The sequence below is a fragment of the Arachis ipaensis genome, chromosome B10 (genome assembly GCF_059453495.1).
Source record: "Arachis ipaensis isolate K30076 ecotype BB chromosome B10, ASM5945349v1, whole genome shotgun sequence".
Classification (NCBI taxonomy): domain Eukaryota; kingdom Viridiplantae; phylum Streptophyta; class Magnoliopsida; order Fabales; family Fabaceae; genus Arachis; species Arachis ipaensis.
Genome location: NC_142435.1, coordinates 18,392,119 through 18,509,198, shown reverse-complemented (window position 1 = coordinate 18,509,198; position 117,080 = coordinate 18,392,119). Strand labels below are relative to the sequence as shown.

At 33.6% G+C, this 117,080-nt stretch overlaps 6 protein-coding genes across 8 annotated transcripts; 2 read left to right on the top strand and 4 right to left on the bottom strand.

The window, feature by feature from the left end:
* Positions 1–851: 851 nt before the first annotated feature.
* Positions 852–1,595, bottom strand: LOC148579306 (uncharacterized). Its single transcript, XM_088489489.1, has one exon. The coding sequence runs from the start codon at positions 1,593–1,595 to the stop codon at positions 852–854; it is 744 nt and encodes a 247-aa protein (XP_088345615.1).
* A 7,523-nt stretch (positions 1,596–9,118) lies between these two features.
* On the top strand, positions 9,119–10,329 carry LOC107620262 (uncharacterized). The gene is made up of 2 exons (XM_016322451.3): positions 9,119–9,892; positions 9,964–10,329. Exons 1-2 carry the CDS (start codon positions 9,119–9,121, stop codon positions 10,327–10,329), a joined length of 1,140 nt encoding a protein of 379 aa, XP_016177937.3.
* Positions 10,330–22,938: 12,609 nt separating this feature from the next.
* LOC107623590 (ATP-dependent DNA helicase Q-like 4A) lies at positions 22,939–24,520 on the bottom strand. Its single transcript, XM_021112932.2, has 5 exons — positions 24,453–24,520; positions 24,220–24,294; positions 23,370–23,496; positions 23,149–23,229; positions 22,939–23,031 (listed from the first exon to the last, which is right to left on the bottom strand). The coding sequence occupies exons 1-5, from the start codon at positions 24,518–24,520 to the stop codon at positions 22,939–22,941; spliced, it is 444 nt and encodes a 147-aa protein (XP_020968591.1).
* Positions 24,521–42,858: 18,338 nt separating this feature from the next.
* LOC107622969 (LMBR1-like membrane protein) lies at positions 42,859–51,221 on the top strand. Of its 3 annotated transcripts, none has more exons than XM_016325054.3 (14): positions 42,859–43,322; positions 44,326–44,405; positions 44,965–45,123; positions 45,492–45,705; positions 46,471–46,557; positions 46,628–46,767; positions 47,273–47,353; positions 47,448–47,512; positions 47,969–48,141; positions 48,789–48,919; positions 49,030–49,117; positions 49,530–49,743; positions 49,855–49,955; positions 50,433–51,221. In XM_016325054.3, the coding sequence occupies exons 1-14, from the start codon at positions 43,155–43,157 to the stop codon at positions 50,889–50,891; spliced, it is 2,160 nt and encodes a 719-aa protein (XP_016180540.1). In that variant the 5' UTR covers positions 42,859–43,154; the 3' UTR covers positions 50,892–51,221. The 3 variants fall into 3 exon arrangements, with proteins under 3 accessions (XP_016180540.1, XP_088362674.1, XP_088362682.1); XM_088506548.1 differs by having other exon boundaries at positions 42,907–43,322; positions 44,987–45,123; XM_088506556.1 differs by having other exon boundaries at positions 42,935–43,322; positions 44,326–44,386.
* Positions 51,222–57,811: 6,590 nt separating this feature from the next.
* Positions 57,812–58,387, bottom strand: LOC148579305 (secreted RxLR effector protein 161-like). The gene has a single exon (XM_088489481.1). The coding sequence runs from the start codon at positions 58,385–58,387 to the stop codon at positions 57,812–57,814; it is 576 nt and encodes a 191-aa protein (XP_088345607.1).
* Positions 58,388–98,439: 40,052 nt separating this feature from the next.
* On the bottom strand, positions 98,440–100,630 carry LOC110268366 (uncharacterized). The gene is made up of 6 exons (XM_088507308.1): positions 100,558–100,630; positions 100,205–100,443; positions 99,915–100,127; positions 99,171–99,261; positions 98,941–99,044; positions 98,440–98,832 (listed from the first exon to the last, which is right to left on the bottom strand). The coding sequence occupies exons 1-6, from the start codon at positions 100,628–100,630 to the stop codon at positions 98,440–98,442; spliced, it is 1,113 nt and encodes a 370-aa protein (XP_088363434.1).
* Between the last annotated feature and the right edge of the window lie 16,450 nt (positions 100,631–117,080).

Genomic DNA, 117,080 nt, shown 5'->3' with positions numbered 1-117,080 from the left:
GACTAGGACTTGAGAATCAAGCTAATCAGTCCACTTAACTTTCCTTTGTTTAGTAAAGGTTAACAAAGTGGGATTAAAATCCAATTCTCATCACAATTGATAAGGATAGGACTTCCAGTTCTTCATACCTTGCCAAGAGATTTTATTAGTATTATTTTATTTTACTTGTCATATAACATATTCCCACCTTACTTCCAAAACCCCAATTTACAAACTCATAACCAATAATAAGAACATACCTCCCTGCAATTCCTTGAGAAGACGACCCGAGGTTTAAATACTCGGTTATCAATTTTAAAGGGGTTTGTTACTTGTGACAACCAAAACGTTTGTACGAAGGGATTTCTGTCGGTTTAGAGACTATATCTACAACGCGACTGTTTTTATGAACTTCTTTACTGGCAAAAATCCTAACGTCAATGACAAAATAAAAAAAATTATCTACGTTGAAACTTGAAAGGTAACTTTGCATATGATGGAGTTAATGTCATTCTAGGGATGAAGACCTTTTCACCTTGACTGTTTCCTGATAAAATTTTGGCTTCAATAATCTTATTTCTAAGTCTCGTGACAATTAATCTAGTTCCATTACAAAGTCCAGCAGAGTGATCAATATTTTGAATTAGCATAACTGGACAACCTTCTTTAAATGACAGCTCATGATTTGGCAACCCAGAGGATTTTATTGTTGCCAAAAATCTGGTGTATGTATGCAAGCAACTGTGTCATCAGTTCCTTCTTTAAAGCAAGGTGAACCTGAGCTCAGATATGTTCTCAATTCATTTTTATTCAAAGATAGCATGTAATCATTAATCTCTTCAACATTGTTAATAGTTGGGGCTAAAATTGCTCTACTTTGCAGGTGATGAATTTTGACAATCCTTTAGATAATCACTGTATGTAGCCTGAACAATTGCCTCGACTAGATTGCCAAGAGTATTGATTAATAGTTCATATGGTATGGGAACTAAATTGCTCCCATCATCGGAATTTCCAAGCTTCCCATCTCCAAGATCAAGGATCCATTTTGCAAATCTTTTTGTTTCCTCGGTGGTTTGTCTTTCATTTGAAGACTTTAGTCGCATGTTTTGGGTCAAATTTAATATCTGACAGTTATGACATAGGTAAGAAGAATTTATAGATGCACTGACAATATCCTGCCTAGATCTTTTTGTAATAACTGGAAGAATTTGTTTAAAATCTCCACCAAAAACAACTATTTTTCCTCCAAACGGCAAGATTAAACTTGATTCATTTGTATGCCGAAGTAAGTCTCTCATTGTTCGGTCAAGTGCTTCAAAACAAAACTTATTCATCATTGGTGCTTCATCCCAAATAATGAGTTTAGTTCTTGAAATTAATTCTGCTAATGGACTGCCTTGTTTAATGTTGCAAGTAGAAAATTCATCAGGAATAAGAGAAATTGCAAATCTTGAATGAGCAGTTCTCCCTCCTAGTAATAAAAGAGATGCTATTCCACTTGAAGCTACAGTTAAAACTATTTCACCTTTAGATCTAAGAGCAGCTGACAGTGTTCTCCAAAGAAATATTTTTTCCAGTGCCTCTGTATCCATATAGAAAGAAAATACGGCCATTATCTGAATTTGTAGCTTCAACAACTTTTTCGTACATGTTTCATTGTTCTGTTGTCATTTGAGATAAGTATTGTTTGTGTTGTTCAGCTAACAAAACACGGTCATAGTTAAGTTTGTCTAATATTAATTTGTTGTGTAGAATATCTTGTCTTCGAAGATTAATGTTATCTATATTTGGATATGGCATTGTTGGGAATTCTTGAAGTGACTTTCCATTACTATTAAGTATCTCCTCAATTTCAATGAGAGTTAGTTGCAATAACTCTTCATCTGACATGACCAGATCTAAAAAATGAATAAAAAAGACATATTAGCAGAAATTAAACTAATATATTTAATATGTACTTTTTAAATATAAATTAGTTACTGTATTTATAAATATAGTTTTTTTAATAGCATGCAAACTAAGATAGTGTATATGTTTATATAGACTTTAATATTGAAATATACCTAGTAAGTTAAACATATTTATATGATTATGCAAAATTCCATCTGATAATAGTGTCTAGCATTTCTCCCAAACGACTTCTAGTCGTATCATTGAGTTTGACCATAATAGGGTTACAAAGAGTTTCCGTAAATATTGACCCGAACCCCAATAACTTGCTTCTTTAATTGCATCAACATATTCCTGATCATCGTCTGATAAACCCCGTGCATAACATGCATCTCTATATGAAGAGTAAATAATATTGTTGTAGGTTCTTAGATCCTTGAAACTTCTTGGACACCTTACAATATTCAATAGCATTCTCAAGTAGTATAATTCACCGGATGATGGTGATAGAAAGAATAATCTTTCGATGACAGTGTCGGCTTTTCGTGGTTCCCATACTCGAAGTTGGCTTTTCCAAATAATTTTTCTTGGAAAATCAGTATAAGTTAATTGTCTGGCTTTATTGTATTTTCTATTAGCTCTGAACCATGCTATAAACATCGATTCTTTAACAGTTGCCTTTTGAACTGCCTCTGTTAGTGTGTCTTTATCTTCAAATATGGTGATTTATTCATCAGGAAAGTGAAAACTTAATCTTTCAACAAATGGATTTCTATAGTGTATATCATATGCAAAGATTCTCCATGCAGATTCATAAGGTGAAATGTACCGACAATCATAAAATATTTTGATCTCATCAACGATACAGTTTGCATTCTCAGCTTCTGAATTTGAATAAAAAGATGCTGTAACCCGGTCACTTCCCTTGTTGACATATTTGAAGAGATATTTGATTGATCTGGATTGGTTGCACCATTCAACATTTATATGAGCACCATATTTTAACAATAAGAACTTATTGTGGGGAACAACGTATCGATTATCCAAGTGAATTCCAGATATCTCAATAATGCGACCATCATTTTGCCGGCTGTAAACTGGATACCCATTATGATCAATGGTGGTATGTTCACCAAATTTTTTAGGGAAGTGACGAATGCATTGTCCATTTTCCATGCAAGGTGAGTTTTTTCGTGCAGTTTCGCATGGCCCATGCATCATTAAATTCTTAATTGCTTTATAGTATTCTACATCTAGCACTGGATCTGGAATTTCAGCTGATATGATGGTGTCAATGTCCTCAGGAGTAGGATATTTATGTCTTTGCGCAAGAAACAACAATATATGTGCATGCGGTAACCCGCGCTTCTGGAATTCAAAAAAATAAAAAAAAATGTTGTTCTTATAAATAGAGAGATATAGAATATAAGTATAAATATTCATGGTAAATATAAAGGTCAGCGATTTACCTGCCATAGACGTGCCAAATAGTCTATTCTTGTCTATATCTTTAATAATCTTGTCTAGTTTAGCTTTGAATAGTCTACATACAACATCAGGTCTATCTTCTGGTCTAAGGTTATTTTCCCTGTAATACCGTTTAATTTCTTCCCATTGAGGATTGCAAGTGACCTACATATAGCCATCGCATCTTGGTAGTTTTGAATTATATATCTTAGACCTCCTGTGAATGTTGCTAGTAGTATGATGCATTTTCCCAGTAAAGAGGCTTCAGTTTCACCATTAAGCACTGCATCTTTTAAGCCTTTATAAATTTCAGCTCTATACTGCTTTTGTTTTGAGTATACATATTTTAGTCTGGCAGCTTCAATCATTGAGAACGCATCAACCAAGAATTGTTGAAAGAGTCTTTTAGAATATAACAAAACACTTTCACGCCAAGAGTCTTTTAGAATATAACAAAAAAATCTCTCATGCTAACAAATGACTGTTCATTGTTAGCATTTAGTTTTATATGATTTAAGGGAATTTTTTCTCTCCATCCATCTTTCCCGTACGAAAATAATAAAGGGTATTGTAATCCCAAGTATAATGGATTTAATTCTGATATTCTTTGAAGTTCTCCTGATTTAGTTTCAATGATGATATCTCTCTCTTGTCTATTTGCATCAAAGTCTCTAACAACCAAATCTGCTATTTCATCAATTGATGGCAAGTTGTATCGTCTTCCATCTTTTCCTCTCTTTCCAATAAGTCGAAGGCGCACATTAGTGAACGGATTAGTTCTAAATACTTATCGCACCATGCGAAATGTTTTTGCAAGCACATTATGTGTATCGAGCATCTTCATACTGTTAGACACTATTTCTACATTCCATTTATCAGTATTGTTTCCAGAACTGTAAAACCAAAATTATGCATTAAAAGTAAATAAGGGATTGCAATAAAGGATTAAAATATACGAAAAAATTATTTAAATTGGAATTTTAGTACCTGACAACAGAGGTCCGGTTGCTTATTTCATTTTGTGTGTCATATATGTAAAGTTGAGCAAATTTTGCAGTACTTCCTTCCGATGGTAATAAACTTTCCATTAGATGATAATTTTGTCCATGTAGAATAAATGTTGGTGGCCCACGACGATTGCTTTGAGATTTATGTATTTTCCCACCAAAGAAAGTGAAGGCAAACATACTATTATATATGCGAGTGTTGTTCTGAAAATGAGTGGCCTTTGCACTGGTGCCAAAATAGAGGTCTTCAAGTATTTGAGGTAGTTGCTGTAACATTGGCAATTCTACCTTTCTTTGACGACAACATAAACTAAATTTTGGATTTCTGGAGTTGTAATGTTTATCCATCCGTTCTTCGTACCAAAATTTAGCACCACAATACTCGCATTGATATTATGGATCTCCAAGATCCAGATAACCTATAGAATAAGCAATATAATGAATTGATTCTTTTGCATTGTTTAAAAATTTAAGATTAATAAATAATTTTTAAAAAAGTTGACCTTGTGGCGGTAAATCTGCATTTCTAACTGTTTCACATCTATCTTCTTCTTCAACTGCATAACAATAATTAAACATTTTAAGGAGTATTAAATTTCATTTTTAATCATGATGTGTATATTTAACAAAAATTTTAGTTGCATTTTAACTTATATTCTATAACCTTATCCATAATAGGTGTTATTTTGTTCTAAGTGTTGAAACATATATTCGTTCTCATATGTGTCTCCATGTTACTCAGTGTTATTGTTTACTTCATAGGAAATTATTCCTGAAGACACACATGGTGTCTGCATTACAAATTAAAGCAAGTTGAAATAAAATTAAAAGTGTTTAGAACCAAGTACAAGTATGGGAAAAACATTTATTTAATATATATTTTTAATTTGGAAAACTATGTTCGGCATACAATTTTATCTATTCTTGTTGAAACTAATTAATTCTACGTGCAATCATACAATTGTGACGTTTATATTTACTTTTCACTTAATAGGTGTTGTAAAGAACTAATTCTAGTCATTATTAGATATTAATCAAGAGTTTAATTTGGCATGTATATAGTATGTGAAAACAAATAGCAAGACTAAATGCACCTTAAATTAAAAAGTTGGATTTCTTACTTTGAAATGAGCTGTTTCTCCTTGTATCATTTGCACTGACTATACTATTTGAGTTTATTGATTACCTTGGTTTGAAAGGCGATTCGATTAAGTCAAGTGGTTGAGAGAAATTTTTAAATGATGACTTTGATATTCTGATTGATTGCTATGTATTTGTGAATAACCTGTGAAAGAAAAGTTATTAATAGTGAAGATTATGTCTAATTTAAAAAAAATTCTAATATGGAATATGTACAAATACCTTCTGTTGTAAATCCAACATATGGTTGACTATTGGAAATATTGACTGAATGGAGAGTATCTCATATTGGTGTTTGGGTGATTAAGCTGTTATTTGTTGAATTGATTTCTTCTACTTGATTATTGGTAGTAATGTTGTTGAATATCAAAGATTGAGTTGTTTCAATTTCTTGGCATCCTAAAAAGGACAGCAAAGTTAATTTTACAATACTATCCACATTTCTAGGTAAGAGATAAAGTTAAAAAGTTTAATTACCTTCTATAGTGATATGAATAGGTGATTGGGGATCCAAAAACTTTGCTTGAGATCTCCAGTTGAATTCAGAATGTGAGTTAATAGAAAAAAACTCATTAATTTCTACTGATTGCCTAAATTCTGTGATATTCCCTTGAGTTAGAAGTGTTCATTGAAAAGTTAAATGCAATTCACATAAAATTATATTTGAGAAGAATTTCAAAACATCAATTAAAGTCTTATTAAGAGGAACAATAAAAATTTCCTCGAATATTATCTCTCATATTAAATAGTGTTGCAGAAATGTGTATATATGTATATTTTAGAATGTTATATGAAATGTAGACTTTTAAACGTATCATCTAATTGGAAGACTTTTATCTTAAATGATAAATTTAAAAAGTTGAAGTGTATATAATTGTCAGATCTTTAGCAGTATTATTTTTTATAAATACAAAATTAATTTAAATTGTGACTTACATAAATTATATTTCATCCAAAAAATAATTTAGGTGGAAAAACTTGATAAAGCTGTAATAACAACTATATGAAAACAATTTTCATACATATATATTTTTAAACCTATATATAAATTAGCTACTAATTGTAGCATTATATTTCAAAATATTTTTATTAAATGTAGTTCGATTTTTCAATCTTTAAAATGTTTTAATGGCATTATTACTTGTACTAGATAAATTATTCATAATTTTAGAAAAATTATTTTGGTATTACTAAAATATATATACTCAACTAATTAGCTGGCTTAGCCGAAATGATGATTTAATTTGAACAAATTATGATTTTAATACATTGAATACAAAATTTGTATAAAAAATATAAATTATTTTTATTTTTGATAGAGATAGTTAGGATAAATTTCACCATAAAATCAAATACAATGTAAAAATAGTGAAAGTGTCTTCACTGTTTAAAATTTTTTATTTTAAATAATTTCTTTTAAATAAATATTAGTTGTCACTATTATTTGACTACAAAACAATAATATTTTCATGCAGATTATAGAAGATAAAAAAAAGATTTAATAAATTCGTCAAAATGTAAAATATATGTCTAAATTCATCAAAATATAAAATAAATGTCAAGATTTCGGTACCTGGCAATAATAGTTTAGTGTAAAAATCTTTGAAAGATACATATTTTTTAAGTTTTAATGTTAAGATATTTTAAACTTAAACATTTTAACGCAACACTTCAAATTTATATAGAAAATAAGACATTAATTTTGTATGAACAATAAACTTATTATATTAAAAATTAGTTGTGAGAATTCAATGGAGGAATAAAATTAAGAGTAACAATTATGATTATCTTTTTAAGTTTTATTGTATTTTATAATATTTAATTTAAAAAATATTTGATATTTTCCATTAAATTGTTAAAGAAATAAGCAAATAGCATCAAATTGGATTTCATTACGCTGTCTAAAGCATAAGCTAACTATGAAGTTTGAGTGATTCTGCATTAATAATTTTTCTGGAACAATGATTATTTTAACATATTAAGTAGATTTATATGCATTGTCATGTGAATAAGTAGCACAGCTTATTAGAAGTAATGCTAACTTAATTTAAAGATTTTAATAATGGCTAACTAAAAAAAGGAAAAATAGACAAAAGTACATCCGAATTTTTACACGGTGGACATATGTATTCCTCAATTTTTTAATGAGTCATTTGCACACATGAATATAAAACTCCGTTGTCAATTCTACCCTTCCGTGGCCTGAGTAATTTTTTCGGCGGTGGTAGAGGCCAGGTGGCACGGTATTGCATGATGTGGCTAATTTGAGGTGACACATTGGAAAATAGAAATATTCATTATGAAATTTGTTGAATTTTTTTTAAAAAAAAAAAGAAGTTTTACAAGTCTCTTCATTATCTTCGTTTTCATATTTCAGTGTTGAATGAAAACATGCCCTAGCAGAGAGTAAGCATTGTGAATTTCTGAGTACTTCGCAGTTTGTTCGTTGTAGTTCGTTGTTTGCGTTACATTCTAAAGGCAAAAGTGGTAGGGCAAGAAGCGTGAAAGTCCACACGCAGGCTTGTGCGAAGGAGGAGAGTTCAGAATCAGAAGCGATCAAAAGGTAATGCTTCCTTCCTTCACATATATCTGTGTTATGATATGAAAATGCATCAATTTGGTTATTCTATAGTTTGATAAAGGATTTTCGATAAACAGTTGGCAAATCATATAACCTTTGTGTATCATCACAAGGGAAGATTTGAGAGAAACATAAATGGGGTTCTGAAATATGTTGGAGGGGAGGTTGTTGTGATTCCTAGGGTGAATGTGGAAACTCTGAATACATTTTTTATGGTGGGGTTATTTAAGGATTTGGGGTATGTCTCGTTCAAAGATTTTTACTAGGCTGAGAATGAGGTATCGAATGGTTTGCATTTAATTAGGCTTGACGGTGATGTAGTTCGAATGTATGAATTTGGTATTAAAAATGGAAGAATATGTCATGTTTATTGGGATCATATTGTTAATTTACCTGAGGAAGTTGAAGGGGTAGACATTGTAGATGATGAGCCATGCCCAACTATAGATACCGTTGAACACGCTACACCTCAAGAAGAAGAAGTAAGATGGCAATCCACAAAAAGCCTACCCCAAAAAAGTTGTATGTTAAGAAGGCCAATAAGGAAAACAAAATCAACCAAAGTTGCAATAAAACTCAGAACTCAACATCTCCCAACCTTTCTCCTGCAACCCAACCAATGTCACAATCTGAAATCCCGAACATCAACCGAAACACGACCCAGGAGCAAAGTGAAGCAGAAGTCCCACCTCCTAATAATTCACAGCAAGAAGGTCAGAATAAAGTGCCTACCCAGCAATCTAAGAACAGTCAGAAAAATAGAAGAGCATCGTATAAGAGGCCAGCACCGACTGGTCAAAGGTTTGTTCAAGGATGAATGAATGAGGTACTAAAGATCTTTGTTCCTCATGTGGAGCCTAATTCCTCTAATTCAGATGATGATAGTGACTCTGAGTCTGACTACTATCAGTACGAATATGAAGATTTACACAGTCCAATATCATTTGATTGTGAGGATGATTATGATAGTGAACAGGGTGTGTGGCTTTAGGGAAATCCAACAGCACCATTTGGTCAAGTTCATCTGGAGCTTGGGATGGAGTTTGCTACCATGGATGAGTTTAAGAGATCCGTGAGGAAGTACAATATTCAAATAGGAAGAAGCATAAAGTTCATCAGGGTTGAGCCTACCAAATGTAAGGCAATTTGTTGGGATGAGAATTGTCCCTGGAACATTTACTGCTCTAGGTCAAACGAGCCGAGGAGTTATCAGGTGAAGACATTTGTGGATCAGCACGTCTGTGTTAGAAGACATAATAATAAATCTACGGATAGGGTGTGGGTTACTGAGATGCTAGAAGAAAAAATTAGAGACCAAAGGAAAATCACTTGTGCAGAGGCCGAAACTTGGTTTGAAAAAGAGTTTAATGTAGCAATTAATTATAAGAAGATCCAGAGAGCCATGAAAAGGGCAAGGGAAAATATAGAAGGATCAGAGAGAGAACAATATACTGAGTTAAGGGACTATCTTAACCAAATACTACTGTCAAATCCAGGCTCAACAGTGAACTTGGATACCACTCCAATGCCTGACTCGTTGCCCTTGTTAAAGAGAGTTTACATTTCTTTTGAGGCATGTAAGAAGGGTTTTGTCTTAGGGTGTAGACCTTTCATTGGTCTTGATGGCACATTCTTGAAGGGCTTCTATGGAGGACAGTTACTCACTGCAATAGGTCAAGATGTAAACAACCAGATTTTCTCAATTGCTTACGTCGTGGTGGATTCAGAAACCAGAGATAATTGGAAATGGTTCTTGGAGCATTTACACAATGACTTGGGCAACTACAAGGTTCATGGTTGGAACTTCATTAGTGACCAACAAAAGGTATGCAGTTAGTTATTGTTAAAATGGTTGGAACTTCAATTGTATTAATCACTAACATATTAATTGAACAGGGTCTGATTCCAGCTATGCAACAAGTTATGCCTGGAGTTCATCATCACTTCTGTGCTATGCATATTTGGAATAATTTCACAAAGAGATGGAAGGACAAAAAACTCAAAGGGGCAGTGTGGGAGTGTTGTCGAGCCACCACAACTCAAGAATTTAAAGTTGCAATGTTGAGGCTGCAATGGATCAATACTGGTGCATGGGAGTATCTGAACAAGCTTGATCCGAAGCAGTGGACAAAGGCTCACTTTAGTGAGTGGCCGAAGGTTGACAACGTTACTAACAACAACTGCGAGACATTCAATGGTAAGATTGTGAAATACAGAGGTAAACTCATCATCACTATGTTAGAGGAAGAAGATGAACAGTGATTTTATTATTCCCTTTTCTTATATTTATTTCAACAAATTTCATAATGAATATTTCTATTTTCCACTGTGTCACCTCAAATTGGCCACATCATACAATACCATGCTACCTGGCCTCTACCACTACCGGAAAAATTATTCAGGCCACAGAAGGGTAGAATTGACAACAGAGTTTTATATTCGTGTGGCAAATGACTCATTAAAAAATTGAGGAGTACATCTGTCCACCGTGTAAAAATTTGGGTGTACTTTTGACTATTTTTCCGAAAAAAAGAGAAAGATATCACTAATGTCTTTTGTAGCTGACTTCTTGTTATACTAAGATTGATTTAGCCATCGAGCTATATAGAGAATATGTGTTTATATTGCATGAAGCTGTATGTAACATCCTCACTACCAGAATGTCACAATTCCGGTTGTGCCACTCTGATAGCAAGAAGTATTACGACTACTTTATATACTTAATATTAAAATAGGAGCCTTTGACTCGACACCGTATCGTTGATTTTTTTTGAAAACCGAAAATAAATACTTTATCTTAAAAAAACAAACAGGCATAGATTCATATACAAGACTCCTTACATAATATCTCATAATGTAATATACATATAAAACATACAACTCTTATCCCTCTTACAAAATTATAATACAAAGACGAGGGAAGAAAAATCGTTTAACTAATACAACATCATATAAACCAAAACGTAGTAAAACTCTTCATAATGCTCCTTCATCTGATTCCTAAAAAGGTAAAGCTGTAGAGGGTGAGAACTTAACCACATGATCTCACCAAAGAGTTTTAGAATTATCATAAGAAGATATTTAATAAGAAAAATGTTTTCAAACTCAGTGATTATCGTTGTCTTATGAATCTTTTAATAACCAACAGCTAATCACTCAAAACCTTTTCAAAGAAACAATATTTAATTTTTCAGAAATCCAAAACATTTCTTTTCTTATAAGAAAATCTTAATTAGTTTCCTAGGCGGTATGAATAACCAACCTGTTCCAAGCATAGGTTCATTAAGTCTATGCTGAACCAGCTTGATTTTCCATACTTTACTAATATCTCAATTAGAAACCAATCACGGCCTTCATCCCATCACATAACCAATCAACACAATCATCATCTCATCATCAATATTCAATCTCAAAAGTACCACATCAGAAACAAACACAGGCAAAACAGACAAGGAAAACACAGGTATAGATAACAGTTACAGCAAATAGATCAGATAGCAGTTAATAACAGTTTAGCAATTAGGCAAACCAAAACAAATTCAAACCCAAACAAAACATACAAATGCATATGATGCATGTCTGTCCTATGGCTGATGATATCATCTGTCGGTTATATAGCCAACCCGACACATCCTGGTAGCTAAGCATTGACTGAAACACCCATGCGGAGCAAGTGGGTTTGAGCTACAACCCCCTTACTACTACCTCTTAACCCAGAGCCAGTGGAATAACCACTAATGCGGCTACTACCCAGGCGAGTGTTTAAAAGCTCAACCTGGAGCGAGTGAAATAACCACTACTACCGCTACTTCCCAGGCATCACAAACATACATTTATTCAGTTTAAATCAAGCATCATCACTATCAAATCTCATACATTAACCTGGAGCAAGCGGGACGAACCACCATCCTTGCTACTACCCATGTATCACAATCAGAATCACATTCAATATCATTTCGTCACTACAATTCATTTGTTTCTAAATAAAGCAAAACTCAAAACATAACCCTTTTCAAATTATAAAATCCTTTTAAAAAAATCCAAAGCGTTCTAACAAGCACTTCAAACAAAATCTCCAATTTTATAAAAATTTGGGCAGCATCTCCTCTAAAACTTGGATTCTGCCACCCTTTTCGGGTCGCAACCAAACCATTTCTCAAACTCCTTTCAACTCAATTCCAAAATCAGACCAATTTCAATATCTCAAACCATTTTCAATTTAAATTCATTTTTTTTCAATAAATCAAGCTCATTTTCAATATTAAAATCCTTTCCAACTCTCAATTCTTTTTCAACAAAGTTAACCAACATTTTCTCAATCTCCTTCCAATGGTTTGAAACCCAAGACATTCACAAATCTCAAATCATTTTCTTAAATCAAACTAATTCTAACATCAAGTCATTTTCCAATTCTCAAATCGTCCTTAATAAAACATATGAATCAGATTTTCAAATCAATCTTTCATCCACAATCACAACGCCAACTCAATATTCAGAAATAGCCACAATCAAGTAAGCAATCACCTTCATTTAAGACAACTCAGTTCAATTCATAAGACTCCATAATCACTAAAAACATTTATTTGCATTAATATCAGTTTATAACAATTCTTAAGAATAAAAATGAGTTTAATGAAAATGCCCCTACTTCGATGTTGCAATCGCATAATTTAACATAACAACTCCTGCTTAGTTTAAATTGGTAGCAGCAGGGGCGATTTCAACGCAACCGGGATGGCAGCAGCAGCACCATTTCTGGTTACACTCGCAGCAACAGCAATTTCGACAGTTCCAGCACAACACCACAATACTAAAACAAAGATATTGGCTATCATAATTAAAATAAGAACATAACAAAGAAACAAAATACCAAACGGAAGAAGACCGAGAGCGTTACAGGGTTAGGAATAGAGGTTCAATGTCAAAACAAAGAGGATGGTGCAGTCGCTTCTCTCCCCCGGTGACAAGTTCCAACTTTAACGATTCCAACAAATATAGTGTACTCAGGAACATTAAAGGCAGATACAAGGTCGTTCTAAAGCAAAAAAGGATTCATAGACAATGACTCTGGTAACTAGAGAATAACGGGATCACCCGTATGAACGGAAGCAACCAAGGTTTCCGGCGACGGCAGTGGCAGAGGAACGACTCCTCCTCTGCTACGTCACTCTCTCAATGGCAGCCGCAGCAAACCCTGATGGCAACGGGAACAAGGTGCGACGGTGATGAAGGCTCGACGAAGGCAGTGAGGCGCGATGGTGCAGGTCAGCATCTTCTCTTTGCGCCTCACCCTCAGCGAACAGCAACGGCGATGCATGAACAACGGCGACGGGGCGTGGCTCGATTGCAGCTTCTCCCTCTCCTCCGTAGGTCACGTTTGCCTCTCCCTTTCTTTTCTGCGATGGCAGCTCGGCAGCGGCGCCAAGCTCCACAGCGCTGTTCCTTCCCCTCTCTTCTTCTCCCTTGTCCTCTGTCTCCTTTTCTTTCTTTCTTCCCTCCTGTTTCCCCCTCGAGCTCCCCGTTTCCTTTCTTTCCCTTTCTGATTGTAGATTTAGGGATTTGGGAATTGTGATATTAGAGTAATATATATATATATATAACAATTTTATAAAATATTTGAGATATTATGATAATCTAGGATTCAAATATAATCTTGTAAAAATTAATTTCGGAACACATATAACTTTATTTATTAATTTATCAATAAGTTCAAACAATTATTTCTAAATTAAATTATAAAATAAACATACTAATCACATTTTATAAAATACAGTTTTAAATCCAAAAATATCTATTATTCAGATTATATGATATAACTTTTTATTATTTTCCATGACCGGAACTTTAATTCCAATTTATATAAAATAACTAATTACAATAAAAATTGTACTTAAACATTAATTAACTTAAATTCAAAATATTTACAAAAATTAATTTAATCTTTTCTAATAAATTAATCTCCAAGAGCTCAAACTAATAAAATAAACCATAATTTATTCATAATAAAAATTTCTTAAATTTAATTATATAATACTTCCATTACTGAATTCTAATTTGAAATTATATGAAATAACCAATTAAAAAATTTACACAAGAATATTAATTAACTTAACTTCAAATACTAATAAAACTAATTTAATTTCTATTAATTGATTAGTTTATAAAAATAAGGAGTTCAAAATATATAAAATAAGTCACAATTTATTTATAATAGGAGTTACTTAAATTAAAGTGTACAATTCTTTCTTATTTTTTCAATTATTAAAATTATACAAAATATTCAATTATAATAAAATTACTTAAGAATCTTATTTGATTTAAAATGAAATTATCTCTGAATCTATTTAATTATTTCTAATAAAATAATTTCTAAAATTATAAAGTTTAAACTTAATAAGAAAAAATCACAATTTATTCATATTTAGATTTTCAAAAATGCGTGATGTTATATTCTATCCACCTTACAAAAATTTTCGCCCTCGAAAATTGATATAAGATGGAGAAAAAGTTTATATTCACATCCCCTTTTGAACATTTTAAGGGAATCCAGAAAATCATATCACAAGAATATAGAAGAAAATATACTAGGTAATGCAAGAGTTGATAAAATAACTTAACACAAGATAAATTTTAAAATCCAAAATCATATACGCACAATATCTGTTCAGAACTCTTGACAAAGCATGATCACCTCCCCTCATCACCTCAAAACTCTGCGACTCCTTATAACCTCGTACACTTACTGGATTCACTTTCTGGGCACATAAATCACGTTCCTAAGAACTATCGTATAAGTAATACGAAACTTGAGGAGAGAAGGACAAACGGCACAAATGGTATTTACAAGAAATCGGGAGAATACTTAGGTTCGTAGTTGGACAAGGAAGGTATTTCGCAAGGATTTGTAAGAATACGTGAGATTATCAACAAACAAGGATGTATATAAGCAATGAAATGTATCATAACGAGAGTTAATTCGAAAGCTTAAGAAGGAATTTTGAATCAAAGAGTTTTGGTATGAACATTATTAGGAAAAATAGTACAACAATTTAAAACAACTTCATCTTGAAAATAGAGAGAATTAGTTTATCCTTTCAAAAGAAAATATATAAATCCAACATTTTTCAAAAGAACTAAACTAAGTATAAATAATATGTTATACCGATTTAATTTCAAATCAAAACAAACCATGTGAGGTTTGTAAATTAAAGGTTATTAGGTGTTAAAGGGAAAATATTTTCTCTTAAAATCTTGGAGGATACTTAAGTACATAATTAGGTAAGGATAGCCATACGATTATAGTAAAGTTGGAAGAAAAATCAGGTTCTATTCAAAGAATAAATTCTGATATAAATTTTTTTATAAATCAATAAAAGATAAGTGATATATCACAAATAAACAAGATTAAACTATATAAAGAAGTTTCAGAGTTTATGTAAGAAAGTCTAGGCTAAATTAAAAACAATCCCATCAAAATTTAAGCAAGGGTTGTGGATACATTCAAGTAAGAGAAGATTTGAATTTGAAATTTTTCTCGAAGAGAATCTAAAACAAATACTCAAGAAGGAAATTACAAGAAATGGTATGTTGCACCGAAATAAATCCGAGTTTAGAACAAGGAGCATAGAATTTGTAAGGTAAAGATAAATGTTTCAAAAGATTCAAACAACAACCAGATACAGAGTCAAGCAAGGACATGCACGAATGATAATGCAAGGTTGGCAAGAAAGAGACAAAAAACTTGAAATTCCAATACAATTGATAAAGAAAGAGATAACAACAAGCACGAATAAGGATCATACGTCGATACGGAACTAATATTTAGAACTTAGTTTCTAACATTCCCAAAAGCTCGTGATGAAGGATTACAAGTGTTCATAACACGCAGCGGAAGTAATAAAGTAATCATATTGATCTGTTTTGTGCTTAAAACTTTATTGAAATAAGATGGGTTATATGCCAATACCTAAGTACCCTAGTGAATAAAACTTTCTCCTTCGATAGTACGAAGGTATATGTGTATCCACACCGAGACTGATCCTTGTTGTCAACTCCTTGACCAATGGATTTAACTGAGAATTTTTTTGCAACTCCTTGTACCAGCAATTCTTCACTAAGAATTGGAATATTTGTGTATGTGGAGGTAACAGAAAAACTTGTATTATCCTTCTTTTATCATATACACATATATATCGTATGAGATTGGTGACTGATTTGTGAATCAAATTACAACTTAATTTGAAATAGAATCAGTTATGATCTTATCCATATTTAAAACTCATCATAGAATAAATAATTAATTATTTAATATTCTCAATTACCATATTATTATATTCATGGTGCTAGCAAAGAATATAATAATATTCCATTTGAATTAATATAATTATTTATTTGATCTAATCAAAATAATAATTAAATGATTATTTACCAAGGATTAGAACACTCGTTAGTGTGTGACCCCATAGGTTTAATACTAAGCGGGTAGTAAATTAGTCATACTAAATTTACTAATCAAGGTTGGCATCTAGCAACGCTCCTTGACGACCCGATAGTATGAAGTAATAATATTTTTTACTAAGAACCCAAAATGAACAAAAAATACAACTCCTTCCATCTTTTCAGCTCTTGACTAACTTTTAGAGTACGGTTTGATTGTCAAACTCTAACTTGTTACCATTATTATAATGAATTATGAATGACTTAAGAAACTCATTTTTTAATTCATTCAAACCCCTTGGTCAAGGCATTGTTTATTTCATTCATTATAATCGTAGAGCTCAAACTTATTACCATAGTTGATAGATTCTATTTTGACTAATCATTAATTCTACAAGTATTTAAATCATACCCAATGTCCATTCAACTAACACCATAGGGTGTTAGGTGTCTGGAATCAAAGTATAACATATACATTGTCAATTACTATGATAGTCGCAGGTTAAAGGAAAATTCTAATATTATGTTCATCATAAGAATATCCTATTGACAAATATACGGTAACTATAACCATTAGGAATTCTTAGAGTGAGTCAGTTCAATTGTTATATCTCTATATATACCATTTATATATATAATTTAATAAATAAGATCTATTAATCTTCATCCATATATATATATATATATATATATTAATCTATCCGAATCACTAATGTCCCATTTTTAGTAATTTTACGATTAAGAACAATTTAAATTAAAAGTACTCAGAAAATGTATATCTCATTATTATGATCCCTATAGTAATTATTCGTTTCTAATTTTAATTAAGGACACTATATAAATTATAAAAGTTTATTCTTATAAAAAGAAATAATAATAATAATAATAATTCATGATAGTATTTTGTTGGACATACATACTTATCTCAAACACGTGATTCGCATTACCAGTCACTTCTATTTTGTCTACGATAACCCATTAGTGTTCTCATGTACATAAGTCATTAGTATTAAGTTGGCCAAACTTAATATCATGAGGTATGCAATGGTAAACTAATAACGTTAATCAACAGACAGTCATGCATATAAAACATAAAATCTTGTTATCAGAACAAGTCAAAAAACATGACAAACACTCAGAGTATGCAATGAAGCATAGTCAGTCCACTCCCAAGGCTCTACAGGAATGACTGCTCTGATACCATAATGTAACACCCTCACTACCAGAATGTCACGTTTCCAGCTGCGCCACTCTGATAGCAAGAAGTATTACAACTACTTTATATACTTAATATTAAAATAGGAGCCTTTGACTCAACACCGTATCACTGATTTCTTTGAAAACCGAAAATAAATACTTTATCTTAAAAAAACAAACAGGCATATATTCATATACAAGACTCCTTACATAATAGCTCATAATGTAATATACATATAAAACATACAACTCCTATCCCTCTTACAAAATTATAATAACAAAGACGAGGGAAGGAAAATTATATAACTAATACAACATCATATAAACCAAAACACGGTAAAACTCTTCATAATGCTCCTTCATCCGATTCCTGAAAATGTAAAGCTGTAGGGGGTGAGAACCTAACCACACGGTCTCACCACGGAGTTTCAGAATTGTCAAAAAAAGATATTTAATAAGAAAACTATTTTCAAACTCAGTGATTATCATTGTCTTATGAATCTTTTAATAACCAACAGCTAATCACTCAAAACCTTTTCAAAGAAACAATATTTAATTTTTCAGAAATCCAAAACCTTTCTTTTCTTATAAGAAAATCTTAATCAGTTTCCTAGACGGTATGAATAACCAACCTGTTCTAAGCATAGGTTCATTAAGTCTATGCTGAACCAGCTTGATTTTCCATACTTTACTAATATCTCAATTAGAAACCAATCAAATCAGAAACCAATCACGGCCTTCATCCCATCACATAACCAATCAACACAATCATCATCTCATCATTAATATTCAATCTCAAAAGTACCACATCAAAAACAAACACAGGCAAAACAGACAAGGAAAACACAGGTATAGATAACAGTTACAGCAAATAGATCAGATAGCAGTTAATAACAGTTTAGCAATTAGGCAAACCAAAACAAATTCAAACCCAAACAAAACATACAAATGCATATGATGCATGCCTGTCCTATGACTGATGATATCATCTGTCGGTTATATAGCCAACCCGACACGTCCTGGTAGCTAAGCATTGACTGAAACACCCATGCGGAGCAAGTGGGTTTGAGCTACAACCCCCTTACTACTACCCCTTAACCCAGAGCCAGTGGAATAACCACTACTGCGGCTACTACCCAGGCGAGTGTTTAAAAGCTCAACCTGGAGCGAGTGAAATAACCACTACTACCGCTACTTCCCAGGCGTCACAAACATACATTTATTCAGTTTAAATCAAGCATCATCACTATCAAATCTCATACATTAACCTGGAGCAAGCGGGACGAACCACCATACTTGCTACTACCCAGGTATCACAATCAGAATCACATTCAATATCATTTTGTCACTACAATTCATTTGTTTCTAAATAAAGCAAAACTCAAAACATAACCCTTTTCAAATTATAAAATCCTTTTAAAAAAATCCAAAGCGTTCTAACAAGCACTTCAAACAAAATCTCCAATTTTATAAAAAAATGGGCAGCATCTCCTCTAAAACTTGGATTCTGCCACCCTTTTCGGGTCCCAACCAAACCATTTCTCAAACTCCTTTCAACTAAATTCCAAAATCAGACCAATTTCAATATCTCAAACCATTTTCAATTTAAATTCATTTTTTTTCAATAAATCAAGTTCATTTTCAATATTAAAATCCTTTCCAACTCTCAATTCTTTTCCAACAAAGTCAACCAACATTTTCTCAATCTCCTTCAGATGGTTTCAAACTAATTCTAACATCAAGTCATTTTTCAATTCTCAAATCGTCCTTAATAAAACATACGAATCAGATTTTTAAATCAATCTTTCATCCACAATCACAATGCCAACGGGAACAAGGTACGACGGTGATGAAGGCTCGACGAAGGTAGTGAGGTGCGATGGTGCAGGTCAGCATCTTCTCTTCGCGTCTCACCCTCAGCGAACGGCAATGGCGATGCACAAACAATAGAAGTATTATATAATTGAATCTTTCCATGTAGTTGTGAAGACTTTCCCGATCTCCTTGCTTGATCCCTAATAGGCTTGGGGTGTGTTTGGCTTTGTCCTTCTGGATGGAGAATCTGCCAAGAAATTTTTTGGCTAAGTCGTCGAAACTTGTGATGGATCTAGGAGGCAAACTGTTGAACCACTTAATTGCTGTCTTTGTTGGAGTAGTCGGGAAGGTTTTGCATCGAATAACGTTTGAGGCGTCAGTGAGATACATTCTGCTTCTAAAATTGCTGAGGTGAAGGCTTGGATCGGAGGTGCCATCGTAAGGGGTCATGTCAAGAGCCTTAAAATCCTTTGGAACTTTAGCTTTCATGATCTCTTTGGTGAAGGGATCTTGATCCTTGTGGGATTTGTCATCGTGACCAGACTGAATGGCTTTGGTTTTAAGGTCGGCTTCGAGTTTTAGGAGCTTGTCTTCTAACTCTCGGTGTCGCCTGGCTTCTCTTCAGAGGTTTCTTCCGGCTTCGCGCTGGTGTTCGGCCTCCTGTTCGAGCTGCTTGAGACGATTCTGCTGTTCTTGGAGGGCTTCTAAGATTTCTGTATTTGGAGAATGCTTGTCTACGTTTGGTTGAGGTGTATCCTTTGATGTGATGTCCGCATTTTTATGCGGTGTTCTGTTTTTTAAATCGGAGTTGTGGTCGTTGTCAATGTTGTCTGCCATGATGATGGAATGACTTCCAGGTTCCCCGGCAACGGCGCCAATGTTCCGAGGGTTACCTGAAACTGTAGTTCGATCTCGGTCGAGATCTGCGATGGTGGTCAGAGCTGTCGTGTCCGACTTGTTGAGCTTGGTGATGCTGCTGATCCTTCGTCACCGGAGGGTGGTGGTACCTGCAAGAGACTCCGATGTTTAAGTTAGCACGTGCTTTAGGCAGGTTTTTAGTGGAATCAGAGTATGAGTTATACTTGGGTGCTCCAGTGTATTTATAATAGTCGGGAGTGACCTTTAAGATAAGTTAGTTATCTTATCTTATCTTTGAGTGAAGTCATCTTATCTTTAGGGGAACCGCCTTTATCTTTCTAGGCTTTGGCTGTCTTTAGATTTGGGCTGTGTCCCTTGGTTTGGGCCTGCTTGGGCCTCTTATGTCGATTTGGCCGATCTCTTTACAAAAGAGGTCGAGGGACCTGACCTGAAGAGGTCGGTCGGCTTGTCTTCAATCCGCTCGGGTCGCATAGCTCGACCGAGGGTATGAACAGATAGGTTTATATAGTTCTTTGCATTGAATAAATGTTCATACCCCTTTTCTTGTCCTTCTTGGTTTAGCATGAGGATATCCTATTGTGTAAGTGTAGGGAGGTTGATAAACTCCATTCTTTAGGGTTTATCTTGTGTTGAATTTAGAGGATTTTATCAAAATTTTCCACATTTATTCACTAAAATAGTATGGTTTTGTAAATTCCCCTTTAATTGTGCTTAAGAGTGAAAACATGCTTTTTAGGTCTTAAAATAGCTAAATTTAATTCACCTTGATTCCATTAGATGCCTTGATATGTTTGTTAAGTAATTTCAGGTTTAGGAGGCAAAGATTGGATTGAGGGAATGAAGAAAAAGCATATAGAAATGGAGAACTCATAAAGAAATGAAGGAATCGCAAAGCTGTCAATCCTGACCTCTTCGCACTTAATCGATCATAACTCGAGCTACAAAGGTTCAAATGAGGCGGTTCTAGTTGCGTTGGAAAGCTAACATCTGGGGCTTCAAAATGATATAAAATTTGACATAGTTGTCTGGCGTTTAGAGATGCGTACGCGTGGGAAGCTGCACGTGACTCACTAAAGGCAACTCGTGGCCAGCGATTTCTTAAGCATTTTGGGCCCAATCCAACTCATTTCTGATGCTATTAAATCCAAGGATTGAAGGGGGATAGGAGAGGTAGTTTTAGAATTAGTTAGAGTTGAGTTTTATCATGCTTTAGGTTAGGTTTCTAGAGAGAGAAGCTCTCTCTTCTCTCTAGAATTAGGATTAGGGTTATGTTAATCTCTTCTTAGATCTAGGCTTTAAGTCTTCTTCTCATCTACTTCTCCTTCTTAGTTTCTTGTTGCTTCATCTTGTTCTTCTATTCATTTATTATAATCTCCTTTGTTTCTATACTTTGTTGTTGATACACTCTTGTTCCTTTTATTTTCTTTTAATGCAATTTGAGATAATTCATGTTAATTGTGCTTTCTTTGATTGTTATTCACTACAAAAAAAAGGGTTAAATGGCGGTTTTTTAAGGTAATTACGGCGATTACAACCGCCATTATTGCCGAAAATGGCGCCTCCAAGAAACGCCGAAATTCTGGGCGCCATTCTGGTTATTACGGCGGTTTTCTGAAAACCGCCGTAATAACCAGTGGATAATACGGCGGTTTTTTGGCGGTTAAAATGGCAGTTTTGTTGTTGTTTAAAATGGCGATTTGTAACCGCCGTTTTTACCTGGGTTTAATGGCATCTCCTCGTTTAAAATGGCGGTTTGTAACCGCCGTTTTTACCTGGGTTTAATGGCATCCTTCTCGTTAAAAATGGCGTTTATAACCGCCGTTTTTACCTGTATTTAATGGCATCCTTTTCGTTTAAAATAGCATTTCTAAACGCCATTTTACTAAGGTTTAATGGCATCCTTTTTGTTTAAAATGGCATTTTTTAACTGCCGTTTTTACCGGATAAAAATGCAGTTTTTACTATTATTTTTATCTTACTAAATAAATAATTTTTTTATTAAAATTCCACAATAACAAAATCATAATATATAGACAAAATATTATATAACTCAAAGTATTAAACATAATATATGATTTTTTAGTATTACAAATAAAAAATAATAACTCCTATACAAAGTATCAAACTAAGAAATATTGTTAATTCTATTACATTGGGTGTTTTCCTAGAGATGCTCAACAAATTTGCTACAGATCATTCCAACATTTTCATTGTTCATGTCCGTGTAAATAAATATTACCTGCAAAAGAAAATTGAATGTTAGAAATAAATAGTTGCTCAAATAAATAGCAAACTACCAGCATTTTGAAGAATTAAAAACTAAACCAACAGTCTCTCAAGAGGGACTAGATATTAAAAAATTTATTCATTAAATATATATATATATATATATATATATATATATATATATATATATATATATATATATTCTAAAGGTAAGAAAATTATTCTTGTATGCACATTTTGATTTTTTTAGTCAACTCATCATCATCCTCAAGATTTCTATCTAGGCCTCCATTTGCATCTCGTCTCCTTTTTGCAGAATCAGCACTGCCTTACTCTGGAAGAAGCCTCACCCTTAGCTAGATGCTTCCCAGCACCATGAAGGCTCAAAGTATCATGACGATGTTTCTTGACCTGATTTTAACATTAAAAGTACATAAATAGAGGACATATTTAATGGTTAAATAGGGCAAGAAAATATTTGTAACAGTGAAGAGAGGAGAAATAAAACAAGTTATCTCAGTGGCATGCCAACTGGCTTAAGGATCCATGATAGACTTCTAATATATGTGATGATGAGACCTTCTGCCCAGTTAGCTTAACCAGTTCAACCTAAAAAGAGGCAATCAAACGAACTGAGAAATAGTGAACTAAGGTCTCTATCTCAAATATTGGAAGTTTGAAACTAACATAATTCCTTAAATTGGAAGGATGAAAACAGTAAATTTTATATAAAGAAGATGCTTTCAAACCAATTGCTTTGCAATCTCAATGACATCTTTCTCAATAAAACTTGTGTTCTTCAAACAATTATCACATGTTTTCTGACATGTTGAAGAATCAAACTTCTCCCCAAAATGAGCAAGCTGCAGAAAACACCTACAATCAATGTCATTTTCATAATAACTGACCTGAGACAGTTGAAGGAAAACATATTGTATAATCAACAATAAAAAAATTATATACAGCTAGATATCAACAGTGAAAATACCAACAAAATGGGGAGATCTGGATATCAATTATTACTTATTTCAAATAACTTGCCACTAATATAAATTCTGAATGATCTTCCAATTCCATACAATTTACTATTCAATTATCTGATACTAACATAATCACTGTAGCTATTAAATTATGATTCTACTCAAGCAAATCAATGCAATAAATAGTATCTGAGAAGCATATTTTACCCAGTGGTGCATAGCAAATCATGTGGACAATATCACTACATCAAATTAAGAGATAAAATGATGAAATAAATGTGAATAATATAACTAGTAGATCAAATAAAGAAAATTACTTAAATTAAAAAGCCAGTTTGCTAAAAATTAAACATAATGAAATTAATAAAAGAACTATGTATTATATTGGCACCTAGCCTATTTCTTTCTAATCCAATGAGGAATGCAGCTTCAGCCAATGCACCAAAAAGGGTTCCATTTCTTGCATCATCATTCGTAACAGCATATTCACTAACAAACACATGCATTTAAAGCCAATAAACAAAGTTGATCTTTCATTTATCAAATTCAAATATATAAATAAAGAATCCATAAATAATAATTCCACTAAAGAAATTAAAAGTAAGCAATATAATCAAACCTTTGGACCCGATCCTGATGTCTTGTCAAATACTCAGTATTTGGAAAACATGTCCATAGAATTATTTGGATATATCTAACAAATTTAAAAAACAATCACTAAATATGGCAAGCTAAAAAAGAATAAAGTGTAGTAGTTATAAATTCAAGTGAAACTAAAAATATAGTAGGATGAAATTGACCTATCTAATTAATAAATTGACAAATTAGAGAAAGCAAGTTGATGGCACTTACAAATAAAGTAGCGTTGAAACATTGACCTCCAAAGGAATGGCATAACCAGATATCGTTTTCAAAGTCATACATATCTAACATAAGGCCTCGAAGCTCGAACACCATTCTATAGTATTATTTAAGGCAATATAAAATGGATTACCAAAAAGATAATGATGCATTAGATTCTCTTCAATATTGAAATTTCTCTCTCTCTCTCTCTCTCTCGCGCGCGCGCGCGCGCGCGCGCACACACACACACACACACACACACACACACACACACACACACACACACACACACACACACACACATATATATATATAAGTGTAACCAGAGGATGCACGTGCATAGCACATAGGATCAAAGAAGCAGAGTTTTTACCATTGAGTTGATGGGTAACGTTGTAATCCTGGTTGGTGGCTGATATAATAGAAGATCCCGTCTGCAACTTTGTGTCGGACACAGCATATGAATTATGTGTCGTCAGCCACGAGTATTTGTTGAACGCCAAACCTTTCACCTACCAATTCAAAAAGGACAGAATGCAGTATCGTTGAGATTGAGCTCATGTACCAAAAGGGGTTAGAGAATACATATCTGGATCCTTCCATGGACCCTTATCAGAATGCATGCAGCCTCCATGATCAGCACAGGTACAAGTACCTCCTAAAAACTCTGGCAACTCACTATCAATGCAAAAGTAATGGATAAGAACAATGTGGAGTGTAAAAACTAAAAAGGGATTAAAAGTAATAATGAGTTATATGGCTCACCTAGCATCAATCACTTCTAGCAATTTGCTTTGATACTTGTTGCCAAGTACTTGTAAATGTAGAATTAATTTCAGTTTAAATCCTACTTTCCTTGAGAAAACTAAAGAGGATTAATTAGCATACAATCTTTGTTCTCACATGGATCTTAGATGTGGTCTTTGGGTCAAGGAAGATCTTAAAAAGTGTGTATTAATATTAACTAATATTGGCAAGAAGTTCTTAAAAAGTGTGTATTGAGGAGTTACCAATTGATTTTTATCAAGAAACAATTTCCAAATATAAACTTTAAGATACTCATTAGCAAAATCTAACAGTTAATTATGCAAAAGAATGACAGGAGTGCAGAACACCTTTACATCTGCTTAAGAAGGCCTCCAATTTCTTATGTCTCTCTCAGTTGTCTTAAACTGACCCTGCAAGTGGAAGGAGGGTCCCCAAATATATACAAAATCATTCACCTGTTGTTCAATGCACCCTCAGTTTTCACCTGAGAAGAACATCATAATTATAACAACAACATATCATGCAATACCTTGCAGGAAAAAAAAACTAATTCTGAAACATACCCCAAGCTTCAGGTATCGCATGCCATTAATGATACTGAGGCTTTCACTTCTTGCTGCACTGGTGTCAATTCAACGGGTATTAAGTTCCATGAAAAAACGCTCAGTAACAAAACTAAATCTAAAACAGAAAGACAGGAAAAACCATTAACTCTAACATGACATTTCACAGTCTAGACACAAGGCAAAGTGCACACTAATGGTTTAACTCCTCATTATTAACCTGACATACGGACATCTAATGGTGATTAATGTATAGCTCCAGAAAAGAAAACCCTCAAACATTAAATCTAAGAGACACATGCAGAAAAATTAGTAACCATGAAAAATTACAAAGCTTTATATTTCAGGGTTAAAACATGAAAGTTACATCTGAAATGGAGAACTGACATTTAAGTTCTTTCTAATTAGTCAATAATCATTTTTAAAAAATAAAATAAAATAAAACACACACACACACAACTCACAAAGGTCCTTTTCTTTAGTCCCTGCCTGCTGGAACTAAGCAGACAAATGATCGAAGGTAGTGAAAGAATAATACAAATCCAAATACAAAATGAAGGAGAATATGAAAGACCTAGTTAGAAGTATACCCTCAAAAGAAAGTAGGAAAGTAAACTCATAAGCATCCAAAATCATTTTTCTGAGAAGATGAGCTAGCTCTAGGATGAGAACTAGAACATGCACCATCAGATGGGGATTCAAGTCTCAACAGAATATCTAAATGTACCAGTAACCTTATTGCTTTTATCAGAATATCTAAATGGGGATTCAAGTTCTATATTGGCTAAGTTGCTACCCTTCAGGAACAAGAGCAGCCACCTGTGAATGTAAAGACAGAAAATTTAGTAGACATATACCCAAATAAGATGGAGGAAGTAAAAAGAAAGACATCAGAGGAACATTAAATTCACTCATTCTTTCACACTGTCAAGTCAGACTAGTAAGTCAGTGAAAGATTTATAAGTACAAATTTCAAAATCTAAAATTTGGCCCTAGGTATGAGCTCAAAAGAGAATCCATTGGTGAACAGTTTCCAATTTTCTCCATCACAAATCTTTCCTCACTTATAACCAACGCATAAATGATATATAATACAAGTAGCAGCATATATCTTTGAACATGAATAAAAACAGAATCAATCAAAAAATTTCTAGTGCTGATGAATCTTTTTATAAGAAGGCTATTTTGAGTTATTACCATAACTAAGTATAACTAAATGATAATATTGGCTAAAATCACATTCTATTGATGAAAATTTTCTAGTTCTTATACTGATTTGGAAAATGCTATAATAGATAAGGACCTATGGCTTAGAAACAATTCATCTCAATTATATCAACAAAGCAAAGGAGAATGATTGATGACCCAGGCACAAGAAATACATAAAGCATAAGCTCCTCAAAGAAAATATTAGACTCAAAGACAATAACACAAACACCTTATGGACAAGAAATTGCATGAAACATGTTTAAACTCAACTGATGAGAAAGATTACTAGAGAAATCATTTCAAAAACAGTCAAGTAATGCCATTGTTCTTTTAGATAATTCCTCTATGGCTTAGAAACAATTCATCTCAATCATATGGACATATTATATGGATAATGGTTCTGAGTGTCCGTACAATCCAGAGCTTTCCTCTTCACCAAATCAAAGCGTCAATGCTCGGCCATAGCGGATGTGGACTGTGGAGAAGTACACTCGCCACTACTACTCCACTACGATTCAAAATCCAGCGCTGGCCTGGATGAGATGAAAAATGAGTTTGTTTGGAATGTTGATCTCAAGAGTGAAGAGGAACAGTTTCCTATTTTTTATTCTAGTCACAATTAGGTGCAAATGCTTGCCAAAAACCTAGGGTTCCTATTTCAATTGCAATAATAGTAACTCAATCATAATCATAATCATAATCACATCAATAGCAATAAAAAACAGCAGTTACAAGTTTACAATAAGATATAAACCAGATTCAACCGCACATCTTCTTATTCTTGATGTTGCTGTTGATCTTGCTACGCAAACAGTGGAACCACTCGCAATGAATCCTTGCATACGACCTAAAAGAGGCAAGCCGACCTTACTGATCCAGAACGAAAAGGAGGCGCTGAGATTTTGGCAGAGAAGACACAGGGGACGACAAGGAGAGGAAGCTGGAGGGGCCGTCACCGGAGGAGATCGCCGCTAGAGAAGCTGTCGCGGGAGGAGATGTCATCAGAAAAGATCGTCGTTAGAGGAGATCGTCAAAGAACGCAAGAGGGAGAGGTGACTGCAGTAGCGCCGTACACGAGCTTCAACTTTCAACCAACTGAAGTACTGAACTAAGTGTTTCTGAAAGGGATTTCCAATTTGTCATTTTATATACAAGTGTTAACGAGGGTTCAAAACCGCCATAATGACTAAAACTGTCACCAAATTCAAATTTATTATCGGCAGCTACCCAAATTGCCATAATATCCAAATATTACGGCGGTTTTAAAGAACCGCCGGTTTTAAAGAACCGCCATAATATAAATGCCATTTTAAACTTATTTTTTTGTAGTGATTGTTGATTGCTTGTATTAGGTAGTGTTAGATTTTATATTTCTTTGCAATTTTATCTTGCTTTCCTTTTATGCCTTTCAAGTTTTTGACAAAATGCTTGGAAGGATGTTAGAGTAGATTTTTGTGTTCTTGGCTTGGGATGGTAACTTAGGTGAACTTGAGTTACTAATGTCCAAGTGATTGATAATTGATAGCCATTGACTCTAGCTTTCACTAAGTCAATTAGTGAGTGGCTAGGACTTATGGACTTGGATTGATAAAGCTCATTTGACTTTCCTTCACTTGTTAGAGGATGACTTAATGTGATTAATCCTTGCAATTATTATATTGTGGTCAGTAATAAGGATAGAGATCCTTAACCATCAACCCTTGCCAAGACCTTTATACCACTTGAATTTCGTTCACTTTCTTACAATTTACATTTCTTGTTTCTTATTCAAAACCCCAAAATATACAACACATAACCAATAATCGAGCACACTACCCTGCAATTTCTTGAGAGACGACCCAAGATTTTAATACCTCGGTTTATTTTTATTAGGGGTTTGTACTTGTGACAAACAAATGTTTGATTGCGGAATTATTTGTTGGTTTAGAATTATACTTACGACGAGATTTTATTGAGAAATTCTTTACCGACTGACAATTTACGTTCATCAAATTCACAGGCTGGCTCTGTATATAATTAATACATTGAGCCTTTAAATCACCTCTCTTTATTAACCTGAAGCACATGAGATCAAATAGGCAAACAATATTATGAAGACATTATAGTGAAATTAAGGAGATAAGGGAGCCAGTTAAGTGAGGACAGACTACAGACTTTCAACACACCTATTCTTGAATGCAAGAACATCGAGGATCTCAGGGTTAAAAAACAGGCGAGAGGCATAAAGGCTATTTTGAACATTGACCTCATTGAGATAGAAATTAGGCTTAAAGAGTTGTGCCACCAAGATAATAGGCTGACCATCATCTTTATCAAATAAGCCAAGGGCTTTGTCCACCAAGTCACCAAAGAGGGTGCACTTCATGATGTTTCCCTAATTTTTTAAGTGGAACAAAATATAAGAACAAACAATGTAAACAAAGCCCACCCAAACGATAAATCAATAGTAAATCACAAAATCAAAAAAAGAATTGAAAATAAATAGGAAACAGACTCTAAATCTTCCAAGTATAGTTTAATGAATTTACTCTCCTCTCCTGATTTTGTAACCAATGGTGTAACATCCTCTCTTCCTACGACATGACCCATACAGTCTACAAAAGAGTACACAAAGCAACCCAAAGAGCAAAGAGATTCATAAAGATACATACAAATTTAACCAAATAAGTAACCAACATTATACAATAACATTAAAAGAATGAACAAAATAACTAACCAGTTACTTGATTTACCCAGCAAATGGTTCTTGTTCACACCAACCATTGCCTCAATCTTCTCATATGAGATAAACTGAAAAGGATTAAATAAAAAACTGCCCCTGGGAAGAAAACTGATAGAGGTCTTGGTATAAAAGCTTAGTTTATACTTGTGGCTAGTTATTCGCACAGATTGTCCTACTACTTAAACAATAAAATTTTTCATTGCATAAAGTTCATGCTCACAAATCAAGGTCCTAAATACCGCCATATTTGACTTCGGAATGGAGCAGTGTATATAATCACCCTAGGCCAAAAAGAAGCAAATAGAATAAACCACAATGGACAAAAAAAAATCCAAAGTGAATCTAATTAGAAAAGTTTAGGGTTTGGTAACTGACCTTTTCATCTTGAAGCACCAACTCCATGCTATAAATCTCTCTTGGGTTCCACTTGCTAGGAAACTCGTAGAGGCGCACAATCCCGACCTTCAGATTCCAAGCCAGCTTTGTTGGGTTGATATCTGCAACAGCATCCACTTTTTGATTCAGGGCACCAACAGGATTTATGAGAGCCATAGCAAAACACAGGAAGGCAGAGCTCTATCAAGTATATAAAAGTCATTTTATTGTAAAAGCTATGGAATTTGAATCGGACACATATTCACAAATCTAATTTGAATAGAATATATAGACGATACGAAGAACACTGTTCGGAACCCAAACCCTAAACACCACTCTATCAAAAAGAAAGAAAAGAGCGCCAGATTTGAAACTTAGAGCCAATTTAAAAGATTTAATCATGCTATACCTCAGATTTTCATCTCTGGATCCGTGGCTCACCGTCATCTGCCAATCAGAAGGTAGCATTTCTCTTATCACCTAATCAAGAAGTCGCATTATGCTAATGCACCTCATCTCGGGATTGCCGAAGCCTAACACCGTAGAGAAAAGTCGCATTACGCTAATGTCCCTCGTCGACATCTCGTCTCCCCATTTTCCCCAATACCAACGGCGGGTGCAGTGCTTCAACCAAAGGGTAAAGAGAAATAACCTAAATCCTTTTGTTTCCCAATTTTAGTTTTAAAAATTTTATAAATAGATGTAATAGTAAATTTAAAAACAGGTGTCGAAGGGTTGGGTAGTAGTCCACTGTAGGGGACTACCCAACTTTATAATAATAAAAGATACATACATATATATATATATATATATATATATATATATATATATAAGTATGATATACAAAAAGAGGACTAGTCACAGCCTGCGGAATTTAGGCCGGCTAATCGAACTGAAATACAATAGAGTTTCAAAATTTAAAACAGCAACAACCTATCTCTCAAATTTTTCAAAAATAAAGCCTCTAAGGCAACAATGTTAAATATACAAAATATGAGAGAATACTACAACAAAAATAAAGCAGAAAAAAAATAAAGGAGAAACCATACTCCGCTTTGTCACCATGTCCACAAACTCACCAAGGTGGATTTGCGACCTGCGTCTGAAAAACAACAACAACATATGGTATGAGAACCGGAGGTTTTCAGTATGGTAACAGTGCCCAATATATAAAATATAAGGTTCCGGGACGCCAAAGACAATCCTAGAACTTCACATCACAGATATTTAAGCTTAACAAAATAAATAATTTAAACTAATCACCATAAACATGATTATCTAAACTTAGGAGATTTCTATCTAATACTAATCACACTGCTGTATCCCATAGCCTTCGCCAACCTAACCTTCGTGCGATCCCATCGCCACCGCCTCCCAATCCTCCATAATTCCACTAAAACACATTTAATCCAAACAAGTAAAGCACAATTAATATTCATATATAACAGGTAAGCCAATTAGCATTTAGACATATTATTCAAATAGGCATAACTCAAGTAATCAAAATAGACAAGCAGGTAAAAGATGCATATGATGAATGTATATCCTATTTGGCTCGTGATATCACTTGTCGGTTCAAAATGCCAACCCGACACATCTTGGTGATGTTGTCTTTCTTCTATAACCAGGGATATAGTGCCCTGCTCACTCTTACTTTATCTTGCTCCCGGCGAGTTATAGTGCCCGGCTCACTCTTTCGGGTTATAGTGCTCGAGTTCACTCTCGCGGCAGAAAGGTTATGTGAGCGGGAGACTGCCACAGCCCTCACATCTCAACGTAGCTGGGAGACTGCCTCGATCCTTATGCTGGCACCGCTACCTCAAACAAGCGAGAAACTGCCACAGCCCTTGCCCGAGGCCCATAGTGACTTGCCAAGACAATGCATGTCATGTGAGTGGGAGACTGCCACAGCCCTCACTTTTGAACGTAGGCGGGAGACTGCCACAGTCCCTACGACGGAGAACAATGCATGTCACAATCACATAATCCATCTCAGAGGTCACTACTCATAGCACACTTCCGTTCATACTCATTCCATTAACCATAATCATTCATTTCAAGTTCCAATCTCATCATCCATCATCAATATTTCAATTTCATCATCAATCCGGCTCCCTACTAGTTCAGAGGATAAATCCACGCAACTGACATACCAAGCCTAAGTCACCGTCTTCTAAAACTCGTATATAAATCCATTAAATCTCAAACATAAACCCATCTATACTAATCCTAGGCCTAATTACTAACCACAAGTCTTAAGAAGAAGTTAAAGGAGTTTTGAAAGCTAGAGAGTCCTTAAAAGTGAAGAAAAACACAATTTCAGCAAAACAAGAGTCACGCGTATGCGTGGGTGAATTTTTACTTGCTCGTGTACGCATGCACCTTGCTCGCATACGTGAGATACCAAACCCGAAAGGGTTGGTCGCGTCATGTGCACTCGTGCAGGTGTCGCGTACGCATGCTGTATCAAACTCAGAAAAATTAAATGCTGCAGAATTTCAATTTTAAACTTTAAACGCTCATAACTTACTCTACAAAACTTCGTTTTCTCCAAGCTTTATATCATTTTAAAGCTTTTGAAATAATCTTTAATTTAAGATAAAAAAAATAATCAATTTTAAAAACTAAGACTCAAGTTATGATCTGCCAAAGTTCACCAAAAATCAAGTTTTACACAAAACGTCAAAGTTCTCTAATTTACAAATTCCATAACCAAAACATACCCAAACATCATAAAACATTACCACACACTACACTTTCTCATTCTATTACACTTCAATTAACTCAACACCCATTTCACTTACTCTTTCCACCATAATTCAACAAAATCCACAATTCATAAATCAATATCTCAACCTTAACAATTTTCACACAACACAACTCTTGATTAACCTCATTCACCACCATTCAATATTAACACCAACCACAATATTCAAAACCCAATATCATCATCAATATTAATCGCCATCTATCAAAATCATATTCAACATCAATATTCATCATATATTTATCATATTTCATACATCACACATTCCAACACTCCATGTCATCCTCTTCATCATCAAACATAATTTCACATATAATTAATCATGCACAACCATCATTCAATCCTATCTTAAGATCAACTAGCCTAAGTGTCCATAAACATTACATATTACATAAAAGAAACCGAAACCATACCTTGACTGATTCCCAAAATGCACCAAACACCAAAACGAAGCCACCAAGCTCGATCCAAAAGCCTCAAACCAACTCCAACAAACATCAAAACTCAATCTAACATCATACAACATACCAATATCAAACCTAAAATTCACAAAAACAACTAAACATAAGGGTTTAATGAGACCTTACCTTACCCAATGAGATTAGGGGCAAAATCCAACAATATTCCAATGCTAGATCACCCATAAACAAATAAAATCACAAAATCTACTCAAAAATCAAACATAAAAATGTGAAATTACTTAGGGCAAAAAACTGGAGTAGGAGACACGAGTTCTTACTAGCAAAGCTTAGTTAGAAATGACGGGTTCGATGAGAACAACGCGTGGTCGCAAACGACTCGTCAATCGGAGTTCTGTAGTTCAAGTTATGACCAAACGAAGAAAAAGATGAATAGTAAAATCTCAATCTCTCTTCCTCTCTTCATTTCAGCGCCCCCTTCTTTGTTTTAGGGTAAAATAAGCTGAATGAGAACAACTTAAATCCGGTCCAACCCGTTAGCGTTTTAAGCCCGTTTAGCCCACCTTAGGCCAAAACCTTTAAGATTAGCGCCCGGTTTTTCGATTCTAAATTATTTTTGTCCTTTCAAAACAATAAATTAAACTTTCAAAATCTTATTTTTCTCAATATAAGATACCGGTCAGACTAGAGCCGGTACTGCTGGCTTAAGTGGCTGTACGCGTTTTTACAAAAAATTTTCATAAAAGATACATTTTTTCACTCAGAAAAATCTATTGAATTCAAATTTCACCTTTATATTTTAAAATTAAGACGTATAATTTTTTTGAACCGATTCTGGGCAGTTAAAATTATTATTTTATTAAAACGGTTATTCTAATTCTTACAGTATGATTATTATATTTTTTCATATTATTTTGTGAGTTTAACATTTTGTTAAGGTTATTGTTAAATTAATGGTTAAATTTGCTTAATGAAGTATGTTATTAGGAGTTGTTGTGTTAATTTAATGAAAGTAAAAATTAAATTTGTCATGTCTCTTGTTAGTTTGGTTGAATTAAGAATTAGGTTTTAATTAATTAGAATAATGCATTTTACCTATACTTTTAAATTAATTTTCGAATTAGTTTTAGCTTGTGAATTTAATAAGTAATTCTTTTTATTAGGATGATGCTATTTTCTCCGAGTTCAGTTGAAGTTTCCTTCTTTTGTTGTCTCTGCAGTAATATTCCAAGTTAGTTTTCTATCTCTGAATATAATGAATTGTTTAAATTTTATGTTGGACTTACTTTTCCTAGGATAGAGTTTTAGGACGGAAGTGGGAGAAGGTTGAGTAGTGACGCCTTCTCGAAAACCTTTTTTGCTAGAAAATTGTGGAGTTTAAGGGGTTGCGCATTAGAACGGTTAGGATTTGATGTTTTATTGAATGCTTGTATGTTATTGATTTATGCCTGCAGTTGTTTCCTATATGAAAACTGTTATATTAGTTTGATGGATGTCGCTGAATTAAGGAAAAGTTCTGCCGAGATATTATTTAAATTGTTTAAAACGTGTTTGGTTTGTCAGAAAATGATAACTATATTCGGTGGGAGATTCTAATTATAGGGGACACTCTGCTAAAATTTGTAAAAAATTTAATAATTTCTGTTGTTCGTTGAATTCTAGGGTGTGTATTTCGATATGATTCCAAGTCATCAGCTATGGATGTATGAGAGGGATAACGATGGCTAGGGGGTTAAAATCTGAATTTTTTTAGGGGGTTGACGCGTTTATTGCACATGTTTTCTGCATGAAACCGTTTATGTCTGAAGGAGTTTCTAGGTGTCAGTGTCAAAAGTGTCGGCTGACTAAGTGGTTAGGACCTGCAGACATAATGCTTCACCTCTACCATAAACGAGTTCAAGAATGGGTATTGGATGTGGATGAAACACAGAGAAATTGACAAGTAGGGAATTAACATGTTTGCTTCTAATTTGAATAGGTCCGGTTGTCAATCAACAAGGGTTCGGGTGGTGAGAGACCTCAACAGGGATGGAATAATTTGGGAGGCTAACCAAGAGAGATACAATGAGATGGTGTGTGATTCAATAGGTGTTAGAAAATTGGAAGAGGCAAAAGAAGAGCCTAACCTGGAAGCGAAGAGATTTTATCATCTGTTAAAAGTTATTGCGAAACCTTTGTATGAGGGGTCCGTTCGTTAGGAGTTGTCTGCATGTATTAGAATGATGAGTATTAAGTCGAAGTCAAATCATACCCAAGAGTCTTTTGATAAGTGGGCCACTCTTTGCAACGAACTGGTACCTATAGGGTCATGGTAACATGTCATCTTAAGCAAATTTTAGGGTTCTTTTTTTTATTTTTTTTAAGTTTTAATTAAATTTCTTATGTTTTCTAATAAAATTTAATAATTAATCAAATATTTGGAGTTGTGATAGTATTTTTATGTTTTCAAGAGTTTTAGGCTTAAAAAGTAGTAAAAATAAACCCTTTATCACAAAGAAAGCACAAAGAAAATAGAAGCATGGCCCAAGAAGCATAGCGTAAAGAACAAACGCGTACCCAAAGGGAGGAAAACTTGAGCCCAAAACACATATGCCCGGCGTACATGTCCACCAGGCCTGATCTCTTCACACTCCAACGGTTATAACTTGAACTATAGAGGTCCAATTGCGTTAGAAAGCTAACTTTTAGAGCTTCATAATGATATGCATATGTCTATAGTGGACATTTAGTTTCAGCCATGTACCACCATCATCTTTGGGACACGAAAAAACAGCACCCCAGACAACTCAAAATGCAAGCCCGGCGTATTCCAACTCTCAGGATGCAACAATTAAGACCCAAGCTTAATTATCCAAATTATCAAAATCCTCAATCACATTTAGAAGAGAGTTGAAGATCTAGAAGATTAGTTATTAATTCTCTCTAGAAGCATAAGAGATTTGGTTGTTAGGATTTGATTTGAATTATCGTTTTTAAATTTGAATTAAAGTTAATAGCTTATCTTCCTCTCCAGAAGATAAGTAGTTATTTTATCTCTCCTAAAGATAAGATTAGTTTAGTTTTGAATTTGAATTCTAGAACTTAGGCTATAAATAAGTGACCGTAGCTCACAAGAGGGGCAATCGGGAGGAGGATCTTAGCATCCAAATTCAATTCTCGTCAGCATATCTTCATCGTGTTTTTCTTTTATTTTTCATGGGTAACTAATTCTTGGTCAAAGTTAGGAGCTCTGTATATGTTTTCTATGGATGATTAATCAAAGTTTATTTCATTTTGAAGTCTTGCATTGATCTATTTTATGATTGAGTTATTCGTTCTTCATTCGAATTAGTGGTATTAAAAGATATTCAAATCTCTTTTTGAATTCTTTTATTATAATTGAAAAATTTGATATTTGAATTATAGCTTGAAAACTCTCTCACATGACTATTTGAACTCGGCTAGGAATAATGGTTTAATTAATGTGCGACATAGACATGATTTTTAATCACTCTAATTTTGAATAAGTGATATATAATTTGGATTAGAACAACTTTTGAAATCATGTTTTCTTTTAAGATTTAACTGGACAAAATTAGCTTAAATACGTGACGTAATTCGACCTAAAGACTACTTTTAAATCCTATTTGAATCTAAACTCAGTTTTTGTACTTAATATCTTAATTAATTAAAGTGATGTCTAATTAATGCTTGAAAAACTGAGGAGCCAAGGAATTGTAAATCAGTTACTAAAGGTTTTGTCGTGAAAGATCTTTGCAAATTTCAAGATAAATAAACAAGATTGGTTTTCCTAAGAGCATAAGCATCTCCAAAGCCCTTGACTCTCCACTGTCTTTCTCAATTCAAATTTCAAGTCTCTGTCTGCAAGCATCCAAGATTCTAAGATTCCTCATCAATCCAGGTTATTTTAATCTAATTATGATTTTAATATGATAATTGCTTGTTCAATCCTTTAATCTTCATGAGAACGATATCCACTCACTGTGGTATTAGTTGTGCGATCCGGTGCACTTGCTAGTATATGTGAGCTTCGATTTTTGCTCATCAGGTCATCTGGCATCCCCCAAAACCACTACAAAGCAAAGAAGCTAGTTTTGAAATTGGGTCTAAATGTGGTGAAAATTGATTGTTATTTGAATAGTTGCATGTTGTACTACAAGAAGGATACAAACCTTAATGAATGCAAATTTTGTAGATCACCGAGATTCTAAGTTGAGAGGAAACAGATTGGTAAATGTCAGTTAAAGAGAATTCCACTTAAACAGATATACTACATGCCCTTAATCCATAGGTTGAAATGATTGTATGAATCGATGAGTCCAGCCCCTCACATGACCTAGCATAGTAGCAACAAGAGAGATGATGGAATCATGAAGCATCTGTCACACGGAAAAGCTTGGAAGTATTTTGATTGGATCCATCCTACATTTGCAAGCAAGCCCAGGAACGTTAGACTAGCTTTGTGTTCTGACATATTTGCACCGAATTCTAATTTCAGTAACGCGTACTCTTGTTGACCCGTAGTCATGAAACCTTATAACCTGAGTCTCAAAATGTGCATGAATGACCCATACATGTTCCTAACTTGCATCATACCTGATTCCAGCAATCTAAAGGCCAAAATAGATGTCTCTTTGCAGTCCTTGGTGGACGAGTTACAAGAGTTGTGGATACATGGTGTATAAACGTATGATATCTCGACAAAGAGAAACTTCCAACTACGGGTTGTGTTAATGTGAACCATTAATGACTTTCCTGCATACGACATGTTGTTGGGTTGGTTTACTCAGGGTTGAATGACATGTCCCATTTGTATGGAGGATACATAAGCATTTTGGTTGACAAATGGCGGTAAGAATTTGTGTTTTGATTGTCTTCTAAGATTTCTCGACATGGATCATCCGTTTTGGCGCAATAAGGACTCGTTCAAAAAGAATAAAACTGAACAAGAAGAGGCACCTGTGAAGTTGTATGGTAGGCAAGTTTGCAGCATGTCAAAAGAATTCTATGGATCATCGATATCGGGACAGGTCTGAGACCTCCAAGATATAGCAGGGAGCATAATTGGACTAAACGGAGTATGTTTTGGGAGTTGCCTTATTGGAAAGACAACTTGGTTCGACATTGTCTTGATGTGATTCACATTGAAAAAATGTGTTTGATAACATTATGCACACAATAATGGATGATGAGCAAACAAAGGACAACGATAAGGCTATGTTAGACTTGATGGACATTTGCAGGCGGCCAGTTTGAACTTAGACATAATTGTTAAGAGAATAATCAGAATCAAATTAGATCAATTAATATCATTTGTATTTATATAGCGTATCTGTATATTAATTGTAGGATTCTATGCTTTTATTACTTTGATTCTTCTAGCAGCTATACATACCCTTTGTACATTGTATTTTTCCTCAGACTGAATAATACACAAAACACTTTCTTTAGATTTGGTCTCTTGTTTATAACATGGTATCAAAGCATAGGTTTTTTTTTTCTATGAAAATTAGTTCATATCCCCGTTGTTTTTCCTTCTCCGACAATGTTCTTTGGCCTCACTTTTCGTTTACTTTTCGACGCTTTGGTTCGTCACTCTCGTTACCACCATGTTCGCCTCGCCGCCATCCGCCTGCCGGACGCGCCTCCATGAACCGTCGAAAGACGCTGCCGCCACCAAGTTCATCTCTTTCCAGATTCATCTTGAGCAGTTAGATTGGGCCTTCGATCAAACGGCCCAAAGCCATACACATGTCGCCTTGCAGCTGATCCGTTCCAACCCGACGGCCCGCTCATGGACTCAACCCGATCTGGTTAGCTGACCCACGTGTTTCCTTCCTCCATCTAGACGCTGCCACGTGTCACTGACGTGTAACCTTCCGACGCTGCCATGTGTCCTTCTTGGCTGACGTGGCTATTGACGTGGCATCTGACGTGGCCGCTGACGTGGCAGACAGTGGGACTCTCCCTAAGGTTTTTTGGTGAGCTATGTTCGATTCTACACTTCGATTTTTCCTTTTTTTTCTCCGAAATTGCAGTCTTCTCTCCTCTCTTTGATCTATGTGTCTACTATTATAGAAAAGTCAAATATTTTTACTGCCACAGACAGAAAGGATAAATGCTGTCGAAACTGTAATAGTTCCGGGCACTTCTTCTCTGACTGTCCTTTTGTTGAAGGTCGCACATGCCACCAAAAAGGTCACATTAGTTACCATTGTTCACAGTTGTTCTGCCATTATGGCAAGCTCTCGGGACATTTGATTACTATCTGTCCTACTCGCACACCACGTCTTGATCAACTCAAGTGTCATTCTCGTCCCAACTTCTCTAAGATTGTGCCTGATTCTACTGTTGCTGCTACTACTGAATCGATCACCTCTACTCCTCTCAACCCGTCTCCTGTCTCTCTATCTGATATTGCGTCTCTTCTTCAGCATCTTCTCTCCCTTTCTGATAATACCCCTGCTGCTTTTTCGACTCCTCCAGGTAATTCTAAATGGTATTTTGACTCGGGTTGCTTTAATCACATGTCTCTGTTGCGTAATCTTTTCTCGTCTCTGTCTACCACTACAAATGCACCTTCTGTCAATACTGCTAATGGTTCCCTCTTGCATGCAACATACAAGGGTTCTATCTCCCAGTCGACTCTTAATCTTTCTGACACTTATTATATTCTCAAATTAAACTTTAATCTTATTTCTGTTGGTCAACTTGTTGATCTGGATTTTGATGTCACTTTTTTCATTTTTTGTTGTCGTGTATAGATCCTCGGACGGGGACAAATCATCGGGACTGGGCATAAGGTCGGAAGGTTGTTTGAACTCGAAAATCTTCATATTCCTCCTGTACCAAATCTCTGTGCTGCTTCTTCTCCATCTACCCTTCACTTATGGCATCAACGTCTTACCCACAGCTCCTTAGGAAAATTGCGTCCTCTTGTGTCTCAAGGTGTTTTGGGTCAGGTTCCAAATGAATTTTTTGATTGCATTTCTTGTCAAACTGCCAAACAACCTGCTTTATCTTTTCACAATAATTCCTCTTTTGCTTGCTCTTGTTTTGATCTCATTCACTCTGATGTTTGGGACCCCGCTCCCACTGCTTCTATGGGCGAAGTTTGATACTTTGTACATTGTATTTTTTCTCAAATTGAATAATACACAAAACACTTTCTTTAGATTGGTCTCTTGTTTTTTACAATAATAATGGGCGGTGGGTTAAACTAAAGGCGGTGTTCTTTCTAACGAAGGACCAGAGACAAAATGTTTGTAGGTGGATTAGAGGATTAAGATTTTCTGATGGTTATGTCTCTAACTTAGGCAGGTGTGCAAACGTGTCATAGGATAAGCTTGCTGGGTTGAAGAGTCATGATTATCATGTATTCATGGAGTCTTTGCTTCCGGTCGCATTCAGAAAACTTCCAACCAACATCTAGAAACCCCTCACAGAAATAAGTAAGTTTTTTAGGGAGTTATGTGCTACAAAACTTAATATTAATGACCTCACAGTCATTGACAAGAATATTCTCATCATACTTTGTAAGCTAGAGAGGATATTTCTTCTAACTTTTTTTGACGTTATGAAACATTTAACATTCCACCTACCGTACGAAACAATACTATATGGGCCGGTCTAATTTCGATGGATGTACCCATTTGAGAGGATGATTGATTCATTCAAGCGAATCATGAAGAATAGAGCTCGGATTGAGGGCAGCATCTGTGAGGCATTCCTAGCTAAGAAAACTTTTGCATAATTCAAAGCTCTTCCTCTTCCTCCTCCTCATCTTCTGCTTCTTCTTCTTCTTTTTTTTATCATCATCACCACCATCTTCTTTTTTTCTTATTCATCTTTTCTTTCTTGTTTTACCTTCTCAAGTTTCTTCTTCTTTTACTCTTTCTTAACAAGAAAAAAACAAAAAAATCAAACAAAAAAGAAGAAAAAATACATAATGCTGTAAAATTACTTGAAAGAGGATGAACTTACATTCATTCAACTAAAAAAAAGAAAGAAAGAAGGAAAAAAAAAGAAGAAGAAAAAAATGCAGCATTAGAGAAAACATTTTTGTATAGTTGCAGCAAATTTCGGGGTAAAACTAAGACATTTAGATGTATTATTTAAGAATTTTCGGTGGATTTCTACTGATAAATTCTGCATAATTCAAAACTCTTCCTCTTTTTCCTCCTCATCTTCTGCTGCTTCTTATTCATCTTTTCCTTCTTGTTTTACCTTCTAAAAAAATACATATTATTACAAAATTAACAGAAAGAGGAAGAGGAAAAAAGTGCAGCAACAACAACAACAATTAAAAAAATGACCAAGAGGATAAAACACGGGAATATGAAGAAGGAACGCGAAGAAAAATGAGGAAGAGCACAAAGAAGAAGAAGAAGAAAGAGGAGGAGGAGGAACGCGGAATACAAACGTTGGAGGAGGAACGTCGTGATTTCACGCGTGCATTATGAAAGTGAATTTTATTGGATTATGATTAACTTGTATAAACTTATATGGCAAAAAGACTTATATATATAGCAGATCTCTAAATATTTTTATTAAATGTAAAACTTTATTCTTTAATTTTACCATCTTTTATATCATTAAGTCAAAATTTAAATATTCTAAGAGGCCAAAGTAGCTGTTTAGCCTTTATTTCCAATTCATGATTATACTTCAAACAATTAACATTTTTTTTTGCAGGATTAACCAACAAAAATGCTTTCGAATTATTTAAACGCTAACAAAAATATACCCGAATTTTATTATCGACAAAAATACCTTTAAATAATTTAAAAACACAACAACAATACCTAACAGTAAATATATATTTTTAAAAAATGTCTTAAAGATTGAATTTTAATATGATATGTTACAAGCATAATTAACAAAATGAGATATTATTATTATTCTTAAAATTTGGTATTTTTTTAAGTATATATTTTGTTGTGATTTTTTAAAAATATTATTAGTTGTTAACAAAAAATTACAAAAAATATATACGCAACGAAAATTACCAAATTTAAAGATAATAATATCTCATTTTTTAATCATGCTTGTAAAAAATTACATCAAAATTCAATTTCTAATGTATTTTTTTGAAAAATATATATTTAATGTTATCTAACATTAAATATGTATTTCTATCTAACATTAAATATGTATTTCTCAAAAATTACATTAGAGATTAAATTTCGATGCAATATTTTGCAAGCATGATTAAAAAAATGAGATATTATTATTCTTAAAATTTGGTGTTTTTTATTAAATATATATTATTTTGTGATTTTTTAAAAGTATTATTAGTTGTTAACAAAAAAATTATAAAAAATATATACTTAACGAAAAATTACTAATTTGTATGTATAATAATATCTTATTTTATAATCATATTTATAAAAAATTGTATTAAAATTTAATTTTTAAAGTAGTTTTTAAAAATATATATTTATTATTGGATATTATTGTTATGTTTTTAAATTATTTAAAGATATTTTTGTCCATAATAAAATTTGAGTGTATTTTTGTTAGCATTTAAATAATTCTGTGACATTTCTTGTGGTTAAGCTTTTTTAAAAAAAGAAAAAAAAAAAAAAACAGCAGAAGTGCAGGACACAAGACAAAGTGCGAGTGCAGTTACGCTTTCCATACGATTTGTTACGTATCAGGGAGACCTAACCAACAAACACAATAAGCCATAAACAATTGAACATTGAAACAACAGCACCACCCCCGGATCCAATCTTGCCGGAGAAATAAAACGCGGCGGTGGCGTCCCCACCGTGGTAACTAACTTTCAAAGCCTTTTAACCTAACAACCGATTAATTAAGCTAAGGAGTAAGGATCCTTCTGAGTTCCGACTACTTTGTGTTGTGTTGCGCGCATCGGAGGGAGAGATGTGGGTGTTTTACCTGATCTCGCTGCCTCTAACGACGGGTATGGTGGTAATGACTCTGAGGTACTTCGCTGGGCCCCACGTCCCTCGCTACGTCCTCTTCACCGTCGGATACACCTGGTTCTGCTCCCTCTCCATCATCATCCTCGTCCCCGCCGACATTTGGGATGTAAGTTTCAAACCCTTCTTCTCTTCTTCCGATTTCAATTCACGATCTGCTTTCGTTCTTGTTCATCGCTTGCAACTGTGTTGAGCTGGATTGCTTGATTGCATAATTGCTAGCTTTGTTTGATAAAGGAATTAGAGTTTAAGGGAGTCGAATCGATCTTAACTACCAGCTAGTAATTGTTACGCTTGTTGTTTTGATAAAACTTGATTCCATCCCAAACCCCTCTGCTTGGTAGGAAGAGATGAATGTAATGTGTTCTATCACTAACCATTTAGTTTAATCATAATTTTGCCATTCCAAGCATTTAAATTCACTTGGACTCTATTTCGCCGAACTCTATACAACTGATGTGAATGCGCCTGGCGCCTGGTGGGTGGAGGGGGGAGATAAGGTTCGCGAACGAAAATGGTTGTAGTGAGAGATTGAATCGCTTTAAAACCGAGGGAACAAATGCAGGTATTAGATTGCTTTTAACATAATTCCTAGATGCTGGTAATGGTATATGGAAGCGAATGTGTAGCAGTATCCAGACAATGTTTCCGCCTTAGGTAGTCTTAACTTTTGGAAATTACTTGGGCATGAAGATGTTCTTGATATCTGGGTTTTAAGTTAGAAGCTGGAAGAAAGATTTACAAGCATGAGTGTAGAGCAATTTACTTTAAGAATTGTACTGAGTGATGAAAATATTTATGCTACATTCGTTTTGTGGGCAAGGCAGCTGTATGACTTTTTATTTTGTAGTTTAGCTTGTATCAATTAAATCAAAGTTGTCATTCATGGTCACTTTGCTGCAATCTACTTCGACTAAATAGTTCTTGAGCTACTAAAGTAGCTATTTTCCCCTTCCTTCTTAAATGGAAGATGCTTGGAACTATAAGATAAGGAGTAGTGTGGTTAATTTGTCTTTATACATCATATTGAGGATCTTTATCCTCCATGTCCTTTGTAATATCCTTCTTTTGTTAATAATATTTATATAATGATTTTTTTATTACACATGCAGACATTGTCATCTCAACATACAAACAGAGGCATTTCTTTCTTTTGGAGCTGGTCATATTGGAGTACGTTTTTGCTCACTTGGTACGCTTAATGTAAAGAATTTATTATATGTTTGCATCACTTCCACATATGACTGTTTTTCTGCTCTCATTGCCAAACAGAGCACACTTCCAGAACTTGTTTTGAGTAAGCTGTCTGTGCACTTTGTCATGTGTACGATATTTGATCAAATCAAGTCAAAGTAACTATTTGATGTGAATGTATATAACCTTCATAGGCACTCATGATTAGATTAGTGTTATTTTTCTTTTGGTTGGAAACTTGGCACTATCTATCTGTTGGTATCTCTTCTACTCAATTTCCTTATGTAAGGCACAATGCATGCTGACCTTTTTCCCACTACAGATCATACTTTGAACTTTACCAGAAGAAATGGTGAACTGCACAACATGATTTGGTTATTATTTACAATAGTAAATTTTAAGCGATATTATGTATGTGGCCAAAATGCTATTTTGCTTTGTGTTGCTCTCATATGCTTGCCTTTGTACTAAGCATGATTATTTCAAGGAATTATTTAAGTAAAATTTACATATTAGAGATGCAAATTTCCTCATTTTAAATTATTTATCCTAAGCAGGGCTGTGGTGCCCCTTATTCAGGGTTTCGAAGATGCTGGGGATTTCACTGTATCAGAAAGATTGAAGACTAGTGTACATGCTAATTTGCTCTTCTATCTAATTGTGGGATCCATTGGCCTGTTTGGGCTTATTCTTCTCATTATGATGCACAAGACCTGGTTGGTTCTCTTTTCTTATCCTTTAACCCTTTCTAAAACTTTTTTTAAATGTAGATTTTAGTTGGTTGTAGTATGATGTTCGCCCTAAGTTAGTAATACCATCTTATATCTTTATTTTTATTTCTTTCCTTGGTTTTTTAATATTAATATTCTTGTTTTTGACTGTATATACGGTTTCCTTAAAGGCATGCATAAAAATCAAAGGCTTATGTGGTTTTTATTTTCTTGTTTGTAGTCTCATGATTTTAAATAGGAAAAATTGGAAATTAGGAAAACAATATAAATCCTGTTTCCTATTTTTATTTTTGTTTTTAATTATTTATTACCTCAACGAGAGCTCTAGTTGGTTTATACTTTGGTGTAAACAGGAAAGGAGGTCTTTTGGGATTTGCTATGGCTTGCTCAAATACTTTTGGACTTGTTACTGGTGCATTTCTTCTTGGCTTTGGTTTAAGTGAAATTCCTAAAACCATTTGGGTAAATGCTGACTGGACCACCCGCCAAAAAGTTCTTTCTCACAAAATTGCCAAAATGGCTGTCAAACTTGATGATGCTCACCAAGAACTTTCAAATGCTATTGTTGTAAGTGGTTAAATAAAGTTCTTAGGAAATTTTGTTATATAATTTTACCATTACAAAAGGAATCAGTATAAATGGATTTATTGAAAGTTTTGGATTTTGATAAAGTCCAATGTAGTCAATTGGTCAATTTAGCTGACCCACCTTGTTAGCTTTCCTTAATGTTTTGTACTCGCACCCAAGTTCCGATGGACTTTTCTTGTTTGAGTCGTTTCTTATATATATTTTTTTAAAAGAAACTGACTGTAGAACCTTTGCTACTAGTTGGCTGCACCAGTTGGATTTATATAAGTTATTGGTACATTAAACATATAGTTATTCTGAAACTTATATTCAAAGTAGGAATTGTTCTTCATGGAGCTGATTTTTGTTTTCTGTTTAGTATCTGTTGTCTTGGTTCTCCCCTTCTCTTTCTTAGCAAAAACAAATAGATTGTTTGTGACCTGTTGGAAGACTATTAAGGGGGTTGTTGATTCCAATTTATAACCAGGCAACTTCATAAGTTGCCTTTGCCATTTTACGCAAGTATTAATGCTTGTCAGAAGTATATAGGTGGCAGTTTTGGTGTATCCTATATTATTGGAATTGACTATCTTTTCTGTACATGGAGCATCACATGTAGAAATTATCATTATTTTTATTTGTTTGTGTGAGTTAGAGGAGGATGTAATATAAGGATAGATTTTCAGACAAAAATGCGTCCTTATTCTACACACTTAATCCAAGAAAAAATTGTGGAGCTTGAGGTTTATTGCTTTATTTCTATAGGTTGCTCAAGCAACATCGAAGCAAATGTCCAAGCGTGATCCTTTGCGGCCGTATATGAATGTCATTGATGATATGATTGCTCAAATGGTAAAGATATTACATCATTTGATTAAGGATTTGTTCTTGGTTATACAAGTTTTAACCTTTAGAATTTCAGTTTAGGGAAGACCCCTCCTTCAAACCACAAGGTGGTCAATTAGGGGAAAATGATATGGATTATGATACAGATCGGAAGTCAATGGCAACATTAAGGCGTCATCTTCGGAGTGCTTCTGAGGAGTATCAAAGATATAAAAGGTAAGAAGATGACCAATCCCGCCTCTTATTGGTGTTATTTACTTTTGAGGTTGTTCTGGAATATGGTGTCTAATACATCAGCAGTTAGTGTAGATTCAATTTATGGTCTTAGAATTACGATAAACACCCATCATATCACTTCATTAGGTCTTTCTCATTTAAAGTAAATACACTAATCAATCTTATAATTTCTCTGGTTAATTCTGCTTATTAATTTCAATATTTTGGTTTTTACTTGCACATGGGAAAGTTCATTTTTGCTTCATAGCTTCTACAAATATAAGTGACCTTGTAAAACCTGGCTTTTTTATGCTATCCTATGGTGAAGTGTATTCTTTCATGCTTACTATAGAATTAGAATCATTGATTTTATGTATGGTGAGAGTGGATATGCTGGCTTCTTAATTATTTAGTTGTAGCTCTTTTTAACATCCTTGCAACTAAGGTCACTTAAAATTTTCCTTCAGCAATAGCCAAATTTTATTTAATGCTGTTGCTCATGCAGTGAGTATGTGACTTATGTACTTGAAGCCCTTGAATTGGAAGATACAATTCAGAATTATGAACGGCGCATCTCAACTGGATGGTTTGGTTCAAATTTTGTTTTTTCACTCTGATGTTGTCTTATAATATATTGCATGTTCTTCCAGATGACTCGACAATTTATGCTTTAATTTCAGGGAATATAATTCAAGCATTAGACCTGCTCGGACTGGCAAGTTGGGATCCCTATTTGATACTTTAGGTAATTGTGAGAATCATTATTTAGCCACCCGCTTCTTCCTAACTTCACAGAATGTTTCTTCGCTGCATCTGCAGTAGCAGTGACCTTTTTTAATTGGTTAAAAATCTGCTTTTTATGTGTCACCAATTTTGGGTTTTGTTTCCATACCAGTCCCTAAACATGGATTTGAATCCTCTCGTTTATCCACAAGCCAATCAACTTCATTTATGGCATTAGGTAGTGGGCTTCTTTAGTTAGATCATACTCCGGTAGGTGGTAGCCCCATAGGGTGACCAGTCCACAAAGCTGTGACTCTATTTGATTTTAGGGACTTCTTTACGAATAATTGCGTATGTTGGGACCGATTTTAAAATTTTTGTCATGTAGGTAATAGTTCATATAATTATTCCTATAACCTACATCTCTTTTGATGAGTATGCAATATTTTGAGATTTGAGTTCTAATTATTCTCTGCAGAATTTTTCTGGCGATGCATTTTGAGTAAACAAGTTGCAAAAGGCCTGGCTGTTATCCTCGGTACCATGTCTGTTGCGATTCTTTTCGCAGAGGCAACTCTTCTGCCCAGTGTTGATCTATCACTTTTCTCCATTCTTATAAAATCTGTTGGAGGACAGGAGGTGTTTGTGCAGGTAGACCAAGTTTGTCTTAGATTTTGGTTTTCTCTAATTTGAACATTGAGATGCTGTATACAATTTTTTTTTCTGACATATTGAAAAGAAAGATTTTTATGAAGATTTGAGCCATGCATGCATACTATGAAACAGAAAATAACTCATTGAATTGTTTGGAGTCTGAATTATCAATGATTGGAGACATACCCCTAGAACTAATATGTGCAACAAATCTTGACTTTTGGAAGAGATGCATTTACTAAATAAAGAATTCAATCCATGCATGCTGTTCTTGTTGCTCTGATGATTTTTGATAGTTTGTTCTATCATCTGGCCTTCATGTGCCGGTGACTCGATATAACATTTTAAGGAAATCTGAAGTCTATTATTTCTCCTCTGCCTATTTAGCTCTCTCTCTCTCTCTCTCTCTCAAAAAAAAAAAAAATGATCCAGAGGCTTTTTAATTGGTACTTCTATGCAGCTACGGTAGCATCACGAACAAGGCCATTGCAACTGCTTACATGTTTCTTTTGTTGTCCCTGTACTGTCAGATGTTACTTTATTCGTAAATTGTAATAATTTGAATCACACGTTATTTAATGTTTCTGGTGACTCTCTGGTCTTCAAAAGGTTGCATGACATTGTATCTTCAATTTCTTCCTTAGGTGTTTGCTTTTATTCCTCTCATGTACATGTGCGTCTGTACATATTATTCGTTGTTCAAAATTGGAATGTTGATGTTCTACTCATTGACACCCAGACAAACCAGCTCAGTTAACTTGCTTATGATATGTTCGTAAGTATTATTTATTCATTTACATTACTACTCCCACTACCCTTTATGTTTGTTACTTGTTGCTCTTAATTACGAAATGAATCACAGTATCCTCATTTTACTTTTCCCAGGATGGTGGCTCGTTATGCTCCCCCAATCTCTTACAACTTTCTTAATCTCATTCGTCTCGGTCATAAGAAAGTGACTGTATTTGAGAGGGTAATTTCTTTATCTTATAAATGGACTGAAATCGCTGCATTGTTGTCTACTGTGAATAACTTTCTGTTGCGTCCTAATAATCCTGGAAATAACTGTTTCATAGTCCGAATCATTGGATGCATAACATGTTACATGACTGTCACAGACTGTAACTATACTACTATGTATTCATAGGTTTATTTGCCTAATATTATTCCTCTTCTTTATGTTCTCTTCTAGATACAAATAACTTATTTTTCTGAGCATACCATGATTTTACTGTTCTGTATTTAGTTTTACACAAATTGTATGTTCGTTCAAAGTGGGCTAGAAACTGCTAAATTATCTGAAGTCTAAATTTTTCATCAGAACATGTTTACTTCCTTCTTGGTATTTCATTTTAACCGGCTACACAATGTGGCTATTATTGCAGCGAATGGGGAACATTGACAATGCTGTCCCTTTCTTTGGCGATAAGTTTAACAAAATCTATCCACTTATTATGGTTGTATACACACTTTTGGTTGCGAGCAACTTCTTTGACAGAATGTTCTCCTTTCTGGGGAGCTGGAAGAGATATATCTTCAAAACCGAAGCTGAGGATAGGGATGGGTTTGATCCATCTGGAATAATTATTCTTAAAAAGGGTATGTAAGTGAGGACTTACAATGCTGTTAAAGGACAGAAATACAATATCAGAAGTATTAAATAATGATTTTCTGATACTTGCACATTATTTATTGTTGTGTTATTTGCAGAGCGGTCTTGGCTTGAACAAGGTCACAAAGTAGGGGAGCTGGTTGTTCCACTGGCAAGGAATTTCAATGGTGTTGATATTGAATCAGGCAACAATTTTAAGGTAACATGGACATGCCCCCAAAAAAGTGGAAACGAATTTTACTTTATTTTTTAATTGGGTATAAAGTATGCTTTTTATTCCTGAGGTTTGTGATTTTTTTCCAAAAATGCCCCTAATGTTTAATTTCATTCAATTTTGTCCCTAACTTCGATTTGTGTCAAAATTATCCTTGGTGGTTAACTTCATCTAAAACATTAGGGATAAAATTGAAAATGTCCAGGGATAACTTTGACACAAATCGAAAATGTTAGAGACAAAATTGAATGAATAAAAAATTTTAGGTTTAAAATTGAATCAAATTAAACGTTGGTATTTTTGAAGAAAAGCACAAACGTTATGGACAAAAAACATACTTTATCCTTTTTAATTTGTCATCTAACATATCCAATTTAAATTAAACCTAGTTGTTGTTTCAATAGAGACTACTATTTCTCTATTGCAACAAGTCTCTACTCACCTCATGCCTTGTTTGTTTAGGAGACGAATGGCATCGAAATGAAGACAAGTTCCAAGTTAATCTCCGAGGAAACAAATGGAAGTCTCTCTAAAACTTGGAAGGAAGAAACAAGCAGTAGATATGGTTCGAGCAGGGAGGCTATCAGCAACAAGTATGCTGCCATTAGGGAGCAGGGTAAACCGAAACCCGAGGAAGCCATGGCGGCTTCTTCGAATTCAGAGCTCGATGAAGGAAATGATAGTTCGAGTCATAGCATGGGACGACCACCTTTGGGTTTGTCTTCGACTTGGCAAAACATGAAGACAGGTTTTCAGAATTTTAAGGCCAACATAGGAGCCAAAAAATTTATGCCGTTAAGACAAACACAAATACAGGAAAATAATGTCTCCCATGCTTCCTCTTCTGAATCCCTTGATGAAATATTTCAGAAACTCAAAAAGCCTTCCTCGGATCAAGTTAATTATCATGATGATAATTGAGAGTTGTGACGGAGGCACAATACATGTGGTTCCTTTTGGGAAGAATGTGCACGTTCTCTTAACATTGGGAATGGTGGTCCATATTCCATAATATCATGTACAGTAATGGGAAAATCGTAAATGTTGATGTTCACAGAAGTGAATTATAACTAATTCCCCAATTCAGAGTAAAATGGGCATGGGAAAGATATATTGATATTGTGCTACACAGGAACTTGTATACATTAGAAATCATATCTCATACAAAAAACATCCATCCAGTGGTGAAAGAATACAAATTGTACCAGTTGATTGCAATGAAATGTTGTCTGGCTTGGATTCGGAATTTCATTTTTTAGATTCATGATTTAGCAGCTATCGAGCACTATTGTTTTTTCTTTTTTTTTTTTTTTGAGATTTATTTCGTACTTTTTCTTGTGAATTTACTCCCCCAATTGGGTATAAGATGAAATAAAATCCAAATTCTGGCTAAATACTAGTTCTCTACGGTTGCAATTAAAGTGGGTTGGGACTTGGGAGTTAAGGATGGTAACACCATCTGAACTTTCGGGTACCCGTCTCGTCCCAACACGATTAGATGAAATAATTATCCAATCCAGCACCGGCTGAGTTGTAAAATCGCTTTTATCCATCTAATACATATATGATATAATGATAATTATTCCATAAAAAAATTAATATAAAAACATAATGTTATAAATACGATTTTTGTTAAACATACATGTATATTGTTATTCATTCATACATGTATTTTGATGTTATATTCTAAATTTTATTAATACAAACTAAAACAATGGCAAAAGTATATTTAAGATGGGTAAATACTTAAAGAGTGAGAGTACAAATTTCCAATGCACATGAGTAGGAGTGAGTCAAAATCTGAATAGGAAAACATAAGACCGAGCAGGATCAGATATTGCCAAAATTCGTCCATTGTCATCCCTGTTAGGAGACATCTATCTAGGAATTGGTGTAGGCTGTGGAGTGAGATGCAAGAAGCGAGTAAGATTTTATCCAAGTGTGATTGATATCTAGTTAAGTGTGACAAAGATGAAGATGTTGAGATGGATAAGTAGTGATATAGGTATGAACAAAACAAGAAATGAAAGTATAACAGAGAAGGTTGAAGTAGTGCCTATTCTAAAAAAGATGATATAATCTCATTTCAGGTGACGAATAATAGAGAAAGGCCTAAAATGATCATACAAGAGGTGGACAAAGGAGATTTACGAATCAATATTCTTACTGTAGACATGATACATAATAAAGCACAATGCAAATGACATTGTTTAATCTGGTAGCCGATCCCGTCTAGTAGGATATAGATTTGTTGTATTGTGTTGTTGTGATTGATATCTAATTGTTCGATGTGGTTGGAACTTGGAACAGTTTTGCAGCAATAGCATCAAACCGTGAGACCACACATAACCTCTGCTAAATTCCACAGCACAGAGCTGGATTCAAGAGTACTTGACTAAGATCTAGGCTGCGAATTTTATTCAGAGGAAAAAGCAATAGATTTCAGTATTATATGAATGAAATAATTTTATTAATCTAATAGTAAAATCCTAGAGGATTCGGATTCAAATTACAATGATAATATCCCTTTTGCAATCGAAATGTAAAGAAAGAAAGACTCCAAGTTCCCTTTTTCCTTTTATTTTTTGGTCCACAGCGAGCCAAACTTGAAATCCACCGAATTATGATATTATATGCAACATAAACATCACCACCAACCCTTTTTTGTTTGGTGGAAAATAAAATAAAAAAGAAACCACTAAGCTCGTCCTTCCATTTGAGTGATGGAATTCTTGGAGTCCTTTTTATTAGTCAACTTAAGAACCTTTGACCAAAACCCATCTTTTTTCTTCCTTCCCCATCTTTCTCCACTCCCATGATCCCTCTCTCTAACTCTTCCCCTCGAAGCAAAAGCAAGCGATCTACTCTTCTTCAAATTCAACCCATAATTGAAACTTACCATACAAGAAACCGAATCCCCCGCCGCATGGGATGCGTTTCGCCGGAACTTGACTCCACGGTTCCCCGATAAAACTTTATTCGATGATGCACAAACACTGACATCGACACCAGAAGAAAATTGTTGAGGAGAAGTAGGAGAAGAAGGAGGAGAAGGATAAAAATAAGTAGGGTCAATAAATTTGTTGGTGTTATGGTTGTTGGTATAAAGTTGTGAGAGTTTGTCCCTTAAACATGAAGAGCACACACCGGGTACTCTCTTATCATTTGGATGATCCTTACACCCGGATCCACACTCTGACAACTTCATTTGATTTCTTCTTCTTCTTCTTTCAACAACTCTTACACACACGCTTGTGCATTGTTATCTTAGTGGTTTTTAAATTTATAGAGATTCAACGGTCAAAGATAACACACAAGCACACGTGTACATTGGAAGGTTCCTATTGGTTGCTTCATCTAAAATCACAACTCAAAAAGAAAAAAAATCAACTAGGAAAATAAAGTTTTAATACTTATATTATTATTATTATAATAAATTTAATTTTAATGAATTGATAATATAAAAATTTTTATATAATAATTTATTTTTTATTATTATTTATACAATTAAAATTAAATATACAAAATTATTTTAATTATCAATATATTAAAATTAAATTTTTATAATATTATTTATCAATATGTAATCTACTAAATTAGTCAAAATGTAACAGTGTTATAATTAAGAATAAGAATGAGATTATTGTGTTAAGACAGCGTTCAATGTAATCCATCTTCTAGATTTCATTTATTTCTTTATGGAAAGGAAGTGACATATGCATGTATATGCACAATCTCGATGAAGATTTATTAGTATTTATATCACAATTTCACGATCCATAATATTGCTACATGGTTATTATGTTTAAATATATTACCTATTTTATTTACTTTTTGTCTTTTTGATATGAATAGGGATTGTTTCCTTTTTTCAGTTATACGGTAGCAAGTGTTTTTCCTTTTTCTTTCATTTGTTAGCCAAAGTTACTTTTTCTTTTCTTTTTACTTTGACGCAATAGAATTTCGCGTTGAGCACTTTTAGAAATATGTGTATCACAAATCTTCATTCAAGTCATGCTATTTATAGAACACTTTTTAACTACGTCTCTTATGAAAATTCTTAAAGAAATATATATAGTACGTAGTAAAAGTAAAAAAATAAATAAATAAAACTCATAGGAATTTTAAGGCAATTTTAGTTTATAACATCAAATCTCAGGATGAATTAGCGTAGTTATAACTCTTAAGCTGAATTTATTAAATTTAAAAAAATTGTAGTATATGTGATCAAATTATGTACGTTATTTGAGCACGATGGTATTTGACTCAACTCTTTGCTAACTTGATTGTTCTCCTTTCTCGTTTAGTTAATAAAATATTTATAAAAAATATTATTCGTATACCAAAATTAACTACCAATATATTTGTGCATAAATATATATATGATTTAATTTATTTTTAATATGTATTTATATTTCAATATATATTTTATATTAATGGCTAACTTCTGTAACTGATTTTAGTATACACTTAACATAGTCGAATATTCATATCATTGTTAGTTGATTCAAACAAAAAGTTAATAATGCAACTTGTTAAAAGAAATTAAAAAATCAATAAAGTGACAATTCAAGCTCACTAATTGACTATCATTCATGTTTACATACATACTCTGATTAACGAATTTCTCAGGTTCTTGGACCGGGTCTTACCCCCCCTAATCTTGAGTCTTATGAGCTTATTAAATACTTATCTGGAAAATATAATAAAATCAAATAAGATTATTCATTATTGGTAGGTTGAATATGTGGGCACAAGATTAGATGGAAAATATAATTTTTTGAAATTTGAAAATGGATCACGAGGCGACGGCAGCCTAATATTATTAATAATTAATCTACAACATCAGCATGTGATAAGATATTAAGATATGATAAGTATATATTATATGGCGATATTGGTCCACGGACTATACATATATTCAATTTAAAACAATCCTTGATTGGCATATACATTCAAAATTTGTATTTAGTTTCTAATGTGAATAGGTTCTTAAAACTTGTTAAAAACATGTTTTTTCCATGATGGTATAATTTTATTTAAATATTTTTCAATAGCGATGTTTTAACGTAAATTCGAGTTTTACTAAATAGGTCATAAGAGCTGTTAATATAATCAAAGAAGAGCTTTTGAAGCAAAAAAAAAAAAATAGTTACCATATGGGGAATATATATCTTGGCATTAAAAAAATGAATTCCTTATCAAATTCAAGAGTTTTGGTACATTTTAATTATTTTTGTAGCAAAAAAATTACATTTTCCGCTTATTTAAATTATTAATTTTGAAATAATTTTAAAAATTTATAAAATTTGTGCTAAAATTACAGTAATTGGATACAAAAAGCGAAGTACCGGTATTTTTATAACATAAAAAATATTTCAACTTGAAATCACTTTTAAATAAAAACTAAATATTTTTAATTCATTAATGAGTTGTTTTAAGTACATGGACAAAACATACATAATGCTACTTGTGTTGTTAAAGTAGTTGAGAAAAATAGCAAATATTGAGTTGGTATTTGGTGAGAATGCATAGAATATAATTGAATGATCAGAATCCTCAAAGGACAAAATATGTTGGAAAAGAAAAGCAATATGTGTATGTGTGTGTGTCTCACACGAAACTGAAAACCAACGTGTGGTGTGTTGCCTAACCCTATCGTTTTAATTTGCTGGTGGGGTCAATAAATGAATAATTAATTAATTATTCATGCACCAATGGTTTTGGTTTGCAATTGCATGGAAAAGTTTGAAGTTTCACATGCTAATGTTCTCTCAAATGAGGACGGGACCATATTACATAAAACGGCGCGCAATGGTCCTCGTTTTGATACAATTTCCAATTGGAATTTGAGAATATATAGGAAGGAACTCCGTGTGTATTACGAAAATGGTTTTAGTAGAAGACAATAAAAATTAGCTACTTAATAAAAAATACAACGACGTTATCCGTGTAAAAAAATCAATAACGAACTAAGAGTCATTTGTATAAAATATAAATTAAAATACTATGAAAAAAAAATGAGAGAACGAGTGAGAGAAAGAGAGAGAGGATGAGAAACACAGGGAACTAGAAAACATGTAAAAATTTTAGGATTTGGAATTGAGAAAAATACCAACGGTTAAAAAATGAGTCTTTCTTTGTCTTTTTTGATAATCTCTCAGAAAATATTACGAAGAATGAATTATTTCATCTGTTCAATTGGACTGGACGCATTAACGACATCTATATATCACGAAAACAAAAAGGTGGTAATATGTATATTTTGTGTTCATTCAATACACAACGAAAAGTGGTTCTCTGAAGGCTATAATAGAAATGAATCGTATGAGGTTGAGAGGAAATGTTGTGTATGTGGGAGAAGCAAAGTATAGAAGGACAATTGAGACAAAGGTTTCAAAAGATAGTTCAGGAAGGAGGTGATAGTTGGAACTGTTGGGTATATGATATGAGAAGATGACAAAATCTTATATTTGTGTAGTGGTTTTAAGGTACGATTAAATCGCTTTCTTTAGAGAGATATTTGTCCCCACACTTAGTTGTTATAGGGTTGATGAAAATACTCTCTCAGGATACAATAAAACCTAAGAATTTTTTAATTAGCAATAGTAAGAAATTTTCAACTCTCTTGAACAAAGAAAATCTCTTAATAGTTGAGTAAATTGTACACTTAGTATTTGTATATTTGAAATAGTGGATAAGGACTTATTTATACATATTGCACGTAGCAATTATGATTAGTTACGTATACAAATGGTTGTGTCTTTTCTATTGCCAATAGATACAATGTTTTGAACATACACAATCCTTAAAGAGTTGCGTTCCTTTAGCCAATAAACACAATGTTTTGAACATACACAATCTTTAAAAGATTGTGTCCCTTCAACCAAATGGTACTAAATGGTTAGTAACCGTTTATTAATATTAATAATATTAATAATAATATCAATAATATTAATAATATTAATTAATCAAATTTGTAAATACCCTTCAATCTCCCACTATTTACAAAATTTAAATGTCATACAAGTATATGCATAAAGAATGTGTCACTAAGATTAAACATTCTTTTAGTGTAAATTTTAAAGTTCTAACGAAGTAATAGGTGTCTAATCGATTAAACCTATACTACATATGCTAGTACCAAAAATCACACACATTACTTATACCCTCCAAGTTCAAGAGTTTACAATTTTAAGCACTTATATGACTTTGTGCTCATCCTGGTTTCATGAATATTTACGAGAATAAAATCTCTAAAATTCTCGATTAGAGTGGCACCACTCTTATATTCATATAGGTGGAATCTTTTGATAGATAATATTATCATTCCATTAAGAGTTTAAACTCACCCTCCTAATTTATTGTAAATAGCACTAAATCCTATACCTTAGTGCTCCAATTGCTAAATAACTTGTTATTACCCATTAAACCTTGAAACTAGTGGTCTACTAGAATAAGGTTGGATTCCCATCATTTAGCAATAATAGGTTTTAATCCCATTTTAGCAGTAGTCTCTTTGATTTTATCCCTTGACAAATCTTTAGTCAAAGGTTAGCTAAATTTCCTTGAGATCTTACATAACTGATGGTAATTACACCATCATCTATTAGTTGTCTCACAAACTCATGTCTCAAACTTATATGTCTAGACTTTTCATTATAAACCTTATTATATGCTCGAAACATGGTTGATTCACTATCACAGAAGATTGAAATGGCTGTCGTCTGCTGTGGCCACAACTTTATATCATATAACAAATTTCTTAACCATTCCGCTTCTTTACCTGCGACTGATAAAGTTACAAACTCAGCCTCCATAGTAGAATGTGTAATACATGTTTATTTCTTTGAAGCCCAACTTATTGCTCTACCACCTATGGTGAAAATCCATCCTGAAGTGAATTTGTTATCACTAAGATTTGTAATCCAACTTGCGTCGGAATAACCTTCTAAAACTGTGGGATAATCACTATAATGTAATCCTAAGTATATGGTTTTCTTGAGATAACCAAAAACTCTTGTTATAACTTTCCAATGTTGATTGCTAGGCTTTCCTGTAAACCTTGATAATTTGCACACTGCAAATGCTATATCAGGTCTAGTACAATGTATTGCATACATTAAACTTCCTATAGCACTAGCATATTGTAATTGTGCTATAGGTCTTCCCATGTTTCCTTTTAATTTAAGATTAGGATCATACGGCGTATTAGATTCTTTAATTGTGAGATGATCAAACTTTTTCAATACCTTTTTGATATAATGAGATTGACTTAAAGTAAAGCCAACTTCATTCTTATGCACCTTTATGCCTAATAATGTATCAACTTCATTCAAATCCTTCATCTTGAATTTATAAGTTAGATACTCCTTCGTTATACGAATTTCTTCTAAATGTGTTCCGATGATTAACATATCATTAACATATAAACAAATGATTACTCCATAATCTTTAGTAAATTTTGAGTGAATACATTTATCCACACTATTATGTGAGAAGCCATTTGATAACACCACTGAATCAAACTTCTCATGCCATTGTTTAAGCGCTTGTTTTAGCCCATACAGAGACTTAATTAATTTGCAAACTTTCTTTTCATTTTCGAGTAACACATAGCCTTCCGGTTGCTTCATATAAATTTCTTATGAAATATTAGTATCATTTTGGAAATATTCTGAATTAGAAGTTGAATCATTGATAAATTTATTTTCAATAAATTCTACCTCTTTTGATTCAACAACTACATTAGACACTAAGTCTAATATAATTTTGAACATATCCTATAAAAGTGCATTTTATGACTCTTGGCTCCAATTCGGTTCTCTTTTGATCAGGAACTCGATAAAAGGCTAAATACCTCCACACTTTTAGATGATTCAAATTAAGTTTCTTCCTTTCCAAATTTCATAAGGAGAAACCTTTATATGTCTTGATTTGAATCTTTTCAAAACTTTCTTTTCTTTTTATTGGTTTTGTCTTCACCAATATGATTCACTTTAGAACTTTGAGAGAGATACACAGCATCATGTTTTCGAGTTTCCTCCTCTATATATATATGCCTTAGTAATTTCTCAATTGTGAAGTGCTCACCAAGATGTAAAAGTTTCTTCCTATAACCATTCCAAGATGAAGGCAATTTTAAAATAATTGCTCCAACCTGTAATGATTCAGGGATCACCACTTGTAGATCACGAAGTCTACTTACAAGGATTTGTAATTCATGAATTTGATCCATGACAGGCATAGTATCATTCATAATAAATTCAAAATATTTCATCATAATAAACTTATCTGTTCCTTGTCGTTCGGTATTATACTTTTCTTCCAAAGATTTCCAAATCTCTAATGGTGATTGAATTGACATGTAGAGATCATAGAGTCAGTCTGATAAAGTATTGAGAATATGACCTCAACATGCAAAAGTATCTTCATCACGTTTCTTCTTCAATTGAACAATCTTTTCTTTCTTTTTCGGTGTGAAATTTTCAGCGGAATCAACAATTGGTGTAGTCTTTGGGTCAATCACATATGCAAGATTGAGAACTGAAAGAAGAAACATCATCTTGTCCTTCCAACGGTTGAAGTTTGTTCCATCAAAGCGATCTAACTTGACAAACTCTTGATTCATAACCTTGAACGTAGTGTTTTGATCTTGTGCCATCTTTAAGAAATATCTCTCTAAAATTGTTGGGTATATGGTATGAGAAGATGACAAAATCTTATATTTGTGTAGTGGTTTCAAGGCACGATTAGATCGCTTTCTTTAGAGAGATATTTGTCCCCACACTTAGTTGCTATAGGGTTGATGACAATACTCTCCCAGGATACAATAAAACCTAAGAATTTCTTAATTAGCAATAGTAAGAAATTTTCAACTCTCTTGAACAAAGAAAATCTCTTAATAGTTGAGTAAATTGTACACTTAGTACTTGTATATTTGAAATAGTGGATAAGGACTTATTTATACATATTGCACGTAGCAATTATGATTAGTTACGTATACAAATTGTTGTGTCTTTTCTATTGCTAATAGATACAATGTTTTGAACATACACAATCCTTAAAGAGTTGTGTCCCTTTAGCCAATAGACACAATGTTTTGAACATACACAATCTTTAAAAGGTTGTGTCCCTTCAACTAAATGGTACTAAATGGTTAGTAACCGTTTATTAATATTAATAATATTAATAATATTAATAATATTAATTAATCAAATTTATAAATACCCTTCAGGAATAAGACAAATTCTCAGCCTTAGAGAGAAGATAACCAAAGGCAGGTAGCAATGACGGACCCAAAAAATTTATGTTTGGGGGCAAAAATAATATACATTACAATCAAAAGATACATTAATCTAAATTCAAAAAAATAAAAATGCACATTAATTATTCGAATAAAAAAAATAAAAAATTATATATAATAAAATAGAACGAAAGATATTTTTTAAAATATTTTTTCATTATTATTTCTATAAATAAAAAATATATATTCTAAATTAGTAAATTGATCAGTTGTCTTTAAAAATTTATATGCAACATAATTACATATAATAAAATAGAATGAAAGATAAACAAATAAATAATAAGCATCACTAAATTGAGAATAAAATAAAATATATAAATTTATAAAGAGAATAAAAAATTAGATTAATACCTAAACTATAATTGCTTGAATTATAATTTGTAATTAAAAATATCGAAAAGAGAAACAATGAAATTGAAAGATACATAAAGTCATAAAGAGTTATATTAAAAAAATAGAGAATTTAAAATTTACCTTTTGATAAAGAAAAGATAACCATTAGAAAAGGAATAGAAAAAGAAGGTTGAAACTAAGAAGAGAATTTAAGAGAACAAATGAGTGATGACTGCTGAGATTTGAAAATGAGAGAAGACTAAATTTGATTATAATAGAAAGATAAAGTGGATTTGAGACTTTAAATAATTGGACTAAATTTATTTGTAATGGGATCGTTTAAAATTTAAAATGGGGACATATTATATATGTATATATTTTTTAAAAGAATAAAAAATAAGAGTGGGGAAAAATGCCCCCTATTACACTACCTGGGTCTGTCCCTGGCAGGTAGAGAAACTAACGAGGCACCAAAAAGAGTCAGACCCGCATGAAAATGGGTGGACGAAGAAAGTGAAAGTATCGGTGGTGAAAGAAAATCTGGACTAGCTACAGAGAAGTCTAGTTGGCGGTACGATGAAGGCAATTGATTTTAGTTCTTTGAAGGAGATGATTGGAAAAAACCGGCATCAAGTTGTCCAAGTACGGGAACTGGGAACCTATAAAGTTCTTTTGACTTTTGATTCTGTATCGAATACGGAAGAAGCATATACGTTTAAAATGAGTAGTCTCTTGTAATTCTTCCATAGTATATGGAGATGGGATGAGACAGAGCGATGTGAAACTCGAAGAGTGTGGTTAGAATGTTACGGAGTTCCGTTACATGTGTGGTCAACAGATACCTTTAGTATGTTAGGAGGCCAATGGGGAGAAGTAGTCGGTTGTGACGAAGTGATAGAATCGTGCATGTCTTTTAGTATTGGATTAGTATAAATTGATACTTGTATCATGTATATGATTAATGAATGGGTTCATATCACAGTAGGTATTAGTGGATTCGATGTGCTATTGAAAGAAGTGGGACGGGAGGCTTTTAGATTAAATTGTTATGAAGAAGTTAATGAAAAAAATGACTATAGCTGTGAACAACAAAGAACAGTTGCGAAAAGGGAGTATGCGGGTACAAGCTTAAGGAGTGCACGGACTACAAAACCGACGGTTTTCAACGACCAGAAAGCCGATATGGTGATGGGGGAGCTAAGGAAATACGGAGAAGATGAGCGCATGTTGGTAATTCCTGAAATTATTTTGAATGAGTGGATTAATGATCATTCAAAACAAAATCAGGTAAAAATGGTAGCATATCAACCAATTTATGAAGGAATTGAAGGGAGAGCGAATTGTGTGGGATGTGATTATATTACTTATGAAACTGACTCTGAAAATATAGTTATATGGGTTTAAAAGATAATTTTAATGGGCTAGAAAAGAGGGGCAAAAGGAATAAGAAAAAGAAGGTTCTTTGTAGGCTTGGTGCTAAGCCCAACAATTTAAGGATGTCCAAAAAAAGTAGGAAAGGATCCTTGGGCCCAGTTTTCTCAATCAATCAGTTAGGTGATGTTGGGTTGGGTGTAGAATCTGAGTTAGGCTTGATAGAAATGGAGAACGGTTTCTACGATAGGGATAGGCACACTAGGAAAGGGTCTATGGCAAGTGTGCAAGAAGATGCATCTGTGACACTTGCGCTGGAGATCGGCGCGGAGGTGACCGAGGGAGACCAAATTGGTGTTAAAGGAGGAAAGCTAAAGGCTAACCATGGTAGAGGAGGCTCAATGTGGCAAGGGAGATGCGCAACCCCTGATGCCGCCTATGTTGGGTCGTGAGGTGGAGGAGGAGTTGGTGGCGGAGAACCAAGCCGCCACTCTCCCGGCAGTGACATTGAATGAAGAGACTGGTAGGTTGGGTGTGTATTTTGACGATGATGGTGCGAAAGACGTTGATGAAGGAACGAGTGATAGGGATGACATTGTGAATGATAGTGGCATGGGTTCCGGCAAAGGGAACAACATTGACAAAGACAGAGGGGGAGCTGTCGGAACACGATGAAGAAGTAGCTAAGAAGAGAGTTGTTGATGATGGTGGTTCGGATAAGAATGAAGGAAGTAAGGAAAACATAGATAGTATATTGGAGGAGCATATGCTTGAAAATAGAAAAATTTGGAACTTCGCGTTGGAATCAGGGTCAATTTTATACAATGAAGAAGATGATATCATGGCTATTCTCCAAGCACAAAATGAAAAAATTGCTCAGAAAAAAAGATTGGCAAAACAGAAAGAGAAAGCAAGACGCTGCAGACCCAAAAATAAAAAAAAGTGTGTAATAATTTATTAAAATAATTTTATTCTTGGAATGTTAGGGGGTTGAAGGGTGATGAAAAATTGAGCATGGTCAAAAACTTCAAAAAAAATTAAAATTGAATATGTTAGGCTTGTTTGAGACAAAAGGCAGGTAGTGACGAAATTTGATGTAATAAAAATTTAGGGGAGTGATACTGCAGGATGGGAATATGTTGGGTCAGAGGGTGCTGCGGGTGGTTTGCTATTAATTTGGTATGAAATAATATTTAAAATGAGTCTTTGTCATAAAAGGGAACGTTGGTTGTGTATTGAAGGGGTCTTATTAAAAATAATTTCAATTGTGCTTTCTTTGGTATATGGGGTTCATACAAGAGAAGAAAAATTTGCTGTGTGGGAGAAATTGAGTTATATTGCAGGGTTATGTCAGTCTCCATGGGATAATTCAATGAGATTGTGCAGGTGGAGGGGAGAAAGGATGCTGTCAGATTAACAACGACTGTGGACGATTCTAAGAATTGGATACAAGAAGATATGCAACTAGTGGACTTTCGCTTACCGATCGAAAGTTTACATGGTTCACAAAAAATCTGATCTTGCTGTCGGATTGACAGAGTTTTAGTAAGTTTGGAGTGGCTGGAGATGTTTCTACAAGTACAAAATTAGGAGTACAAAATCAGGAGTACACTATAGAAATGAGGAGTGCAAAAAATGGTTGATGAGCTGCTTTGAAATTTTTTTCTTTTGCTCTTTTTGGTGTTCTTTTTTTACTTTTCTATTTTTTTATTGTTGTTCTTGCTCCACTTTTTGTGTTGAGATCTCGTGTTCAAGAAAATAATAAATTAAAATACTAAACGCATCTTGAATATGATCGAATACCTCTTTAAGAAAATTGTATTCACTCTTAATTGTCAATTGCAACTAGATTTATTCACAGTATTTATTCAAACAAATAGTCGATTTATTTAAAATGATCGTACCTAATCCTTTTTATGTTATCAAGAATTATTACAAGGCCAAAAAAATAATTTTTAGTTGGGTTGAAGGCCGTGAAGATAGATTGTTATTTAAATAGTTTCATGATTTACTAAAAAAACGATGAAAGATTGATTGAGTGTAAATTTTTTTAAATCACCTAGGTTTGACTCCAAAAATTAAAGCACACAAAAATGGTTTCTTTTAAAAGAATGTATTACATGCGTTTAATATCAAGATTGCAAAAGTTATAAACATCGATGAGCACTGCTTGTAGCAAGAGGTGCCATTTTGACAACTCTTGGATTAGCAATGTTATGACTCACTTTTCTCATGGGAAAGCATGAATTTATTTTGATAAAAAAAATCCAAATTTTGCAGCGAAGTCTAAAAGTGTTAGGCTTGGCCATTGTTTTGATGAATTTTTTTTCTAATGTCAACTTTAACATCCCATACTCTTATTATTATGTGATTGTTACCCATACAATCTTTCATCCGAAATGTGTATGAAAGATCCTTAATTCTTTTTAACATGTGCTATTCCTGGCGCTAAAAATTCAAAGGATAAAATAGATGTATTCCTTCAGTCTCTAATTGATAAGTTGAGTGATTTTTGGTGTCCCGATGTTTTGACTTATGATATAACCACTAAAACAAATTTTATGATAAGAGCCGTTTTAATGTGAACGATAAATGATTTTTCTGCGTATGGAATATTGTTTGGTTGGATGACACAAGTGAAGTTAGTATGTCCTATACGTATGGAAGATACTAAAGCATTTCAACTAGATATGGTAGAAAAAAAGTCTTGGTTTGATTATCACAGAAGATTTTTATTTGAGGATAACTCCTACAGACATAACAAAATTGGGTTTAGGAAGAATTGCAAGGAACATGAGGAACCTCCAATTAGGTTAACCGGTGAGCAACTGTGGGCAACGGTGCATGATTTTTCTAGAGTAGTTGGTACGGGTTGTCCAATATAATTTTCGGGATATGAAAATAAACATAATTAGACCAATAGAAGTATCTTTTGGAGCCTGCCTTATTGAAAGGATTTTCTAGTTTTTCATTGCCTCAATATAATTCATGTTAGGAAGAACATACCCAATAATGTCATTCACACGATTATGAATAGTGATCGGACTAAGGACAACAACAAGACTAGGTTGGACTTGGCCGAGTTTTGCAGGAGACCTGATTTGAATCTAGTATCTCTAGGAGATGGACGGTGGACAAAGCCAAAAGCAAGTTATATGTCATTAGTAGAACAAAGATAAAATATGTGTCAGTGGTTGGAGGAACTAAGGATACTTGACGATTATGCTTCTAACCTAAGTAGGGTTACGCTAATGTGGCCAAAGGAAGGTTCCATGGCATGAAAAGTCATGATTTTTAGGTGTTTATGGAATGAATATTTCCAGTGGCTTTGAGAGAATCGGCTAGATATTTTACAATCTAAAATAATGACAAAAAGGCATTTGAAATTTTAAGAAGGTTTAATTACTCTGCAGGTCCCTATAGTTTCACTGAATTTTTAATTAGGTCCCTATACTTTTTTTCTTTTCAATTGGGTCCCTATACATTATTTTTTTTCAATTTATTCCCGATTAACGTTAAACGTCAAAAAAATATTAGTGAATTGTGAAATTATTTGTATACCCTTAGGGACCCAATTGAAAAAAAAAGTATAAGAACTTAATTGAAAATTTGATAAAAATATAAATATTCAATGAAAGATATTCCTATAATCCTACTAAATGATTCTATGACATGAAAGATATTCCTATAATCCCTTTTATTTTGTCACTATCATTCTTTTGCTTATAGGGCTGGCAATGGGTAAGGTAGGGTATGGTTTGGATTCTACCCTAATCCTACCCGCGAGTTGAAAATTTTTTTAAAATTCTACCCTACCCTACCCTACCCTACCCATGGGTTGAGAATTTCTCAACCTTAACCCTACCCGCACCCTAAAATTCTAAACCCTACCCTACCCGACCCTACCCGCAGAAAAATAAAAAAATTTCAAGCAAATATAAAATTCAACCATTCCAAATTTTATACATATTAATAAAATAGAAAATAAAAAACTAAGTTCAAATTAAAATTAAAAATAATAAAATCTTAAAGAAATCTAACATAAAATTACAAATAATATGATCATCAATTAGTTTAGTAGTTATTTCAAGTTTTTATAAGAGAAAGATTATGGATTCAACACTCACTTTCTTCATTATATATGTAACTTTTACACATATATTATATAATATATTAGGGGTGCGGGTAGGGTAGGGTAGGGTATACCCTGAATCCGTACCCTACCCTACCCGAACGGGTTGGTTCGGATTGGGTACCCGCGGGTAGGGTATTGATTGCCAGCCCTATTTGCTTATTGATATATAAATTGTACCAAAAATACCTTTTTTTTTTACTTTTAAAATATATTATCTTAAGAACATACAAAAAAAAAAGGAATGAATAAAATGAAACAGAAATAGTAGTAATAAGTATATATATAATTCAATTTCTATCATTCAAGTATTCATTATGATTATGTAACATTTTACATTTATGTGGATTCATAGAATATAGTTTGTGTCTTTATCATATCATGGTACACCATAAAAAATCACAAGACTATTTAATTTGTGTTATTGAAATTTGAAATCTAAAAACGAAAACTATAGAAAATGTAGTTTCAGTGTAATACAGATAATCTAGAAATCAGTTCTTGTGTTGCAACCTCCCACTCTCTGAACCAATATAGGGATCAACAATAACATTGATAACGGCCAGTTTTTGAGTCGAGAAAGATTCTGAAAGAACATACTTGAGTTCATCAGGTGTCCCAACAAAATAGTCCTTTCCACCAAAAGCTTCAATCAAAGCATGATAGCCTGCTTTCGGAACAAAGAAAGTTGGAGCAGGATCATCTTTGTGAGGTTCATTCATCTCTTTGGGGGTTCTCCGATCACCACCATATACACCTTCATTTTTGAAAACAATCACTACAGGTAACTGGTACTGAACCAATATCTGAATTGAAAAAAAAAAAAGATAAGACATATAAGGCAATATATATTTTCTCAAGTATTGACAAAAGATAAGGACAATAAGAACGAACAACAAGATTCAGGACAACAAGATTCGTTTATAATTTACCTTTACCACTATTCAGTACTCGCTAGTAACTAGTAAAAAACATCTCCTAGAACTTGAGATTTTGGGTTAATCCTATCTATCACAGAACAACTAGATATGGACAGAAACAAAAAAGAGTTCATGAAAGATCCTAATACTGGGCTCTGTCTGAACCAACACAGCCCTACTAACATCCATGGTGTTTGCATCCTTGGACACCACTCTCGGAGCCGGGCGTCTGACTCCAAGAATTGCAATCTATCTCAAGAATTAAAAACAATATAGTAATTGAATTGAGAGAATCACCGGGGTGAGAAACATTTTTGCTTCGAAACACTAGGTACTCAATGTGAATATAACAGAACCATAATGCCTACAATTAATACAGTTACACGGCATAAAAAAAATTTGAGGAAGTCATACTTTAGTGCTTCCAAATACATTTGTAACTAGTTCAAAATCTTTCCAAGGAATTACGCAATTACAGTGAATAGATTATCAATGCCAAAAAATAAAACACAACTATGGAGACATGAATGACTTGACACAAAAAAAATAGCAGCACACAGAAATTCAAAATCTTATACATTTAACAACCAAAACGAAATAAAAATGAAGAAACTAACTCACCTATTCTAGCAGATCGAGTGTGCAGGCAGCAAGGCGAGGCAAGGTGCGGCGAGGTGAGGCGAGGCAAGGTGCGGCGAGGTGAGGCGAGGCACGCCAAGTGGCGGACAAGACTTCGACAGATCAATCAGTGCAGATCCTCAGAGACCGATGGACCAACGGACGTTATAGATGAAGATGACGGATCGACGGCTGTGGATTAAGACGACAGGCCGACGGATGAGAACGCACCGCACACGATTTTCAGGGAGGAAATTAGGGGTTGGTTAGGGTTTTTTTTCCTTTGGGACAAAATGCCAAGGAATTTTTGGGTATTTTGAAGAAATAGAATATGTCCAATTAGTATACCTAATCCAAAGAAGACGTTATTCTCACGGTAGAGACTTAATTAAAAAAAATTAATGTATAGGGACCCAATTGAAAAGAAAAAAAGTATAGGGATCTAATTAAAAATTTGATGAAACTATAAGGATCAGCAAAATAATTAAACCTTTTTAAAATTTCAAATGCCTTTTTGTCATTATTTTGGATTATAAAAAATGATAGTCGGAGTGTACTATGTTCCCATTTATGAACTTGCCAATTCATAATTGTTGCTATCGATTTGTTTTGATCATTTGGTTATTAGGAAAAAATTCATATTTATTTTGATGGTGGCAGATGAAGGGCAAGTCCTCTTGTAGACTGTAGTAGTGGTTGTGGTTGGCCATGAAGGAGAGTAGACCATAGCACGACGGTGGAAGAAAAAAAGGAAATGAATTTGACAACAAAAATTCAAATTGGGACAAATACTATGCTTAAGGTATTTGGAGGATGTGTATAAAAGATTGAAAGTTGAAAAAATATGTCACAAAAAATAAGTGTTTCACTGTATGGATTATTAATGAAAACTACTGCAATGGAAATATAATGGGGTGGTGCAGTGGGTAGTAACTTAGAAGAGAAAGAATATAAGATAAATTAGTAATTTTATAAAAAGTTAACGATTGACTTAATTTTAAAGTCACTTTGTCATACCAAACATATACTTGAGGGTTTATTTTGTCCAAAAAAAAAAATTTGTTTTATTAAAATCAGAATTTTCCAGCTGCTAAAATAGTTATTTTTTTTTTTAAATGTGTAAAAACGATGTAAACCCTCTGGACATAATATCACTCTGCACTTCATGGAAAAGTTCGGAAGTTAGTGGAGTCCTATCAATGGGCCTGGGCCTTTCAACTCTAGCTATTTTGTATATTAGGCCTTATCTTAATGTTCCTACCACCAAAAAGGTGCATTCTTTGTGGGCTCAACTTATATAAGGGCTGGGCATTTCTTAATTCATAAAATCCAATACCCCTCCCCATCTCAAAGGTCTCAGGTTCGAGCTGCAACCGAAAAGAAAAAATTGATAAGTATATGAGGACTGAGGAGTGTGTGGGTGTGTATTGTGTACTTAGAATTGGGAGTTGTCTAATCCACCGAACAAAAAAAATCCAATATTCCTATATATATGACAAATGGAGATTGTGTTAAAACACTAACAAAAATAAATTAAAATAAAAACTAAAAGAACTAACAATTCTTATATTTTCGCTCCAAATAATATTCTCCATTTGAAAATATTTAGAATGTAGAGTAAACTATTATTTTTAATAATATAAATTTAAGAGTTTAATTTTGATATACTGATAGTGTAAAACATTTTATTTAGTCGATCAATTATATATATCTGTTCTTTTATAATTATTTACGCAGGCAATATAAAATATACTTATTTTTGCTGACATGACATTACATAATTAAATACACATGTAAAATTGTTTTATACTGACAATGTATCAAAATTAAATTCATAAATTTAAATAATTAATTATAATAATGAAAGATATAAACTAACTCGATAATTATAAAAAATTAGGTTATTTTGACAAAATAAACTACTCAAAATGTTCTAACACAAAAACAATCTAACAAACTATCCGTTTTAGGTAATTTTGTTGAATGAATTCAAATTTTGATGAGTACCAAATTAATTTATATTTTTCATGGTTAAAACTAATAACTATATAAAAATGATGATAACGTTTTAAGCGAAAAATAAATAATATTATCATTACCATGGGATATCCTAAAAGAGTGAAGTCCAGTACTTGTTTGCATGTAATATTGTAATAACGCATACTGACGCATAAAAAGAGTAACTATCATGCATCTTAAGCTCTCAAGCTCAAGCAAAAGAGTCTTTAATTATGCTACAAAGTAGGTTTCCTTTATCAATCACGCTATATTTACACTAAAACATCAGCCATTAGTTTAGCCACACAGATAAAATATATATTAAAATATAAATACATAACATTTAATTTGGTAATTAATTAATTTTTTGTGTGTATATAATATTTTTATTTCTTGATATATAATCAGAAAAGAATAAATTCATGTTTGATCATCTGATTTTCTCTAAATAATTTATTTTCTTTAATATTTTTCTTATGTCTTTGTTTTGTTATATTCATCATCCTTGTTATATGCCCCAAGAGAGTACGCTGACTTATTCGAACTTATGCAGACTAGATTAGTTTTAGGTATGGAGGTTTCATTTGGATTTTCTTAGGATTGAGTAGATTTTTATAGTGGTCTCTGAAATTTGTATTATTATTTATCAATTTAGTTTTTTAGATTTTAATTTTATTATAGTAATTATTCAGATTGAGCTCTAGGCACCATAATGATCTTTGAACTTTTTCTGGTGTTGAATTAACTGTGTAGTAATGATGTGGCACTCCATTGTCACGCTAGAACCTTCTCTTTATATAATCCTAATTCATTCCCATACATTACAAGAAAAAAGGCCTATGGTTACGCTTTTTTTTTGCTACGTTTTAAAAACGTGGCCAAAAGTGGTCTATGGCCACGCTTATGTGTGGGTGGCGTTTGAATAGAGATTGGCCACGCTTTTTTTGCTACGCTTTAAAAGCGTGGCGAAAAGGGTCAATGGCCACGCTTTTATGAGGGTGGCAGTTGATGCGAGATTAAGCCACGTTTTTTTGTGCCACGCTTATAAAGCGTAGCCATAGAGAGATTTCGGCACTCTTTTAAAGCGTGGCAACAGGAATTTATTATTGTGAGGTTTCAGAAGCGTAGCCTTTTCCTACAAGCCTTTTGGCACGCTTCAAAAGCGTGGCCAAAAGGTTCCCTCAGAAAAAAAAAAAAGAAGCTCGAATTACACAAAAACGCTCCAAATAGAGATCAATTCTTCGCTCGTGATTCAAAGACTTGGAGAAAAAAAGCCCTAGCTAACTTCTTCTTTGTGCCCTGCCCTAACTCCTCCTTCGAAAGCCCCAATGGCGACCACCAATCTCCGTTTTGCCTCACCGCTGCCCCCTCCGAAAGCCCTAGCTAACCCTTCTTCATTGTGCTCGCCTTAACCCCTGCCCTCACCGCGACGACAACACTCCAACGAAGAACGACGAAGCCCTAACATCTGACGAGGTGGAAAAGCGCCAGTTCCAGCTTTGAAAAAGGCTGTAGGTTTCTCCTCCTTTTGTTTTTCTGCAGTCAGATTCATGAGGATGACTATAAGTTTTCATTCTTTTTTTATTATTATTTATTGTTTTGATTCTCATGCATTTCTTCAGGAGAAGGTGAGGAACCTGTTATTCGAGAACCATCCTAAGCAGTTCGGGATCAGAGGAGCAGAGGAAGAAGAGGATCCTCAAGCAAAGGTTGAAGGCTCCACCAGCTTTGAACCAGTTCACCAAGACCCTTGACAAGAACCTAGGTGCGTAAATAATTATCTCCATTTTGTTTCATTTGCCCTGTTTTATGTTTGTGTAATGCTTCAAGTGTAGTAATATTTCTCTCTTTTGGCAATTAGATGATGCTTGTGATCACTTTATTTTTCTATCTAACTGCATTTAACTTCCTCTTTGCAATTTCACCTTTTGGAAATGATATCAGTTTCAGAAAAGGAAAGGGAAGCTTGAAAGCTAAACATATATATGGTGAATGTATTGAAGTTGTAGCTTCATTTTCTGAGAGAAAGAGTGCATCCTGTTGATCTTGTTGGTGGTGTTGTTTGAGTGAAATTTTAAGAATTCAATAGACTTCTCAAAGTTTTATAAAAACTATTTTTCACTATTTTTGGATGTCTAGATTGAGAGCAGAAATTTATGAAAATTATTGCAATTTCTACAATAAATACTGTTGAATTCAGTTCAAACTCTAAATGATCATTTTGAGTTTTAGATACTTCTAACTCTTATTAACTCTTGATTCTACCTTATTTTAGTTACTTAAACTTGTCTAGCTTAGTGTCACAGCCCCAAGAGCTAAGCTCTTGCCATTATCAAAAGCTAAACATATATATTAGTTTCACTATGATGCATTATTCTTTCATTACTTATATGCCAAAACTTTAGTGTGTTTGATGTACTATCTTGCTGTCACTTTAAATAAGAATTGAACGCATATAGAGTTATTAGTCAAGAGCATTTTTTTCTACTTTAATAACTCATTTGGATATTAATTACCGCAGCTTAATAATGATTTTCTATTGGCTCACTGTATCTTCGTTTTGGTTATTTTAAATTGGTTTCAGTGATGGTTACTATAGGTTCATTTGAGCTATCATGTCCTATGTTCATGTGTGTAAGTTTAGGTTTCTGCACCAAACATGAGTTCATGGTCGTATATTTTCATTGTGTTTTGCTTTATTTGATTGAGTCTTAGTAGAAATAAAGCAGAAATGCACCATTTGGAAAGGAAAGAGCACTGGTTTCAAACCCAATACATAAGACCATCTGAAATTTGAAAAGGAAAATAACACATAAAATTTGAGTTTGTTTTAAAGTTGGGAACAATTTGTTATGCTTAAGAAAGGGAATGAAGTGCGGGTGGGCTTATATAATGTGAAGTAAGTGTTCAAAAGAGCTCTTTGCCTCAGAATGCAATATACTGTGGCTTACTCTCCTTCTAGCATTAGATACCTAGCAACAGTAGCAGAAAATTAAATGTCACTTATAATTTTTTGTGCATAAGCAACTAAGATCAAGATTAGCCAAAAGATTTTAAAATTCTGCATTGGAATCAGGGTTGGTTATAGAGCTGATTTATATTTTATTTCTGCAGGAGAAGCTATTTTGTTCCTAATTTTGTTTATTTTTCTATTTTATGTCACTAGAAGAGTTAGAATGAGTGCGAAAATGGTGTTTCTTGTGAATGATTGAGCTTCTTTTATTTCCCCAGCTGTTAAGACAAGAAGTTAAAATAAATGAACATGAAAATTTAGTTTCCAAGTTTATTTGCTTTTAGTTTTCGGATGTTTACTACCCTTGTTTTTTGGTAGTTTTTCTTGTTTCTCACTCTGGTCTCATTTGTTTCAGTTTCACCCAAGGCACCTAAACTAAAGCCAATAGCAGATTTGTCAATTCTATTTTGTGCAATAGGGAAACAAAGCCTTGGTTCTTGGTCATTAATTGAGCCAAGTTCATTCAAAGTCAGAGCGAAAAAACTGCTTTAGGTTGGTATAAAATACTTGTTTTTGTATACACACCATTTTGGGGGGGGGGGATTAATGCTTAACCTTTGGGTTATGATCACCCTCATGTTGAGGATATCATGACAAAAATAAAATTTTTCATTATTGATAGTGCTAGAATTCATTGTTGCTTGGACTTGGTTGGCAGGGACAAGAAGAAAGAATTTGTGCCAACCAATGCTGCTTTATATTCCCTTGGAGCAGACCTCTTTCTGTCTCAGCTCAAAATTGAACATATTGCGCGCTTTTTAGGAGTTCCTTCTATCAGCATACCTGGGGATAGTCCTTATATTCTTATTGTAAATATTCAGGTAGCTGCATATTTCCTAGTCTAGATTGAACTTCAACTGAGAATTTCTTATCTTACATTATTGGGGTTTAAGATTTTTTTTCCTTATAAACACACTTCTCTGAATTCTCTTATCTTTCTTTTATTTCTTTCTCATGGGTTAATCTATTTCCTTCTTATAGGATTTATTATATGTGCCATGCATAAGGCTTTCATGCTGAAATGTTGTAATTTACTTTGGATAAATAGTAACAATTTTTGTTTCTCAAATTCAGGGAGCAATCTCACAAATTCAATTTCTTCAAAGCTCTACCATTTTCACCACAAGACTCTAAGAAACTTGTTAGTTTTTGCTATGTCTGCTGATGGTATTACCTCTTTTTTCTTTCTCCTTCCCTGTTTTCTGAATTTTGTAAAGGCTTTGGGAATTGATGCTACTGGTGTCTTTGTCTTGAATTATTGGATTATTATTACTAGATTTGGATACTAATTCTTGCCGATTGCCACTGTTTGTGCTTTTAATATTGAATTTTGTGAATTGGTGCATTTGGTTTGCTTGGTTTATGCTATTTGTTATTATCAGTATTAATGCACGCCAAGTGCTCTCTGATATGCATGCCTCTTTGATATTCCTCTCTGGTTTATGCATGTTCACAATTCTGAATTCTTGTTTCTCTATCCAAGTTCATATTTATATTTTGTATATACATTACAATATAACAAGCTAAGGACTCTTTTTTTGTTCATGCATGGAAAAGCTTCTGGGATTTGTTTAAGCGTGACTGAATAGTATAATTAATTAATTAATTAATTAATTAAACACAAAACATTTAGGCATTTAGCTAACTAACAACTCTAGTTGCCTTCTGTCTAAACAGTTTTCTTTTGTTGCTTTCATTGAGCTGTTGTTATGTTAGTGTATAAAATATATAAAAAGTATATATAGTTAGTTTTTTTTAACATATAGTATCTTAAAAAAAAAAAAACTGATTAGATTTTAGTCTTTTAAATTGACCATTATCCTACAATATTATTATATGACTAAAATATTAAATGTTGATGAATGAAAACTCTGAACAAAAATATAAATATGATCTGTTGTTGTATGTTTGAATGGATAAAAATGGATCTGAAGCTAAGGGTATAAAATTATTTTCAATTCTTTTATTCTGCTGCTCCTATGGTACTACTTTGTTTATACGTTGGTTTCTTAAACTTTCAACTATTTTTAACTGTTTCTTGCCATATGCCACCGATATTAGATATGATAGTTTGGGTTGTGGAGTTCTTATTCTTTTCATACTGCATTTTCTGAATACTACTTGGAAATATTTTTTACACTGCAGAATGTAGAAGAAAGTGAAGAAAGAGCACTACAGGATTAACACTCTGATTCTGAGTTGCTTGCTCATGTCTTTCCAAGGTGATTGTTGTGGTCAGAAAAAGAGAGTTGCATAATTTTTCATGCTTTGCTATTTGTATTTGATGGAATAATGTTTAATTAATACAGTTATTCTTAGGTAGAAGTTTATTATTATTATGATTACCTTATGGCTTGAGAATGATTGTATTTAAAGTATACTTATCAGGAGACCTAAAATTAGATTATTGAAAAATCACAGCCTAGATATACTTTAATCTCAGAGAAATTAAAGTTGAGACATACTTGCCAGTTTTAAGTCAAAATTGAAATAGTACTAGTAATTCATAAAACAGTTTATATAACAGCGAAAAATAATCAAGAAATGTGTTAATTGCTGGTTGGTTGCTACATGCTACGATGGCTATTTTTTTCGATAAAAAAAATAGGCTGACAAGTGTTAGGGGCCACTCTCACCCTAGTTGAAGATGAGAATTAAAATTCTCAAAAGAGTTTATATTCATGTATTTTTTATGTTTTAAAGTAAGAAAAAAATTTAATTCTCAACAGTATTTTAATTTTATGCTTTCCAACAGGCTTTTGATAGTTATCTATCCACTGCTACTACCACTTCTTTTATTATGCTGCTCCTGTGGTATTGCTTTGATGTTGCTGTGGTACTGATTATCTGCTGCCGAACCGCTATTCGCTGCCGCTGCTACCTTTCTAATTCTGCTTCTGCTACGCTACTACTTTGGTGCTGGTGTTGTACGGATTAAGACAGTATTTAAGGTTGGTTCATGCGAATTTAAATACATCTATTAATTTGTTATTAATGTTATATGGACAACTTAAGTGCTTTCCTGAGGCACTCACTTCAGGACCTTCTTTAAGAATTGCTAAAATTTAATTTTCTTCGCTATTTTATGTCCAATGCCTTCAAAGTATTTTGGAGACTTGGAAAATTTTGTCTCTTAGTTAATTAGGAAGCTAGACTCGCAGTTAGCGAGACTAGCAGTAAAGACTTCAAACTAGAAACTTAGCTATCTATTTGAAATATATAGGTTTTCGATGATGTGTCCAAGGATTGGATGGATACACCACGTCATGAAAAATAATATCAACTCGGTGTAGAAAAGTTTTTACACTTTGCTTTTTCATCACCAGGAATTCCTCAAGGGGAAGAAATTCAATGCCCATGTGCAAAGTGTTGTAATAGACTTTGGTTAAGGAGAGATGTCGTGTATGACCATCTAATATGCGATGGATTCGTAAAAGGTTATAGGCGGTGGTTTAATCATGGGGAATCACTTATTGCTATGGATGTTGACAGTGACACAGATGAGGAAATTAAAAAAAAGTATAGTGGCTTTCAATGAAAGAAAAGCCTTTGCTGGTTACAATTATTGTACGACTATAACATTCATTTGTTGATAATATATGTCTCTTCATTTTTTGGTTTGGTATAAGATGCACTAACACAACAGTATTTAAAATTATGCAGGGAAGTGCTGAAAACAGTTTCGCTCACAATGATGATCAGAAATCATGAAGTTTTATATTTTGTAATGAAGTGTAAAGGAAGTAGATAATGTAACCCATGTTGGAATTATAATTCATGTATTAGGAAACTGCTAGTGGATAAGACTTTGATTTTTGGTATTTTGTTAGAGTATAACTAACATGTGATCAAACACTTTTTCTGTGACAAGTTTATGAAGCAAGGATTACTTGATTTAAAATTAGTAATCATCTTTTAAATTTTAAAATTATCTATGATTTTGTAAGGTTTATTAAAAAAAGAGTGCCAATAGGTACTGAACTATTTTACAGCCACGCTTTAAAAGGGTGGCCATATTATACAATAGCAATCAATAGCCACGCTTTATAAGCGTTGCTGTAATTTAGTTCAGCACCTATTGGCACGCTTTTAAAGCGTAGCTATATCTCTACTTGTTGCCACGCTTTGAAAGCGTGGCGATATACGTTACAGTGCGCATCTATAGCCACGCTTTAAAAGCGTAGCCATATGTTTTGCTATTGGCACGCTTTAAAAGCGTAGCCATATTTCACACATATGGCCACGCTTTTAAAGCGTGGCGATCTTTAAAAGCGTGGCAAGAAAAAAAGCGTGCCAATAGGTCACGAAAAGTGTGGCGATAGAGCAACCAGCACCCTTGCAGTTGTGACCCTTTCAAAAGCGTGCCGGTAGCTCGAAAAGCGTGGCGAAAAGCTATCGCTACGCTTTTTTGGACTTTTCGCCACGCTTTAAAAGCGTAGCAAAAAGCTTGTTTTTCTTGTAGTGATATATTCTTCTTCTTAATATTTCACTAAACAATGCCTTAGCAATATTCACTATCTAGAATCTTCTTATGAGAATAATTTTAGCAATAATATTGTCTTCTTATTGTTATTTAGAATTTTTTTTTAATATATCACTAAATAATGTCTTGGCAATATTCACTATTTAAAGTCTTCTTTGAGAATAATTTTGGCAATAATGTTATCTTCTTATTGTTGTTGTAGTTTGTCTTGTGGTTAGAGAAGGAGGTTGGTGGTTGTGACTTATTAGGACCTTGAGTAAAGGTTGAGATTGAGGAATTTATGGAGGAGATTCAGGGTTTGATAAAATTGGAAAAAAGTAGGAATGGGATTTTTCTTTTGCTTTTACAAGATTTTTCGTGTAAAAAGAAGGAGTATATGTTCAATTTATTTAATTTTTCTCTCATTTTTTCTTTCTACTTATTCATAGTCTTTGTTTATTGTCTATAAAAATTGGTAATTTAGTTAAGTCGTTAACTCTTTGGTAAATTACACTTATCTTCTTGCTTTTTAACGTTGTCCTACAAAAATCACACTCCTTCTCTAAAAAATGTTGATATCTTTAAATGTAATTTCTTGTGTGTGTGTGTTAAGAAGCTTTCTCACTTGAGAAAAAGTATTAATAAAAATACAACTATAAAGAAACTAGAAAATTAAAAGCACTAAAGTGGTGTTATTGCATGGGCATAAATTTGAATTTATAATTTTTTGTGAAGATGAAAAAATCATTGTGTTATGACAAACATGGAGTGAAGATAGAATTTGGTGCGCAAAATTATTCGCACAACTGAACCGGCAAGTGTACCGGGTTGTCCAAGTAATACCTCAGGTGAGTGAGGGTCGATCCCACGAGAATTGTCGGATTGAGCACGCTGTGGTTATCCTGCAGATCTTAATCAGGCGAATAGAAAGTTTATTGTTGTTGTTGTAGGCGCATAAACAAAACAATAACGAAAGCAATTAAGAATTGAAGTAGACACAATAGTGAGAAATCAGTTAAGGCCTCGGAGATGCTTGTTCTTCCGGAGTAATACTTCTTACTGACTACTTTAACAATGAGTGATTCATTCAATGGCAAGGCTGTAAGTGATTAAGCCAGGGCTAGTGGTCATTAATATCCTCTGATCCAAACCAAACACCAGCAGTGGTCATTCAATCTGGACAAGGGTGAAGCTCACGCAATTCAATCTCTGGTGATCCTACTCAAAATGCCATAGACAAGGTCAGATCTTTCGGATATGAGAATGATGCTCAGTATTCTAGCCTTAACGCCACAGAGACTTCAATTACCCATGACTAACGAGATTTTATGTCACGTATCCCAATTAGCCCAGATAACTTGTTGGAACCTGTGATGTATTCTCAAGCAGTAGCTTAATACTATCCGGCTAAGGCTTCACAAAAGCTCATGTAGAATAAGGGTTCATACTCTCGTTCCACCCCAGATTCATAAAGATGAAGAGTGACAATACATCATGAATAGAATCAAACATGTATTAAAGTAGAAAAGTAATAATATTAATCCATGGAAATGAGCAGAGCTCCTATCCTTAACCTAGGAGGTTTAGCCGCTCATACTTTACAGAGAAAACAGAAGTAATGTATGTGCTTCTCCCCTCCTGGGAGGCATAGTTCTTAGGAGGAAGGAAGTCCCTTATTTATAATAAAAATTCTAAAATTAAACCTAAAAGATATTGTTTTAAATTAAAAATTACAAAAATAAAATAAAATAAAATAAGCTAAGAAGTGCTAAAATTCAATTTGGGGCCCACTTGGTGAGTGTTTGGGATGATGTCTGGCGTCTAACTCAAGTTCTGGGTGTTCAACTTTGGTTCTTACTCCCTGGCTGGTGTTGAACGCCAGTTTTGGGCGTTCAACTTGGGAGGCTGGTCCTTCTTGGGCGTTGAACGCCAGAAAGAGAGTAAGTTGGGCGTTCAACGCCCGTTTTGGGAAGTCATTTCCAAAGAAAAGTATAAACTATTATATATTTCTGGAAAGCTATGGAAGTTAGCTTTCCAACGCTATTGATAGCAGGTCAATTGGACCTTTGTAGCTCCAGATATGCACGTTGGAATGCACGGAGGTTAGGATCTGACAGCATCTGCTATCCTTTCTTTACCTCTGAATCAGACTTTGCCAAAACTTGCCAATTTCACCCAAAAATCACCTGAAATCATAAGAAAAATACAAAAAACTCAAAGTAGTATCCAAATATGAATTTTTGCACTAAAATCTATTAAAATTTAATAAAATTTAATAAAATATAACTAAAAACATACTAAAAATAATGTGAAAAAGGATATAAGAAATCCCGTCATCAGAATCTCATACACTTAAAGAAGATGAGCCTCATCTTTAGTGCACTTGATCACATCAAGAAGCATGGAAAAGGAAGTTGGTGCTTTAAGAAGAAGAAGAAGAAGAATTAGGGTTTATAAAGGGGAGGGACCAAATTGGGTCACAACTTCAATTTGGCCACATCACTTAGCCATTGTACACTCTAATGTAACAACGGAATGCCACGTCATTACTGTACAACTGACTGAGCACTGGAAAGGAGTTTAGGGACTATTATGGTGATTGAAACTCAATATGAGGGACTACTATAATGAAATCAGAATCTGGAAGAGCAAATTAAGTACTAGCATGAATTTCAGGGACCACTATGAGATTTACTCCTCAGGATTTCCATCCAAATATTATAAATAAAGATTTTAATACAAGTTTAAGATATATTATTTAACTTTAATTCTTATATCTCCTTAATTGATATTTGACATGTGGTGCATTAAAATTTCTAGAAGATACTCCTACTACCAGTTTGCCTTTCTCGTCCCCGAAGCCAACCCAATTTAAGCTTTAGGTCAGCTCCTCCGTAACAGATGATAATACTACAAATTTGAAAATCCATATCTTATGGAATTTTGTCAAATTTAGTTATTAAATTAGTTGAATTTTAGTAATAGAAAAGTTACTTCATCCAAACTATTTACTTAACCTAGTCCAACCAAGTTGAAATAATACATCTCAAATTCACACGTCACTTTTATTCGGTTGAAACGAAAACCTATGTAAATAACTGAATTTTATGTACATGCCCTACGTCATTTTCTTTTTCCTTCTCCTCCTTTTTCTACGTCTTTTTCTCTTCCTCCTATCTCTTCTTCCGCATCATCATCTTCTTTATTCTATTTTTTTTTTATTTCTCTCACTCAAAAAAGAATAAGAACAAAAAACATGCATAACAAAAAAAAAAGAAAAAAAGAAGAATAAGCCAAATAAGGTCTTGTTAAGAAACTACTACATCAAGTCCAGAGTCTGGAGAAATTTTTCTTAAAAAATTCTTATGTCATAGGTAAGAAATTCTGATGTCAAAGTTAAGAAACTTCTGTATCGCGGTTAAAAAATTTGGTGCTATTTTTATGTTTTATATTTTTCCCAAACAACTCCCACTACAAGAAATTCGATGATTATCGTCGAATTCAGGATGGAACGTTTCCATCGAATTTACGTTTAGATTTTTCATGGGTTTGAATTAATAATTTGTCACCCTAAATATTTACCGTTAGATTCGGTAATTTCGATGATAAATTTGGGCGCGAATTAGCTTAAACATGACGCCAATTTTACAGTCTGATTTATCAGCTGATAAATCCACTGAAATGTATGATTTTAGTAACCACAAAATTTATACCATTGAATTTTTTCGTCGATAAATCCGACGGTAAAATTGGGGTAAAATTCAAACATGGCCTCCCTCCCTCTCACTTATGCAAATGCGCGCGCTCTCTCTCTCTCCCTCTCTCTCTTATCTCTCCCCCTCTCCACCATTGAAGAAGATTACTACCCCACCTAGAGTTATCGTAGCCACCATTGTTTTTGGAGTCTTTGTGGAAAGCTTCTGCCGCGTCTCCACCGAAATAGCTCCACTGTCCCATCATCGTTGAAGGTCGTCACCATTCTACTGTCGCTATTGTTGAAGACCACCATGCTAGAGGTAAATTTGCTGTCGATTTTTCCTTTTTGTTATTAGAAAAGTTAGAAACCTTGAATCTTAGCTCCACTACCATAGGTTTCACTGCCACCTTCTGTTACCATCGCGCCGAAACCACCCTACAACCACCACCAAAGGTAATACTTTGATTTTTTTTCAATTTTTTTTATTTGTTTAGGGTTTTATTAGTTTTTTATTTTTGATTACATTTTTAATGAAACATGTTATTAACCTTGGTTACATTAATTTAGTATAATTAGAAATTAAATAAAGTTAGGTTAGGTAGGTTGTAGTTTAGTATAATTAGTTAGATAAATTAATTTAGAATTTAGTTTAGAGTTGAAGTTAGAGTAATTTAGAGTTGAATTTAGATAAACTAAGTTAAGTAAGAATAGTTAGGGTTTTGAGTTTAGGGTAATTAATTCATTTTTATAAGATTTAAGAAATATTTATAAAATATTTGTATAAGTGTTTTTATAAATGTTATTAATTTTGATTATTAAATTTTTATATTTTACTAATTTTATTTTTATTTTAAGATTTTCTTTTTTTTTTTATTGAATGAGGTGTAGCTTTAATCGTAGGTTGTTCGTGCTGATAATATACTGGGTTATTTCACTATAACACAATCGACATTTGCGGCGGTTTTGGGGCCATATTGTGGCGGTTTTCAACCGCCGCCAAACATATTGTGGCGGTTACACCAAACACTGGAAGATAGGCCGCGGGTAAATGGTTAGCAGTGGTTTTAGCTAACTGCTGCAATAACCACCATGTAATAAAAATGGTTTCCCGGCGGTTACAAACCGCCACTAAACGGCAGGGAATTGAAAACGGCAGTCGTTTTTCGGCGGTTTTAAATGTCGGAAAACATACAATATGCTTATTTTGCGGAAATTCAGGATTTCCATTAAAATTCTAGCTTTTTTATTATTTGCCTCTTTTAAAATAGTATGTTTATTCAACTTTAATTTATTAGTTGCCGATTAATTTAAATAACTTCCAACCAAATAAAACAACTAAATAACATAACAAACCAAATTATATATATGCAAACATAATTTATATAATGAGATTGTCATAAGTGCATGATTCAATATAAAGTAAAATTTCATAATTTGAAGAAAATAAACATAATGTACTAAACCAACTTAAATTCAATAGTGTCTAATAACATTGATTGAAAGTCATTATTTTTGTTGCGGGTCATGGTTGCCAGATGAAGATGGCCTTGCGCGCGATGAGGTCGGTATACTGTCCAAATCATCTAGCGTTGTAGCAACGTCAGCTGGCAAATTGCCTCCTTGCTATTGGATTATATATCCCAAAACCTTCTTTATCGACTGTCTCTTCACCTGCTCTTCTTCTATCTTAGCAGTTAATTCTGCAATCCTCCTCTCATACTCTTCATTTGGCTCACCAGAACCCGATGATTGTCTAGCAGTGTTACCAAATACTTGGGTAGGACATGGTCCAGCACCTAAGGTACGAACTCGTCCTGGGTATAATATAAATGAGAATGAGATGTTGAATATAAAATGTAAGGAGTATAATATAACAAAAAATACCAAGGCCTACCTTTGTTTCTTCCTTCTGGTGATATTCAAGGAACCATTTCCAGTGATCTTCTTCTATTCCTTTCAGGCGATGCTTATGATTTTCATCAAAAGTCCTTGTTTCTTTGTAACACTTATGATACAAGTTGTGTCTTGTATCCTTTCAATTCTTTTCTATCCTTTTCATAATTTTTCGCTTTATTTTTCCTCCGGCATCATCTTCATAGTGAAAGACCCGCTGCAATCAGTTGCTATTATCATTAACCAAAACCAACTAACAAGCATAAGACTGGTAATTTGAAGAATATCCACAACTATTACAGGCTGCTTTAAATTGAAAAAGTTTAACACGCAACTCCAGTACAAGAAGTTATTGTTACGTATAATATAGAAATGCTGACATAAACATATGAAAAATGAAATATGGAAACTTAACTAGCAATTTAGTTTACCCATGCAAAAGTTCTTACACAAAAAAAATTGAATACTAAATTTGCTTAATATGTTGAAACTTAAAGGTGTACCTTAATCATGTCGTATGCATGTTCCTTCTTGGCTTTGTTCACGTGCTTCCAACTTTCTTCACATATGGAAAAGTTTGAACAATTAGCACCCAAACTCCCTAATACTGAATAGTCCAGCTGCCTGACCAATTGGTTGCAACTTTTTGTTATTTGAGAGTATTATCTTTGTATTGGAAGGAAGTGCTATAACCTCCTTCACGCTCAGCTTAGACTCTTTTCTCACGCCGTTCTCTAAGAAGGGTATGGAAAAAAATTACTATCTATTTATTGCACAAAAGAGAAATAGAAGTAAAGGACTTTCATTATGACTTTTTCACTATGACATGAGAGAAGAGAATGAAGAAGCTGAAGTTGGTTTTCTCCACAGCCAGGGTTGAATATGTCAGCGGAAGGTGACATTGGAGATTTAAAGTTGACAAGAGAGGATGATATAGAAGACTCCACAGAAAATGCTTCAGAGAATATCGATGATGTTACGTAATGCTTATATGAAGAATTTTAACGTAATTTAAAAAGGATCTTTATCTCATGAACTAAGTTAAATAAACTGAACGTTGTACGTTGTTTTCTTCGGTTACAAAAAACTTGGTGTATTTTGGATTTGCAGTTAAGTATTTATTGTATTGTAAATTTTCATGAGTAAAAGCAGATTTTTCGTTTCTTTCAACATTTTTTTCATCAGAAGTTAGTTTACGTTAAATCTTTAATGTTGTTTCAATTGTTGTTCTTAATGTTGCAGTTTTTATAATCTTGATATGTAATATTCAATATCAATTCCAATAGTATTATGTTTTTTAAACATTAATGAACATATCATGACGGTGAAACAGGACAAATAAAAACTGAAGACTTTTCAACATCCTCTGCAAGCACAACATACGCTACAGAGCTTCTGTCTAAGAAATTTCCCTAAACTACCAACAAGGAGATGGTAATTGTCGATAATTTGCGTTTAATTTTAAAATTGTCTTAGCATATTGTCGTTCGTTTTTTTATAAGTCAGTATATAATGACTTGGGAGTTCTCAGTTTCTTTTGATTATATTTATTTTGTTGTATGCATGTTAATACTTTCAGTATTACCTGAATATTCTAGAGAAATAGTTCCTGACAATCTAGATGGGGAAGAGTCTGATTCAGAAGATGATTTAGATGATATCTCCTATGTTGGAATTGACAGATCCATACAGTTTGATCTCAATAAGGTTCCGGAAGCAAACAATGAAATTTTAGAAAACCAACAAAGAGAAGATGATATACATGTTAAGAAAATGTGCTTTAATCTAAACAAAAAGCCATGGTATGGAGATAAAATATCAAATCTTGTAAAACGTGAAGTCCATAGATTCTTGACAGAGTATTTTTTGCCAGGTCAATACGATATTGAAAAAAAAATTTGATCTTTTATTATAAGAGTTACGTTGATTCCCTTAATTTAATGATTTGAATCGCAGTTTTGCATGTTTATCTACATTATCGATTTTTTATTAAAATTATTTGAAAATATGTTTGGTTTGTAAAAGTTTAAAATTACATTTGATAAAGATCTCTAATTAATTGTAACCGAAACTCATCGGTCCAAATTTCTAAAAAATTCTGCCGATTTTTTTTTTTTTTTTTTTTTGCCATCTTGATCAATCTTAGTGTAGTACCAATATGTTGCAATTAAGAACTCACTAACATTGGAATATTATTATAGGTATTTTTTATTTTTTTTATTTTTTTTTTGTAATGACTATTGTACCGAGATTAGGACACGACTTTAGATCCCTCGGACATATACATCCACTTAGGGGCCCATAGAAAAAAATTTTATAGGTGATCAATAGTCGTACTCATTACTCAATGCTTCATAGCCACCACAGTAGCCTTTATTTAATTTCTAGCTAGGACATATCATATGTATTTTATTCACCTATTAATAATAATGTTATTTAAAAAATAAAAAGTAAAATAAGTATAATTCTATCTCTGTCCGAATTGGAATTGGTTTATTCATTCTCAAACTTCTTTTTAATTTCTGCAACAAAAAGAGGGTGCATGCATGCATGCATTATTATTATTACATCAATTCAATTAATAATGCCATGATCAAAGTGCATACCCTTCTAGCCATGATCTTGTTCATAATTGAGAATCAGCTCTTTATGTATAAAAAGCTGAATATATAGGCTCCTATAAATGTGAGTCATATGGTGGACACACGAAAGAGTAGTAGGTATTTGTATGCTTTTTATAAGCACCTCTACCTCCTAGTTTCCCATCATTAACTAACTCTATAATAAAACAACATGGAATCACCACCCATGTCTATGTTGGATGAATGCAACAATTTCAAATAATAAAATGGAAAGAATGTCTTAGAACCCTAATCATCATAGTAATTTATTATGGGTAAAGTATCTTTTTAATTTTTGTAAGAAAGTTATAAAAAAGAAACACTCATATTCTTAATTTTTATCTGTTTTCATATGAATATTTGAAATAATAAGTTTTAATATTAAACAAAAATTATAATTTACTCGGTTATATATATATAAAGTAGTGCCTCCACTGTACACCCAGATTTTGAATTATTTTCTGGTTAATAAATAAAGAAAATGAAGCTGATTAAATCTAGCCATAAATCTAGTTTTCAGGTATAAAAAATATTTGATAGAAAATAAAGCAGTCTAAAATTGTCATATTTTATATTAATTTTTTTTATTTTGTATTTTTTAAATTATTACTGAAATAATTGAGTAATTTTAGATATTATTCTTGCGTAGATAATGTTTTTAAAACACTAATTATGTACTCCAATACCAGATAAATTAATTAATAATATTCTAAGGGAAGAGTTAATTAATAACACAAGTTCTAACTGTTTTTTTTTTTTTTTTGTTCTTATTTCACTAGCAATCTAGCATTAATGTAACTTTATTATAATTGTGTTTGTTTTAATTTTTTTTAAATTATTATAATAAGTGTCCTTTGAGGGATATGATTATTAAACTCATAACACTGCTTTAATATATGTTGCGAGAACAAAGTGGAGCGTGCTACCTTAGGTGTAACCTGTCCTAGAACACCCAAAATATAGTGACGAAAGAAGATGGAAATAATAATGGTGATATAATATAATACAATTCAGTAAGTGGAGAAGATTAACATCAAAAGTTGGAACACAAAAAGGTAAAGCTAGCAATAGGAAAAATAGATTTATGACAAAAGAATTTAAAAAACGAAAAACAACGAGAAGCACCTGAAAGGCAACAATTAAAGAATAGAGAGATTATTCTGTATGTGCTGTTGTTGCCACTATAAAGAAAGTAATTAATTAATTAATTAATTAATTAATTAATATAGGTATAGTGAAGAATTGAATGAGGAATTGACGTCTATAGTTTTATAATATCTACTTATCTACTTAATATATTAAAATTGGGTTTTTCCCCAACTAATGAAAGTGAGGTGTCGATCCCTCGTAATTCCGTTTTCCCTCCAAAATGAATACACTATTCTCTATTCTAAATTATTTTATAAAAAATATTTTTATTATAATTATATTATAATTAACATTAATGAATAATATATAATTATACTAATTTAGGAATATATCTTCATTATAATTATATTAAATCAATATTTAATACATTATTAAACTACTTATCAATTATCAATTAAAAATACTTTTAATAATAATAATAATAATAATAATAATAATAATAATATGATGATAATTGCACTGATAGTAAGAATATTTGATTCTAATCCTAAAATGATCAAATCTTATGATATTAATAATGCACATTGATTTTAAATATTTTTAGTTATTTAAATTATATTGATTTTAAAAATATTGATATAATTCTAATTCTTATTCATTATCCAATAATAATAATAATAATAATAATAATAATAATAATAATAATAACTTAAAAAATATGTATATAAACTATTTCAATTACCCGTGTATTATTATTAAAATTCTATCTACTTAATATATTAAAACTGAGTTTTCTCCCCAACTAATAAAGGTGAGGTGTCTCTTCGTGAGTTTTTTTTTCTCCAAAATAAATGTACTATTTTCTCTTCTAAATTTATTTTATAAAAATATCTTCTTTATAATTATATTACAATTAGCATTTAATAAAAAATACATAGTTATACTAATTTAGAAAAATATCTTTATTATAATTATATAAAATTAATATTTAATACATTATTAAATTAAATATCAATAAAAATATTAATATTAACTATTAAATTATTATATTAATTATATAATACTAATTGTCAATTATTAATATTTTTTTAATTATTATTTTTAATCAAGCATAATTAATGACGAATTGATACGTACATTAATGGTGAAAAATTGATATTGATATCAATTAATAATAATAATAATAATAATAATAATAATAATAATAATAATAATAATAATAATAATAATAATAATAATAATAATAATAATAATAATTTATCTATCTATTCTATTATATAAAAATTAGGTTTTTATACTTAACGATAAAGTTGACGTGAGCATGTGGCATACTTTCGTGATTTATTTCTTTTAACTCATTAAATTCAATTCATTACGATAAATTAATTATATCAACTAATTGATTTGATTAGATATTTAAATATTACACAATTTATTATAATTTATATCAATTAATTATTATCAATTACTTTAATTCATTATTTTATAAGATGCATAACAAAATAGATAATTTATTATTTATTCTAATTGAATGTAATAAAATAATAAATACATATTAATTTAGTTAAAAAAATACTTTCTCCTGTATAATTTATTATAGATGTTTTTATATAAAATTAATAATTAAAAATTATTAAATATTATTAAATTATCAACTGTATGTCAGTTTTCGATCATCTTACTACATATACATAATTAATAACCATGACATTTAGTAGCAAAAAAAAGATATTATAATGATATTAATAAAAAATAAAAAAATATTCAAAGAAAAAATATTAATGATATTATATGGATATAAGAGATTAATTTGTATAAAATATATATATTAAAATATAATTATATATTAAAATAAGTTAATCAATATATATATATATAAATATATATAAAATGATTAATTTAGTGTTGTAAATATAATATTTTGAAATATCATAATTATCTAAAAATTCATACTTATATTTGACTTTTGTAAATAATAATAGAAAGAAAAGACATGGGAATAAATGAATAATGAATATAATTTAATAGAATAAATTATTATACAAGAATCATGGTAAGAGATTATAATGTGAATAATAAATTACCTTGATGGACTTTCTTATTCTCGAACATATAAATACCTAAAGCCTCCTAAAGGTGGTTCTTCATATTTTTTCGAAGGTGGTTTTCCGTTTTACCTTTTTTATTTCTTTATCCTAAACAATTTCACATATAAATAGCTGCATACGAAGTTGTTTATTTTACTCTTCGATTCTCATCACCATCTTCTCTTATTCTTCCTTTTTTTTTTTTGGCTTCAGGCTTATTATTAACGTTGTTGTTTCGGCAACAATCTAATAGAAAAGAGGTCCTTTTTTACGATTCTCAATGCTTACCTAACACATAACGATATTTACAAATTAATGTTGTGCGATAAATCAATTTTTGGTCAAGTCAATCATCCTATTGTATTTGTGACCAATAATATATATGCATGTGCTGATGAATATCTTTCTCTCTTTCATTTTTTCCCTCAATAAAAATTTTTTTTTTAATTATTTGTATTTGAATCTCTGTCTCGTGTGCTCTTTTATTACCTGCAAACATGAGGAGCATTTTATTTATCAGCAACTCATATAATGAAGATGTAAAAAAATGCAATATTATTATTTTAGATTGATTCAACTGAACGATTGACTTTTAGTCCTTTTACAAGTGTAATAATCCGTGCTATGCACGTAATAAAATTGAAATTGTAATTTTAAATTATTCAATTAAAATTAATTTGAATTATAATAATTTAATTAATAAATAAATAATATGATGTGCATTGTTCGTATTTTTTAAATATAATATTAAATGTATTAACTCGAATGTAGCTATTAAGTGTATAAAAATTATGTTTGAATTATGAATTTTCTAAATGAAATTATCCCGTTTAAAATATTTAAATTATGATTTCAATCATAAATTACAATTATGATTTAAAAAAAATTCTTTTGATATAATATTACATTTTTTCTCCATTTTGCTATTAATATATTGATATTGCAAGTCTAAATTACAGTATTTTACTGAATCTTGATTGAAAAAGAAAATAGTTACGTGTTTCTACTATTATTTAATTTATTTAATACACCATGTGCTAACACTAACAGTATTTTTGTTTAAAAAAATATTGATAAAAATAGATATAATATAATTACAAATATAACATAAATAAATAAAATATATAAGTAAATGCGAAACAATATGTTTACCAATGTCTTTGTTAAATTTTATAAATTAGAGAATAAATTATGTATTGGATTGCTCGGTGATCACATAAATGATCAAGTAATTGGATTATAAATTGATCTCATAGCTTAGTGTACATCTTTTTTTTTTCTCATTTTTGAATGAAAGCGAGAATTAAGAGAGTAAGTAGTAATACATAAAGAAAAAGAAATTTACACTACAACACATAATTATTATCAAAAGAAATATTCATATTAAAATATTAAAATTTTACATATTACAAATCATGAAGATCAGTATTGGTCACTTTTTTCTATTTTTGACTATGATATAAGTTTTTCTTTTCCAGTCAAGAGTCCAATAACATCTAATTGAACAAAAAAAAAGTTAAATTAAAAGTACCAAATTAAGGACAAATGAGTGAATAATATAAGAAATTATAACTTTGTACGTGTATAAAATAAAGAGAATTTACTGATTTATTTTATGTTAAACGATAAAACTAACAATAGTATATTAATAAAAGGATATACCTTTAAAAAAAGTCACAATACAATTTCAAATATTTTTGTAAATAAACTGTTAAAATTTTTGTTATTAATAAAATGATGCCATTATACAATTTTTTGGCAAAAAGTTTAAAAATAACATATCCAAAAAGAATAGTCATAATATATAAATTGAGACAACAATTTAAATTTCTCTAAAACTAATTTAATCAAATAATACCAACATTAGAACTAAATTACTTAAATAATATTTAATTTATTCTAATCCTTAAATACGTATATATTAAAGTCATTCTCATAACAATCAACCAAAATAACATCATAAGATCGAACACTTAGAATCCGTACAAATTTAGACTATCTTCTTGTTAAAATTGTCAAACTAAATTGACTTTATTCTCCTCAATGGCATTGCATTAATGCACCAAAACTGAACATAAATTGAGGAAATTCAATCTCATTATATGCTCCATTTCGAATATTTTCGGACAAACATAGAAAATATGGAGGGATGTGACTTGAACTTGACCTACAAAGCTCCTTAGAAACAATTGCCCAATCAAAGAAGAATAACAGATTAGAAAAAAAATGAATGCTTTGATTCTTAGATTTAGACTCATTAACCGCAAAAAAATACTATATATAGCCTTTAGTAGTACAAAAATAATTATAAAAATTAATTATTGCAATATCAATTTACCACTATGAACGTTAGTATCATATTTATGGCAATTAGAATTATAAATTTATGTTTAATTTTTTATATAATTATAATTAGGATATTTTTCTAAATTAGTATAATTATGCATTATTCATTAAATGCTAATTGTAATATAATTTTAATAAAGATATTTTTTAAAATAAATTTAGATGGGAGAATAGTGCATTTGTTTGGAAAAGAAAATAAATTCATGAGAAATTGACACCTTACTTTCATTAGTTGGGGGAAAATAAAATTTTAGCATATTAAGTAGATTATTTTATATAATTATAATAAAGATATTTTTCTAAATTATTATAATTATGCATTATTCATTAAATGCTAATTGTAATATAATTATAATAAAGATATTTTTCTAAAAATAGTTTTAGAAGAGAGAATAGCGCTTTCATTACATGAGAATAGTACTTTTTAAAAATAAATATATTTTTTAAATTAGTATAATCATGCATTATTTATTAAATATTAATTGTAATATAATTATAATAAAGATATTTTTTAAAAAATAATTTTAAAAGAGAGAATAGTATTTTCATTACATGAGAATAGTACTTTCTAAAAATAAAGATATTTTCCTAAATTAGTATAATTATGCATTATTACTTAAATACTAATTATAGTATAATTATAATAAAGATATTTTTATAAAATAAACTTAGAAGACAAAATAATGCATTTATTTTGGCGGAAAAATGGATTCATGAGGAATCGATACCTCACTTCCATTAGTTGGGGAAAAACCCAATTTTAATATATTAAGTAAATGGTGTTAACTTTTTTCAGCGGTTGGCTCATCCTGTGCGTTCCTTTTCTTTTCCCTTCTTTACTTTTGACAACACATCACAATGCATATATACTCCGGTATGTTTTACTTTGCTACACATTATTTCATCGGATTTATTAAATGCTACACACAACTATTCACTTAATATACTAAAATTTGATTTTCTCCCAACCAATAAAAGTGAGGTGTCAATTCCTCATGAATTCATTTTTCTGTCAAAATAAATGCATTATTTTCTCTTCTAAGTTTATTTTAAAAAATATTTTTATCATCATTATATTATAATTAGCATTTAAATAATAATGCATAATTATACTAATTTAGAAAAATATCTTTATTATATAGTTCTATAAAATCAATAATTAATGCATTATTAAACTACTTATCAATTATCAATTGAAAATATAATAATAATAATAATAATAATAATAATAATAATAATAATAATAATAATAATAATATATGATAATTATATGATAATGGCACCAGTTATTAATAACCAATTTATATTTTTTAAATAAATTTATTTTAAAAAATATTTTTATTATAACTATATTATAATATTCTAATTAATATTTAATGAATAATACATAATTATATTAACTTAGAAAAATATTTTTATTATAATTATATTAAACCAATATTTAATACATTCTTTAATATATTTATATTTATTATTTACCAATTTCTTTTATTTTTATTTCTCACATTTGTTAAATATTTCTTTTTAATTATTGTTATTTAATTTTTTTATTTTAGATATTAATTGTTAATAAGTCTCCACAATTATTTTTTAACTATTAGTGTTATTGGTATATTAGTGTATTTTTAGAAATATTGAAAGTGAGATATCAATTTTTTATGAATTTTTTTCCTTTAAAATAAAAACACTACTTTCAATATATTTATTATATTTACTTTCTTCTCAATCTATTTTAAAAAAAATATCTTTTTTATAATTATATAAAAATTAATATTTAATACATTATTATACTAATTGCCAATCATTATATATCTTTAATCATTCTAATTATTATATTAATTTATATAATTCTAATTCTCAATGTTTGTACTACAACTTGATACATACATTGATACAAATTGATACTAATTATTATATTAATTGTATAATACTAATTATTAATCATTAATATTTTTTAATTATTATTTTTAATCAAACATAATTAGTGGCAAATTAATACATACATTAATGGTGATAAATTAATATGGATATCAATTAATAATAATAATAATAATAATAATAATAATAATAATAATAATAATAATAATAATAATAGAAAAGGTTTAAGATATCAATAATTAAAAATAAAAAAATAAACATAAATTTATAATTTTAATTGCCATAAATATGATACTAATGTTAATAGTGGTAAATTGATATTGATATCAATAATTAATTTCTATAATTGTTTTTGTATTACTAAAGGTTATATATACACTACAGGACAAGCGGTGAATGGCGGCGGTTTATATGCCAAATTGCGGCGGTGTTGAACCGCCGCTAAACAGATTACCAGCGGAGCAACATCTGCAGTGCATAAGGGCGCGGGAGTTACATTTTGCGGCGGTTACCAGCAACCGCTGGCATAACCGCCGTAAATCAGCGGTTTTGCGTCAAACACCTTGGTGGCAGTTTATAACTGTAAGACCCAGAATCTTTGAAAAGTCTTTTTATGATCAAGTCTCAAATCATATAGTTATTTATAGCCTTAATTTCAGAAATTATTTTATTAAAGATAATTAAGGCAAGTTTTGATTTATTGAACTTGAGATAAGTTACGATTATTATCCAATTTTGTAATTATTGGATTATTTTCTATATTCAGAGTATAAAGTTGGTAGTTGTGAAATAATAAGGATTTCTATATGATTTGAATTAAATAAGTAATATTTTCAATATTAATTCTGCTACTTTGGAAAATAAGGGATTTAATTATATTACTCCTAATTATTTGATTTGGACATTTTATTGAAAATAATTTATGAAATTGATGAGCAAATAGTATTTTTATACATTATTATTAATGGATTAGAATTTATTTCTAATTATTATAATATCCCTATTTTTATTTGAAATTACTAAAATACCCCTAACCCTAAATTTTGAAATGAAACCCTAACCCTAAAAACCCTAACCCGACCCGGTTTCCCCATAGCTGCTGCAGCCTTCCCTTCTAACAGCAGTGGCAATACACGCAATTCCCCTTGATTTCCATGAAAGAGAGAAACTGAGGTAGAGTGGGAGATGGAGACTGAGTTGCGGCAGAGGAGAGGCGGAAGGAAGCTCATCGTGTTGCCGTCGCCGCGCCACCGCGCCGTCGCGTCGTTGCCGTCGTTGGAGAAGCTTCGCGCACCGCCGTCACCCCCTGGCGCCACCGCAGAAGCCGCCCTCCCCGATGCCATAAATCGCGAAGAGGAGAGAGGACTCGCGCCGCCTCCGCCACTGTCAATCCATCGAAGCTGGCGCGAGAAAAGAGGAGGAAGGGGCGCTGTCGTGCGCCGTCGCCGCCGCACCTGGGCATCGCTGCTGCAAGCTCACGTTGCCGCGACGCTGCCGGAGCTTCCATGGCCGTCAGAAACTGCCACCTACCTCCGCCACTGCTAGGGTTCGCCGCCGGTGCGCCGTTGAAAGGAAGGCCGTTCAGTCACGCCGAGCAGGAGAGACAGAGAGATCTGAAGGTGTGCTGGGAACCCAACCACCGTGCCTGGCCACCGATCGCGTCACTGGCGCCGCCTCGGTCGGAACTGCCGCCGATTGAGCACCACAGAGAACGGAGAGCGCGCTCGATGAGTGAGAAGGGATGGAGGCTGGGCTGGGAGTCCAACCACTGTGTCCAGCCACCGTTTGTGTCGCCGGCGCTGCCTCTGCCGGAGCTGCCTCTGCCGGAGCTGCCGTTGTCAGAAAGGGGTTTTGGACCGCCGGGAGTGGTTCTGTGACCTTCCGGAGCACCGTCGGAGCTTCTGGCTGCCCTTGCCGTCGCCGGAAAAGTCTATCGGTAAGGGTCTTAAGTTGGTTCTCCTTTCCGTTGAGTTTCTGGAAACCTCACTGTCACTGCATATGGTTCAGGTCATCGCTGCCGCTTGAGGTGGCTGCCGAGCTGCCGCCAAACCGGTTCGGAGACCGCCGCTGCTTCGGTTCAGCCGTTTCTTCTTCGGTTCGGTAAGCGTTTAGATTTGAAAGCCTTTTAGTTACCGTTCTGTTATCATACGCTGAGGTTTGTGGCGTTAATTGCTATAGGATTGAGTTTCGGTTGTTGTATGTTGCGATTCGAGTTGTTGAGACTGTTGCGAAAGTGGCTTGGAGCTGAGGTTTTGGTTGCCGTCAGTTCGGGTTGAGGCGGAAAGGACTTGATGAGGCGTTTGGGTTATGGAATTGCGTTTTGAGGTAGGGGCGCTTTCCAAAAACTATAGTTTATTATTGGAATTATTACATATGGGTACTGATGTGAGATATTGTGTATTTGGTGATTGTATCTGCCTTATGTATTATTTGATTGACTCGAATGACTATGGATGTTGGTTTGGCCGAATTGTTGTGTGGCTTGTGAAATGTAATGTTTGAAGTTGATTCTTTAAAGATTTGAAATGAGTTTAATCCGTTGGGGATTGGTTTGAATTGAGTCAATTATTTTGATGATGTGGAAGATAGAATACTCTTGAAATTCAGCCTGGGTTGCTTTAATTGATTTGGTTTTGATAAGTGATTTATTGCTGAACCGATTCTTTAAAGCTTTAGAAATGAGTTAAATCGATTGATGTTGAGTTGATTTTTGAAATGGTTTTTCTTGAGATAAGCCACTGAGGCGACTGTTGGATTTAGCTTGCTTTTGAATTGATTCTGGTTTTGAGCTGTTGAAAAGGAATGAGAAACGGTTTAGTTGGGACCCGAACCGGGTGGCTAAAGTCCAAGTTTTAGGGGAGGTGCTGCCGAAATTTCTATAGAATCCGAGTCCTTATTTGAAATGTTAATTGGGGAATCTTGAGTTTAATGCCTTTCCTATCTATTTTGAGGATTGTGAAATTATGGCTTCTTTATTACCTTTACTTCGAACAATTAAGAAAGCAATGAAGTTATGCTTTGAAAGAATTATTGAAAAGAGAATCATGATTTATCCTTATTTTCCAAGAAGAACAGTATGTCTTTGGGTACAAGTCATTTGAAAGAGAATTTTGCTTTGAGGCTGTTTTAAAAGGTAAAACGGGTTTATGTTTTTCTCTATTAAACACAAAGATTGTCCCTTGGGAGAGTTTTCGTGATTTTAAAAGGAATTGGATTTCGATTGATGAGCCTCATTATTTTGACATTTTAAATAAGATTCAAAGTATCCTTTGAACTCTAGTTTAACACAACAAAAATGATTCTCTTATCGGTTTGAAACGCTTCCGATTTAATTATGGAATTGAAGCCGGTTTTGTTTAAGTAAAGGAAATGGTTTTGAAAGAAGTAAAGATTACGTGACTCGGTTTGGCTTAGATCCTATTTTCTTACTCAAATCAGAAAGCCAATGTTTTAATGATTTTAAATGAATTTGGTGAAATGAGATATGTTATTCTCCCCTAAAGGCTTGGGACTCTGCCGAGAAACTTTGTTATAAAATCCCATTGTTGAATGGATGATTTTGAATGTTTCAAAATAAATCTTTAACTTGCCATGGTTATGGAAGTTTGGAAAGAGGATGCCGAGAGTGGCATTGTTTTCAAAGGGGAATTTACCTTGAGTAAAAGTGGCTTATGAGCCTAAGATGATTTGAGAAATGAGATCTTTAAAGCCAAGGCTGAAAAGAGTTGAAACTCGATTTCAAAGTGAAATGAATTGAGAAAATAATTTATGGCTTAAATGCCGACTTTATGAATTTAATGATGTTAAATGGTGGAAGTGCTGTTTTGTTGTGAGCCGGAATGGCTGTGTATGATTATACATATTGGTTGGTTTTGGATTGAACCATGAGCCGGAATGGCTGTGTATGATATGAATATTGGCTGGTTCTGGACTGAACCGTGAGCCGGATGGCTGAGATGGATGTTGATCCATGGATGAGATTGAATGCATGTTTATGCTGAATCATTGATAAATGTGAATGTTGCACTTCCACTATCTGAGATACGAGTTTCCCTGGGTAGTAGCAGTGGCTAGCCACCACGTGCTCCAGGTTGAGACTTGATACTCTGTTGACCCTATGTCGTAAGTGTGGCCGGGCACTGTGAAAGGCCCGGATGAGCTCGCCCCCATAAATATTCACCAGTGATGGTGATGGATAAATATTCACCAGTGAGGGTGATGGATATGGATCATGATTATGATCAAGTTTATGATGAGTATAACTCGAGTTGGGGATGCACGACAGAGGGACAGTCCAATGGTTAGCTACCAGGACTTGTCGGGTTGGCTCTATAACCGACAGATGATATCATCAGCCATTAGGGACAGGCATGCATCATATGCATTTGTGTGACATTGGTTGGGTGTGCATATTATACTTGGTTTGCCTATGTGATTAATTGCTAACTGTTCTGCTTGTAATAACTGTTTGTTTGTGCTTGAACTTCCTATATGTGTTTGCATCTGGGACTCTGTTGGATTGTGGTGATTGGTTGTTGGTTGGATTGTTTGGGCCTAAGGCCGTGGTTGGAAAGAGATGAACTGACGGTTGATTTCGGTTTTGTGTTTCTGGTTTGGAATAAAATTATGAAAGGCTATTTTGGTTCCGCATAGTTAAACCGTTTTGAAAGGCTTTTGAGTTTTTGAGAAATGAACGGTTCTTCTTTCCGAAAAGATTTCCGACTTTACTTTCATTGTAAACCGTTGTTTTTGAAAAGAGGCATAAGACAGTTATGAATCACTGGTGCGGTTATCTTCACGTATCCTATTACAGTAATTCCCAAAAACCCTCTACTGAGAACCCTTTCGAGGATGATGTTCTCACCCCCTTACATTTTTCCCCTTTCAGGATATGGGCGCAGAAGTTACGAAGAGCTTATTCAATTGTTGTTGTGATACTCTGTATTGTTTTAGTTATGGTTTATTGTACCCTCGCCTTTATCTTGATATATTCGGTAAGAGGGATAGGAATTGTATTGGATTATGTTTGTAGTATTACTTATATATATGTATGTATATATATGGATGTACGTTATCGAACGAAAGTATCTTTGGGAGCGGTATTGCGGGTTAAAGTTTTAAACAGGCTCATATTTTAGTATTAAATAGTATAAGTGTTGTCGTAATGTCCGAGCTATCAGAGTCGCGCAGCCGGAAGTGTGAGCTCTGGTAGTTAGGGTGTTACAATAACCGCCGCAATTTTAAGGATCGTATTTAATGAAATTGATTTGCGGCGGTTTTAGAACCGACGCTATTTGAGGCTTCGTTTTTTAAATATTTTATTCCCGGCGGGTTGAAACCGCCGCTATTCCGACTTTTTTTTTTGCGTAATTTTACAAATCTAGCCCCTTTTTTCTAAACTAATTTTAATTTAAAGAATCTTAACGTTACTTAATTTTTGTTATTTTTTATATTTTATATATTTTTTCCCATCTTTCTTAATTAAAGAATATTAAACTTTTTTTTTTATATAAAATGCTGCACTATGAAAAAAAACTCATTAATATTTAACTGCAAAGCAATCTAACATGTCTATTTTAATAATGTCAATAACGTATTTCAATAGTCATCCAAAAAGGTAAAGTACTTGGCTAATACTTAATGCCTCATATTTAACATAAACAAAACATGTACTGAAAATCTAAGTATCACATAAATCCTAATATCTATGTTCCTCCATGTCTGTCCAAAGAATTCATCCATGCAGCGATGTCTGGAGGCAGCTCCCCACATTGCTGTTGGACCAGATAACTCAGCACACTCTCTATTTCCTGCCTCTTCGTCTTCTCTGCTGCTAATTCATCCTCAATTGCTTTCCTCTTCAATTTTTCGGTCGTCACCTCCGCTTGTAGTTCACACAGCATCCTTTGGGTCTCTTCTACTTGAGCTCTTTCCACCGGCGGCTGTGAACTCGGACGGAAGAGTTGACTTGGTGTCGGCCCGTGTCCCATCCCACGCACTCTACCCGGGTGCTCTTTGCCCAGAGCTTGGGCAAAGGAATCATTCTCTGACAATATTCTTGTAGATTCATCCAGTTGCTCAAGCTCAGATATTTTTTCCTGCAAGCATAAACATAATTACACAATCACACCAGGCTAATAGCATACTCAAGACATTTTAATTGCTAAACCCAACATGTTACAACATATATGACTAAGTGTACTTACACCAATCCTCCGAGCTTCTTCATGTATATAGCTGCCATCAGATCTTTTGTGCTTTATGATCCATACTTCTCCCCTACCAACAGTCCTTCCTTGTAGTTGTGATTGTGAGAATAAAATTTATCCCATGAATTTCACTTCTATAAATTTTTTCAATACTTCTAACATTGTTTACTCTATGAATAAATCAACACTAAAAGCCACTTATTCTCTATTACAAGTTTATATTACCTCTTCTTTCCTAGCCCTTGCCAAGCTTTTAGATCCGCTAGTGTGCGTGTAAAGTTGCTTCTTTCGATTCAGCGCGTTTTGCTTGCACTTCGCCTATTAAAAATCAACAGTAAGCTTGAATTCAATGAAGTACTAAAACTTGCTTAGTATAGTATACATATATCCTACGTTGTAAGAAACTCAAAATAATGGGGCATTAAGTATACTAGTGTGGAATTTGAATAAACTGTACGTAATCTAAATTTAAGTATTGCTTTAACAAAAAGAATAGTTATACGGATGCAGTCCCTATTTACATATAAGAAGTTAACAATATTATTTTATTTCTAATATGTAAATGCCACCCATAACTCATACCACAACTAACGGAAAAAACATTTAGCAGCCCCTGTGAGCCAATAACAATCATATAGCATAAATTATAATAATAGGGGTACTCAAATTAAATTAATTGTCTTATATGGTAACCTACAACAAATAAGGTTCTAATAAGGAAGATTGGTGTACACCAATCTCAGCATCATGCATGTATATATTAAGATCTTAGTCAAACAGCCTGTGCTGGGAATTGATGTATTAAAGTGAATTAATCATGTATACTAATCAACATGGTTCAAATTCAGCTCAATCGGAATAAAATCTATTTATTTATACCAAATCATATCAACAAAACAAACAGATTACATTTTTTGATTTCAAGGAAATTCATTTTTTAAAAAAGTATATGTATTAAATGAATGGGGTACCTTTGTTGCAGGATCATTACGATACTCAATAAACCACTTCCAATGCTCTCTAGGAATTCCCTCCGGGCGCTGCTCAAGATTCTGCTTAAGTGTCCTTGTTGGTTTGTAATGCGAGTCAAACAGCCTCCCCCTTGTGTCCTTCCAAGACTTCTCCATTTGTTTCAAAAATGATTTCTTGATTAAACCACTGCTATCCTGGAAGTGGAACATCTCCTGCGATGACATTGTCCAGCTGTAAGTAATTGCAAGTTGAATGTTTGATATGATTAAACAATGCCAAAAGTCATTACCTTTATACAATTGTCATAAACCCTGTCTTTGCCCTGCACCTTTGCCCAACTCTTTTCACAGATAGGAAATTTGCTGTAATCAGAACCCAGCGCTCCTAGAATGCCACTTAACAGGCAAGCTCTATCTCCGACTGCCTGCAGTTCCTCATTGAATCTCAGGATGATCTTGCTACCATTAAGAGACCGCTCCATAGCCTCTCTCACATTCATTTTAGCTTGCTTGATTATACCTTCAGAATCTAACAATAAAGAAGAAAAAATGTAATTTATGTGCTCAATGTGCCCCACATGTAAGGAGCATAACAAATCATAAGCTGATCAATTAAAAAGATTTTAAGTTCAACACTTGTTACCAATGAGATCAACATCCCAAAACTCAGTAGTCTTTCGTCGTTTGCGCTTTGCAGCATCAGAAGCAGCAAACATCCTGTCAATGTGTTCCTCAAACGAATCTACCTCGTTCGCCTCCGGGTCAATGGCTTCATTGCACGGTTCCGTCACTCGTGAACCGTTAGTGGCCTGTGGCTCAGGTCTTGGTTCGCTCCTGGGCGGATGAAAGGGTTGCAGAATAGCTGCTGCAGAGACACCACCATTACTGGGGGGCGGAGGGATGAGCCAGTCATCGTCATCGGATGGTGAAGACACAGGAGGTGCAGCTGGAGGCTGCTGACGCGGTGCTCCACTCTTGTGCCTTTCTTGAAGCGAGCTTTCCTGGGCATCTTACAATCCTAGTAAAAACACATGTATCATGCCAAAAAAAAATTAATTCCTCATGGAAGAATAAAATAATTAACCAACAAATAGCATTACTCACATTTTAACTATGTAACAACATATTAAAAACCAATCTATATATGTACATATAGTGATTATATAAAAAGAGTCTATTTTTTCCAAATGATCCAAATACATGTAAATTAGAAGAATCTAATGAAATTTCATGGGGAAAGCTGTTAATGGATGAGGACACTAATAAAGCCATAGGATTTTCTGTACAGAAATGATACCTTATATACAGAATTATTAATTAAGGTACTATGATTAAAATTACCTTTTTTAATATTCCTATTTATCACAGGTGTATTAAATTCCAAATATTTTTAATTAACGTACTATGATTAAAATTAACATCCATCATTAATAATCATTACCAGAATAAATTAAGAAATCATGGTTAAAATTAGCATCCATCATTAATAATCCTAACAGAATTAATTAAGAAAATATGACTAAAGTTAATATTCCCAAATTTGCATGAACAATATCTACTCCATTAGATTCACCATTCCCGTTATCAATGTTCATATTCATAGCAGTTGTGCCAATCGCAGTTTTTTTTAATCAAGAGAATGTTTTTTTACTTAATATAATTAACTTAGAAATTAGAAGGAACTATCAGTGGCCATATTCTTGCACCCTTTTTTACAGTTACATTGAAGACTAGAACATGCAACCCCCCAAACGACTTATATTTCATCTGTGAATGTTCATACCCACATAGAAGGAAAGGTAAAGTTAAGTTAATTAAAAAAAAAACAGATTGATTGCATGCAATTAGAACCAGTCAGCATCTCATTTAATTTGTACTTGTGGCCAGTGGATGTCAGGTAATGTGGTTTCTTCCTAATAGCATTGATACATAGTGCACGAACTCAACTAAAAATGCTCAGCTCACAACATAGATAACTGACCCAATATGAGCAACATAACTATGAGCATGAAAGAGCTGGAACTTGTTACCTCAACAAGCACGACGACCGGGTGGAAGAGGATGTGACTAACAACCGCGAGGGAGGCAAGGGCGCACCAACAACGACCACGCTGCTCAAAACCAACCACGGGGAGAGTGAAAACAGGGGTTCAGCTATGGGAGGATTGTGCGCACAACTGGGGCTCATGTGAGGAAGTTTTGGAATTTGCTTTATTACCTTAACCGCTTCGAGGCTTAACGGTGGTGTGGGCCTTGAGATAGTATAAACCCACTAGGCCACTACTATTTCAGCCTGTTTTCATAATTATATAAACTGACCAATGGAAACCTCAAATTAAACACCACAAATTCACCGTTTTCATAATTGTAAAAAGATAATATATTAATGTTTAATTTTGTTCACTAATCCCAATATATAAAATAATAAGACTACAATGCTATATATTCTACCAAAACATTTCAAATTAAAGACTAAAAATATTAACTTAACTTGCGTATTAGTTTTATTTAATTGAATATTGGCAGTGAATTCAAGAATGGACATTCTACACCTTGTATTTGTTGGAAAGACAATTTTCACCACAAATTCTTCGAGTAGCTGGCACCAAGTAGGCAATAAAAAATTAACCATAGTAAAAGTAATAAAAAGGTACAAAAAAAATATTGAATAGGTCAGCTAAATATCTTTGTGTTTGAAATGAATCCAAATTGAATTCTGTGCAAAAACACAAAAACAATTAGACATAACAACGATCACATAACTAGGATTCAACTAAGCAAATAATGAGTCACATTATTTGACAAAAACACCAGTAGAAGAAATCAGGGTAGAGATGGATCATTCTATCTGGTTCTCGTCTGGTATTTTATTGAGGTCATAATTTCTCATGGTAGCCTTGTCACCGGTCCAAACAACCTCGTCGGAACTGTTGCTGGGCACGAGTTCTTCTTCCAGTGAGTCTGGAACTACCTCCCCTAAATCTTCTGTTTCCTCTTGAAGCTCCTCTTGGGATAATCCTGAAAGTTACATCGCAACAAAACGATTTGAATAACATTACTAAATTTTATAGAGCACTTTTTTTTTGTGCTAAGGTCTTAAACAAAGCAAGAGAAAACAAAAATGTGATTAACAAAGCACAAAAGCTAAACTTAGTAACTAAGAATTCTAAAAAAAATGAAACTTTATAAGTAAACACGTAGAGTCCATATATAATATCTCCTTGTTTTTCATACTTGGAAAATTGACCAAAATCCTATCTTATGTAAACCAAGTTCTCTATCAATAATTAGTATATAAACCAGCCAAGCTAGCTAACTGCGGAAACTAATTAAGTACTAATTTCAAGTTTCACATAAATAATAATACAAAGGAAACTTTTAATTATTTTTTTAAAAAAATTTAAACTAATTAAAATAAGTACATAAATAATTATATCTCTAATTGATATTTATTAAGTCAAATTTCACTTCCTACTATTACTATTACTTAAAAACTCTAAGTGCATTTTATCCTCGTTGATTAATCGTTATGTATACATAGTTACATACTGTTTTAATTTATTTAATATATAAACTAAAAGAATGGTCAATCATCCATTCATAGGAGACATATATGAAATAATATGTGATTAACAATTGCTTCTCTTCTAGTGACATGTAAACATAAAGAGACTGTCATATATATTCTGATTTATCTGCCCCCTCTCTATCTCTCTCTGATCTGTTTCCTTTTATAATAATATATAGTAGAAACTAGGCCTTGCAGCTTGTATTATGGCATAACAGCAGACAAAATGAGACAGCATAAAACATGCAGGGTGAAACCAGCAGCTATGTCTGAGTATATGAATCAACGACTGACATAACATATATTTCTATAGACCACAACTAGATAAAACTTAGCTCGTTCATTCTTCCGTCCAGGCACAGGCAGAGAAATATATAATAAATGAATAAATGTATTAATTATTCTGTTGCAATCTGTTGAACATAACAGGTACCAATCAGTCAAACTAAAAATGGAATAAAGACTCATGTATCTATATGTTTGTTATAACTTAGTAACTCCTCTTGATCTCAACAGTTAATTCATTAGTCAGAGTTTTTGGAAATTAGAATGTCACCAAATATACTATATTATCAATTATCCAACATTTTCCAAAACTCACATAATATTGCTTATTCCAATTTAATATTACTAATAATAGGCAAAAGATGCAGTTGTGAGAAGTTGTCAATGCAGGTAAGTATTGGTTATAACACATAGACAATATTATGGTTACATCAGGATCAAATCCTTCTTACTATAACCCTTTCCTAACTAGGAGAAAGATAAATTCCACTACTCACATATGCAAAAGATGAATGGATGCAATATTACTAAATAAAATTTATCATAGTGGATTCAAATTTCCAAGCTTAGAGGCAGACCATAGATGCAGGATAGAATGCAAAGAGTACAATGGAGATCATCATGAAAACTGTAGCGTTTGTACGTATTTCTAGTTCTGTACACGCACCTAAAAGGAATGATGACAACCACTTTGCATCTATATATCAGGATTAGCCCAGAACCTTGTAACTAGATTAGTTTATTTAATTTCACAGTTTAAAAGCAGCATACACAGGGAGGGGGTTCAGTGATGGTTCAAAGGCTAATGAGATTTTCTTTTCTCTCATCCAAAATATTGCTTGATTCAATCCAACTCACACGATTACCCTTCAAGTACAACTAACTACAGCCGGTTTAAGAAGGCAATATAAATTTGATGATCGATCGTAAGAGAAAGGGGAGGAATAAAGCAACAATGAACAATCGAATGAGCATCAAAGAATTCGTAAAATTAAATCAAACCAATGGTATCAACATGCTTTTATGTTCACTCAAACCACTCAACCTTGTTTCTCAGCTCCATACTCATCACACAAAGCGAAAAGTACTCTATCTGTCTACACAATAAGAGATTGACTCAAAGGTGAGAGACAGACGATATTAACGTGAACCAATCAAGTCTCCATACTGAATATAAAAATTAACAGATGAATTCATCGTTGATGATCATGGACAAAGGTATTATACTCTAATATTTGTTATCCTTTGGAAGATAAACTTGCAATCTGCTAATTAATCGCACTGAATGAAATCCCTAACTCGAAACTGCTTCAATTAGCCACAATTTATAGAAGATATAGACAAATACATGTTCAGAACTCTGAACCAATAATGAAAACCAGAAAAAAAGCTCAATGTGGAAGAACAAACCGGTGAAAGGGGGAGGCAGCGATAGCTAGGATTCACACATGGTGGAGGACGGTGTCGGGGTTTCACGCACTACCGATGAGATGCTCAACTTCGTCGCCGATGATGGAACCACGGTTGGCCACTGCGCGATTCGACGACGAACACGGAAGCGCCGGGTGGAGCAGATGGTACGCGGCTCTGCTCCCGCTCGTGTTTGGCGCGCTACCAAAATGAAGTGACGGGTTTCTGCAAATTTGGGGGGAGGGGGTTTCAATTAATGGCAGTAAAGTAAAAGGGGAAATTGAATTAAGGAATTGAAACTCACCTAGCGGAGTTTCTGGGTGTACTCGCGGGTAGGTTGCGCCAAAGGGAGGTTGGGTGCTCTTCGCGCCTCTGCTCGTGCTTTCGTTCGCACCAAGAGGTTAAGTGAAATCAGGATGGTTAGTTAAAGATATATACACCAAATTCGAAGCGGTTCGGACTGCACGGCCGATACCCAGGGAGGTTTAGCAGTACCTGCCAGACCGCCGCTGATCTCTGCCGGGATCTTCTAAACTAGCGGCGTTTTTGGCTAGGGCTGTTGTTTCTCCGCCGCTAGGCTCCACATCTGCTGTAGTGATAGTGTTTCTTTTACGATTCGTGAGTCTAAATCTAAGAGCCAAAGCATTCTTTTTTTCTAATTTGTTATTCTTCTTTGATTGAGCAATTGTTTCCAAGTTCAATTTATAAATAAAGTTTAATTTTGATGCACTGACAGTGTAAAGTGTTTTACATAGTCCTGCAATCACATTCGTTCTTTTGGATGACTATTCACGCGGTCAATATGAAAAATAATTTTTTTAGTGATATGCCATTACGTAATTGGATGCACGTGTAAAACTACTTTACACTGTTAGTGTATCAAAATTAAATTCTTATAAATATTTTTAGTTCGTATTTTAAGTTAATTTTATAAGTACACTATTCCACATGTCAAAGACAATTCTTTTTAATAGTTTTGTAGATGCTAATAGCTTTTATATTTAATTTGTTTTGCAGTACGATAAAATTCATTGTTCAATTAAGAATTATTTGATAAAAATGTTTGAAAAATGAATTGGTAGAAAGGAAGGTCTATTTCTTCTCAAATTTTGAGATTGAGGAATCAAGTGGAATATATCTTCCGACTGCACACACATGCAAAATATCTTTTAAGAATAAGTCATGTATAGTACATACGGCCGACGATCATAAAATTCTGGATGATACATTTTAATTCGCTTGCCCGTACTGATATACTGAAACAAACAAATGAACGATTCTACTTATTTGGTACGTAGTTAATTTATATTAACCAACACAAAACTATTTTTCTTTTAATTTTAAGTTTCGTCAAGAAATGGTATAATAGCATCATTTTTTTATAACAAAAATTTTAACGGAATATTTATAAAAATATTTGAAATTGTATTATGACTTTTTTTAAAAGTATATCCTTTTATTAATATACTACTATTAGTTTTATCGTTTAACATAAAATAAATGAGTAAATTCTCTTTATTTTATACACATACAAAGTTATAATTTCTTATATTATTCACTCATTTGTCCTTAATTTGGTACTTTTAATTCAATTTTTTTGTTCAATTAGATATTATTAGACTCTTGACTGGAAAAGAAAAATTTATATCATGGTCAAAAATAGAGAAAAATGACTAATATATTGCGATTGATCTTCATGATTTGCGGTATGTAAAATTTTAATATTTTAATATGAAAATATCTTTCGGTAATAATTATGTGTTGTGGTACAAAATCTTTTTTTTTTTATGTATTACTACTTATTTCTTTTAATTCTCGCTTTCATTCAAAAATGAGAAAAAAAATAAGATGCCGGCCGTGGGATCAATTTATAATCTAATTACTTGATTATCTATGTGATCAGCAAACAACTGAATACATAATTATTCTCTAATTTACAAAATTTAACAAAAGCATTGGTAAGCATATTGATTTAGCATTTATTTATGTCATATTTAATTTATAATCATATTATATCTATTTTTATCAATATATTTTTTTAAAAAATACCATTAATGTTAGTACATGGTGTAATAAATAAATTGAATGATAGAAATACGTAATTATATTTTTTTTCAGTCAAGATTTAGTAAGATACTGTAATTTAGATTTGTAATATTAGTATATTAATAGTGAAGTGGAGAAAAAAATATAATATAAAAAAAATTTTTAAATCATAATTGTCATTTATGATTGAAATCATAATTTAAATATTTTAAACGGGATAATTTTATTTAGAGAATTCATAATTTAAACATAATTTTTATATATTTAATAGCTACATTTAAATTAATACATTTAATACTATATTAAAAAAATAAACAATGCACATCTATTATTTATTTATTAATTAAATTATTATAATTTAAATTAATTTTAATAAATTAATTTAAAATTATAATTTTAATCTTATCACATGCATCACACGGGTTATTATATTTGTTGCTAGGCACATGCAAACTAAGGCAACCATGTTGGAACAAAACAAAGCTATATATCTGTGCATGGACCAATAAGTACACTCCAATTTTTCAACGACGCATTGTCAATTTTGGGCTCGCTAATAACAAGATATTTTCATCTTTAAGATAACGGAGATATTTTGATGATCAAAGTTTATATTTTCACACTTAAATTTGTGGATTATATTTTGTATATTTACCAAGGTTTAGAAAATGAGATCGGTCATTAAACTATTTTAATTACTAATTTATTGGTTCAACTGGTCTAATTAGTGATTTAACTAGAAAAACTATTTTAAAATAAAATAAAAAATAAATTATAAATAAACATCTTAAAATATAATTATAATATAATATAAATATTAAAATAGTTTTTAAATTAAAAAAACTACATTAAATGTCATCAACCAAATTCATATAATCTTATTAATATACAAACTCAAGTTAAATAGTATAAAAAAATTTCAAATATTAAATGTCAACATAAAAATTTATTAATCATCAAAATTTCAAGATGTTCTTGTGAGTTTCTATTTTTTTGGGATAATTATTTAAACATATTATGTAATTATGATTGTGATTTCAACGATTGTGCTAAAGAAACCTTCAAGTAACAAGGATATGTTGATGGTGGTGGTGTCTTCTGAGGCATCAATGTCTCCTTATCCCGCCCCTCCAATTTCTTCAGCTAAAGTCATAACAAAAGGAATGGTACCAGAAAATGAGGTAGTTAATGGATAATCAAATGAGAAGCTTTTTGTTATTGCAAGTGAAGATGAATAGGCCAATGCACAAGTTTAAATGTAGCAACTTAACAGAACTTAACAGCAACAAAAGTTAAATACCAGCAACAAATAATTGTAACACCCTATCATACAGAGTCTTATGCTTAAGTCATAATTCAGAGATAGCAAGGTATTACGACATCTAAAACAAAAATTTAGTACGTATAGTAGTATGAATAATTGATTATAACTAGGAGCCTTTGTAGAAAAAGGGGTAAACAAAAACCGTAACTCGAACGTGCAACACTCCGATCGATAACGTAACGAACAGGGATAAGCTAACGCGAGATCGTATATATACAAAGGAGTGTCAAAAACAGGAATATCAAGACTCAAAATCCGGCTGCGAAGATAACCGGTCCGAGCATAGCAATATATACATATAATAAAATAAGGAAAACCCCAAAGGAAATCCAAAGGGACACAAATACAGAAATCTATTCTCCAAAATCCCCTCTAGAAGGAGTCATCACAGTTTGTATTATTTAATGGAGATAAAAGTATCTAAACAAGAAATATAAACCAAGACGGAGTCCCGAGAACAAAGGATCTTCGCTAATCCAGAAGTCTCCAGCATGCCTTAACGAGAAGCCTCGCGTCCTGCATCTGAAAACCACAAAATCCGCATGGGTGAGAACTAGAGGTCCCCAGCACGGTAATAGCTTCCACATATATAATACATAATAATAGAGGAAAGCCGAAGGCAATCCTAGAACTTCCTCCAGATAATGTCAAAGCTTATAAACAAACTAAACCGTAAGTGGCAACTGACTAAAGATCCTTCAGTCTAACTAATACTTCCCTTTCCAATTCCTTCAGACCTCCCAACCACCAGCAGGAGTATAAAATAGTAAACACAGTTATATCAGACAAGAGATTTACAAATAGGAACGAATAAGGCATTTAGACAATTAGCAAGTAATATGCAGTCAAATAGGCAATCTCAAACAATTCATGTAGTATGCTTATGATGCATGCCTGTCCCTAGTGGCTGATGATATCATTTGTCGGTTATAGAGCTAACCCGACAAGTCCTGGTAGCTAACCATTGGACTGTCCCTCTGTCGCGCATCCCCAACTCGAGTTATACTCATCATAAACTTGATCATAATCATGATCCATATCCATCACCCTCACTGGTGAATATTTACGGGGCGAGCTCATCCAAGCCTTTCACAGTGCCCGGCCACACTTACGACATAGGGTCAAAAGAGCTTCGAGTCTCAACCTAGAGCACGTGGTGGCTAGCCACTGCTTCCTCCCAGGGAAACCCTCATCTCCGATGGTGGAAGTGCAAACATTCACAATTCATTCAATAGCATATATGCATTTATACTTAGCCATAATCATGGCTCCGCCGTAACACGGCAATAATCTAGCCATCCGGCTCACGGTTAAATCCATAAGCAGCCAATTCATTAACAATTACGGCCCTTCGGCCCATGGCACAACAAGCACTTCCACCGTCATCCTCCGCATCTCACATAATCATCTTTGATCCTCAATGATCATTCATTTTTCCCCTTGCTTCACTCGCAAGTTACCACATTCACTAGCCCTTTTTCTCATGTTAGGCATATCATCATGATTTAAGACATAAGTGGTGAGATCGAAAGCTTAGAAGTATGAAATTTGGCTTTTAAAACTCAAAAATCAACTTTGGGATGAAAACAGGGCCACGTGTACGCGCACTCCACGCGCACGCGTGGATGGCCACAAAACTCATCGACGTGCAAGCGTCATACGCGCAGACGCGCGGGTTGAAAATAGCCAAACGACGCGCGAGCGTCAACCACGCGTATGCGTGGGTGCTCTTGCGCCCCAGGCACAAAACTGGCACAACTCTGGCACAACTCTCTGGAAAATGGCTGGGCATTTGGTGCAGCGCATCGACGCGCTCGCGCACACCACGCGCACGCGTGGATGGTGCTTTCTCGAAGAACGGCGCGTACGCGCCAAGTGCGGCTACGCGCGGGGGGTCACTCTGCTAAAAATTTTCTAAGTTAAAAGCTGCAGAATTCACAGATTCAACCCCCAATCTTCCGACGGACATAACTTTCTCATTTTAAATCGTTTTTCACCTGTTCTTCGAACGGCATGGACATCCCGGATCAAATTTCATTTCTAAATAGATTTGGCACAAATCAGAGATCCTTAGTCCAAGTTATGTCCCGTCAAAGTATGCCCAAAAACCATGTTTTCATACAAAACCATAAAGTGCCATTTTCAAAACAAGCCACTTTCAACTCTTTTCAAAATCAATCAAAACATGCTAATTTCATCCCTTTTCTTTGAAATCATTCAAAATGTACCAAAATCAACATCAAGCCATCCTCAACTCACACATTGACATTTTACCAAATTTTCCAAACCCATCCAACCCTTTTAACACTTCTCAATCAAATGGCTAAAGGACAAACACAATATCATGTCATACATCCTCCCTCATCCCAATTTCCAATAATACCATTTCCAATCAACCATCATTATACATAATCAACATCATACTCACCATCAACATGGTATCACCCATCAATTCAACCTCAATCATCCATCAAGCATATATCACAACATGCATTTCTCATATATCACACAATCAAGGCATCAATATTTATAATCACATATATGATCACATCATATATCTCAACCATTCAACAACATCAACAATTCAATGCCTATCTTAGGGCCTCTAGCCTAAGTATTTCCTACCACATTACATATTAGATACGGGAAACCGAAACCATACCTTAGCCGATTTCCCACGCTCAACCGGAGCACTTCCAAACCACTTGTCCACAAGCTCTCAAGGTCTCAACACCTCCAAGAACAGATTTTATCACACAAAACCCTCTTCCAAGCTTTCCAAAATCTCCAATCAAGCTCCAATATTCACATATACACAACCTAAGCCACAATCATCATACCCATACACAACATCTCAATACCCAAACATCATAGAACAACAAATTACACTAGGGTTGAGAATCTTACCACATCCAAGGTCCAAGGAGACAAGATTAACCTTCTCCTTCAAGAGAGTTGGGTCCTATAACATCAAAGAACCCAAAATCTCAACATTTCACCCATGAAACTCGAAAACAAGGGCTGGAATTTCGAAAAGCAAAACGTGGCTTACCTCAAGATTGATTGTATGGGTTTTGTAGAGCTCTCCGCGGTGAACGTGTGGCCACAAACGGTGCGGCAATCGGAGCTCTAGATCAAAAGTTATGGTGGTTTGAAGATCCAGTGAGAGATAGAAGTTTGAGAGAGTGTTCTTCCCCTCCCTTACTCCATTTCAGCGTGTTTGAGTGATAAGTGAGGAGAGAAAGTGCTGAAAACTAGGGTTTTGGTTTAGTTTAGTTGGGCCAAGGGCCCATTTTGGGTCCGGTTGGACCGGTTTGGCCCATTCGGTCCAATCTTGGTCCGATTTCTATAAAATTGGTACCGAAATTCTCGTCCCAATCTCCTCTATCATATTAAGTCATAAAAATAACATTTTTGGCTTTCTAGAATAAATTCTCATTTATGGGTTAATTAGCCGTTAATTAACCGGGTCTTACATCCTACCCACCTAATTGGGAATTTTGCCCACAAAATTCAAATCCAATTACCTGAGAATAAGTGCGGATAATCCGTTCGCATCTCCGATTCAAGTTCCCAAGTGTGTTCCTCAACACCGCCTCGACTCCATGCCACTTTGACTAATGAAACCTCTTTTCCACGCAACCGTTTGATACTAGTATCATCGATTCTGACTGGAGCCACTGGAAGCGTCAAATCTTCTCTTAACTGAACCGATTCAGGTTCTAATACATGGCTAGCATCAGGAGTGTACTTCCGAAGCTGCGACACGTGAAACACGTCGTGCAGGTTCGAAAGATGAGGTGGTAGAGCCATCCGATACGCCACCGGTCTAATCCTCTCCAGGATCTGAAATGGACCAATGTATCGAGAATTCAACTTCTTTGCTTTAATCGCCCTACCTACTCCTGTGGTCGGAGTAACATTCAGGAAAACATGACCTCCTTCTTCAAATTCCAAGGGCTTTCGCCTCTGATCGGCGTAACTCTTCTGGCGACTCTGCGCCGTAAGCATCCTATTTCAGATTTTCTTAACTTGTTCAGTGGTCTCAGCTATCATTTTTGGCCCCAACAAGCCTTTCTCTCCAGCTTCATACCAACATAGCGGAGATTGACATTTCCTCCCATACAATGCCTCATATGGAGCCATTCCGATGCTCGCATGGTAACTATTATTGTATGCAAACTCCACTAACGGCATATACCGATCCCAACTCGCCGGTTGGTCCAAAACACAAGCTCTCAACATATCCTCTAGAGTTTGGATCGTCCTCTCGGATTGACCATCTGTTTGAGGATGGTAAGCTGTACTCAAGCTTAATCGGGTTCCAAAAGCTTTCTGAAATGCACCCCAGAACCTCGAAGTGAAGCGAGGATCTCTATCAGAGATTATAGTAGCAGGTACACCATGGAGTCTCACAATCTCCTTTATGTATAACCGAGCTAGCTCCTCAATGGTGTAAGTCATCCGAATGGGCAAAAAGTGAGCTGACTTCGTCAGTCGGTCCACAATCACCCAGATAGCATCAAAACCAGTCCTAGTCCTTGGCAATCCCGACACAAAGTCCATTGCAATACTTTCCCACTTCCATTGCGGAACCTCTAAAGGTTGCAACATTCCGGAAGGTCTTTGATGTTCAATCTTTACCTTTTGACAAGTTAAGCACTTTGAAACATATTCCACCACATCATTCTTCATACCCGGCCACCAAAACATCGCCTTTAAATCATGGTACATCTTAGTACTTCCCGGGTGAATGGAGAATCCGCTTTTGTGTGCCTCCTTTAAGATATCTTGCCTCAAAGTGCCAACATCCGGCACAATGATCCTACCCTTGAATCTCCATAACCCATCTTTTTCTTCCGACACTCTCCACTGTTTTCCTTGCTCAATAGCCGGTAACACCTTCCATAACGCTTCATCATTTTCATGAGCCTTTAGGAGCTCGGATTTAAAATCACTCGAGATTTCTAATCGGCTCAAACACAAGGTTCCAGATACTTCTCGAGCACCAATTTTTAGACTCTCGAATCCCTTGAGCAACTTCTCCTCTTGAAGCATCATCCAAGCCGCATATAACGACTTCTGACTTAATGCATCCGCCACTACATTCGCCTTTCCCGGATGGTAATTCAACCCAAAGTCGTAGTCCTTCAATAATTCCATCCACCTCCTTTGCCTCATATTAAGCTCTTCCTGATCAAAGAGATATTTCAAGCTCTTGTGATCGGAGAAGACTTGGAACTTAACCACATAGAGATAATGCCTCCACACCTTCAAGGCAAACACGACCGCAGCGAGTTCCAAATCGTGCGTAGGGTTACTAACTTCATGAGGTCTCAACTGTCGTGAGGCATACGCCACCACATTATGATGCTGCATCAGCACGCATCCTAGACCCTTTAGTGAGGCATCACAGTACACCTCAAATGGTTCGTTCGGCTCAGGTAACACTAACACAGGCGCAGTGGTCAACTTTTTCTTCAATGTCTGAAAGCTCTCCTCGCACTCAGGAGTCCAAACAAACGGAGTGTTTTTGCGGGTTAACTTTGTCAACGGCAAGGCTAATTGCGAAAAGCCCTTGATGAACCTTCGATAATAGCCAGCTAAACCCAGAAAACTCCTTATCTCGGTTACTGTGGTTGGTTGCCTCCAATCCATCACAGCTTCCACCTTAGTTGGATCTACGGCTATTCCCTTCTTACTCACCACGTGACCCAAAAACTTTACCTCATCCTTCCAAAACTCACACTTAGACAGTTTTGCATAGAGTTTCTTCTCCTTTAGAATTTGCAACATGGTCCTCAAGTGTTCCGCATGCTCTTCTTCAGTTTTGGAGTAAATTAGTATATCGTCAATGAAGACAACAACGAATTTATCCAGAAACGGACGGAACACTCTATTCATGTAATCCATGAATACTGCAGGAGCGTTTGTCAACCCAAAGGATATTACAGTGTACTCGTAATGACCATAACGAGTCCTAAAAGCGGTCTTAGGGATATCTTCACCCCTCACCCTTATCTGGTGATAATCGGATCGCAAATCGATCTTAGAGAAAATCCCAGCTCCTTGTAACTGATCCATGAGATCATCAATTCTCGGTAATGGGTACTTATTCTTTATGGTGACCTTGTTCAGCTGTCTGTAATCCACACAGAGTCACATACTTCCGTCTTTCTTCTTTACCAGTAACACTGGAGCACCCCACGGGGAAACACTTGGTCGGATAAAGTTCTTACCCAACAATTCCTCTAACTGAGACTTTAGCTCGGCCATCTCTAACGGTGACATTCTATAAGGAGCACTTGAGATTGGTCCCGCCCTAAGCACTAATTCAATAGCAAACTCGACCTCTCGGTTAGGTGGAAATTCCTTAATATCATCGAGAAACACTTCCAGAAACTCACATACTACCAGAATCTGATCCAACCTTTGGTCATCACCCGAAACACCCGCGGTTAACAACAGGATACCCTGACATTCGATTCCGGAACAGTTCACCATCATCGAATTCAAGTAATAATTATTCACCACGACCGGTCCTTCTGTATCCTCCGGCATAAAGTACACCGACTTTGTAGAACAATCAAGCAGGACATGGTTTTCAGATAACCAGTCCAATCCCAAGATAAGGTCAAGACCGATCATCGGTAAGTAGATTAAGTTATGGACAAAATCACGCTGCTTGAACCTAAACGAAACTTTCGGGCATCCTAGCCTAGTTACCATGGCCTCATGGGTAGCATTATACACTTTTAGGTCATAACCTAAGGTTACGATCTTCAACCCTAACTCATGGGCTTTCTCAAATGCAATGAATGAATGCGATACTCCTGAATCAAATAAAGCATTTAAAGTTTGACCAGCCATTTCACAGTTACCTCGAATGAGTGTCTCGGATCCCTCTGCACCCACAGCTGAGGTGGTGAACACCCGACCAGTCTGTTGTGCTTTCCCAGCACCTTGTTTTTGCTTCTCCGGACAATTTGCGGCTCTATACCCCGCCTTTCCACAATTGTAGCACAAACCCCATCCGGCCTTGCATGGTACTCCCGGATGGTGACTCCCACACCTAGTACAAGCTTGATCATTCTGAGTCTGTTTCCCAAACCTTTTCCATTGGGAGTAGTTGTTGTTGGGCCTCCTAAAAGAACCTCCCCTCTTGAAAGGCGGACCTCTAGGTGCAAAGCTCTTCCCTCGGTTCTGTGGAAATGATTCTTTATGACTCCCTTTCTCAGTGGCTGCCCTCTTCACACACTCTTCAGCAACCCTACACTTGTTCACCAACTCGGAGAAAGTCCTAATCTCCATTGGCCTCACCGAACCAAAAATATCACTCCGGAGTCCTCCTTCGTACTTAACACGCTTCCATTCCTCATATTCCACCGGAGTCCCTTGACACATACGAGAGAATCTGAACAGCTCATCAAACTTATCAGTATACTCAGATACGGACATAGTACCCTGCTTCAGCTGCAACAATTCAAGCTCTTTGGCCGTCCTAGCAGAAGTCGGAAAGTACTTCTTATAGAACTCCTCTTGGAAGACATCCCAGGTGATATAATCATCACCCTGCTGCAGGAGGCGTCGGATTCCTTGCCATCAATGCAACGCTTCACCAGTGAGCAAATAGGTAGCGAACTGCACACGCTGCCCTTCAGGTACCACATGCGCTTGCAGTGCTCGTTCCATAGTCTGAAACCATGTATCGGCTTCAGTCGGGCTAGTAGTTCCCTTGAACTTTGGGGGATTAACCTTCAAAAAGTTTGCCAGTGTCATCGGGCCCTGAACTCCACCTCCGTCATTACCATGGTTGTTCATCTGTTGACCAAGAGCCTCAGCAGTGGCTTGCATAGCAGCAGCCATGTTCTCCAACGCAGTCATAAAGTTCACCGGGTCATTAGGGTTATTCTCTGGTGCACGAGCATTATTACGACTCCTCCCACGACCTCTACCGCGTCCACGAGGCGCCATCTGGTTCCTATACACACCAAACAATCGATATTAAGTTGATCAGTCTCAATATCGGAAGTCTAGTGCTTCAAAGTCCCAAATATATGCTCATGAACGTTTATGCCAATTATATCAAGAAGATATACTAACAGCACATAACACACATACAGAGAATGCACAGAAGCATAGTCAGTTCGTCCCTCAGGCTCTACAGGAACGAACTGCTCTGATACCATAATGTAACACCCTACCATACAGAGTCTTATGCTTAAGTCATAATTCAGAGATGGCAAGGTATTACGACCTCTAAAACAAAAATTTAGTACGTATAGTAGTATGAATAATTGATTATAACTAGGAGCCTTTGTAGAAAAAGGGGTAAACAAAAACCGTAACTCGAACGCGCAACACTCCGATCGATAACGTAACGAACAGGGATAAGCTAACGCGAGATCGTATATATACAAAGGAGTGTCAAAAACAGGAATATCAAGACTCAAAATCTGGCTGCGAAGAAAATCGGTCCGAGCATAGCAATATATACATATAATAAAATAAGGAAAACTCCAAAGGAAACCCA

Bases quoted from the DNA above. Each gene is read 5' to 3' on its own strand.
- LOC148579306 (XM_088489489.1), bottom strand. From the start codon at position 1,595: ATGGCCGTATTTTCTTTCTATATGGATACAGAGGCACTGGAAAAAATA.
- LOC107620262 (XM_016322451.3), top strand. From the start codon at position 9,119: ATGGATGAGTTTAAGAGATCCGTGAGGAAGTACAATATTCAAATAGGA. The intron at 9,893-9,963 runs GTATGCAGTTAG...TTAATTGAACAG, and splicing joins TCATTAGTGACCAACAAAAG to GGTCTGATTCCAGCTATGCA.
- LOC107623590 (XM_021112932.2), bottom strand. From the start codon at position 24,520: ATGACTTTGAAAACGATATCTGGTTATGCCATTCCTTTGGAGGTCAAT. The intron at 24,295-24,452 runs GTAAGTGCCATC...TAAATTTGTTAG, and splicing joins GTTTCAACGCTACTTTATTT to ATATATCCAAATAATTCTAT. The intron at 23,230-23,369 runs GTTTGAAAGCAT...GCCTCTTTTTAG, and splicing joins TTGAGATTGCAAAGCAATTG to GTTGAACTGGTTAAGCTAAC.
- LOC107622969 (XM_016325054.3), top strand. From the start codon at position 43,155: ATGTGGGTGTTTTACCTGATCTCGCTGCCTCTAACGACGGGTATGGTG. The intron at 48,142-48,788 runs GTAGACCAAGTT...TTTCTTCCTTAG, and splicing joins GACAGGAGGTGTTTGTGCAG to GTGTTTGCTTTTATTCCTCT. The intron at 49,956-50,432 runs GTAACATGGACA...TTGTTTGTTTAG, and splicing joins AATCAGGCAACAATTTTAAG to GAGACGAATGGCATCGAAAT.
- LOC148579305 (XM_088489481.1), bottom strand. From the start codon at position 58,387: ATGTTAATCATCGGAACACATTTAGAAGAAATTCGTATAACGAAGGAG.
- LOC110268366 (XM_088507308.1), bottom strand. From the start codon at position 100,630: ATGTTTGCTGCTTCTGATGCTGCAAAGCGCAAACGACGAAAGACTACT. The intron at 100,128-100,204 runs GTAATGACTTTT...ATGTCATCGCAG, and splicing joins TTTATGACAATTGTATAAAG to GAGATGTTCCACTTCCAGGA. The intron at 98,833-98,940 runs GTAAGTACACTT...TTATGCTTGCAG, and splicing joins AAGAAGCTCGGAGGATTGGT to GAAAAAATATCTGAGCTTGA.